Here is a 144,179-nt window from a genome sequence, read left to right as displayed (position 1 = left end):
CGTAAATATGACACATCTCAAACAATCATAACATAACAAAACATTATGATTAATTTTCATACACTGTAAATAATATTACTTACAAATATATGTTGACAAAATATAAAACAACAAGTCCTTTATGGTTTCACATACTATTCCACACGGCCAAATAGTATGCCTCAAATTCTTAGTTTGCTAATTGTTCAATAGTAATCCTGAGCGTTTGCCTCCCAGCCTTCTGATCAAAAACCACTGACACCAGTTGCTCCATCTCCCAGTGTTCATCCCTCAGCCTGATGTTATTCAACATCTACATGGCCACCCTCACACAAGTAACCCGCCATCACAACCTCAAAATCATCTCCTACATCGACGACACCAAGCTCATCCTCTTCCTCACCAAGAATCCACATACCACCAAAAGTAACCTCCATGACTCAATGATGGATATCACCAACTACATAAAGAGTGACTTTCTAAACATGAAAACGCACAAAACGAAAGTACTCATCCTCAAAACCACCCCCTCAGCCTCCGAAGACTCCTGCTATCTCATTACACTGTGGACACTACCAACACCTACCAATCATATCCACAACCTAGGGTTCATCCTAAACTCCTCCATCTCCATGTGTAGGCAAGTCTACACCGTCTCCTCGTACTGCCATAACACCCTCCCACATGCTCCGCAACATTTACAAGTGGATCTTTACCAAAAGACGAAGAACAGTAACACAGTCCCTCATCAGCAGCAGACTACACTGTGGCAAAACACTCTACACATGAATTCAAGCAAACACCTACAACAACTACAATAAATCCAAAAGACCACCACCTGACTGATTATCATTGTTCCCTGCTGCAGCCATATCAGTCACCACCTAATACACGACACTGCCTCAATATCAACAAGAGGGTCACCTTCAACCTCCTCACCCTCACTTACAAAATACTCTACAACACCAGACTAATGGACCTTAACAGCAGTAATCCTAAAAAGGCCAGATTTTGAACTTAAAATGTTAGCTTTAAAAATATTAGGTAAGAATTTGGTAACTCTTTAGGCAAACGTTGCTTAAAAACTAATTGACTATCATTACAATGTATCCAAACTTTCAGACATTTTAAATAAACAGTGTAATGTCTAGATGTTGTAGAAGGTTTCAAGCCAGTGGGCTGGAGGTCGACACACGGGAAGCTGATATTGTAAATAATCTGGTGGTATCCGAGGTACATGAATTACGGAACCATCGTGGCTTAGCAGCAGATCCTTGTCGTTTTCTAAGCTTTTTTACGTCTACCGTGTGCATTTTGAAGATTTCCTAACATTATATACATTTTAATCGCATATCTGTTTGGGTGCCGAGCAGCGGTAACGCCGAGACTGATCTGGTTCGCCCCACCGTATGGTGTCATTTAGCATTAAGCAAGATTGCAGGTCCTGAGAAGTTTTTTAACTCGCTGGACGAGAGATGGTTTTTTAACATAGGCGGTACCTACCCCAAGTGGTTATGCTTTGATACAAACTTTTGAGAATTGTTGGGAAGACATTTCATGTAACCCTGATGAAGGTGGTTTGATCATATGATCCACCGAAACGCGTCGCATAAACAAAAAGGAGGATTGTGTTTCAATCAATTAGAAAATAATTCTGACATTTTTGGTGAATTTAATTTTCTGTCTTTACCTCCTTTTTTACTAATAGGAATCAATTGTTTCCTTATTTTTATGTTCTTCCCTCTTTTTAATTATCTTTTTAATTATTGTTGAATTACTGTTTTTAAACATTGCATTGTATAATAAATTGTCCAGGACTTTTCATAATTTCATTTGTGTTTTTGCCTCATAAGTACAGTATGTTTTTTAGTCTATGTGTTTCTGTTTTAATTATCTGTTGAACGTTTGTCACTTTAAAATAGGGTGTCCCAAAGGGAATTTTTGCTTTACTAAACAGTATTCTTGGTACCCCATCCCTTTGGTTGTGGGGTCCCTCTCTCTTTTATTAGAGACCATCATGAAAAATAATTCCAACAGCTACAAAAGTTATTCCTGATATTGAAACTTGCCCAGCTACAACATTTTTAATTCAAGTTTCCAATTTTCTTCCATCAGCTCTACAACGTTGCAGCATTAAAATTACATACTGTCCATATCTTTGTATAAATAATTTTGATGACATTTCTGATATACATTGGCTACACTCCATGTTTTGACTTGCTCCTCTAATTTGATTGTTAAAAGACACTGATTCACAGTCAGGTAAAGTCAAATATGTGAATCTTTCAGTGTCTATATTAATGCTACATGTAAACAAACAATTTTGACAATCATGTTGCCATTTATAAGAAAGTCCAAAAAGGTTTTCAATATCTATGCCTTCATCTTTCAGTACACCAATCATAAACATTAAAAATTCCTGACAATCTTGCTGAATATTCTGCGTAAATTGACTAGAACCAAAACATATGTCCAAAACATTTTGAATATCAGAAACACTTTGTACTTTACTTTTATCACTACTACATTCCTCATAAACAGAATACAACAATGAACAGAATCTTTCGTCCCGATTTTCAACAATTTGCTGTTGCAAACTTTCAAGAACAAAAACAACATTAACAACTACATTTGCATAGCAGTTGACACCACAACTATTTTCAAACCGATAACCAACATTCTCTTCAACACTGTCCTTTTTCTTTTTGTTTGCAGGCCCAACTTCATCTTGTTCTTTTTCTTTCTCTACAGTTTCACTACAGATATTCTCAAATCTCCTTTTTCTACCTACCACACGCTTTTGAAATACTGGATATTGACCTAAATTGGGGACATATTCTCTTTTTAACCTATTATACTCTTTCACACAATTTGCATCTGCACTAACCTTTGTCTCATCAAAATCAATCAAGTACAATCCAGATAAAGTTCTGACTCGAGACAAAGCAACATATGCCATCCCCTCTTTAAACACGGTACTTCCAATATTCACTAAAGCACTATCTACACTTAAACCTTGAGATTTATGAATGGTCACCGCATATGCCAAACAAACAGGAAACTGTTTTCTGCGTACATACAAATCTTTTACAAACAAAAACCGAGATGAACAACGACTAAATTGTTGTTCTTCAGCAATTTCATCAAATTTGATTTTCAAAAATTCAATCCCATCTCTATTTACATAATTAACAAAATCAACAATTTTACCGATTGCTCCATTTACTAAACCTTTTTCCACATTCAAATTACGTCATAAAATGACCCTACAGTTTACACATGCATACAAATTCCTTTCTAAACCTGCAGTTTTACTTATCGATTTCTCTAAAGAATCCAATTTCCTCTTCAACTTTTCATTCAAAATAATAGTGATTCCTTCATGTTCTATTTTATCAATAGCTTCCAATTTTATAATTTCTTAATTTTCCAACTTTAACATTTCTTCATTGAATATAGTACAGTAACAGTAAAGTTTTATTTTTGTTACGGTACTCTTACGAGGACCACAAATAAAATATACATTTATACATTCCGTATTAATACATTTTCAATGAGATTTTCAAAAACTTAAAAATTCTGTAACAAACGAATTCATTAGGGGGGCTTTTACATAGTGATAAAAAGTCTTGTGAGCTAGTGATCCTGCAGGACCGGTAGATGGGCATAAGACATGTTGACCTTGCATTTACAATTTCTGCATTAGGGCATATAAAAAATAAGTGTTACAAATTTTGGTTGCCTCCTTGACAAAGGGTACAAAGGGCAGAGCTGTCAGGCCTCCAAGAGGAAGTGAAGGTTTGTACAGGAAGTGTTCCAAGGCGCAACATCATGATTGCACGCCTTGCGCCATGTTGAAGAGTATACTCTAGGTAAGGCTGACGTTGTTTGTATTCCTGCGAGGCTACATAAAATTTATATGACGATAGACTATTACAATGAAAGTGATCAATCTCGTAGCTCAATTTGGGAGTGAAGTTTTTTAGAAAAAGTTTGAGTTGAGCTGGTGACCACGTAGACAAAATTTCCACATTGACTTTTGCAAGCTGTAGAGCCTCTCGCATATTTTTAATAAAGGTAGTATGAGTAGAGTTACTCTCGAATGTTTCTACTTTTAGCAATCTTCTTAAAGTACCTTCTTTTGAAAGAAGAAGATTATGGGCCCACCTTATGATGCTCGCTATAGCTGTAGCATATGCGCTCGTGATGGTGCATTCCAGTCTCAATGCCTGTACTGGGGTAGATGTTGAAATCTTCAGTAGTTTTTTCAATATTCTTCCTTCTGTTAAATCCATATATGACCATTGATTTAGAGGAATATATTCCGATGCATAGGACAGGACCGGTGTGATTTTAGCTCGATAGACTTGAATCAGTGCAGAGAAATGTCTATGTCCAGTGGCCGAATATAAGCGTGACAAGGCCCCAGCATGCAGATCACTTTTTCTTTTCAGGTGGTTGATTTGATTGATGTTACTCATGTTTTGTGAGAAAATTCTACCCAGATATGTATACTCCTTTACTTGTTCTAGTTTCTCACCTCCCAGCTTCCATTCGTACCGTACCCTTTTCTTCTGCTTTGAAAAGGCAACCACTTTTGTTTTGTTCGTATTTGGAATTAGGTAATTTTTCCTTGAGTACTTATATAAAATATCTAAAAGATTTTGTAATCCGAAAGGTGTTAGGTCAAACATGACTATGTCGTCTGCATACAGCAGGGAATGGATATATTCAGTGGCTATCTTAGGAGGAGTACATATCCCTTGCTGCAGTTGGGAAGGTAGGTCACTTAAATACAGTGAGAATAAAATTGGAGCCAAGAGGCACCCTTGTTTCAGGCCATTTGATGTTCGTATTACCTTCGATAGGCCCTTGTCACTTCCCATTTGGACGCGGCACCAGGTGTCACTGTGTAGATTCACTATCAGGTGTAATAGCTGCTCCGGGATCCCCATTATTCTCAATTTTAACCACAGGGTCGGTCTATCCACTCGATCGAAGGCTGTCGAGTAATCAATGAACGCTGCGTAAATAGTTTGTTTTTTCCCTGTTGCGTACTTATCTAAAATAGTTTGGAAGATTGCTACATTGTCAGTAACAGAATGGTGTGGGCGAAATCCGGACTGAAATTTAGGAATTAGACCTAATGAGAAAGCCCAATTTTTCAGCCTATCCAGGATTTCTGCTGCAAAAATCTTCCCAGCAGCGTCCATGAGGGCAATTTGCCTATAATTTCCCGGTGTGTTTCTTTTTCCTTTTTTGAAGATCGGGATTATGATACTTCCTTTCCAGGAATTTGGCATTTGACCACTGTCAAATACATAGTTAAATAGCGGCGAGAGCACCGTTCCCCACTCTTTATGGTCAATTTGGTAGACCTTGACAGGTATCTGATCGGGGCCAGATGCACCTGTGCTCCTTGCCTTCCTAATATTCATAGAGACTGACACTGCCGACGTTTTATTGATCTTAATATCTTTAGTTTCCACGTTTTCTCCTCCCACTTCTTCATTTTTAATATATTGATTCTGTTTGTATAGCTCGTGTAGGTATATGTCCCAGTTTTCTTCTGATACAGGTGTAGCCTCCAGCTTTTTTTTGGATCCTGTCATTGTTGCGATCAGTGACCAATATTTACGCTGGTTATTATGTTTAACTGCTAGCTGAATTTCAGTCCAATTAAAATCCTGCTTCAGTTTTTTTCCTTTAGTTTTTTCTCGTCGTATTTGATTCTTTAATCTATTGATTTCCTTTTTGTTTACTGACGAGAATTCCAGATACTGGGCACGTATCAGTCTATTGATTTGTTTTACGACTGGTTGATTCCAGTTTTTATTCTTGTTTTTCCATTTTCTTTTTGCTGGTCTGTGGTATTCTAGCTTACTTTGCAGAGCTTGTTTGAGATTATTCGTTAGATGTTCAAAGTTCTTTACAGGGTCATCTGAATATATGTTGGTCAATATATTGGTTTCAGTAATTAGTTGGCGCAGATATTCCAGATTTTCTGTCCCCCAGTAAATGCGACGCCTAGTTGTGTTTACTTCCGTTTTTTCTGTAAGAAATAATGGCAGGTTATAAAAAGAGGACGGTGCAATCCAGTGGGTTGAAAGGTTTAAAAAAGCATGATCACTTTCTGCAGTGAATATTATCGAAAGTTGACTCATTTGTTCTTTTCCTTCTGTTCCGCATATAAAGTAATCAATAGTTGAAGGAGATCCATTTCCTTGCCGTGTGTATGTTGCTGGTATATCACCATTGATGTTACCATTTAATATAATCCCATTAATGCCAGAGAGAAAAGCTAGTAGTGCGCGTCCCCTCTTATCCGATTTAGTTCCTTTTGGGAATTCAGGGAGTGATGGTTCCAGAGATTCCTCTTTGAGGAGACGAGCCCATTTCTTTATCTCGCAGTTAGAAATTTTAGCATTCAAGTCCCCCATTATGAGGTATGGCAAGTGAGATTGATCATCAATTATATGGGTGATAATTTCCATTAGGCGGTCAAACAGCAAATCATTATTATTACTGCTGGGAGGTGCGTAAATATTGAAGAGTAATATTTTTTCTAGTTTGGCTGAAGCATGGGTTCTAAGGGATACTTTTAAACATTGTAGATTGTCTGTGTTTGTGTTAATTATTTCCTGTGACCAAGAGTGATCTTCTTTTAATAATATTGCCAGACCACCCTTGGCGTGTCCCCTTCTTGATCTTTTTGCCAATGTTTCGTATACATAGTATCCTCTTTGAGTAAAGGTATTGATTAACCATGTTTCCTGGAGGGCGATGATATCAGGGGAATTTTTTATTGCATGTTTCATTTTTATATCAGTTTTCCCTGCCAGGTTCCAGGACAATAGCGTCAGACCTTTGCTAAACTTCGCGTTGTTGTGAATTTCCCAATTTTTTTGCTGTTTAAGGTTTCTGATAACCATGCCCATGATTTTATTAAGTTCTCATTGTTACTAAAGGTGGAATTCCGAGACCAGACTGACCTCTCTCCTTGAATTACTTGTATTTTAAGTAGATCTTTCCTCATAGTACTTGATGCTAGGTCTCCCCGATTAGAACTGTTGTTTTCTTTTCTTCTGTGGGTTTGTCCTAATATACCATTATTTGAGTTGTTGGTTTTAAAATCTTCCACCGAGATTACATCATAGCCATTTTTGTGAAGAATTTCCTTCTCTCTGATTATTATTCCAGGCAAAACCGGTGAATAAAAGGATACCTGTACTAGTTTGTTATTTTCTTTTATTGGAAACAGAACTAAGTCAATTTCATTGCTGGTCAGAGATTTCAAGGATGGAATTTCATGTAATAGATTAATGATTTTACCGCGATTAAACGGCTCCTTATCTGAAGGAAATAGCTCTTCAATAGTTATGTGTTTGGATGGATTTATTTCCCATGATTGGAAATTATTGTCATATGATTCTTTTATGACCATGTTATTTTGCGATGTAGGTCTATTTTCTATCGGAGGACAAAATTCATCTGCTTCAGGATTTAAGGGTTTTTCTACTGATGTTTTTTGAATTACTGGAGTGTTCACCAGATTTACAGGATTAAATTTTTGGAATTTGAGCCTATTCCCTTTTTTCCTCTGTATTCTCCTCATAGGTTGTCTCTTCTTCTTCCCCCTTACTTTTTCCCTAGTATTACTTTTTTCAGACTGTTCTCTTTGGTTGAAATCCTGTTCAGCAGTAACTCCTGTTAGCTCAGTTTTATTTTTTCCGATAATCTGATCGCGATTGTTATCGGATACTTTATTCGAAAAAATCGGATAGTGTTTGATATTGTTCTCAGCTTTGATTTCCAGTTCTTCTTTGAACAGTTTTTTAAGTGAATATGTGATAGGTGATTTTTCTTTGTTTTTTGATCCGTTAGTTTTATTGTTGATTATTAGTACGTCGTTCGTTTGTGTGCTTGCTTCCTGTTGTTTTGGGGCGGCACTTCCATTTTTATGAAATTCATCTGTTTGTTGTGATTCGACTTCTCCAGTTTGTTTTGATGAGACTTTAGTTAGATCTTTTTTCTTTTTTTCTTCAACCAGGAATTTAAGTATTCCTATTTGTACGTCTAAAGTATCATCTGAGTTAGCTAAAATGTGTCCAAGATGTGTTAGTACTGAATCCAGAATTTCTTGCAGTGAGAAGAGTGCTTTTGATATGGGAGAGACAGTATTTCCAGAGTTTAGGTTTATAAAATTTGGGTTTATAAAATTTGGGTCTGATAGATTGGTCAGATTAGAAAAAAGGTTAGGTGATTTTTCTGGCGAACTGGTTTGGGGATGTCTTTGACTTAGCAATATTTCTTTATTTTCTTCTTCAGTCTTTGAGTTATGATTTGCGGATACGTCGAAAAATAAGTCATTGTCCTGATTTTTTATAGGTGTTATAGTTGTTATTTGAGACACAACCAGACGAGATTTTTGACATTCTTCCGAAGGAGAGTAATTTGCCAAATTACTCTCTATTGTTATTTGACCTTGTTTGTTGGATTTCTGGTCAGAAAAATGTAACGGATCAGGTTCAACCAACTTATTTTGATCATCATTAGAATTTGGGGAAAAAAACTTTTTCTTGGAGAGGGTAGAGAAGTATTCACTTATAGCAGGAGTGCTTGATATTTGTCCTGGTTTTAGTGACTTGTCTACAGAATTTCTTACAGCTGCGTCCGTCCCCATTCGCCTCATGTAAATTGTCCGTGAGCGTAGTTTTTTTAGCGCCCTCATACTTGGGGACAGAAATCTATTTTATAGATGTAATGTATAGTATTAATTGTATGCTGTGGCTTGTCTTAATCACACTATCTCAGTTGATCAGTTAAGGAATGAGGGTTTTTTACACGTATGAATCAAAAGTTTAGTTGAAGAGTTTCCTCTTATAGTGAGCGTTAGTGGGGTGGCCCGTCCCGTCCTCGGTCGTCCCCGGACGGCCACAGACGGCCCGCCCTTTTGCCCGGGCTTATCCCCGCGCTTAGTCCCGCGCGCGTCCCGCGTCGCGGGATGCGAGATGTTATCTATATACGTTTCGTTGGGGGTGTGTCCGTGGGCGGTTCGCCTGGGGGAAGAGGAACCAGGTGGTCTCCGCTAAGGATTCTGGTCCTCGCAGTCCCCCAGGCTAGGTGCTCTCGCTGTTTGCACCCTGGCCTCAACCCCTCTGACTCCAGCTGGGAGCGACAGGCAGAGCGTGCCGAGTGCAGCTCACGCTCACACCAGCGAGTCAGGGGGAGGCAGCGCCACGACACAGTGAGGAATCAGCGTCAGCTTCAGACAGCCAGCACAGGCTGCAGACGGTAGAACGAGTTCTCTTGCTCAGCTGAAGTAGAAACAGTAGATCAGCAACAGTGTTTAGCTCCTGTGAGTGGCGCCCGCGAAGCGGGTGTCACGAATCTTTAACCAGGTCGTTGGGGGCGCGTCCGTGGGCGGTTCGCCTGGGGGAAGAGGAACCAGGTGGTCTCCGCTAAGGATTCTGGTCCTCGCAGTCCCCCAGGCTAGGTGCTCTCGCTGTTTGCACCCTGGCCTCAACCCCTCTGACTCCAGCTGGGAGCGACAGGCAGAGCGTGCCGAGTGCAGCTCACGCTCACACCAGCGAGTCAGGGGGAGGCAGCGCCACGACACAGTGAGGAATCAGCGTCAGCTTCAGACAGCCAGCACAGGCTGCAGACGGTAGAACGAGTTCTCTTGCTCAGCTGAAGTAGAAACAGTAGATCAGCAACAGTGTTTAGCTCCTGTGAGTGGCGCCCGCGAAGCGGGTGTCACAAATCTTTAACCAGGTCGTTGGGGGCGTGTCCGTGGGCGGTTCGCCTGGGGGAAGAGGAACCAGGTGGTCTCCGCTAAGGATTCTGGTCCTCGCAGTCCCCCAGGCTAGGTGCTCTCGCTGTTTGCACCCTGGCCTCAACCCCTCTGACTCCAGCTGGGAGCGACAGGCAGAGCGTGCCGAGTGCAGCTCACGCTCACACCAGTGAGTCAGGGGGAGGCAGCGCCACGACACAGTGAGGAATCAGCGTCAGCTTCAGACAGCCAGCACAGGCTGCAGACGGTAGAACGAGTTCTCTTGCTCAGCTGAAGTAGAAACAGTAGATCAGCAACAGTGTTTAGCTCCTGTGAGTGGCGCCCGCGAAGCGGGTGTCACGAATCTTTAACCAGGTCGTTGGGGGCGTGTCCGTGGGCGGTTCGCCTGGGGGAAGAGGAACCAGGTGGTCTCCGCTAAGGATTCTGGTCCTCGCAGTCCCCCAGGCTAGGTGCTCTCGCTGTTTGCACCCTGGCCTCAACCCCTCTGACTCCAGCTGGGAGCGACAGGCAGAGCGTGCCGAGTGCAGCTCACGCTCACACCAGCGAGTCAGGGGGAGGCAGCGCCACGACACAGTGAGGAATCAGCGTCAGCTTCAGACAGCCAGCACAGGCTGCAGACGGTAGAACGAGTTCTCTTGCTCAGCTGAAGTAGAAACAGTAGATCAGCAACAGTGTTTAGCTCCCGTGAATATAGAACATTCACGTAGTGTTGGCATTAAGCAGATTACAGATTGCTTTTCTGCAATTCTCATGTATATTTTCTCTGGGACAATATTTTCATTTGGAAACAAATTCGAAAGTAATAGTCTCTGTAAAGCTTGTTTGCCATGTTCAGTTATTTTCTCAATTCTTATATCTTGAAGAATAGTTCCATAATCAGCATCATTTGCCTGTCGCATATTTGTAACACGTTCCTTATACTCAAAATATGACCAAATGTTTACATTTCCAATGCTCCCCAAAGACTTTCTGGTATCTTCATGCGACAGTGTTTTAAACACTGGCTGTCCTTTTACAGGAGCAAGTTGTAGAAGATCTCCAAAAACTATGACGTGTTTTCCTCCGAATAATACGTCATACTCTGTTTTAAGAATTTGCTGCATTAAATGCACAAAAGCAAGCATTAAGTTTGATACCATGCTTACCTCATCAATAATGAGAAGTTTCATTTTCCTCAAAACTCTTGAAACTTCACAAGAAGGTCAATTTCTGCCTCCGGTCGCTCTCTTTTACTGCTTTCTGCTCATATTCGTCTTTTGAAGCGCTTGTGATATTACCCTCCCCGAGGCTACGTTTGTTGTGAGTTTCGCTTTGTTCCAAAATGGCTGCGCTCGTGGGGGGTTTCGGTTTCGCCTGAGCGGATATACTCTTTGTTTGATCAGATGTCTGACACTTGTGCTTAGCGGAGAGCGCGCTCTGACCTTCGGTCGGTTCTGCCTCCGGTCGCTCTCTTTTTGCTGTTTTCTGCTCGTGCTGCCGCGCTTATGATGTTCCCCTCCCAGAGGCTTCGTTTGTTGTGAGTTTCGTTTTGTCCCAAAATGGCCGCGCCCGTGGGGAGTTTCGGTTTCTGCTTACGGCAAAAAGCGCTCGAATTAGCGGTTTTGATGTTTCTTTGTTATGATTTCCCCTTATTCGTGATTTGGCGGGCCGTCTGGCTTTTCTGCCCCGCTTCCAAGCGCACTAACCTTAGGGTGGCTGTGAAGGTTTTTCACTGCGAGCGGCTCTCCTTCATATCCGCGCCATTATGGGTGGTCTCCTACCCGTACTGGTATCAGATGCCTTGAAGTTAAGTACACGCTGTTAGCCTGCGCTCGTTCCTCCTCAGCGCACTGTGACGGGACCTGTATTGTTCCGACCTCTGTTGCTCCGTAAATTAGTACGAAACGGCCTCAATTCTGGCTGTTTATTTGGCTTTTCTGTCCCGGGGTCAGTGGAGCTCCGGACTTAGGCTGCTTCTCCCCTTGCCATCCAACCCACGCTCCCAAAACTAACCGAACTGAGGGGGCGCGTTAAAGTGCGCATAAGCACACCACATCAACAGCCACCAGCAGCCACAGCACCCCAGGGCTGTACAGGCACTCAAGGCGCCCACGGTCAGAGCAATCAGAGCTGATATCCACGCAACAAACAACAAAGTGGAAGTAATAGAGCAAAGAGTCAGCGACATCGAGGATCGCTCACAACTAACGGGCAAAGCCATAGGAAATATCGCCAAAGCAACCACGGACCTCTGCAGACAAGCAGCGGAGTTCGAAGACCGCAGCAGAAAGGGCAACATAAGAATTCTAGGGATACCAGAAGGGGAGGAGGACAAAGCTGGATTGTGCGTTGCACTAATCCAAAACCTCATCCCAAAACTAACAAACTTGAAGTTCGAGGGCCCCTTCGAAGTGGATAAGGCATACAGAGTTCCCGCAAGCAGACAAACGGGGAGATCTAACCCCAGACCGATAATTTGCAAACCGCTACGCTCTCATCAAACCGATGCCATCTTCGGCGTAGCAAGATAGAACCCCAACCTATTATGGAATGGCCACAAAATCATTCTAACGCAGGATTACTCAAAGCCAACAGTAGACATAAGAAATGGGTTCTTAGCCCAAAGAGACACACTAAGGAAACAAAACATCGCCTTCTCATTCACAGGCCCAGCAAAATTCAGGATAAACAACAAAGGTATAGCCATGATCTTCGAGGACCCAGCAGAGCTCGCAAGGTATCTACAACGACTACCGACACAGGAAATGGAAGATTCGACGCCAACGGCAAAAAGGAGCGCCTCACCAAGAACGGCAGCCGACAGAGGCTAAGCTCTGAACATACACAACTTTATCTCGCATGTACCATCGAAACGAACCATACAAACATGGATACCACAACAAAGCTACCTCTCAGAAACCCATCAGAATGAACCAACGGAAAGGACTACAAGGAAAAAGGGACGGCAAAGGCACAACCGGCGACAATAAAGGAACGAAATGAACTATAGGAACTACATGCTAAGAGAATATGCGATCAGCCTCAAGCATTGCATGACAATTTACCACGCACTGTATGACAATCTACCTCAATCTACCTCAGGACCCATCATGAAGGGCCCAGCCATCATGTACATATCCTTTTTAGTAAAAAATAAGTGCTAAAGACATGTTAAGGGTCTCGCCTCACCGGGGTCAAAGCTGGAGCAGAGGGATCTTGCTGTTGCACGCCCACAGCACGAGGACGGACTGTACTAAAGGAGGGAGGGAGGGAGGGGGAAGGGAGGGGTCGCAGCGGGGAGTAAGTTTGTGTGTCGTGTAAGTCATGTTCGGCATGTTCGTCAAGGATGTCAAGTCAGTGGAGTTCCTCTTGTCCAGGTCCGCCAGCAACTCACATAGTTCGGCCTTGGCACAGAGGCAACATATCCCGAAATACAGGGGCAGGGTAAAGAGGGAGGGACCGTCAGAGGCCAAATTACACCTAGCCATAGCAGCGGCCAACAAAGACAATAACAGGTAGTTCCACACTACTAGCGGACCTAAAGATCATCTCACTCAATGTCAAAGGGCTCAACCACCCAGTTAAGAGAAAGAAAACCCTAGACTACCTAGCCAAAACAAAGGGAGACATAATACTACTACAAGAAACAAAACTATCCCTAGAGGAAGCAGACAAAATTAGGTAGCTTGCTCACCAGCGGTGGGGAAAAAGAGAGGGGTAGTAACCCTGATCAGTAGCAGATCTAACATTTCCATAGAAAGGGTGCAGCACGACAAGGAAGGTAGACTACTGCTCACGCAGCTGAAAAGAAGAGAGGAAAAAATACTGGTAGCCAACATCTACGCGCCCAACACAGATGATACTTCATTCTGGGAGGAGGTGACGATAGAGCTAGAATCCAGCCTCCCACATAACATGATGGTAGTGGCGGGTGACTTCAACATGGCACTAGACCAGACGCTGGACAGACAGACCAAGTCTAAGACACGCACCCCAACTTCCCACAAAACGCTAGTGAACCTTTGCAACAAACTGGACCTCGCAGACCCATGGCACTTGCAACACCCTGATACCAGAGACTACACTTTCTACTCGCACCAACACAACTCTTACAGTAGAATAGACTATATCCTCATCTCAGGCACCCACATACATCTAACTGAACACACAGATATAGCAGCCAGAACACTATCAGACCACGCATGCATCAGCCTACACCTAGTGGGGAGACACAATGAACAACTAACTCGCAGATGGCGACTCAATCCCACAACCTTAGCCAAACAAGAAGACAGAGTCAAAATCCAGAAAGCCATCACAGACTACATTACAGACAACGGAACCCAAGACACAAATCCCGGCACGGTGTGGGAGGCACTCAAGGCAACAGTAAGAGGAGTACTAATAGAAATAAAGGCGAGAAGAGATAGAGAGGCGAGAGCCCAACTCGATCAGCTCGAAAAGGACATCAAAAGTCTAGAAGCGCAACACATTAGAAACACCGCAAATCAGAGTACCCTAACGCAACTCACGAAAAAGAAATACGAATTCAATACAATACTTAGCGAGCGAGCAGGTCTCTGGATAAGGGAATACAAAAGAAATCAATCTATGCGAAGCAACAAAGCAGGGAAAGCTCTTGTCTCGTACCTCAAACGCGAACAAAGGCATCATAGCATCACAACAATCACGGACACCTCAAACAAGACACACACCTGACACAGCGAGATAGTACACACATTCAAAGAATTCTATGAGGACCTCTACAACAGAGATGAAGGGCTAGACACTATAGGAACTAAATCCTACCTTGAGAGGCTTAAACTACAGAAAATAACAATGGCAGAAGCGGAAGCACTAGGCCAGGACTTCAAAACCCTAGAGATCAAAACGGCCATTAAGTCTCTAAAAGAAAACAAGGCCCCAGGGCCAGACGGCTACACAGCACATTTCTACAAATCCTTCCAAGATCAAATTGTACCTACACTAGAAAATGCTTTTAACCATTGCAGTGACTGGGGGAGGTAACCGCCACAATATCACAAGCCAAAATCATAGTCATTCCGAAAGAGGGCAAGGATACACAATGGCCAAAAAACTACCGTCCAATATCACTTATCAATATAGACTGCAAAATATATGCCAAAATATTAGACCAGACTAATAGGGAACACACAAGTAGGGTACATGAAAGGTAGGATGTCCAGCGACAACACCAGACTCCTGTGCCAAGTAATAGAACAGTGTTCAAACTCACACTCACCAGCAGTCACAATCACACTGGACACTGAAAAAGCTTTTGACAGGGTGTCCTGGCACTTCTTAGAAGAATGCCTACAGGCAAACAATCTAGGTGAGATATACATCAAGAAAGTTATGGCCCTGTACAAAAACCCAAAAGCGCAGATTGCAATCAATGGCACCATCTCTGCCCCTTTCGACCTTCAGAGAGGAACAAGGCAAGGCTGTCCACTATCCCCACTGCTGTTCCTTCTGGCCCTAGAACCACTGATCCAAGACATCATCACCAATACGAATATTGCAGGCATTTCCATCAACAAAACGACAGCCAAACTAGCGGCCTACGCTGATGACCTCCTGATCATCACAGAAAAACCGACTCAATCAATCCCCTCACTCATGCATTCCATAAACTCATATGCCTCACACTCTGGGTACAAACTAAACAGAGACAAATCAGAGTGCATGCCCTTGAATATACACACAACTAGAGAGGTTCTAGGGGACTCTGGTCTGACTTGGCAAAAGCATTCGATAAAATTCCTGGAAATCACTTTTGATAAGAATCTAAGAAGCACGCTCGAAAAAAATGAGAACACATTCAAGAAAATAAAAGAACTACTTGAAAATTGGTCGCCTAAATTCCTGGTGGGAAGAGTATAAACAGTCAACATGATGGTCACACCCATAGCTAACTACCTGGCCAGTATGCTCCCATTAGCACTAACATATGACTTCCACAAGAAAATGGACAAGGCTCTCAACAAATTCATTTGGAGAGACAAAAAACCAAGACTAGCACTACAAAAATTACGATTGAGGAAAGAACTAGGAGGCCTCAATGTGGCAGACTTAAGGACCTTCCAAATAGCCAGTATTGCCAAGCAGGGCCTACACTGGGTATTACAAAACCAAACATACACACCAACGTGGCTAGCCCTAGAGAAAGCCATCCTCAACAACGTAGAACCTCTAACTCTCCTAACATCCAATAAACACTCCCTAAAAATGAACCCGGTGTTCAAAATAACAAAACATGCACTCCTAAAGGTAGATCAGAAACTAGAAGTAAGCCTCAGGAATTCGAAATGGGTAGCACTATGGGCAAACCCCAGGATCAAAAAACAAAAGCAAAGCCCTAGACATAGGTACTTGGAAAGAATTAGGCCTCTCACACCCGGCACACCTAGAGGAGAAAGGCACACCGCTCACATTCAACACCATAAAGAGCAGGTTCAACCTCCCAGAAATGGAGCTTTACAACTTCCTAGCCATCAAAACCTCAATCACTAAAGCCAACCTCAGCAGCCAAACGCCCTCAATTTTCCAACTTATGGAAAATCTGAACAAAACCGGTCACCATATATCACACCTGTACAAACTTCCACGGCCCACCTCCTCGAAACTGAACGAAAAGAACAAACGGCACTGGGAAGCTCAGATAGGCAGGATCCTAACAGAGCAGGAAGAAGCAAACATGTGGTCTTCCCCCTCGAAAAACATCATATCCCCAGCACTAGCACAAACAAAATTCTGGTTACTGCACCAGGTTCACTGGACCCCTTCTAAACTAGCGAAACTAGGCTTAAGAAAAAACGACCTGTGCTGGAACTGCAACACCACAACTGGAGACCTCGAGCACCTAGTCTTCCGGTGCAACAGGGTAAATAAGTTCTGGAACAAAGTGTTCAACTTTACGAACCAGACTCCAAAATGCACCCTAAAGAAAGAGTTCTACACTTTAAAAACAGCACACATTAATATTGACATCACTTCACAACAGGACAGAAGCCTTTTAGACTTCCTTCTAACAAGTGCAGCAAAAATTGTATTAGCCAACTGGAAAAATACCTCCAAAGCCACATTTAAAGGGTGGATAAACTGGATAACTTTCTTGAGAGGAGCAGATAGTACAGTTCGAAAATATACCCCAGGGAGTAAACCAAACAGGGAGATGTGGTCCGCACTAGACACAGCCCTAGATCCTTTCAAACCACCATAGACACCACCCAAAAGCACACCTGCACCCAAACAAACTATGAGGCCAAAATCCGATCACCAACCAGCAACAACAACTATGTGTTATATGTTTTTATGTTATGTTATTTTATGTAAGAACAAGCTCGGAACCAAGACTGTCAAACCCAATGCAAAGTAGACATGGTTAGAACTAGCCAAGAGGGTTATGCAACCAAAAAACGAACAGCCGCTAACAATTGGCTCAAGACTTGTATTTGTATGTGCCAAACAAGTAGGATGACAACAACAGCCAGTCATGTATATACGTCTGTATGTGTATGTTCTTATTTTTAAGTAAATGAAAAAATCTATAAAAATAATTTAAAAAAAAAAGAAACTTCACAAGAAGCTTCTCCAGATAGCCTATTGTACTCTAATTTATTTTCCTGCTCTCTTGGTAGCATTAATAAACGATGTAAAGTAATTCCTTTAATATTGTGGGCTCAATCCAGTTGGAGCAGTGACAACACAAGACAAATTGCGACTCAGTTGTTTTCTGTAGAAAAGTTGTGATTACTTTAATTAAAAAACTGTTGCCTGTTCCAGCTTCTCCACTCACATACATTTGGATAGGTTCAAATGATGAGCAAGAGCACTCTTACTTCTCATAAAGTAATCCATGGTCAATATGTTCTCTCACTTGCTCATATATTTCTTTCTGCTCCAGATTTAGTTGTTCTTCCAAGTTTCCATAGCAGTTGCTGCCTCATTTTGAACAATTGGTTCTCCTAGTGGGTCCTGACTCAATGGAGCAGAACTTTGACTGTCTTGAGAACTGTCTTTAGCAATCTCAGCTGCAATTCTAGCTTCTTGCTCAATTTTGCTATTCGACATTTTCACATAATTAGGACATTCTATAGTATCTTTACTTGCATTGAAGGAATCTTCATAGCTCTCGAAATCTCCAAGTAATTCCAATTCTGAACGCCATGGCTTGAAAAGTTGCAAAAAAGCTAAATAGTGAAATTCCCTTTTGTCAGGTGTTTCGCAACTCAGCTTACGGTGATTAATCAAATGTCCTTTTGTTTGTTTCACCAGACATCCTTCAGAACCAATAACGGCATATATACCATTATTAATGTTTTCGGTAATATTCCGTTTAAAAATATAGTTTTGCAGCACTTCATAGAGACAAATGTTCTCAAGATGATGACTTCTATTTGGATAATATGTATCCAACATATTTGTTTTCACAATATCTGTACTTTCTGGCTCTTTTTCAGCTAAATATTCAATTTATTGTACAGATTTAATAACTCAGTTTCGTGTTGCAGCAAGACCTAGACTGACTCAAATGATTCTTCAATTTGGAATAAAGACTTGCAGATGATAACCGATCCGAACATTCATACGCTCCAATTTCTCAATGAGATAACATCTTCAAACTGTAAGTATATAACTTCTTACTTGGACTCTTCTCGTGGGAAATCTCTACCCACATTTCCTTCAATTCCGTCTTTTCTGATTTTGTTATGTAGGATGTTACATATTGAGCAACAGCAATGGAATTGTCCGGAATATATTGAATATCCATATTAGCATTCCACATGGACAAAATGACTGGGTTATAGTCATTTATATATTTTGATTCTTCAGTTCTTCTTAAGTTGTAGGTTTTTTTTGGAGACTTTCTTGTGATAGTATGTCGCAAAGATGACATAAAACTGTTCACTCTTCCTTTTGATATTACAGGTCGTGGAAATACAAAACAGCATTTGGTTTAGAATTTGTCCATAGATTTGTACTTTCAACGACAGTATTTCCCACAATGATGGCTTTGGAATCGTAAGACTTGTTTTTTTAAGTACTTATCTTGTGTACTTTTGGGTATATCACATGTAGCATATTCTTCAATAAAAGACAACACAGTATCATCTGAGTCTCTTCCAAATTTGGTAGCATCTTTGATCCATATTAGCATGTGTATGTGAGGAGCACCTCTTGCTTGATACTCCTTTCTCCAAAAGAAGTCCAGAACCTCTCCAAGAGGTTTATTGGTGATAAAACACATCATAGCTTCAAATCTATGATTGAAATACCTGCATACATTAACTGGATCCAAAGAGCACAATTCTCCAGGTGTCTTGTATTCAATATTTAGTATATTTCGATTTGCCTCTCAAAGAAATTGAAGTAAATCATCCCAAGCATATTTAGCACAGCTTAGAGTAAGGAACCATGTAGGAGTTCCTATGTTCCTTAGCATACATTTCAGTTCTCCATGACGATGGTACCAGTACTCATTAGTACCACGCTGACACGCCATGAGATTAATTAGCTGAGATTCCATTATCTTTCTGCAGTACTTTATCCATAAATTCCTTTGTAGAAACATTTTGCAGATGTAGACCTGTTTTCAATATATGGTTTACTGCATAAGAAAGTCCAGAAAAATCACTCTCAAACAAAAGATGAAACAACTACGGAATACATTGTTGAAATCTTGGATCTTCTGCATATAATCTTGCTGTCCGGTATTCAGAATCAGGAATCTGCACAGGTCGGTCATCATATTGTCCTTCTTTTCCTGTCGGAAACAATTGATGGAAACAACGAGCTTCCAAGCTTTTTTCCCATACACTAATGGGACTTCCTTTTGCTTCTTTCATTTGGAATAACTCTATAGTATTCCCCATCACTTCTTTAGAATGCAGTGGATGAACACTGTAATGTTCGTAGATTTCTTCAGTTCTGGACACATCCACTTTTTCCAGATGGAAAGCCACTATCTTCTTCTACAGTTATTTCTTCTTCTCTCACATACACATTTCTGTAATATTGATTATTTTTTACCAGATACAACGTTGCCTTTTTCACTTTCCTAACATCCACTAATTCTTGCCAGATTTTCTTACTCTTAGTAGGAATGCCATTAACAAGAATAACTAAAGGTTCATCCTCTAAATTTTCTACACCAATTGTTTCAATATTTTTCTTTAAATCTAGAGGCAAATATACTACTCTTCCCTTTAATCCTCTCTGTAAATCAGAAGGAGGCAATTTTCCTGTCTTAGGCTCCATACGAACAATAGCCTGAAAGGGATGCACACATTGAATAAGAATAGACTCATAGGTATTTAAATCCACCAGCTCAGAAGGAATATTTACCAACTCAAGATTATTATGCACAGCTCTAGCAGGCATTTTGTTCTTGTCTAATTTGTTATAACAATATTTACAAATACGCTGATCAGAACCCAAATTAAAACAATTATCTACCAACAAATAAGTTGCAAAATCCTTCCACTCATTATTATTTTCCTTTTCACTTTTTAAATGCAGATCAACAGTCCTGGTCTGATTTTTATAATGAGTTTGTCGACAACACACACAACAATAATTTGGCCTTTCACCTGAAATCACATTAAACTTTCTAATTTCTTGCCCAAAATGTTCTGTACTACAATGGTGAATATTCTCCTCTGCATTTCCTTCTATTAATATCTCAATTTCTGCACTGTCTTCCTCAGGACCAAAATAACTAACCTCAATTTCATCACAAACCTTCTTTACACTTGATACAGATCCATGCAAAAGAGCACTGTTCAACTTCTTTAACATTAGAGCTGGACTTTTTGCATAATACAATCTTCTGACTAATTTCCTCATTCCAGAATGATGTACTGCTAACATCCTGAAATGGTGAAAAACACTTTGACATACTTTTTTAGAAAGACAAGCCAGAGAATGACATTGCAAACCAGTATTTTCTCTCACTCTACAAGGGTCTAGTCCTTGCAACATCTTAATCTTTTGTTTAACACATTTCTTAGTTTAGTTACGTAAGAAATGACATACAAAATCAATAGATTCTTGCCGTACACTGCAAATACTACTACAATTCCAAGTGTACACTAGTGCTTTAGGACGTCTCCTTAAAACTTCACCAGCTAACACCTCTTCTGCATTTCTAGGAACAATGGGGCATATTATCAAGGGGGTTTATCTCTGCTTTTTTGGCTTTAAAAGCCAAGAAAGCGGAGATAAAATTATCTCCCTATTACCTAGCTGTCGCTAACACCAGTTAGCGACAGCTAGTAGGAGATAGCGACCATCTTGGGCCTCACTTTGCATGTCAGTGATATTTATCACTAATGACATGCAAAGTGGGCGTGCCAAGATGTTAGCGACTGGAAACAGTCGCTAACATCGCTATCTCCTATTACCAACTTTTGGAGATATTCGCGCTAAGCGCGAATATCTCCAAAAGCTAACACCTGCCCTGAGCAGTTCTTAGCCATGTTATCCAATGGGAGGTGGATAACATGGCTAAGAGCATTAGCTCGGTAATGCATGAATATCGCTGACTTTTCAGCGATATTCATCATTGCGGCCGTTTTTTATCGCATTTGCGATAAACCTTGGTAATACCAAGGTTTATCTGCTATAAAAATCGCCGCAGCGCAGTGGTAAATTTTTGTCTCTAACCAAACAATAGCGATAATTATCGCTATTGCTTGGTAATATGCCCCAATGTTCTCTTTCTCAATAGGACAACCATGTCTAACCTCATAAGCACGACCACTAGTGTCAACTGCATGCAACAAATCATTACTCTGAAAATAACTTTGTTCATTAAAAAAGGGCTCAGAACTTGAACTATGTTTTCATTCACCCCAAAACAATTCACAAAAATTACTTCTGTTAATTACTCTTCTTCACTTACTTTTGGCCTTCATTAAATGGATTGGCTTATCTAGTGATCGAATTCTATTGATTATTAAAATGAAAAATGTTGTTTTCAATTCCAAAGCTTTCTCAACTACATTTTCTATACCTTTCTTTTTCTTATAAAATGCTCTTTTTTTTACACCCCTTATTTTCTTTAAGTAAATTTGAAACAACTCTATTATAAAACATTTTTTTCCTAATTTCCATAAATTGATTTTTCCTCCTTTTACTATAAACTATTTGTTCTGTAGTTGACTTTCCATGATTCTTCTGTTTATTCTTCTTTTTCTTTTTTGTTGCAGACACACTAATACTATTTTCCCTTTGTCCACACTACTCTTAGGGGTCGATTAGGATCGCGGACGGAAACGTGTACCGTCCGCCGCGGAAGGTGGCAAGATACTCCGGACCTGTCCGCGTAAAATCCGCAACAGCAATTAGGATAAAACATGCAAAAAACGCCGACCGCGGCGTACGGAGTACACCAATCCCCGTCCGCGGCGGTCGGAGTAGACCTGAGTCCGCGGCAGGCGGACGGAACAGAAAGAACACCGACCGCCGCGTACGCACATGACCGCGAATACATCCACTACCCCCGCGATACCTGCGCAATGTCCGTGTCCGCAATTAGGATAACTCCGCAAGTACCCCGGTAGTCACCGCCATCCACGTCCGCAGCGGTACCAATGCACCGAGAATCCGTGCTCCACAGCGGAACGACAACACAAACAACATCCCTACTGTCAAACCAATGCCATACATTGCGACGGAAGTTATCACCACACACACGAAAAAGAACGACCACCCACCGAAAACATCCAAACCAATCACAACACACAATGATCCACCGCCAAGCACCACACAATGCACACCTGGCAACACTCCCACCTAGCACCTGACTGCCAATAACCATTCAGACACGGCCAAGACACACACCATAAAATAACTCCCACCCACTCCACAAATCCTCTGCATCAAAGCATAGCTGCTAGCAGGATACACTACTGAACTGACAGCAAAGACATATATCATTCACACAACCCACACCCAAACACACCCACCACACAAAGACCCACCACACCATTCCTACACACCACACACCTGCACCTCCCCATTCACGCAAACCCACACCCCGAGCACCACACACCATGGCACCAAAAAAAAAACCAAAATTCACTGACACCGAGTTAAAGGTTATGGTAGATGAGATAATCCGTGTCGAACCCCACTTATTCGGGGCCCTAGTGCAGCAGACCAGCATAGCCAGGAGAAACAGCATGTGGGACCGGATAGTCACCAGGGTGAATGCCTCCGGGAGCGTCCCGAGGACGAAGCAGGATATACAGAGGCGGTGGCATGATCTCAAGACCCAAGTGAAATCCATTCGAGCCAAGAACTATCTCCGGGCAAATCACACAGGCGGTGGAACCCCCCGGAGCCCTTACCCTACACCGAGTGGGAGGACAAGGTGATGACCATCATCCACCCTGAGAGCCTTGATGGACTTGCTGAGGGAGAAGAGGCTGGTAAGTACAAACCAAGCACCACGAGCACAACTACATGGTGTGCCTCACACAACTGTGAAGACACATCTCCCAGACCCCAACCCATGCATGCAGTCCACATACTCACCAACGTCGAAATCACTCCAACAGGCCCCCATGTCCATAGGGATGGCGGTGGTGGTGGTGGGTGGTGGTGGGTGTGAGGGGACGGAACTACAACTCCCAACAGGCCCCCATGTCCATAGGGATGGCGGTGGTGGTGGTGGGTGGTGGTGGGTGTGAGGGGACGGAACTACAACTCCCAACAGGCCCCCATGTCCATAGGGATGGCGGTGGTGGTGGTGGGTGGTGGTGGGTGTGAGGGGATGGAACTACAACTCCCAACAGGCCCCCATGTCCATAGGGATGGCGGTGGTGGTGGTGGGTGGTGGTGGGTGTGAGGGGACGGAACTACAACTCCCAACAGGCCCCCATGTCCATAGGGATGGCAGTGGTGGTGGTGGGTGGTGGTGGGTGTGAGGGGACGGAACTACAACTCCCAACAGGCCCCCATGTCCATAGGGATGGCGGTGGTGGTGGTGGGTGGTGGTGGGTGTGAGGGGACGGAACTACAACTCCCAACAGGCCCCCATGTCCATAGGGATGGCGGTGGTGGTGGTGGGTGGTGGTCGGTGTGAGGGGACGAAACTACAACTCCCAACAGGCCCCCATGTCCATAGGGATGGCGGTGGTGGTGGTGGGTGGGGTGAGTACCAGTGCAGACAGAATCGGCAACAAAATGAAAACAACCTGTCAAGTCCACATTACTTATCCTCACATTTCCGTTTTGCAGGTCATCCTAATCTGACAGCTGGAAGCAACACCCGCACTCCAGACTCGCCACTCACAGAAGTCTCAGGGGACGATTGGGCAGCCACCTCCGGGGCAGAGGATGATCCCGGCACAAGCAGGCAGCCAGGGCCATCTGGCTCCCAGGTCACACCTGCACCAACGACTACAGCCTCTGCCATTGTCACAACACCGGCCACTGTGACCTGCACAGCCACCACCAGCACCACCTCCACCACCACCACTACTACCACCACTTCTGCCCCTGCCACCCTGCCCAACCCACCGGCCAACGCCGTGCCAGCTCCATCCCAGCCACGCAGGGAGAGTGTGAGGCAAGGCAGAGATGCAAGGCCAGATCCGGCAGGCAGGAGCATACGCCAAAGACGACATGAGGATACCAACACACACAATCCTGTGCAACAGTCATTGGAAGCACTGGGCAGGGTGGAGGTAAGCTATCAACGTGGTCAGGCACAGGCAGACCGGGCCCACCAGGACTTTGTTGACAACACTGCTATGTTGGGGGCCATTGAGAGGCGGCTTGGCCACCTAGTGGACATTTTTACCATGACAACCAACATGCGGATGCCATGTACATCCGCCAACACCACCCTCCCCACAACCCCACAAACAACGCCACCGCCACCGCCACCTGCGGCGGATGTGGTACCTGATGCCCCAGCGCAACCAGCTGACTCCGTACCGTCACAAAGACGGAGGGGCCGTCCGAGGCTGGAAGTGGGCGAGAGCAGTGTGGAAGCAGCTGGCACACGCTCCAAGAGGAACCGAAAATGACTATAACAGTACCTGAGCATGCCATTCACCCTGCCAACTATCCGGTCCCACCTGCCACAGGCCTGCTGTACTAGGCAGACACCACCCTATGTGGTGTCAGCACGGACATTTCATCTGCCATAACCTTCTACTCTCACTCCCCCACCCCTTCACTCATTTGTAAATATGCACCTACACCCATGCACAATTTGTAAATAAATGCCACTTACTCACTCAATCATGTGTTGCCTCCATGTTTATTCACATGAATGCATCAGAAACAGATGTTACTAGGTACAGGTATCCAACTGGTACAGAATCATGGCGCTGCGGGAGTGACCTAGGGAAAATAGAAACGCAAAGACATGTCAGGAAACATGATCACACTCATCAGAACACACTGCAGTGCAACATTGAACAACCCACACGCATCACAACAGTAATGGATGAGACGACACACATCATGGAGACGTGCATTGGCCAAAAATTAACACACACACACATGCATGCATCACATAGCAGAACACAGAGATGAAGCACACCACAATGCCACAACACCAGCACGCATTCACAGGGCATACCCAAGCAGCACAAGAGGAGCACACTCACAATCAAGGGAAGTAGCGATCAATGATCTGGCGCCTCTGGTCCACACCTTCCTCCTCACTACTATCCTCATCAGTTGACATGGGTGGGTCGGGAGGGCGAGGAACTTGCAGTTCATCAGGGTCCAAGAGCAGTTCAATGTTATAGCGCACAGCCAGGTTGTGGAGCATGCAGCACGCTATCACGATCTTGCATACTTTGCCTGGTGAGTAAGGCAGGGCCCCTCCAGTCTTATCCAGGCACCGAAACCTAGACTTGAGCAGGCCAAATGTTCGTTCTACCACTCGACGTGTCCTACCATGGGCATCATTGTATCTCATTTCTCCAGCTGTAGTGGGATTGTGTATAGGACTGAGCAGCCAAGGCCTGTTTGGGTAAGCCGAGTCGCCTGTGTTGGTGGGAGAGAGAGAAAAACATCACAACCTGCATTGTGGGGCACACCATGCCACACAGATATCACTCCTGTCACCACAGCATACTCACCAACAAGCCACGCTTGTGCCGGACGCAGATTAGCCATCAGTTGGGGGACCATGCTGCTCCGCATGATGTGGGCGTCATGTGCAGAGCCAGGGAATCTTGCACACACATGTGAGATGATTTTGTCGGCCTGGCACACCACCTGCACGTTGAGGGAATGGAAGTGTTTCCGATTCCTATACACCTGCTCACGTGCCCGTGGTGCAATGATAGCGATATGCGTGCCATCAATGGAACCCACAACGTGTGGTATACGACCCAGGGCATAGAAGTCAGCTTTGACCGCTGCCAACTCCGCTGCCTGAGGGAAATGTATATAGTCATGCTTGTACAGCATCATGGCTGTCAGTACATCCCGGAGTACCGTGCTGAACATGGCCTGTGACATTCCCCCGGCATCTCCAACTGTGTACTGGAATGTGCCTGTTGCAAAGAAATGGAGTGCCGCCATCACCTTTTGCGTGGGTGTCATGGAACCTGGATAGGTTCTTCGCGGCTGCAGGTGAGGAGACAATAGGGTCACAAGTTCCAACAATCGACGGCGATCCAGCCTGAATTTCCGGATCACCTCCTCGTCCACCATATCCTCCAGCACAGTGTATGGGCGATGGACATTTGGAGCCCTCCTGTGTGGGAGTAGATGGAATGGAAGTCAATTCACATACAACGCATGTGTGTGCAACTCAATCACATGTCAACGCCCTCTACCAACATGTAGTATCCAGTGTATGAATGTCATATGTGTGACTCCTCTGATTGTCAGGACAACATGGATTGACGTAGCAACAATGTGCATCCACTAGCAACATGATGTTTAGCAACATGTGCAATGCACAGTGTCTCACCTCAACATTACTGCCAACCAGACATGTGACATGACCCACATGTGTAGGCCCAACATCACATGCACACATGCAAGTACATGCACACATACTAAATTAAACACCCACCCACCCCCCCATTTCATGAAGCACCAATGGCAACACCAGTAATGTTGGGCATACGGACATCACATGCATGGGGACACACTAGGCAACACACATGTACAGTACACAACAGAACCCCCACCATAGTCATCATCTGACACATACCACTCACTGACAACTGATTCACAGGTGCCCATACATACGGGATCTACTGTGTACATGTGAGGTACGACAAACTTGTGTAGGGTACTACCCGATGTGGACATGCACACGTGATGGACACTTGTGGCTCACCGATGGACATGGTATGGACACACATGGGATGGAGCATGACATGTGTAGCCACGCAATCATGCACACAACCGTGAGCAGGCAGCTGCAGACAATGGTACAAGGTGCATCATCAGCTAAGATGCAAACATTGACCACGCCATGGCGGTGCACTGCATCCGCTGTTTACGTCTGGGCATACGCGGCCCGCCTTCGACATTCACATTGTCTGCACGTGCACAGACCGTCACGCTCACACACCGGCAAGTGCATGTGCAAGGTTCCGGGACGGATGGTCGATTTGCAACAATGTTGTTTCACTGGCGCCAACATGGCGGGGCACGTGTTCGGCGGGGGACGTGCAGGCCAACACATCCATTAGCTGATGTCAATGCACATGGCAGGTCATGCCCCCCCTTACAGTGCCATTGCATCATCCAGCCTTCACCGGCCGGCCGGCCCTGCCCTGCCCAGGACCGCCCTGCCGGCCATGGCAACCACCGCCATTGCACGGCCCTTCCACTACCGCCGTGCCAGGCCCTGCCCAGGACCGCCCTGCCGGCCATGGCAACCACCGCCATTGCACGGCCCTTCCACTACCGCTGTGCCAGGCCCTGCCCAGGACCGCCGTGCCGGCCATGGCAACCACCGCCATTGCACGGCCCTTCCACTACCGCCGTGCCAGGCCCTGCCCAGGACCGCCGTGCCGGCCATGGCAACCACCGCCATTGCACGGCCCTTCCACTACCGGCGTTCCCTGGCGGTCCGTGCAACGGCGGTGGTTGCCATGGCCGGCAGGGCGGTCCTGGGCAGGGCAGGGACGGCCGGCCGGCCGGCCGGTGAAGGCTGGATGATGCAATGGCACTGTAAGGGGGGGCATGACCTGCCATGTGCATTGACATCAGCTAATGGATGTGTTGGCCTGCACGTCCCCCGCCGAACACGTGCCCCGCCATGTTGGCGCCTGTGATACAACATTGTTGCAAATCGACCATCCGTCCCGGAACCTTGCACATGCACTTGCCGGTGTGTGAGCGTGACGGTCTGTGCACGTGCAGAAATGGGAGGTGCGAACAAGGGCGGCGTGTGCCCAATAGAATGTACCGTATGCTGTGCAGCTCAACACCAGGGCCAGTCATTGGCCCATTTCCATACACGCTTCTAGGGCTGCCCAATGGCTGTCGCCGTATGCCACTGACATGGCCACAGGGCCCTATAAATGTGTCATGTGCAATACCACACATTCCACGATCAACACCGACTGCTGCCTGTGACCATCACCTCCAACTGCTGCTGCGGAGCTGACCACCGACTGCTGCCTGTGACCATCACCTCCAACTGCTGCGGAGCTGACCACCGACTGCTGCCTGTGACCATCACCTCCAACTGCTGCTGCGGAGCTGACCACCGACTGCTGCCTGTGACCATCACCTCCAACTGCTGCTGCGGAGCTGACCACCGACTGCTGCCTGTGACCATCACCTCCAACTGCTGCTGCGGAGCTGACCACCGACTGCTGCCTGTGACCATCACCTCCAACTGCTGCTGCGGAGCTGACCACCGACTGCTGCCTGTGACCATCACCTCCAACTGCTGCTGCGGAGCTGACCACCGACTGCCGCTCTAGTGCCCTACTCCGTGACCTTGCCATGTCGAGAGGCAAAGAGATCCGGTCTCGTCCCTTCACCGCCGCGGAGCTGGATGTCCTCGTGGACGGTGTGCTCCGCAACTACGGACGCCTGTACGGCGCACCCGGACAGGTGGTAAGTGCAGTGGGGGACAAGTTGGTGTGCATGATGTGTACCATCACACCTGGGCTCTGGGATCTTGGCGGTGTGATGTGGGACCAACGCATGAACCGCAATGTGCATGGCTGCTTGAGAGTAACGTGTTGCCCCAATCTGTGTGACTGGCCAACTGTCCACTAACTTGCACCCTTTTGTCTCCCATCATGGTAGGTCAAGCTGCACCTTCGCAAGAACGTGTGGAGGAGCATTGCACGTGATGTACGAGCAGTGGGGGTGTCCAATAGACGACATACACACTGCCACAAACGCTGGGACGACATTTCCAGGCTGAGCAGGAACGTAGCGGAAGTGACACTAGGGATGATTCCAAGAACGGCACGACTGGCCCGACGCTCAATGACCCCTCTCATGCACCGTATCATAGCTGTGACGCATCCTGCCCTGTCAGAACGGTTGCGTGTGGATGACCAGCAACGTGGCGGTAAGCATACTGTCAGTGAATGTTGCTTGTGAGTGCAATGCATGTTATGTTGGCCAGACACATTAGTGACTTCCGTGAATCGTGCGTCTCGTTGCAATGCCATGTTGGTGACATTGGCGCAGTTAAAAGTCACTTTCCGGTGCGGCATATTGAGACGGCACTCGCTAAGCAGTTGAGTGTTGGTGCACATGCTGTAGTGCTCCGTCACCCCATGGCAAGACTGGTGTGCAGATGTAGTTGCTCATGCCCTGTCCGCATGCTGTACATGTCGCACGGACAACGCCACTTATTTCGTGTGAGGATGACTGGTAGGGGTGGCCCGTGTGTAGGTTGGGGGATCGAAGTACATCGTCAGCAATGGCAATAGGGTTTCCGTACCAGTACTGTACGTGAGTGTGGCCGTGACTAACACCTCTTTTCTGTGAATTTGAGCTTTGGCAGTGGACACTCAGCCACAGACCGAGGAGATGTTTGAAGCCAATGCATCCGGATCAGACGTCGGGCACACGCAGACTGACACAGAAGGGGGCAGCGCCGGAGAGGGGGACAGGACCGTCCCGGAGGACTCGCATGTGGAGACAACATCGTCAACATCTTCCGACAGTGTTGGTGAGTCAGCACTGTTGTCACAGACTGGGAGTGGGCAATCAACACCTTTGGTCGGGACACAGCACACAGGGCCCACCCTGCCGCCAACTGCACCATGTACTGTTCGTGCACGCAGGAGTAGGGGGAGCAGAGTAGCGTTCGGTGCCGGAACAGCTGCCCCGGCCTCCGTGAGCCAAAATGCTCTTTGTGCTGAGGCTGTTGATCTGCTGCGACAGCTGTGTGTGGGGCAGACCAATATGATTAATGCTTTCCAAGACCACGATAGGAAGTTGGGGCAGGTGGTAGCTTTCATGGAAGGTATGCATGGCGATCTGGCTGCTCTACACAGGACAGTGCAGTCATTGGGTAACAGTGTGTCGTCTGCCATTGTACAGTCGCAGGGACTGGGAGCAACTTCTGTTCCACCATCTACAACACTGGATGTCTCAGGGGGGAGTCAATTGTCTGACCAGGACTCGAACACAGGTCATTGCACTAGAAGCAGCGTCAGCCAGCACGTCAAGTCTCGGAGGGCTCAGACACCATCCCCTAGGTCAGCTAAATCTGTTCACAGAGACACCGTCAGAGACAGTGGAGTACAGACACGTGATCCAATAGAGGGTTTGGGTTCAATGGCAACACATGCTGCACAGGCATCCCACACACAAGGTACTCCCAAGGCAAACCTTACTCCCAGTTCCATTGACACTACCTTGGACATGGACAGTGAGAAGAGGAAGGCACCTCATGAGAGCAGGGACACTCCCAGGGGCAGGGAGACTAGGAAGGGAGGAGCCACTCCCAAGGGCAGGGAGACTAGGAAGGAAGGAGCCACTCCCAAGGGCAGGGAGACTAGGAAGGAAGGAGCCACTCCCAAGGGCAGGGAGACTAGGAAGGAAGGAGCCACTCCCAAGGGCAGGGAGACTAGGATGGAAGGAGACACTCCCAAGGGCAGGGAGACTAGGAAGGAAGGAGCCACTCCCAAGGGCAGGGAGACTAGGAAGGAAGGAGCCACTCCCAAGGGCAGGGAGACTAGGATGGAAGGAGACACTCCCAAGGGCAGGGAGACTAGGAAGGAAGGAGCCACTCCCAAGGGCAGGGAGACTAGGAAGGAAGGAGCCACTCCCAAGGGCAGGGAGACTAGGATGGAAGGAGACACTCCCAAGGGCAGGGAGACTAGGAAGGAAGGAGCCACTCCCAAGGGCAGGGAGACTATGAAGGAAGGAGACACTCCCAAGGGCATGGACAAGGACAGTCACAAGACATACGCACCTAAGAAGAGCACGGACACTCCCAGGGGCAGGGACACACACAGGGAGAAGGTGTGTCCTAGGGATGTGTACACCAAAGACAAGTCTGCTGCCTGGGACAAGGCACCATCCAGGGAACAGGGAAGATCCACAGACATCATTCCTCCTACGGAAATTGGACATCCAAGGGCAAAGGCATCTCCCATGGACAGTGGTGCTGTCAAGGACAGGCATACATCACCCCTTGATGCACTGCGGTTGCTGTTTTCTGGGAAACGGAATACAGATGTCTCCGCAGTGGAGTCACCCCTTACCTCCACTCCCATCAGGGCCCGTCACGAGCGGATGGAGGTTGACCCTGTAGTAGCATCCCCCATGCCACATGTTGCAGAGGCCAGAAGGCAGCCACACAGCAAACGACAAGCTGGCTCAAGCACGTCCCCAGAGAGCATTCCCCCGCCAGCAGATGCACCTCCCATGGTGGGTGATATTTCTACCCAGTCAGGCCCACTTGCCAGTCCTGTCCTGTCCAGGGTGCAGTCACATGTCACCAAGAAACGGAAACACACACCATTGACACATGCCCAACCCGATGTCGGCCAATTGCAACTATCCCCCGCTCCCAGAGCCACCCTGCCTCCTGGCCCATACAGCCCTGTGGCTCATCATTTCAGTGGTCCCAGTGGCACCGCTGCAGTTGACTCGCATGTGTCAGGTTGTGGCACTGTGTCTGTTGTTTGCTGTCATGCATCATGTAGTGGCACTGTATCAGTTGTGCCTCATCCTGTTTCAGGTGCTGGCAGTCTGTCTGGGTCTTTGGCCCATGTGTCGGTCACTCGGGCTGTGGCTGTGTCTCACACTCCTGTTTCAGGTGCTGGCAGTCTGTCTGGGTCTGTGGCCCATGTGTCGGTCACTCGGGCTGTGGCTGTGTCTCACACTCCTGTTTCAGGTGCTGGCAGTCTGTCTGGGTCTGTGGCCCATGTGTCGGTCACTCGGGCTGTGGCTGTGTCTCACACTCCTGTTTCAGGTGCTGGCAGTCTGTCTGGGTCTGTGGCCCATGTGTCGGTCACTCGGGCTGTGGCTGTGTCTCACACTCCTGTTTCAGGTGCTGGCAGTCTGTCCGATGCGGGAACTTCACGCAATCCACCTGATAGTGTGATGTAAGGTGCTGTTGTCTTCACTCACATGTAATTGGACATGGTGTGTGAATTGTCCATTGTACACAGTCTTCCACTGCTGTGGACCTTGTTACGGGTTGTTGGTGATTCGTACTTGTGGTGCCTCAGATACTGCTGTATGCCCTGTGATGTACCTGCTCTGGTGTCCACACTGCCCTGTTGCTGTTCTCATACTGCTGTATGCCCTGTGATGTACTGCCTCTGATGTACCTGCTCTGGTGTCCACACTGCCCTGTTGCTGTTCTCATACTGCTGTATGCCCTCTGATGTACCTGCTCTGGTGTCCACACTGCCCTGTTGCTGTTCTCATACTGCTGTATGCCCTGTGATGTACCTGCTCTGGTGTCCACACTGCCCTGTTGCTGTTCTCATACTGCTGTATGACCTGTGATGTACTGCCTCTGATGTACCTGCTCTGGTGTCCACACTGCCCTGTTGCTGTTCTCATGCTGCTGTATGCCCTGTGATGTACTGCCTCTGATGTACCTGCTCTGGTGTCCACACTGCCCTGTTGCTGTTCTCATGCTGCTGTATGCCCTGTGATGTACTGCGTCTGATGTACCTGCTCTGGTGTCCACACTGCCCTGTTGCTGTTCACATGCTGCTGTATGCCCTCTCATGTGCTACCTATGATGGACCTGTGCCTTGCCATGGACTGTTGGTGCACTTAGCCCCTCTCACGTGCTGCCTCTGATGGACATGTTCTGTGCAATGGACTGTTGATGCACTTAGCCCCTCTCACGTGCTGCCTCTGATGGACATGTTCTGTGCAATGGACTGTTGATGCACTTTGCCCCTCTCACGTGCTGCCTCTGATGGACATGTTCTGTGCAATGGACTGTTGATGCACTTAGCCCCTCTCACGTGCTGCCTCTGATGGACATGTTCTGTGCAATGGACTGTTGATGCACTTAGCCCCTCTCACGTGCTGCCTCTGATGGACATGTTCTGTGCAATGGACTGTTGATGCACTTTGCCCCTCTCACGTGCTGCCTCTGATGGACATGTTCTGTGCAATGGACTGTTGATGCACTTAGCCCCTCTCACGTGCTGCCTCTGATGGACATGTTCTGTGCAATGGACTGTTGATGCACTTAGCCCCTCTCACGTGCTGCCTCTGATGGACCTGCTCTGTACTCCACAATGCCCTGTTGATGCTCTGATACTGCATTCTACCCTCTCGTTTACTGCCAATGATGTACCTGCTCTGTACTGCACAATGCCCTGTTGATGCTCTGATACTGCATTCTGCCCTCTCGTTAACTGCCAATGATGTACCTGCTCTGTACTCCACAATGCCCTGTTGATGCTCTGATACTGCATTCTGCCCCCTCGTTAACTACCAATGATGTACCTGCTCTGTACTCCACAATGCCCTGTTGATGCTCTGATACTGCATTCTGCCCTCTCGTTTACTGCCAATGATGTACCTGCTCTGTACTGCACAATGCCCTGCTGATGCTCTGATACTGCATTCTGCCCTCTTGTTAACTGCCAATGATGTACCTGCTCTGTACTCCACAATGCCCTGTTGATGCTCTGATACTGCATTCTGCCCTCTCGTTAACTGCCAATGATGTAGCTGCTCTGGTGCCCACTTTGCCCATGCTCACGCATACACTGTGATTATACCCCTATTTTGTACAATAAAGGTAGTCTATCAAGTCTCGTGGTCTGTCGTTGTCATTCCTGCTTGCGTACTACAAATGTGTATTCGTATTTGCTTCTCATCAGTGGTTTCGGTAACATAACACTCCCCCTCCCTACGTCACGTCCCTTGCTGGTATTCCCCTCCAGGCAGCCAATGGTTTGTGCCTTACCTGCGTCGTCGTCCATAGTGGGCCATGACTAGGACGTGGTGGATCGCGAAGAGCATCGGGAAAGCGTGTAGCGCTGGGTCCATGGTGGTGGTCAGCTTGCGGTGGGTATCTCTGCTATGTCACCTATGTTCGCTGTGGGGATTCCGCCGTGTTCAGACAGGTTGTTTTTCCGCTGCGGTTTTATGTGTATTTTCCGCCATCTTGATTTGGGGGACGGTCGTAGACGTCAGTACGTACGGCGGGGCCTCCGGATGTGTTCCGTCCGCCACGTGGTCGTGTGTAGTTCGGCGGCGGTGCGTGCTTTTCCGTCGCGGACGGAAATTTGACACGTTTTCCTATCCTGATATGGCGGACGGAGTATCCGCGGCAGGCGGACACGGAAAAGGCTTTTTCCGCCTACTCCAGGGCCGCGGTGGCTCTTCCGTCCGCCATCCTAATGAGCCCCTTAGTCTTTAATATTTTCCTCAGAAAAGTGTTCCTTCTCTTACCAGGACTTTTTTTCTTTTTCTTAACACACAGTTCTTCATGTAAATCTTGTGGATGACTTCTCTTCAAATAAACACCTTTCTTTCGTTGTTTCCTCTTCTGAGTTCGGGTAGGCATTACACAATTTCTTCAGTATTGACAGAATCTATTAAAAAATATATATATAACATTACAAAAATAAATATATGAAATATTCTATAATATTACTTATAAGATCAGGGGCAGAATTATGATGAGAAACGTGAGACAATAAAAATAAAAGTACTTAAAACAAGAGAGGAAAAAGTATGAAACAAGGACAAATATAACTAAAAAGGGGAGTATAAATAGACACTGTAATATAAACGGATGAAGGAAGTATGAATAAACTGAAAAGTATCAAAAGGTAAAGGAGAGTATAACATGGAAATATGAGGAGAGAAGAAAGACTATAAGAAGAAAAAAGAGAGTAACAGGACAGAGGGGGCACTGTAAAAAGAGAGAGAAAGACTCTAAAGAAAAAAGAAGGAATATGTGAAAAGACACACACCTATAAGAACAAAAAACAAATGCTAGCAAAGGACAGTGTGTATAAGGACACAGAGAACAGTACCAGAAGAGAGCATGAAGAATGTAGGGAAAAGTGGAACATAAAGAAAAAAGGGGTGTACAAGAACCGAAGATACACATTGAGGAGAAAAGAAGGAGTATTAGCAGATGGAGGATTATAAACAGTAAAAATGTATGACAAAACATGCAGAAGTATGACAAGAGAAACAAATATAAAGAGACAGATCACTATGAAAAGACGGAGAATATGAAGAAACTGTTGCAGAGTGTATGCAGGGAGTCAAGGAGGAATTAGAGAATAGAGCAAACAATATGAACAGATTTAAGAAGTATAAACAGAAAAGACAGAAAATGAAAACAGAAAAGAAATATGAAGAAAAAGAGGAAAATATGAACACAGAGAGAAGGAGTATAGGACAAAAGAAAATATAAGAAAAACTCAATAGTATGAGGAGACATGCAGAAGTAAGACAACAGAGAGCAGAATATGAAAACAGGGGGGATTATAAGAACAGGGGGGTAAATAATGAGAGGAATATGACAATAATAAAAGACGGCAATATTAGTAAAGAGTACAAAGGATAAGAAAAGAGAGGAGAAATGTCACTACAGAGAGAAGAGTATAGGAACAAAAACAAAAGTATGCGAAAAAAATAAATACTACCTGCTAAGAACAGCAAGACTAAGAAGAAACACAGAATATAAGAACAGTATATATGAAGAAAGAGGAAAGAATGTAAAAAGACTCAGAGACACAAATGTGGAGTAAACACAATTATAAAGGTAGACTGACCGTATAAGTACAGAGGGAGTACTTATGAGAACACAATAAGAACTATGACAACAGTGGTCAATATAAAGACAAAAGAGAACATAAAGAATAGGACAAATATGCAAAAAGAGGAGCAAGTATGAAAAAAGCAGAGTATAAGAAAAAGAACATGGTATAATCAGAGAGGAAGGAGTAAGACAAGACAGGAGGGAGTATGACAAGAGAAAGTAGAAAATATACAAAAAAGTGTGAATATAGCGGCATATTATCAAGGACCAGTCTTAAAATTATCGCTGTTTTATCGGCAAGAAACTGGTAAAACGGCAATATTGGGCTTGATAATACGCCTTTGTTAATTCCCATAGAAACCCATCTTCTGATGTTAACATGGGCTTCTATAGGAATTAACCAGAGCGTATTATTAAGCCCTTTATCGCCGTTTTATCGGCACTTTCCGGCCGATAAAACAGTGATAATTTTAACACCACTCCTTCATAATATGCCCCCTAATTCCTTAATGTACACACATGCACAGTGTGATATTAGACAAAAAATTATGAGACCATGCATTTTACCATTTACTACTGAAAAACGTTCAAGTGAGTATACATATTCCTTGTATATAACTACTAGATTTCAGTGACCAACACTGACTAATTTTCCAAGTACATAAGCAATTTACTACATTATTTCCTCCACTATTACATCAAACAAAACTAACAGAATAAAACAAAAAAACGCACAAGGGTCTTGTAAATCGACCCAGATTATATATAGAGGGAAACAAACAAAAAAGAGGACATAACAAGGAGTATCAAGAAAAAAATTAAATATGAAGAGAATAGCAACAAAGCGGCATATTATCAACAAAAAGCGATACATTATCGCCGCTTTTATCGGCAGAAAACAGCCGATAAAACGGCGATAATGCGCTTGATAATATGCCCTTGAAAATTCCCATAGAAACCCATGTTCACACCAGAACATGGGCTTCTATGGGAATTCTCAAGGGCATATTATCAAGCCCACTATCGCCGTTTTATCACCAGTTTTCTGCCGATAAAAGCGGCGATAATGGAATAAGAGAAGAAATAGGAAAATATAAAGACAAAAAAGGGCAATATCACCACAGAGGACAATATAAGAAAAAGACAGTAATACCAAGAGAGAGAAAGGAGTAAGAGGAGATAGAGGGAAGTATAAAAAAAGGCTAGAAATTATGGAAAAAGTGACAAATACAGGCCCATATTATGAACAAAGGGCGACGCTTTTATCGACAGGAAACTGTCGGTAAAGCAGCGATAATGGGCTTGATAATATGGCCTTGTGAATTCCCATACAAGCCCAAGTTAACACCATAACGTGGGCTTCTATGGCAATTCACAACAACATATTATCAAGTCCATTATCGCCACTTTACCGGAAATTTCCTGCCAATAAAAACAGCGATAATGTATAGCCCTTTCTTGATAATATGCCACATAATTCCTTGAACTACACAGACGCACAATGTGATATTAAGCAATAAAACATAACAGCATGCATTATAGCAAAACACATTTACTACTATAAAACGTTTAACAAGGCATGGATATCGGGGCATAATATCAAGACAGGCAATACAATTATTGGCGCTTAATCGGCAGAAAACTGCAGATAAATCAGCGATAATGGGCTTGATAATATGCTCTATGCAATTCCAATCGAAACCCATGTTAGATGTCCCTCACATGTCCCTCACATCTAACATAGACTTCGATTGGAATGCCATACAGCATATTATCAAGCCCATTCTCGCTGCTTTATCGGCAGTTTTCTGCCGATTAAGCGGCGATAATTGTATTGTCTGTCTTGATAATATGCCCCATAATTCCTTAATGTACAAACATGCACCGCATACATTCCCATACAATTTATCAACTCACCTTTCAAATTGATTTGTACATTAAGAAGAAAGCCACTCACGCAGTAGAAATTCTTATACAGAATCTCTCCAGTTCACTGTTTGCACCAGAACCACGAAATGGAACATTTTTCCTCTCACTTTACACATACATACATATAAACAACCAATTAAAATCCTTCACACATTAATTCGAAACGAAACACACATTTCCATTGCTTTAACATTTCAAACCTGTCCAACTGACATAACTTTCCACCCTACCCCCAACAGATCATGCAAAAGTCACCTGTCAACAGAGGTCAATAGTTCACCACTGTATAAAACACTGCTCCTCAACAATTTTAGACTATGCATAATCACTTACTTATAAGTACCAATAAAAAGAAAAGGTCTCATTACAAGCAACCAACATATAAACACATAAACTTGATGTAAAATATATATTTTTTATAGATTTTTTCTTGCTTACATACGCTTATGTAGCGACTTTCAAAATTCGCACAGTACGCGTACACTAAATATACCCCAAAAATAAAATAGCATCTACCACTAATTTTATTCAATCCCCGGGGACCCCATCCCCCGGGGATCAAATATAACATTCAGGACCATGGGGGAAGCCCCAAAACCCCCACGGTCCCAGACGGCTCCCGGCATCCTGCGAGAGCCGGCATTGCTTTTTGTCAGAGAGACCAGATTACATGCTGATCTCTCAGACCAAAAGCAATCTGCTTTCCTACTTCATAGAGAACTCTTGCCCTACCATAGCAAACAGCAATGTCCCATGGATAGCCACCCCGTAACACTACAGGAGCCGGCCCTGGGAGGTGGTGGTGCCCAGGGCCATCAAAGGCTCAACAAACGCCATCAAACATTTTGACCTTCGGATCATTGTCAACCCCCCTACGCAGTCCTAGGACAACAGGAAGTCCAATAGCAAATAGCAAACTTTTCATGTCAATTTACACACTCAATCTACACACATATACAAATAAATAAAAAAATTACATTTATTCCCACATTACATCAAAACGAAACAAACTATTATATTGCTTGAACTTTTGCACCCTTTCCAATTGACAAAACTTTCAAAACCTTCCACCATTCCACAGTCTGCCAGTTACCATAGAAACACTTCACGGAACACCTAACTCAGCACACAGGTGAAAAGTTCATCATACATTGTTGCAAATTAAAACAGCAAGTGTGCTTGACTCCAGAATATACCAGCTTATCTTATGTAACGTTCTTTTCTATCACTTTTTCTTAACCAATAAAAATCAGCCTTTTAAAACACAGAAACATTCATCCCAGCTTAGTGCAGAATGTTCTCAAACAACTAATCAATCCTTTTCTTTTTTCAAAACTGCATGTTGTCCACCATTTTAGAAAAAATCTCACTTTTCAAACTGCCACTTCATTTACAGAGACCTTCAGAGTGCATCCAGACCTCTCTATAAGATGCTTACAGTGTGGATTGTGGGACACAGCTATATTTTCTGGAGTCAAAGGTACGCAGAACGGAAAGGAATTCACAAAGACCTACGTTTACCAAATGTAGACATTAACTGGATTGGACAGAGAGGGTTAAAATGGCACCAATTGATGACATTGGTGAAATCCTTTTTGCATCTCCAACACCCTGACCTCATAATTGTGCACTGTGGTGGCAATGACCTAGGCACTTTGACAGGGGTAGGTCTGGAAATGCTTATGAAGGACACCTTTGCACAATTGATGTCACTGTTCCCCAAAATTGCCTCTGTATATTCTAATATATGCCAAAGGCAGAAATGGAAGCGGTGCAACCACTATTGTCCACAGATTGAAAAAGCTAGGAAACATGTGAATAAATCTGTTTCTGCATTTCTCCGAGACTATAGAATGGGGTCCATCTACCACAACAATCTACGTTTCAATATGCATGACATCTATAGGAGAGATGGTGTACATTTTACATATGAGGGAAACAGAGTCTTCCTCTTGAACTTTAGACTCTGCATTGGTACTTACCTATTGGTATTAAAAACTACTAAAAAACACAAGGGCTCTTTTTAGAGCCATCCAACATCTAAACACATACATTTCATAAATATCTTACAAATATTCTTCTCTTTCTTCCTTCAGTACACTTATGAGACGACTTCCAATCTTAGCACACTACGTCGTCCATACGTGCTTGTTACGCGTACGATAAATCTAACATAAAAAAAATAGCCTTCATCACAAATTTTTCATAATCCCCGAAGAACCCCGGGGCATATTATCAAGAACCGGCGGTGTTAAAATTATCGCTGTTTTATCGGCTGGAAACTGCCGATAAAACGGCGATAATGTGCTTGATAATACACCCCTGTTAATTCCCATAGAAGCCCATGTTAACACAATAACATGGGCTTCTATTGGAATTAAGAAGGGCGTATTATCAAGCCATTATCGCCATTTTATCGGCAGTTTCCTGCGGATAAAACGGCGATAATTTTAACACCGGTCCTTGATAATATGCCCCCCATCCCCCGGACCTCAAATCTAACGTTGCGGACCGTGGGAAGAGCCCCAAAGCCTCCACGGTCCCAGCACTTCCTGCAGGAGTCGGCATTGTTTTTCATCACAGAGAGCAGTTTACATGCTTCCATTCTACTTTCAAACATGATTTCAACAATTATACATTTTATAAAATAATATAGTACTGCACGCTAAAAGACAAAAGTCAGCACAATTATAATAGAATAGAAAATAGAAAAAAAAATACTTCTACACTCAACTAACTCATAAGCACACTTCGCAGTTTAATTTAAAACCACCCTACCACAAGTAGTTTTGGAAACGCATTACAAAATAAAATAAGTCACAAAATAGGCCACATACATAGTGACTGTATCATAACGTCACATAGAAAAAAAAAGCCACCCTTACGCTACCAGGAAAACACAACAACACTATGAGGCCCAAATTTCCATTGTAGTGATTTCTTAGTTACAGGTTTAGTTGTCAGATCGACACACACACTCCCTCAAGGCTGGTATACACCCACACCACACCCATTCAGCGTATTCGTCCCTACACACGTGACCCTATGTATAAAAAAGACGAAGCGCACGTGTTGTACGCCATTTTAGAGTTGTTCCCAAAGCACCAAACAAGTGGCCCACTACAACTTGCGGGACCTCTTTGGTCACTGAGTTAGTGGTGCCCGAAGCACTGAGCGGGTGTAGAACCTGCAATGATGATGATGGGAGCACGAGTATGTTGTTACCCATACAGATATCGATATCAAGACTCTGCACCATATATGAGACTTCTTTGTTGGAGATCGGGACTACATCTGGAAGAAGGTCTCTCTTCCACTAAAAGGTGAGCAGTGAGGCTTGAGTACGCATCGCAGGGAGGCAAAGAGTTGTAGCTGACTACATAAAAAAATACGACTTAGTGTTTTAGACGAACGTACTCCTCCATAATCTATTAATTTACATGTTTACATTTTTTTTCCCCAATAGCAGTAATATTTTTATAATCGCTGAAATGTCCGGAATATATTCACAATACAAACAGTTCGTAGAAATGTGACAATCAACCTCTCAGAGCCGGACTGGGTAACGGCCATTTTGACATTCTACAGAGCTGGGAGCTGATGTCACTGCGGTAGGGGCTAATTTTGTAGATGGAGACCTGCGTCTGCTTCGAAAATAAACAATGCAAAACGAATTTCGTTTTGCACATGCAGGTCCCCATCAACGAAATCAGCCCCCAGCTCTGCAGAATGTCAAAATGCCCGGTAGCCAGTCCAGTGTTCTAACTATATGCTCACCCCCATCGTTTTGTACACCATCTACGTCAGAGGGGTACCGATACATGCAGGTTCTCCCTGTCTATTCCTGCTCCCCCGTCTGGCTGTGCACACCCTACGCGTAGACAATCCAAAATGCGGTCCTTCGACGATCTAAATATCCTTAATAATGATGGAATGTTCAGCGTTAAGTCCGTGCCCTAGAGAGACCCGATTAAAATATAGAAAGAAAAAGACTTTTCAATTCAGTTTTATGTACGCCGGGCTACCATTTTGACCTGTAGCATGGATGGTGCCATGGCACAGCCTCGGAACCTACACAAAAAAATATTGTATAATTCTAACCAACATAAAAAGGTTCGAGGGCGAACCAATTTATAATCTGTATTGTGAAATAGCTTTTGGTCCCATCTCCGGCTCTCTATTAATGCAACGTATTCGAACTTAAATCGCAACCGACCACAGTCATAATGAACTCCACTTGTAAACTTTAACTCTGAGTGGTGAGCTTAAAACTACATGCATCTAAGACATGGACCATAGTGCGGCTGCGCAGAATTATCCGCATACGTGGAAATTCGGTCGGGCGGTGTACAGACAGATGGGATGAGGCTATCGATAGAACACCGGCCCTGCAACGTCTATAAAAGCACGATATTATCTAACTCCAAATTAATATTGTAATAATTACCAATCATAACATCTTTCCTTTAATATCTTTTAGATGTCCAGCTTCACGATGGATTATGTAACACTGATGACGACAATAGCACTAGGTGAGCAAAGAAGCTTGTTTCTGAAACAACAACAACTTTTCTGTCAAAACAGAGAATCTGTAGTATACAGCAAGTGCAAAAAAAACATTGGGCTAACGGGGCTTCAGCTACGATGACATAGCTTCCTGGACCCAAACACAGTCGCACCAGAGTAAGTCACAAGTCTTTCAAACACATTTTGCTTGTTAATGACGCTTTGATATCCCCCCGCTTACAGCCCTTGCAGCTCCACTCTTCCTTGAACTTGACCCCCACCCTAAATTTTTTCTAGCCCTCCCACCCCGATATTTTTCACTGTGGTTGCGCCTCTGGCTTCACGTACCCCTCCCCTATCGTGTGTCTCTCCCACGTTTTAATATCCTTTTTTCCCTTTCTCTTTCTTACTCTCCCACATCGTTTCTCTTTTTTCCTAAACTTTTCGACTTTGCTATCTCCACTCTGCTCTATACAACATTATCTAAATTGAAATGATTAACTCTCTTGATTACAGTGAAGGCTTCTTCCACACGTAGAGCACCCTCTTTCAATCACTCTCTGTGACATCATTTCTCTTTCTCTTTTAAACTTCTAGAAAATGCCTCCTTCGACATGTAGAAGAAAATTTAAGTTCAAGGTGTGAATTCCACTAGCCGCAGTTTTTATACAACGGTAAGGACAGAGGCTAAATATACAATGCCTTCATTACAATGCATTAGAAATAACTCAGCCTATTTACAATCTCGTTCCTCCACTTTTGTGTCACTAACGCAATAGGCACTTCCATATAGACACCACTTGAACGCGGCACTATAACGGAACTGTAATGTATTAGGCACACTGCACAAGTTAAACTGTAGTGTTACCTTCATTTGTAAAAGGAGACAGTCGGTAGTGTGCAACAGCTTCACTTTGTAAAATGTTTAATTACCTCTGAGCAGTGACAACAGATAGGTTACAACAGTCTGACAAACAGATCTACAAGATTCTTACAACACTTTTCTATCACTTCTAACATGGGAAAAGTGACACAAGCAGCTTCTAAATCTACGTCTGACTTTTGAAGAAAAAATCTCAACTCCAGACTCTACGAGACAGTTTTAATGTTGTTTTCTCTCACTCGCTGCGACATCATTTCTCTTTCTCTTTTAAACCTATAGACACTGCTATCTGCTTGGACGTGTAGAAGATCAGCCCAACTGAAGTTGTGAATTCAACTGGCTGAAGTATGTCCACAGTGTTTATACAAGGGTAAGCACAGAGGCCTAGATATACAAAGCCTTCATTGCAATGCATTATAAATAAGTCGGCATTTTTACAATCCCATTGTGCCACTTAACCGTCAGTAACACAGTAGGCACTTCCATATAGACACCACTTGAACGTGGCACTATAACAAGTGAAATGTACCAGGCACACTGCACTCGTACAACCGTAGTGTTACCTTTATTTGTCAAAGAAGAGAGTACGTAGTGTACAACAGCTTCTCTGTCTACAATGTATAATTACCTCCAAGCAGTGACAACAGATAGGTTACAACAGTCTGACAAACAGATCTACAAGCTTATTATGTCACTTTTCTGTCACTTTTAACATGGGGAAAGTGACGCAAGGAGCTTGTAAATCTACCTCTGAATTTTCAAGAAAAAATCTCAACTACAGACTATGCGAGACAGTTTTAATGTTGTTTTCTCTCTCTTTCTCTCTCACTCTCTGTGACATCATTTCTCTTTCTATTTTAAACTTATAGACACTGCTGTCTGCTTGGACGTGTAGAAGATCAGCCCAACTGAAATTGTGAATTCCAGTGGCTGAAGTGTTTGTCCACAGTGTTTATACAACGGTAAGCACAGAGGCCTAGATATACAAAGCCTTCATTGCAATGCATTAGAAATAAAACGGCATATTTATAATCCCATTCTACAACTTCTGTGTCGCTAAGTAGGCACTTCCATATAGACACCACTTGAACGCGGCACTATAACGGAACTGAAATATACCAGGCACACTGCACACATAAAATCGTAATGTTACCTAGACTTGTAATGCTTCAGCTCAATTAGTCAAATCTACATAATTCTAAACTCTAATTTTCTTTTTTCTTTTGCAGATTACCAATCATACGTCTTTTGGAGTCAACTTCCCAATTTATTTATGCTATTGTTTTTTTTAGACTTATTTTTCTGGTTGTTTATTATATAGTTATCATTAAGTTTCGTTTACAGTTATTCTTTAATAATACTTAATTTAAAAAAACGACATACTACCTTTTCTTTGTGTGGGGAGTGGCGATCCACAATAAAAATATTTATAATCTGGAAGTACTATAGTAAGATGTTAAAGACTAGCATTGAAAACTACTGAGATATTTTCTCTGGATACACTACAACATAGTAAAGAAATCAAACTAATACCAAACAATGTGTACCACATTTACAAACCTTTTGTGACATTTCCCCATGCAATACCTACCCCCCCTACAAAAATAAGTGTGTGGGCCTCAATGACGCCCCTCAAACCACGGAAACAATAACCCCACAAAGACTTCTATATTCTATGAGAGGTTCTGCGTGGCCCTCCATCTGGTGCCCTGGAGTCCACCACGCCCAGACCAGGTTTCTGCAGCGTCCTGGGGAGAAACAGTCATTACAACGCATGATCGTCACCAAAAAGCCATTACCACACATATAGCTTTACTACACATGCTTTTCCAACTACTATGCATTTACCACGCATGATAAAAGCATAATCTTAATAATCTCTTTGTGTTGACGAACACGCGTTGTAATGGCTGTGGCTTACGTCCTTCAAATTAGTTTCTAGGTATACGTGTGACCAAGTCTGATAAGATCGGAGGCCAAGGACAAACACCGTGGTGTCTGTGTCAGGAAATCTCATTGATCACAGACAACATATGCGAAGGGTACAATGAAAGTCACAGAAATAATAAAAATAACGGAGGAAAACTACTAAAATGGCGATTGGACGGAGTACGTAATCAACGTTTGGCGGCTCGACACTACATTCCAAATAAATACAGATAGAATATGTTTATTAATATATTACAAAAGCATAGCAGCGGATGACACACACAACCCGGGAAAAGGAAGCGGCAAATTTAATACCTGAAATGAGGAGAGGTTTGCTTGCCGAACTTGAAGAAAAAGAAAAAAAAACGTGCGCTTATTTTTTAATGGTTTTATATGAGTGAAATGTCCAGTTTACTATAACGTGTATAAAACCTATAGTTTTTTCAGTGAATTTCAAAGGTTTTTTAAATGCTAATTTTTAACTATAACGTGGGTGAAACCTATGGTGTTTTCAGTGAATTTCAAAGGTTTTTTAAATGCTAATTTTTAACTATAACGTGAGTAAAACTTATGTTTTTTTCAGTGAATTTCAAAGGTTTTGTAAATGATAATTCCTAAATGTATTAATTACAATTTTTTTTTTACTAATTTTACTCATTTTTATAATAAATATTTACATATTATTTTATTTTATTTATATTTCATATTGTACTGTAAATAATAATAAAACTAAATATAAAAATATTTTTTCTATTAATTTATTTTTTTTGACAAACATAAAAATTAAATTTGATATTATTCATTGTTTTTTTTTGGGGGGATAATTGCACCATGCGCTTACGGTGATCGCACAGTCCTTTGTACGGTAAATTGTCCTCTGCGCATACCCGCGCACACGTTACGCATACGTTTTCACGTTACGCGGCGTATTGGCGCTACCGCGTGATGTCATCCACGCTTGTATGACACGCCGTGCGCGTACCCCCCAAATTCTCATAATATTAAAAACGTTATACCTATATATTTATTGTAAATTTTAAAGGTAGACATTATCTGGGATATTCAAGAAAATTTTATTTTTTTAAGTTTTAAGAACCGTATGTTACATTTTAAAGTAATTACGAATATCGCGAGGGTACGTTGTTCGAACTTCGCACCGTAAGAGGAGCGTAAGCGCGCCGTAAGAGCTCCGTAAGCGCCTGTACAGTCATCTGACATGAAAAGAAAAGATTTCATTGGTTCATAATACATCCTACTGCAATTGTTGAAGGACCCCTCCAATTTTGTTCATTCTACTTTGACCTTTGGAGGAGTAGGACCCTTTCTTTCTAGCTGAACTAATTTCAAACTTTATTTGACTATTATGGCTGCTCAGTCTCCAGCATCTTCTGAGCATTCTTCAGATGACAACACCTTTCTAGCAGAACCCCCTCAGAAGAAAAGGAAGGAGGCATTCATTTGGAAATTCTTCACTTTTCCAGAAGACCAAAAAAAAGTGAACGCACCAATAGTGACCTGCCAAATTTGCAGTACAACTCTTTCTCGCGGGGACCCAACCAAAAAATATTCTTTTGGGACTGCAAGTATGGATCGACATGTGAGAAATTTGCATCCTCACAACTATGCAAGGGAGAAGACTCGCAGTCTGCAGGATTTTCCACCACCTGAAGTGCCGAGCACCTCAAGTGCGCCCCCTCCACCATCAGGAAGCACTGCTACTCAAGTTATTGTTCCTCAATTTGCAAACATCAAGTTCCTCTACAAGTTTTGCAATTAACTTTTATGTTATGGGGAGCAGTCAGTGGACCTTATTGTTAGGAGGGAGGAGCAAGACAAATGCCCCAAAAAATGATTTTTTTTTTTATTTTGTGATGCAGGTGCACAGTTTTTTTTGAGAAAAGTTCTATTTCTCTAGTTTTTGTTGCTACATAAAAAATTAAAAAACACAAAATTGTTAAAAAAACTACAAACAAAAGTACAAAAGAAAAAAGAAATAAAACCAGTTCTTTTAAGAACTACCTCTACTGGTCAAAAAAAAGAACTATATTTCTATGTTTGTCTGTAAAGGTTTGTCCGAAAGAATGTGTAGTTCATAACTGAACTTAATGAATATGAAATTGCAAAACTATAAGGATGTGCTACAGCATAAATCTATAGGGTGTTTACCTATAGTATACTGTAGTACCTTTCGAAGCACTTGAATGTAACATATGCATATAAATATGTTGCAAGTCTATGCTTCAATTTGCACTATTGGTGAAACTGCCTGAATGAATTTGTATGTATTAAGGGCGGTTTTACAACCCCCTTATGCCTCTTTTATACAACCGTTGCATCACATTCGTGATGCAGCAGTGGTGCAAAAGATGTACCATGATGTATGCTATTTACAATCTGACGTAATTGGAAGGTGCGTCAAACTGGTGTAAGGATTGATACAGCATTATGAGCATAGGGCCCAAAAATATCTGTACTGTAAATGTAGGACAGCGTCAAAAGGCCATGGTTGTTGCAAGAAACACCCCCACCAACAACCATTGCACACCCCTTTAACACATAACACTATATTAAAGGGTCTGATATTTATCAGGCTACAGTGCACCAAAAAAAGTGCCTTACAGCTATCTTAAAAATCTTACGATGACAGCTGTGCTACAGAACATCACAAAAAGTGACGTTCCAATGCTGCAAGAAGTCTCATAAATGAGGCCGAGAATGATTACAATTCTGTGAGGAGACTGTCTAAAGGGGTTTGAAACAGTGCATGCTCTAAGCTTACTGTTGGGATTTCTCTAGCTTGTCACGGCATTCTTTATAAGAATGTTCCCTGCATTTTAACTAATGAAAAGATGGGAGCTCAGACATGAAGTAAGTAGGAGGCGTTTATTTGCTTCCAGCCACAGCGTCTCCCCGGCAGCAACTGCTGAGAACAGAATCATCACATGTGTTCCACGCAGGGAACATTCTTATAAAGAATGCCGAGACAAGCTAGAGAAATCCCAACACACCTCCCTTTCTTCATAAAGAAAACAAAAGAGAGAAAGATAGAAGAAAAAAAAGAAAGAAACCAAGGAGATAAAAGACAGAAGCAAAAAAAAAAACACATCATCCTCCCTCCATTTAAAACCAGCATTGCATTACCCCATCACATAGTCCTGAAATTTGGCAGGAACAGATCTGGCTCTGGAGGAAGTTTCCCTCTGTGGGTTAGAGACAGAAACAGGAGAACGCTCAACACTCTTACCACCAACACTAGGAGAAGCGGGGAAAGCCCTAACCCCTAACCACTTGCTGACACTCTCAACCATGGAACCATGCACAACAAAAACCTTAATCTCATTCCAAACCCTTCCATCCTCCAACACCACAACACAATCTTTCACTTCAGACACCTTCTTGGGAGAAGAAAACCGCGACTCACCCTTACAGAGAAAACCGGGTTTCTTTATCCTCACCCAGTCACCATCCTTCACCTTGGAAGGAGACAAAACATTCGATTTAGTGTCATGCATTCTCTGAACCGAAGCTCTAACATCAGCTACAGCAGCTAAACATGCGGCATCCACAGCTTTCCTAGACATCCATTCTTTGTTTAACTTGGTACCAGCAACCCTTCCCCGCAACAATGTAAAAAGAGCAACACCAGTCGAAACGTGCGGAGTGGACCTTACAGCCAATCACATATCACTAACCGCTAGGCGCCAATGCAAAACATTCACCAAGTCCAGTTGAAGGTGCTCTTTGACTACACGGTTGAAACGCTCAACCAAACCATTGCTACGAGGATGATAGAGTGACGTGCAAATATGTTTGATACCAACCTCCTTGAAAAATGAAGACATCTCAGCAGAAACCAACTGTGTACCATTATCAGATACTATCTCCTCAGGGAAAGCCTCTCTGGAGAGAATATCACGTAAAAATGTAATCACCACAGATGAACTGATAGAATCCACAAACCTAACCTCAGGCCATTTGGTCATGTAGTCAACCAACACCAACACAAACTTGGGAGTGGAGCCAACGAGACCATAGGGTCCAGCAATGTCCAAAGCCAATTTGGACCAGGGAATATTCCTCACAATAATATGTTCAACAGGCAAGGGATGGGGGACCTGTGACTTATCGCTGACAATACATTCACAACAATCGCGAACAAAATGTTCAACATCCTTGTCCACAGACGGCCACCAAATGTCTTGCCTCACTCTACGTTTCATGGAACGAATACCCGGATGACCTTCATGAGCTAGACATAGAATTTTATCACGGATCGAAAAAGGAACAACCAACAAACTCCCTCTTCTTAATATTCCATCCACAAGGGATAATTCATACTTGACTCTCATGTAAGGAACGATTGCAGAAGGACAATCCTTTTCACACGGCCAAACCTTGCAGAGAAGGTCAATAACCACTTGCATATCTGCATCTGAAGCAATCCCCTCTAACCACTCACACTCAGAAAGAGCACAACCGACAGAGTCACACAAAGAACCTACAGCGCAAACCACCTCCAAGTCATCACACTCAAAACTGTCGTCACTATTGGAAACGGGTAGCCTGGACAAGCAATCGGCAACCAAATTCTTCTCCCCAGCCACATATTTAAGCTGATACTGGAACTCTTGCAACCTGCACTGCCATTTGGAGATTCGTGGGGTTGCCCTGCCACCCCCCTTAGTCGTGAACAAGTCAACTAAAGGCTTGTGGTCAGTTCTCAAGATAAATCTGTTGCCCCAGAGAAAATTCTTGAAATGCAACCTACCCCACCACATTGCCAAAGCCTCCTTCTCTATGGTAGAATACGTCCCTTCAGCACCCCTCAACGTTCTGGAAGCAAAAGATATGGTTTCTTCATGCCCATCACCTCTTCTTTATATGATAACAGCCCCCAAACCCACATTACTGGTGTCAGTGGAGAGAATACATAAATCATTGATGTTAAACAGTTTTAGTGGGCGAGCCCCAACAATTTCTTGCTTAATAACGTTGAAATTTCTACTACAATCATCATCCCAAACAAACTTAACATTCTTTTTAAGTAAGCCACGCATAGCAGCAGTCTTGGAAGAGAAGTTTTTAACAAATTTGGAGTAATACTCCACCAGCCCAAGGTATGAGCGTAGCTGATCCTTGTTCACAGGAATAGGAGCATTTTGAATGGCCTCAATTATCTTGACCTTTGGTTCAACATCATTGTGAGAAATGTGGTGACCAAGATAGTCTACCCCATCCTGAAGAAATTTGCACTTTTCCTCCCGCAAAGTTAGCCCACTGGACCTTAGAATGCTCAGAATTAGTTTAACACCTTCATCATGCTCAAGTTCGGTTTTTCCATGGACCAATATGTCATCCTGGAAAAAGACAACACCAGCAATATATTTACACAGGTTATTCATCAACCTCTGAAAAAAAGCAGAGGCTGAGGCCAAACCAAATGGCATGCGGATGTAACGATAAGCTCCCTCCGGGGTTACAAAAGAAGTAAGGTGCTTAGAATTAGGACACAGCTCAATCTGATGGTATGCAGATGAGATGTCGAGAGAAGTGAAAAATGTAGCACCTTCAAGGGTAGCTAACATCTCGTTGATATTTGGAAGTTGTTGATAGTCGATCCAGATGTTTGCATTGAGATCGCGCAAATCAACACACACCCTCAAACACTTATCCGATTTCCGTGCTAAAACTATGGGGGCGAGCCACTCAGAACCCTCAATTGGCTCGATCACCCCTGCAGCACATAAACGTTCCAACTCTTTCTTTAACTCTGAACGTACACTTAGAGGCACCTTGTGCACCCTGTGGGCAACGGGCTGGGCATTTTCCTTTAGAATTAAACGATGCTGAAAACCCTTGAGTTTCCCCAACTCTCCGCTAAATACTTCAGGAAACATTAGCATCCACTTGGTGTTTGATACTTGTGACACAGTCAGTGCCCTTGGTGTTGCAGAAGAAGAATAAAATTCGCCTAGTGCACTGCGGGATATTACCATGTCAGGGTGGTTGGGATCCAGAATGATGTTCAAATCACCCTGCTCATCCCACCCCAACAAATTGGCACCGTCCTTGACTACGAATACCACAGCAGTGGTATGGTCAACATGAAAACCCAAATTTGCAGAACGCTTTCCCAAAACTTCCACCCTTTTACCACCATAAGCAAAAATCTTAATGTTGGAGAGTTCTGAAGGCACACCAGAAAGTTTACTAAAATCAGCAAAGTTCAACAAGGTGAACGGGGAACCAGAATCTGCTAAAAACTTGCAGACAACCCCACTCACAGTTATCAAACACGAAGGGGATTTCCTTTTCCGGAGACCAGACAAGGAAAACAGTTCAACTACTCCTGCCTCCTGAGAAGAAGACAACATCAATAATTCATAGCACTCCTCATCAGAATCCCCAGAAATATTTTTTACAGAGTGAATGGGCTTTTTTGCAGAAGTAGCTTTGCACATCCGGGAATAATGACCTTTGTTCCCACACTTGTAGCATGTTTGGTTGAGGGCAAAACAAAACTTTGCAGAACCCAGATGCGACTTACTACCACACGAAAACATACCAAATCATTTTGCACATACCTAGTTCTAGGAGAAACATTAGCAGAAGCAGGACGAGTAACAATAGACAAGGGTACACTAGCTTTAGATTTGGGAGGAGGTTTGGAGTTCAAAAGTTTAACCTCCACCGTGGAAGAAGATGTAGAAGAAGAGGATGAACTCATTTCCTTAACACAAAACTGAGAATGCTCTATACTTTTGGCCAGAGTAAGAGCAGTCTCCAAGTCAGGATCACCAGAAGCAAGTAGTTTTTCTTGAATCTTCTTATTAGAAGTTCTCTCGATAAGTTGATCCCGTATGATTTCATCCCTAAATTCCCTATAATTACAGTTGATAGCAAGTATGCGAAGAGCTGCTACAAAATCGTCAATAGATTCACCAGGGATTTGAGCACGTTGAAGAAACTTATGACGTTCAAGCACCACATTCCGCTTAGGAGAAAACCTTTTGTCAAGTGTCTTTATCAACGAGGATTCAAGAAAAACTACTTGCTTCTGGTGATCCTGACTTGGAGACTGCTCTGACTCTGGCCAAAATTATAGAGCATTCTCAGTTTTGTGTTAAGGAAATGAGTTCATCCTCTTCATCTACTTCTTCTTCCACGGTGGAGGTTAAACTTTTGAACTCCAAATCTCCTTCCAAATCTAAAGCTAGTGTACCCTCGCCTATTGTTACTCGTCCTGCTTCTGCTAATGTTTCTCCTAGAACTAGGTCTGTGCAAAATGATGTGGTATGTTTTCGTTGTGGTAGTAAGTCGCATCTGGGTTCTGCAAAGTTTTGTTTTGCTCTCAACCAAACCTGCTGCAAGTGTGGGAACAAAGGTCATTGTTCCCGGATGTGCAAAGCTACTTCTGCAAAAAAGGCCATTCACTCTGTAAAAAATATTTCTGGGGATTCTGATGAGGAGTGCTATGAATTATTGATGTTGTCTTCTTCTCAGGAGGCAGGAGTAGTTGAACTGTTTTCCTTGTCTGGTCTCCGGAAAAGGAAATCCCCTTTGTGTTTGATAACTGTGAATGGGGTTGTCTGCAAGATTTTAGCAGATTCTGGTTCCCCATTCACCTTGTTTAACTTTGCTGATTTTAGTAAACTTTCTGGTGTGCCTTTAGAACTCTCCAACATTAAGATTTTTGCTTATGGTGGTAAAAGGGTGGAGGTTTTGGGAAAGTGTTCTGCAAATCTGGGTTTTCATGTTGACCATACCACTAATGAGGTATTCGTAGTCAAGGACGGTGCCAATTTGTTGCGGTGGGATGAGCAGGGTGATTTGAACATCATTCTGGATCCCAACCACCCTGACATGGTAATATCCCGCAGTGCACTAGGCGAATTTTATTCTTCTTCTGCAACACCAAGGGCACTGACTGTGTCACAAGTAACAAACACCAAGTGGATGCTAATGTTTCCTGAAGTATTTATCGGGGAGTTGGGGAAACTCAAGGGTTTTCAGCATCGTATAATTCAAAGGAAAATGCCCAGCCCGTTTCCACAAGGTGCGCAAGGTGCCTCTAAGTTTACGTTCAGAGTTGAAGATAGAGTTCGGAACGTTTATGTGCTGCAGGAGTGATCGAGCCAATTGAGGGTTCTGAGTGGCTCACCCCCATAGTTTTTTTTTTGTTTTATTAAACAATTTTTATTGTAAATAAAGGTGAACATTGGACATTATCAGGGTATGTATTGTACGCATCAATCGTGCACAGTTAGTATGACGACACATAGTGGACTTCACATTCGACCATGAGGATGCATCTATTTCCCCTTCCAGATATCAGTATATTACCCGCCCATTCCTTCCTGAGTTTCCCTCCCCCCTCCCTTTTATTCTGAGTCTTCATCACTTTCCATATGAGGTGGTTCACAAATATACCCTCTGTATTCATTCCACGCTCCCCAAATGTTCCCCCATTTACGTGGACACTTCCGATTTAGATATACTGCCTTTTCAGCAACCATCGCCGAATCCATATCTGCACTCCAGTCCCTGAGCGCCGGCGACACGGGGGATCCCCAGGCCTTGGCCACATTCCGCTTAGCATACACAATACCCAGCGTTGCCCAGTCCTGCATCGAATTGTTTAAATCAGTGGGCTCCCAAACGTTCAGTAGACACCGACGTGGCTCTGGGAGAAGGGAAACATCAACCACTTGTGATATTGTTCGCATAATTTTGGACCAGTACTCAGCAATGAATGGGCAATCCCAGATAGTGTGGTAGAACGTCCCCGCCTCCCCGCAGCCTCTCAGACAGTATTGGTGTGTGGCTCTTCCTATTTTATGCAGTGTCACCCTTGTGTAATAAACTCGGTGCAAGACTTTTAATTGTATCAGTCTGAGCCTGGATGATATAGCGACTTTCCGGGGTGAGGAGAGCGCGGTCTGCCAGTCCGTTTCGACAAAGTCCCCTAAGTCCCCAGTCCAGGCTCTTTTAAGTTTGTCCGTGGGGTCAGGCATGTTGTTGACCAGCTTACGGTAGACCAGCGAGGGCACTTTGTTAAGCATGTGCTCCGTAAGCAGTCTATCCTCTAAAGGAGTGGACTCTGGTAGTTTTCCTTCAGTCGGCAACACCGACCTAATAGCATGACTGATTTGCAGATAGCGGAAACATTCCGCTTCCGCCAAATTAAATTGTGCCGCTAGTTGGGCAAAAGTGAGGATTTTACCCTGTCTTTATAGGTCTCCAATCGTTGAAATACCAATACGGTCCCAGGCCTCACATCAAATCCCTTACTATTACAGAGACGGCCGAGGTGGCGTGACACCCAAATTGGCGTCATCTGCGTGAGCGTAGTTTGACATTTGAGACGAGCCGACGCCATGTGCCAGAGCTTCACCGTGTGAGCCGTGGGGCCCAGTAGGGCCGCCACACCCCGAGGATCATAAAGCGCAGCCATCACTCCTCCGGTCCCTAGATCATATCTATCTGCCTTGAACGCGGGCTCCGTCTGAGGGGCGTGAAGCCAGTGATTAATGATCTTTAGTTGTGATGCCCAGTAATACAACTGGACATCCGGGAGTGCAATGCCTCCGTCAAACCACCCTCGTACCAACTTTTGTCGGGAAATGCGTGCCAGTTTATCTCCCCATAGTAAGCCAGAGACTAGTGCGTTTATGGACTGAAAATACCTGTTAGGCACGAGAAATGGAGTGTTTTCCAGGATATAGAGCAGTCGCGGTAGTGTCATCATTTTAAATAATGCAGCCTTTCCTAACAGAGTTAGCGGCAGGGTATGCCAATGCCTCACATCCGTGTGAAACCGTTCAAGTGGCGGCTGTAAGTTACGTTTATAAAAACTCTCCCAATTCGGTGTCACCCATACCCCCAGGTACTTAAAGGGTCCGTCAGTGATCGTCACAGGGCAGTCGTTCGGGAGGATTTGCGGGGGGCCATTAAGGACAAATAGTACCGACTTGGACCAATTAATGGTGTAGCCTGAGGCCTGCCCAAAATTTTTACAGATGTCAAGAAGAACCATGAGAGAACGCCTAGGGAGGGTCAAATAGAGGAGAATATCATCAGCATACAGTGATATGCGATCCTCCCAGGATTCAGTCCAATTGAGACCTTTTATCATGGGGTCCCACCGTATCCATGCTGCTAGTGGTTCCAAAACCAGTGCGAAAAGTAGAGGCGACAGGGGGCACCCCTGACGCGTGCCGCGGCTTAACTGGAAATCCCTGGAAATATGGCCGTTGGCCACTACATGAGCTAGCGAATTTGTACACAGGAGTTTGACCCACGCACAAAATTTGGGGCCAAAGCCTAGATGCCTTAACACCGCAAACAAATATGGCCACTCGACCATGTCAAAGGCCATTTGCGCATCCAGGGACAAAATCACAGCCGGTTCTGACAAAACTGGTATCTGCGCCATCACCGCCTGGACTCTTCTTAAATTCAGAGCGGTACTCCTGTTAGGCATAAATCCAGATTGATCCAGATGCACCAGGGTCTTCAAGTGCGGGGTTAGGCGCGTGTCGATCATTTTGGCCAGTATTTTTGCCTCCGCATTCAACAGCGAGATGGGACTGTATGATGTACATACGTCCGGGGGTTTACCAGGTTTCGGTATGGCTATGATCGTCGCCATGCGTTGATCTCGAGGCAACGCCCCTGTGGCCAAGCTGTCTTCAAACATTCGCAATAGATGCGGGGCCACTTGGTCTGAGACGCTCTTGTAAAATTCTATGGGAATCCCATTAGGCCCTACAGCCTTGCCCGACTGTAAGGAGTGAATAGCAGCCACGACCTCATCCGTGGTGAAGTCTGACTCTAAAAGTTCAGCGTCTGTGTCCGCGAGTGAGGGCATTTGGATATCGTTAATGTAGGTTTGCGCCTCTTCAGAGGACATACCCGAGGAGGAGGTATGAACTGTCTCAAAGTGATTAGCTAAAGTGTCTACGATATCTGCGGGGCAAGTGTACATCACGCCTGCAGTGGAACGAAGTTGTGCTACCGTCTTTTGGGCCCTGTCCTTCTTATCTAGCCTCGCCAGAAGTCTTCCTGCCTTATCCCCCACCTCGTATATGATATGTTGAGTGCGCAGAAGCCGTTGTCTGACCTGCACACTCTGATAATCAGCCAACTCCGCCTGTTTAGGTTTAAATCATTTTTATTAAAGCAGCACAAAAATTCAAAACATACATGTTGCAGAAGAAATGGAATCAAAAAAGAACTCCGCCTGTTTAAGACGTAACTGACGCTTGCGCTTCTCAGTGGGATCGTGATCATGCTCAGTCTGTAAAGCTTCCAGGTCAAGTTCTAGCGTTACCAATTCGTCCTGCATAGTCCGCCTGTGACCCATTATGGAGGCTATCGCCTGGCCCCTCAGCACCGTCTTGAACGCTTCCCATAGGACCCCGGGCGAGTCCACTGAGGCAGTATTTTCCTGGAAGTAACACTTTGTAGCTGCGACTAGGTCCCTTCTGACTTTAGGAACCTGTAAGTAGTGGGGCGAGATTGGGAAGATTCGCCTCCGAGCCTGTACATGGGAGGAGTATACCATAGTAATTGGGGAGTAATCCGAGATACCCCTAGGGCCTATTTTTACGTCTAATATGTGGGGCAAACTGTCTGCAATGATGAAAAAATGGTCAATATGTGATAGACTGTTGTGTACCCCAGATTAAAAGGTGTAGCCTCGATACCCGGGGTGTTTGAACCTCCATCCATCCGTAAGACCCAAAGCCTCAACATAGCCTGGCAGCCGCGCCCCGTATGTCCCCGTCAACCTGCTGGGGTGACGATCAAGACCTTCATCAAGAACCGCATTGAAATCTCCGCCCAGTATGAGCTCGCCCTCTGGTAGCGTCAGTAGAAATGCACTGAGGGCGGGCAGAGCGGCCAAATGTAGGGCAGGTGGAATGTATACCGACATCACATTGAATCTCTTACCCTCCCATAAGCAGGAGATGGCAGCAAACCGCCCAAGCGCATCCTTCCACACCTGTTGCACTTTCATGGGGAATCGCTTGCGTAGCAGAATACCCACTCCCCTAGAACCAGAGGAAAACTCAGAGTGCGCCACCATTGTGTATCCCCATCGATCCAGAGCCCTACATGTCGAGCCCACCAGATGGGTTTCCTGAAGCAATACCAGTGCTGGGGCTGCCCTACGTACATATTGTAATACCAGACCCCTCTTTATTTTGTCTCCCAAACCACGAACATTCCAAGAAATCAGGGTCAGGGGGGACACCAGAGCCTGAACCGGGGCAGTGTTGTACGGCATTGCCTCATCCAAAACCTCTTCCTCCATCATAGTAAAACCATTCTCCGAAACTCATTATGGCATCCACCATGTGTTCACCTGTATCCCCGAAATTGAGTCCAAAACTAAGGCACAAAACAAAGGGCAACCGTCCCCTCCTCTCCCCAATCATTGTAATCTGAAGTCATACACATGCATCATAAACATTATCACCAATACCACTTTCCCTCCCAACCCCTAAAACAGCCCTCGCACTCCCTTCCACCCCCCTCCCTGCTCCCCTGCCTGTGGACTTCAAACTGCCCACCCCCAACCCGGCAGAGTGCCTGTGCATTCCCCACCCATATTAAACTGCGCAGAGATGAATCGTTCCCCTCCCAGCGACATATTATCAAGCTAACAATGCGTTACAGCCTGCAATCGAGAATAATTACTTAAAGAAAATCACCATAACATGTCTAAGTGACTGCAATTAACCACTTTACATACCCGGAAACCTCGAAGTGAAATACCTTCACCCATTTGCTCCCGCGCTATCAGCCCACCCCCCCTGATACTTGCAATTGTTCATCTGGGTCAGTCCATTTGAAGGCCCTTGGTGTTTCTCACTCCTGTTCGGACAGTCCACTCGCCCCCGGGTCAGCCCCCATCATTGTGGGCTCCGACCTATCTCCGGTCCCTCTTTCCGGTGCACCGTTGCGCCTTCTAGCCTTGTCGCTGACTTTAGTCCAACCTTCCAGCCAGTCCCAGGTTGTCTCAGGTGAATCAAAAAACCATGATTTGCCGTCCCTTTCAACTCTCAGTTTCACTGGAAAAAGCATCGCATATTTAATGTCTCTGCCACGTAATTCCTGTTTCACCAGCTGAAAGCTGCGCCGTTGCGCCTGGACTCGGGCCGTGAAGTCCGGAAAGAAGGAGACCTCGTAATTATCGATCTGCAATGGGGGGCCCGCCCTGGCAGTCTGTAGAATGTTATCCCGGTCCCAAAATATGAAGACTCTACCTATAATTGGTCTAGGGGACCCCGGACTTTAGGCCTCCCACACGGCACCCTATGGGCTCGCTCTATGGAGAAATAGGCAGACAGTGCCTTAGGTTTCAGGTTATTCGTGATCAACTTCTCCACATAGAGGTCCGCCGCTGGCCCCTCCGTTTTCTCCGGGACCCCAAGGATTCTAATGTTGTTGCGACGGGCCCTCCCTTCGTACTCATCCAGCTGCTGTGCCATACGAGCCTTTTTTTTTCCATGTCGGACATTTGGCGCTGGAGCTCAGAAGTGTCTTCCTGAAGAGCCGCCGTCACAACCTTAAGTTGTCTCACTTTTTCGTTTGTCTGTTTAAAATCGGCGCGGAGCAGGGAAGCTTCTGTTGTTACTGAGTCCATAGACGTACGCATCTCTCCAATGGCCGCCAGGACATCATGAAGCATGGGTTCCTTAGGCTGGGAGGGTGTTCCTTGCACGCCACTCTTATCCGTTTTTGGCGAGTCCGTTTTTTCTCCTCCCTGCTGCCACGCATATTTGGACAAATTCGCCTGGGCGGGGTTCTTGGAGTTTCTGCCCCCCGTCGCCATCTTCACCCCCAAAGCCGAAGGCCAGCCGTTGAAATTCTCCGTAGGGAACGCTTCGGTACTTGTCTCCAAGACCTGAGACCTCGGGGAATGTTCCGTCCCGTGTCCAGCAATTCGTCAAGGGTCTCACCTCTAGCCCCTGATCCCTGTGGAGCCGGGACGCGGCCGCCAGCACCGCCCAATCGGCCAGGGGGGTCAAGTGAGCAGTGTCCAGTTGCCCCAGCCGAGCGAGCCCTCACCGGGGCCCGCCCCGGACGCCAGACGGAGGGGGGAAGGCGGCAGGGAGACTCAAGCCAGCACCCAGCGTGTCCATATATGCCTACTGCCACTGCACCAGATCCCTGCGATGCAGACAGGCCCTGTCCAGGTAAGATGAGGACAATTTCAGTGGCTGTTCAAAGCCCTGATCAGTGGGGGCCTGCACTGTGGGCAGCGCCTGCGACATCGGGCAGTCCGACCCGCCTCGCCCCTCTCCCCCGTCAGCCCCGCTGCCGCTCCTCGCCCTAGACCCCGGGCCGGCTGCCGGTAGGCCGCAAAGCCGGGAGCTACATTTTCGCCCTGCCCCAGGCGATGCGATGGCAGCCCTCCCGGCCTTCCCGCGCCGCTCCGTCCGCCCGCACAGGGGCCAAGCCCCTAGCAATTTGTCACCTGGTGGGAGGGCGGGGGGATCTCCGGAGGCCGAGCGGAGCCGATCAATGCGCCCGGTCCGCCATTTTGTGCCGCTTGGGCATCTTAGCCGGCAATCTGTAAAACCGCCACGTAGCAGGGAGCAAAGTCCCCGATCACTGCACCAGAGCCTGCGCGGGGTCTTCAAGTACTCTGACGGTCACTACGGGAGGATTTCAGCCGGGTCTGCAGGCTGCAGCTCAATCTTTAGCCGCGGGTCGGGAAGAGCCAGCTCAAGCTGCGCCCATTGCTCACGGCCGTGTAGCCACGCCCCCCGCCCCCATAGTTTTAGCACGGAAATCAGATAAGTGTTTGAGGATGTGTGCTGATTTGCGCGATATCAATGCAAACATCTGGATCGACCGTCAACCACTTCCAAATATCAACGAGATGTTAGCTACCCTTGAAGGTGCTAAAGTTTTCACTTCTCTCGACATCTCATCTGCATACCATCAGATTGAGCTGTGTCCTAATTCTAGGCACCTTACTTCTTTTGTAACCCCGGAGGGAGCTTATCGTTACATCCGCATGCCATTTGGTTTGTCCTCTGCCTCGGCTGTTTTTCAGAGGTTGATGAATAACCTGTTTAAGGATATTCCTTGTGTTGTCTTTTTCCAGGATGACATATTGGTCCATGGAAAAACCGAACTTGAGCATGATGAAGGTGTTAAACTAATTCTGAGCATTCTAAGGTCCAGTGGGCTAACTTTGAGGGAGGACAAGTGCAAATTTCTTCAGGATGGGGTAGACTATCTTGGTCACCACATTTCTCACAATGGTGTTGAACCAAAGGTCAAGATCATTGAGGCCATTCAAAATGCTCCTATTCCTGTGAACAAGGATCAGCTACGCTCATACCTTGGGCTGTTGGAGTATTACTCCAAATTTGTTAAAAACTTCTCCTCCAAGACTGCTGCTATGCGTGGCTTACTTAAAAAGAATGTTAAGTTTGTTTGGGATGATGATTGTAGTAGAAATGTCAAGGTTATTAAGCAAGAAATTGTTGGGGCTTGCCCGCTAAAACTGTTTAACATCAATGATTTATGTATTCTCTCCACTGACGCCAGTAATGTGGGTTTGGGGGTTGTTCTCATGCAAAGAAGGAGTGATGGGGGTGAAGAAACCATTGCTTTTGCTTCCAGAACGTTGAGGGGTGCTGAGGGGACATATTCTACCATAGAGAAGGAGGCTTTGGCAATGTGGTGGGGTGTGTTGCATTTCAAGAATTTTCTCTGGGGCAACAGATGTATCTTGAGAACTGACCACGAGCCTTTAGTTGACTTGTTCACGACTAAGGGGGGTGGCAGGGCAACCCCACGAATCTCCAAATGGCAGTTCAGGTTGCAAGAGTTCGAGTATCAGCTTGAATATGTGGCTGGGGCGAAGAATTTGGTTGCTGAATGCTTGTCCAGTTTTTAGTGTGATGACTTGGAGGTAGTTTGCGCTGTAGGTTCTTTGTGTGACTCTGTCGGTTGTGCTCTTTCTGAGTGTAAGTGGTTAGAGGGGATTGCTTCAGATGCAGATATGCAAGTGGTTATTGACCTTTTCAGCAAGGTTTGGCCGTGTGAAAAGTATTGTCCTTCTGCAATCGTTCCTTACATGAGAGTCAAGGATGAATTATCCCTTGTGGATGGAATATTAAGAAGAGGGAGTTTGTTGGTTGTTCCTTTTTCAATCCGTGGTAACATTCTATGTCTATCTCATGAAGGTCATCCGGGTATTCGTTCCATGAAACGTAGAGTGAGGCAAAACTTTTGGTGGCCGTCTGTGGACAAGGATGTTGAACATTTTGTTCGCGATTGTTGTGAATGTATTGTCAGCGATAAGTGACAGGTCACCCATCCCTTGCCTGTTGAACCCATTATTTTGAGGAATATTCCCTGGTCCAAATTGGCTTTGAACATTGCTGGACCCATTGGTCTCGTTGGCTCCACTCCCAAGTATGCGTTGGTGTTGGTTGACTACATGACCAAATGGCCTGAGGTTAGGTTTGTGGATTCTATCAGTACATCTGTGGTGATTACATTTTTACGTGATATTTTCTCCAGAGAGGGTTTCCCTGAGGAGATAGTATCTGAGTTTGGTACGCCGTTGGTTTCTGCTGAGATGTCTTAATTTTTTCAGGGAGGTTGGTATCAAACATATTTGCATGCCACTATCATCCTTGTAGCAATGGTTTGGTTGAACGTTTCAACCGTATAGTCAAAGAGCACCTTCAACTGACCTTGGTGAATGGTTTGCATTGGCGCCTAGCGGTTAGTGATATGTTATGGGCTGTAAGGACCACTCCGCACGTTTCGACTGGTGTTGCTCCTTTTACATTGTTGCGGGGAAAGGTTGCTGGTACCAAGTTAAACAAAGAATGGATGTCTAGGAAAGTTGTGAATGCCGCATGTTTAGCTGCTGTGGCTGATGTTAGAGCTTCGGTTCAGGGAAAGTATGACACTAGATCGAATGTTTTGTCTCCTTCCAAGGTGAAGGATGGTGACTGGGTGAGGATAAAGAAATACGTTTTTCTCCGTAAGGGTGAGTCGCGATTTTCTTCTCCCAAGAAGGTGTCTGAAGTGAAGGATTGTGTTGTGGTGCTGGAGGATGGAAGGGTTTGGAATAAGAGTAAGGTTTCTGTTGTGCCTGGTTCCATGGTTGAGAGTGTCAGCAAGCGGTTAGGGGTTAGTGCTTTCCCCGCTTCTCCTAGTGTTGGTGGTAAGAGTGTTGAGCATTCTCCTGTTTCTGTCTCTAACCCACAGGGGAAACTTCCTCCAGAGTCAGATCTGTTCCTGCGAAATTTCAGGACTATGTGATGGGGTAATGCAATGCTGGTTTTATATGGAGGGAGGATGATGTGTTTTTTTTTTTGCTCCTGTCTTTTATCTCCTTGGTTTCTTTCTTTTTCTTCTTCTATCTTTCTCTCTTTTGTTTTGTTTATGAAGAAAGGGAGGTGTGTTGGGATTTCTCTAGCTTGTCACGGCATTCTTTATAAGAATGTTCCAAGCGTGGAACACATGTGAAGATTCTTTTCTCGGCAGTTGCTGCCAGGGAGACACTGTGGCTGGAAGCAAATAAACGCCTCCTACTTACTTCATGACTGAGCTCCCATCTTTTCACTTACTTTACCTCATAAGTACTTTGGTGCTGCCTGAATGATTAGAAACCTGCAAGGAAACTATCTGGTTGAATGTATAGCAGCATCACTTTTAGAATATAGGCTTATAGCTCGCCATAGAGAACTATACTGGCTATTAAAGACCCTCTCCAACTTTAAAGGTCCAAGTTGAAGGTGAGAGCCTTTAACAAAGTGGAGGGACTTTAATAGCCAGTATAGGCCAGCTACGAAATGCTATAAAGCTATTAGAACTTTCGGACATTGGAAAGCAGAATGTTCTAACACAAAAGAACAAACCCTTCAGGGAGTGTGAGGGGGATTGGAATCCCCTTAGGCTCTCTAAAGCCTTTATTCAGAGCCAGAACAGTGAACAAAGTAACATTGCAATGTTGGAGCTCCAGCGTTATACCATCCATTATAAGCTTGCAGCAGTACATTGTTATCAGTGGAACTCCCAACATTCCAATATTGTAAAATAGCCTTATAGCCTGCTGAGGAGGGGTATACCAGGTATTAAAGGACCTCTCCAGCGTTAAAGGCTTGAGTCAAAGGCAAGGGCCTTTAACATGGGAGAGGGACTTTATTAGCCAGTAAGGCCCAGCTACAAAGGGCTATAAGGCAATTAGAACATTCTACTATTAGAAGTCAGAATGTTGGAACAAAAAAGAACAAAGCCTTCAGGGAGTGCAAGTGGATCGGAATCCCCTCAGGCTCTCTGAAGCCTTTGTTCACAGCCAGAGTTGAGAACAAAGAAAGATTGGAATGTTGGAGGTCTAGGATTATGCCAGTCATTATAAGCCCGGAGCACTCCATTTTTATCAGTGGAGCTCCCAACATTCCAATGTTCTAATAGTTTGTAGATAAGCAGATACTGATTGCTGAAAGTGTAATAATACACACTGTAGAATTCAATATATAAAAGAGTAGTTTGTAGTTACATAGAAGACTGCAAGGATTATCTATGCAGGTTTAAAGCAGTCCACGGCCTAAGACATACTGTCCTCCATGAATATTTGGATACTGACTAGATAATTACAGTTCTGCAAGCAGACTGCCTACTGTATTTTAAGTAGCCTCATTTTTTACCCACTGCATACAGAAGGACATTCTGTTGAATAGCTCCGTTTAATACTGGATCAGCAATCACAGAGACTTTGCTGGAAGTAAAAGGATATACACCTGGAAATAAAAACTATAAAACACAAGTTTGGAAGTGCATAGAACAGTGCATACTTAATCTATAAAGGTTTGAAGTACTCCATGCTCTAAGACTCAGTTTATACAGTAAGAACGTGGCTACTAGCTCAGTGATTACAATTGTAAAAGAAGACTCTCTCAAACCATTTTTAATTATAAATTTATTCTTGTAACATTTCATAATTTAATAGAACATATAGCATGATTTCATCAGAAATTTCATTTGGTTCTTCATCAATTTCAAAACTCATCACATTAAACTCGATGTCATCTAATGCTTCACCAAACTCATTGTCCAAACTTTGATCTAAAAAGTCACAGCTGATATCTGCAGCATTCATTTCTTCCTCTTCATTGTCAATACTTGTAAAAGGTATGTTCAGCTCTTCTATGACACTGTTACTATTTTCGAAACCGTCTTCCAAATTGTTTTGTTGATTTTCCATACTGAATTTCTTATGTTGTAGGTCCTTGCACAAAAACATAAACACTTCATTTTATCATTTTCCTTAATACATAATACAAAACTAGCTTTATCAACTATTTTGTCCTTTAAACAAATATTATGCAAAAACCTTTCTAAAGTACTTTATATGATTGTATCAATTAAATTTGCTTATATGAATTTTTGGTTGTAACATTTCCTTGCATTTTCAAACCAGTCACTGTTTATCATTATAAGAATAAACTAAGGCTATTATAATAAAGTGTACTACTAAAAAAAGTAAAAAATATCTATTCAGCTTACCAGTTCCAAAGCCGTTAATGTGTTGTAGTAGAATACAAAGAACACAGGTACACTCACTATATATTTTTTTTAATTCTTCAAATGTGTTTCAAAGATACAAACCGTCTTTACAAACTTTTGTACACCATAGACGTTGTGTTAGTTCACTTTTGTAGAACTACATCCCATCGATTATTTTTGATACTTAGTTATACTTATCTTCAAAATATTAAATTCAAAACATACGAATTATTGCAAATTTAGCATCTGTAGAAGACAAAAAAAAATACAGTTACAATTTATCTTTTATAACACAAAATCATTTTTAAAGCATTTCATTTTCCTTTTTTTGCTGTTCTCAGAATATATTGAATTTCACTAGAACCAGCGAGTTCAAAAGTACTCATCACATAACAGCGGGCAAAAAGAAGACAATCAAGAAGATTATCTTAAAAACAAACAAACAGCAATCTCATTAACAATCTAAAAAATAGAAATAAAAAATATCTTAAATGTATTTTTTCTAAGACCAATTTCTTATGTAACTATGAGGTATGTCAAACAATCCTGAAATAACAAAACACCATCATTAATTGTATTCCATGACAAAACTTGAAAAAAAGTTATTAAAGGTTTCACAAACTTTTCCCCATGGCCAAATAGTTACTAATAGTTAATATGTTACTTTGAAAGTTGTTCAATAGTAACTCTGAACATTTGCATTCCAGTGTTCTGATCCAAAACCATTGATATCATTTGCACCGTCCCCAGTGCTGATCCGCCAGCCCAACGCTATTCAACATCTTCATAGCCACCCTCACATAAATGGCCCACCATCTCAACTACAACATTATCTCTTACGCCGACGATATCCAGCTCATCCTCTTCCTCACCAAGAAACGACATACCATAAAAAACAACCTCCACAACGTAATTAAAGACGTCACCAAGGGGATAAGGAGTAGCTCTCTAAATCTGAACTTGTACAACATGAACATACTCATCCTCAAACCCACCTACTCAGCTTCAGATGACTTCTGCTGGCCAACTACACAATAAACAATACCAACACCTACTGAGCATGTACACAACCTATGATTCATCCTTAACTCCTCCCTCTGCATGTGTGACCAACTCTACAGCATCTCCTCATATTGCTATAACACCCACCACAAGCTCTGCAACATTTACAAGTGCAGCCTAACTAAAAGAAGAAGAACAGTGACACAGGCTGTCATTAACAACACATTACACAGTGGCAACACACTCTACACAGGAATATCAAGCAAACACCTACAACGATTACAACAAATCCAAAACACCTCTACCTGACTGACCTTCAAAATCCTCTGCTACAGCCACATCACTCATGACCTCATACACCTACACTGCTTCTACATCAACATGAGCATTATCCTTCAAACTCCTCACCCTCCCTTACAAAATAATCTACAACACCAAACTAATCTACCTTAACAGCAGTAATCATGAAAGGATAAATTTTAGCTCTTAAAATTTTGGCATTAAAAATATTAGGTAAGAATTTCGTAACTCTTTAGGCAAACGTTGCTTAAAAACTAATTGAGTACATTACAATGTGTCCAACCTTTCAGACATCTTAAATAAACAGTGTAGTGTCCAGATGTTGTAGAAGGTCCATTATGAAAGATAATTTCAACTGCTACAAAAGTTCTTCCTGATACTGATACTTGAGTAGCTACAACATTTTTAATTAAAGTTTCCAATTTTCTTCCATCAGCTCTACAACGTTGCCGCATTAAAATAACATACTCTCCATAGCTATGTATAAATAATGTTGATGACATTTCTGATTTACATTCCCTACACTCCATGTTATGAGTTGCTCCTCTAACTAGATTATTAAAAGACACTGATTCACACTCTGGTGAAGTCAAATATATAAATCTTTCAGTGTCTATGTTAGTGGTACATGTAAGCAAACAATTTTGACACTCATGTTCCCATTTATAAGAAAGGCCAAAAAGGGTTTCAATATCTATACCTTCTTCTTCCAATACACCAAGCATAAACATTAAAAATTCTTGACAATCTTGCTGTATATTTTGCGTAAATTGAGTAGAACCAGAACATATGTCCAAAAGATTTCGAATATCAGAAAGACTTTGTATTTTAGTTCCATCATTACTACATTTCTCAAAAATAGAAAACAACCATTAAGAGAATCTTTTCTCCCGATTATCAGCAATATGCTGTTGCAAACTTTGAAGAAGAAAAACAACATTAACAAATACATTAGCATAGCAGTTGACACCACAACTATTTTCAAACCGATATCCAACAGTTTCTTCAACACTATCCTTTTTCTTTTTGCATGCAGGCGCAACTTCATCTTGTTTTTTTCCTTTCTCTACAGTTTCACTATAGATATTCTCTAATCTTCTTTTTCTACCTACCACACGCTTTTCAAACACTGGATATTGACCTAAATTGGGTGCATATTCTCTTCTTAATCTATTATACTCTTTCACACAATTTACATCTGCAGTAACCTTTGTCTCATCAAAATCAATCAAATACAATCCAGATAAAGTTCTCACTCGGGACAAAGCAACATATGCGACACCCTCTTTAAACACAGTACTTCCAATATTCACTAAATCACTATGTACACTTAAACCTTGAGATTTATGAATGGTCACCGCATACGCCAAAGAAACAGGAAACTGTTTTCTGCAAACATACAAAGCTTTTACAAGCAAAAATCGAGCTGGACAATGACTAAGTTGTTGTACTTCAGCAATTTCATCAAATTTGATTTTCAAAAATTAAATCCCATCTCTATTTACATAATTAACAAAACCAACAATTTTACCCATTGCTCCATTTACTGAACCTTTTTCCACATTCAAATTACGTCGTAAAATGACTCTACAGTTTACACATGCATACAAATTCTTTTCTAAACCAGCAGTTTTACTAATCGATTTCTCTAAAGAATCCAATCTCCTCTTCAACTTTTCAGTCAAAATAATAGTGATTCCTTCATGTTCTATTTTATCAATAGCTTCCAATTTTATAATTTGTTCATTTTCCAATTTTAACATTTCTTCATTGAATACAGAACATTCACGCAGTGTTGGCATTAAACAGATTACAGAGTTGTTTTCTGTAATTTTCATATATATTTTCTCAGGTACAATATTTTCATTACAGAAACAAATTGGGAAGTAATTGTTTCTGTAATGCTTGTTTGCCATGTTCTGTCAGTTTTCCAATACTTATATCTTGAAGAATTTTTCCATAATCTGCATCATTTGCCTGACACATATTTGTAATAAGTTCCTTATATTGAAAATATGACCAAATGTTAACATTTCCAATACTCCCTAAAGACTTTTTGGTATCTTCATGTGTCAGTGTTTTAAACACAGGTTGTCCTTTTACTGGAGTAAGTTGTAGAAGATCTCCAAAAACTATGACGTGTTTTCCTCCGAATAATACGTCATACTCTGTTTTAAGAACTTGTTGCATTCTTAAATGCACAAAGGCAAGCATTAAGTTTGATACCATGCTTACCTCATCAATAATGAGAAGTTTTATTGTCTTCAAGACTCTTGAAACTTCAAAACAAGCTTCTCCAGATAGCTTGTAGTATTCCAATTTGTTTTCATGCTCTACTGGTAGCATTAATAAACAATGTAAAGTAATTCCTTTAATATTGTGTGCCACCAACCCAGTTGGAGCAGTGACAACACAAGACAAATATGAGTCAGTTCTTTTTTGTAGATAAGTTGAAATTACTTTTATTAAAAAACGTTTTCCTGTTCCAGCTTGTCCACTCACGTACAATCGGATAGGTTCAAATGATGAGCAAGAGCACTCTTTCTTTTCATGAAGTAATCCATGGTTAATCTGTTCTCTCACTTGCTCATATATTTCTTTCTGCTCAACATTTAGTTGTTCTTCCAAGTTTCCTAAGTTTCTTACATCTTCTAGAGCTTGTTACATTGCTGTTTCCACCTCTTCCATAGCATTTGCTGCTTCATTTCGAATATTTGGTTCTCCTAATGGTTCCTGACTTAATGAAGCCGAAGTTTGACTATCCTGAGAACTGTCTCTAGCAATCTCAGCTGCAATTGCAGCTTCTTGCTCAATTTCATCATTCAACATCTTCACATAATTAGCAAAAACAGGAAATCCTATAGTGTCTTTAGTAGCATTGAAGGAATCTTCATAGCTCTCAAAATCTCCAAGTAATTCCAATTCTGAACGCCATGGCTTGAAAAGTTGCAAAAGAGCTAAATAGTAAAATCCCTTTTGTCTGGTGTTTCACAACTCAGTTTACGGTGATTAATCAAATGTCCTTTTCTTTGTTTCACCAGACATCCTTTAGAACCAAACACGGCATATATACCGTTATTGATGTTTTCTGTAATATTCCGTTTAAAAATATAGTTTTGCAACACTTCATACCGACAAATGTTCTCAAGATGATGACTTCTATTTGGATAATATCTATCCAACATATTTGTTTTCACAATATCTGTACTTTCTGGCTCCTTTTCAGCTAAATATTAAATTTCTTGTATAGAAATAAGTACTCGGTTTCGTGTTGTAGCAAGACCAAGACTAACCCAAATGATTCTTCTAGATTTGGAGTGAAGACTTGCAGATGATAAGCGATCCGAACATTCATACGCTCCAATTTCTCGATGAGATCGCATCTTCAATCTGTAAGTATATAATTTCTTACTTAGACTCTTCTCGTGAGAAATCTCTTCCCACATTTCCTTCAATTTTGTCTTTTCTGATTTGGGTATGTAAGATGTTACATATCGAGCAACAGCTATGGAATTGTCCGCTACGTATTAAATATCCATGTTAGCATTCCACATGGACAAAATTACTGGGTTGTAATCATTTATATATTTTGACTCTTCATTTCTTCTTAAGTTGTAGGTATTTTTTGGAGACATTCTTCTGATACTATGTTGCAGAGATGACATAAAATTGTTGACTCTTCCTTTCGATATTACAGGACGTGGGAATCCAAAACGACATTTAGTATAAAATGTATCCTTTGATTTTTACTTTCGTCGAGAGTTTTTGCCACAACGATGGCTTTGAAATCGTAAGACTTTTTCTCTTAAGTCCTTATCTTTTGTACTTTTCGGTATATCACATGTTGCATATTCTTCAAGGAAAGACATTACAGTGTCATCTGAGTCTGTTCCAAATTTGGGAGCATCTTTAATCCATATTAACATATGAATGTGAGGAGCACCTCTTGCTTGATACTCCTTTCTCCAAAAAAAATCCAAAACCTCTACAAGAGGAGGATTTTTTTTATTGGTGATAAAAGACATCATAGCTTCAAATCTATGATTGAAATACCTGCATACAATAACTGGATCCAAAGAACACAATTCTCCAGGTGTCTTGTATTCAATATTTACTATATTTGCATTCGCCTCTCGAAGAAATTGAAGTAAATCATCCCAAGCATATTCAGCACAGCTTAGAGTAAGGAACCATGTAGGAGTTCCTAGGTTCCTTAGCATACATTTAAGTTCTCCATAACGACGGTACCAGTACTCATTAGTACCACGCAGACATGCCATGAGATTAATCAGATGAGATTCCAAAACATTATCTTTCAGGTGTACTTTATCCATGAATTCCTTTGCTGAAACATTTTGCAGATGTACACCTGTTTTCAATATATGATTTACTGCATAAGAAAGTCCAGACAAGTCACTCTCAAATAACAGATGAAAAAAATATGGAATACATTGTCGAAATCTTGGATCTTCAGCATACAATCTTGATGTACGGTATTCAGATGCAGGAATCTGCACAGGTCGGTCATCATATCATCCACATTTTCCTGTTGGAAACAACTGAGGAAAGCAGCGAGCTTCCAAGCTTTTTTCCCATACACTAATGGGATTTCCCTTTGCTTCTTTCATTTGGAACAACTCTATAGTATCCCCCATCACTTCTTTAGAATGAAGTGGATGAACACTATCATGTTCATAGATTTCTTCTGTTCTGGACACATCCACTTTTTCAATTTGTCCAGATGGCAAGTCACTGTCTTCTTCTACAGTTATTTCTTCTTCTCCCAGAAACACATTTTCGTAATATTGATTGTTTCTTATCAGATACAACAATGCCTTTTTCACTTTCCTAACATCCACTAATTCCTGCCAGATGTTCTTACTTTTAGTAGGAACACCATTACCTAAAATAACTAAAGTTTCATCTTCTACATTTTCTACACCAATTGTTTCAACATTTTTCTTTAAATCTAGAAGGCAATTATACAACTCTTCCCTTTAACCCTCTCTGTAAATCTGAAGGAGGCAATTTCCCTGTCTTAGGCTCCATACGAACAATAGCTTGAAATGGATGAACACATTGAATAAGAATAGACTCATACGTATTTAAATCCATCAATTTCGAAGGAATGATCAGAACCCAAATCAAAACAATTCTCTACCAACAAATAAGTTGCAAAATCCTTCCATTCATTATTATTTTCCTTTCCACTTTTTAAATACAGATCAACAGTCCTGGTCTGATTTTTATGATGAGTATGTTGACAACAGATACAAGAATAATTTGGGCTTTCACCAGAAATCACCTCGAACTTAGTTATTTCTTGCTCAAATTTTTCTGTACTACAATGCTGCACATTCTCTTCTACATATCCTTCAATTAACGGATCAATTTCTGCACAGAGGGGCATATTATCAGTTAGCGACAGCTAGTAGGAGATAGCGACCATCTTGGGCCCCGCTTTGCATGTCAGAGAAATTTATCAATAATGACATGCAAAGTGGGCGTGCCAAGATGTCAGCGACTGGAAACAGTCGCTAACATCGCTATCTCCTATTACCAACTTTTGGAGATATTCGCGCTAAGCGCGAATATCTCCAAAAGCTAACACCAGCCCTGAGCAGTTCTTAGCCATGTTATGGGAGGTGGATAACATGGCTAAGAGCATTTGCTCCGTAATGCATGAATATCGCTGACTTTTCAGCGATATTCATGCATTTCGGCCTATTTTATCGCTTAGGAGATAAGCCTTGATAATATCAAGGCTCCTAAGCGATAAAAATCGTCGCTACACGGCGATAAAATTATAGCCGCTAAGCCAACATAGCGATAATTATCGCTAGTTGTTGGTAATATGCCCCAGTGTTCTTGAGGACCAAAATAACTAACCTCAATTTCATCACAAACATTTATTACATCTGATACAGATCCATGCAAAAGAGCACTGTTCAACTTTTTTTACATTAGTGCTGGACTTTTTGCATAATACAGCCTTCTCACTAATTTCCTCATTTGAGTATGATGAACTGTTAACATCCTGAAATGGTGAAAAACACTTCGACACACTTTTTTAAAAAGACAAACTAAAGAACGTCCTTACAATCCAGTAATTTGTCTCACTCTGGCAAGGGTCTAATCCTTGCAACATCTTATTCTTTTGTTTCACACTTTTCTTAGTATAGTGACGTAAGAAATTGCGTCAAAAATCAATAGACTCCTGCCGTACACTACATATACTACTACAATTCCAAGTGTACACTGGAGCTATAGGACGTCTCCCTAAAACTTCATCAGCTAACAACTCTTCCTCATTTCTAGGAACAATTTGCTCTTTCTCAATAGGACAACCATTTTTATCTTCATAAGCACGACCAGTAGTGTCAACTGCATGCAACAAATCATTACTCTGCAAATAACTTTCTTCATTAAAAAAAGGCTCAGAACTTGAACTATGTTTCCATTCGCCCAGAAAAACCTCTGAAAAATTAGTTATGTTAATTAATCTTCTTCACTTACTTTTGCTCTTCATTGAATGCATTGCCTTATCTAGTGATCGAATTCTATTGATTACTAAAACGAAAAGTGTTTTTTTCAATTCATATGCTTTCTCAACTACATTTTTAATACATTTTCTCTTCTTATAAAATGTGGTTTTCTTCTTACAATTCTTTATTAACTGGGTCAAATTGAACAAAATTCTATTATAAAATATCTTTCTTCTCATGTCGATAAATTGATTGATCCTTCTTTTACTATATACATTTTTTCTGGGGTTATTCTATGAGTATTCTTTTTTCTCTTAGTTGCAGAAACACTCACAGTATTGTTTACTCTGCGCACACTACTGTTAGCAAGTAGCAATCTTTGAAGAAAAATCTTAGCTTTCTTACCAGGACTTTTTTTCTTTTTGTTAGTACATTGATCTTCAAGTAAATGTTGTAGATGAGTCCCCTTTAAATAAACTGCTTTCTTTCGTCCTTTTCTCCTCTCTATTTTTGAAGGCATGATGATTTTTCTTCAGTGGTCACCAAAAGAATCTATTGTAAAAAATAGATATCACTTTAGAAAAATAAATTACATCAAACACACTTTTATATTACTTATAAGAAGACAGGAGAGATTGTGACAACAAACATAACAATATAAAAATAGAAGGACTTACAACAAGAGAAAGAGGACAACAAGACAATATAAAATATAAATAAAAAAGAGGAGATAAGCACACAGTTCAGTATAAGGGGATAAATAGAGTATGAAAACACTGGAAAATGTGAAGAGATAATGAGGATTATGAGGATAAAAGTAACAGTATGAGGTGAGAAGGGAGAGTATAAGAAGAAAGATACAGAGTACAAAAAGGCAGGGAAACAGTATAAAAAGAGGTTAGACAAAGGAGTATAAAAACAAGTGTGACTATTAGGAGACAGACGAGATAATAAGGACTGAGAGACATTAACGGGCCCATAACAATGGCAGGCAGATTCCCCCACCAGGCTGCCAATACCCACCGCCAGCCTGGTGAGGGCAATCCACCTGCAATCCCAACCAGAATGACCCCCAACTAGAATGACCTCCCGCCATGACTAACAGCTCCATAGCAGTGGGAAACATCGTCCACCGCTTTTCTGCCCCGGTCACCTTACGACCGGGGCAGAAAGGGTTTAACATGGTAGTGATATCTAATACACACCGCCAGGCATAGCATAATGGGCCTCTGCAGATGCGTTTCCATATCAGCAATACTGTCACAGAAATGCATGCGGTCTTTACTGTGTGGGCCTCTTTTACGCCCCCAGAGTAAAAGTGTAATTGACAGTGCACATGAGAGGAACCTGTGGTATCTCCCAGCATTCACATACACAAAACGAAGATGATGCAGACAGAGGTAGTGATGTTACAGGAGGAGGGGAGATGGTGCAGACAGAGAGGGAGATGATGCAGGCAGAGAGAGAGAGATGATGCAGGCAGAGGGTGAGATAGTGCAGGCACAGAGGGACATGGTACAGGCAGAGGGTGAAATAGTGCAGGTTGAAGGGGAGATGGTACAGGCAGTGGGAGAGATGGTGCAGGCAGAGGGAGAGATAATGCAGACAGAAGGGAGATGGTATGGACAAAGAGAGAGATAGTGCAGACGGAGGAGAGAACAAGCAGGCAGAGAGACGTATAATGAGAGAGAGATGATCAAAAGATCAGACAACGGATTATAAAAATAAGGGGTACTATTAAGAGACAGAGGAGACAATGAGCACAGAAACACACTAAGAGTACAGAACAGACTGTGAGAACAAGAAGCACTATAACGAAAGACAAGTGAAAATAAAGAAAGAGGAAAAATATCACAAGAGAGGAGATAGTATAATCAGAGAGAGGTAGACTGTCATCAGAAACTGTGAAGATTATGGAAAAAGGTGCAACAATAAATACTTAATTTACACAGATGCTCAGTGTGATTCTAGACACATTATTTAAAACCATACATTTTAACAAAACATATTCCCCACACTAAAACGTTTAACTGACTGAAAACATTCTATGTATATGACCACTATATTTCAGTGGACAATCATGACTCATATGTTTATTTGAGATATTTTAAGAAAAGGAGAGAACTGTGAGGGACAAACTATAGGGTAGGAGGGGGGAGAACGTGATGAGAAAACAGTTAAAATAGCAGCAGGTGGAAGAGCGCATGTAGGCGGAGGGGGACGGATGGTGCAGACAGAGAGGGAGATGGTGCATGCAGAGAGCGAGATGGTGCAGGAAGAGGATAGATGGGGAAGGGCTGCAGGCAGAGGAGAGATGAAACAGAGACAGGGTGACATGGTTCAAGCAGAGAGACAGATGGTGCAGGCATAGACAGAAATGATGCACACAGGGGGTGAAAAGGTGCAGCAGAGAAGAAATGCTGCAAACAGAGGGGGAAATGTTAAATGCAGAGGGGAGATGGAGCACACAGAGGGGGAGGTAATACAGATAAAGAGAAAATGGTACAGGCAGAGGGTGAGAGGCCCCAAACTGCCTTTGTCTATTCTAATATATGCCAAAGGCAGAAATGGAACTGGTCCAACCAATATTGTCCACAGATTGAGAAAGCTAGGAAACATGTGAATAAATCGGTTTCTGCCTTTCTCCGAGACTATAGAATGGGTTCCATTTACAATAATAATCTACGCTTCAATATGCATGACATCTATAGGAGAGATGGTGTACATTTTACAGATGAGGGAAACAGCGCCTTCCTTATAAACTTAAGACTCTGCATCAGTACTTACTTGTAGGTACTAAAATCTCCCAATAAACACAAGGGCTCTTTTTAGAGCCACCAAACATCTAAACACATACACTTCATAAATATCTAAAAATATTTAACTTTTCCTAGCTTAGGTATGCTTATGGGACGACTTATGTAATTTGCACCGTCCGCGTACGGTAAATATATCGAAAAAAATAAATAGCCTCTTTTACTAATTTTTAATAATCCCCGGGGACCCCATCCCCCGGGGCTAAAAAAAAACGTTGGGGACAGTGGGGGGAGCTCCAAAGCCCCTACGGTCCCAGCCGGCTCCCCACGTCCTTAGGGAGCCGGCATTGCTTTTCATCAGAGAGAGCAGCTGACAAGATGGGGACTTACTTAAAGTAATGCGATGTCTGTGACAAACATATGCACATGGAATGTGCGTGGTATTCATACCCTCACGCAGATATCAAATTTACTCCTACATTAAACGACATCGCATCCACATCGCCCTACTGCAGGAAACGCATCTCAACAGGGCAGAAGTGCACACGCTACGCCGCAGATGGAGGGGACAGCTTTATGCTACGGAGTTCTCGTCATATGCTCGTGGGGCGCTGCTATGGGTGAGGCCCGGGACCCCTTTCACAATCTTGCACACTCTTATAGATCAGGACGGTAGGTTTGTCTTTTTGCAGGGTACATTGGATGGGCGACCTGTAGTCCTGACATCGATATATGCCCCCAACACCGATCAAGGTGGATTCCTTGCTAACCTATCAGCAGTCTTGGCACCTTGGGACGGGGTCCCCTGAGTTCTAGGAGGCGACTATCATTGTATCCTGGATGCTGGGTTAGACCGCTCCTTTCCGCCCCTACCAGGTACCCCTGCGCACGGTGCAATGAAAGCCCTGGTTGCCTGGGCCTTGCAATGGGACTTGCATGATGCCTGGCGAACCCGCAACCCCCACACGAAAACATACTCCTATTACTCAGGAGCGCATACATTGCTCTCTGGCGAGCTGCTCCCACTCATTACTGACACCTACTACATGGTTCGTACACACTCCGACCATAACCCGCACATGCTAGGTTTGGCCTGGGATTGCCCTCAACCACCCATCCCCACTTGGAGACTGCAACCGTCTCTACTACTATATGCTCCTTTTCGCGTTTCGTTAGGCTCCCAGATTGCACACTATTTTGAGGAGAACACTGGCACAGCATCCACCCCACAAATTGAATGGGACGCGTTCAAGGTAGTCACAAGGGGTCATTGCCTGGGTACACAGGCTAACATGCGGAAGCAACTAGATGGGGAACTGACGCACATAGAAGTCGACTTGCTCCGACTAGAACAGGACGCGGTGGAGGGCAATGGGGAACCACTATCGGATGCGCGAGCTGAACATGGACGCTTGCTAGAACGGCTATGTCATATTAACTACACGGCCCATTCAGCGCGAACACATCACTTGGGGGATAAACCCGGGAAACTATTGGCCTGGCTGATCCGACAGGATGACAGGGTGACACCAGTGGCAGCGCTGCACACTAGACATGGCGACATTGTATACACTCAAAGCGCCATACACAAGACATTTGTGGACTACTACAGACTGCTGTACTGTTCACGGTTGCAAGTCTCCCGCACTGAGATTGCTGCATATCTCTCAGACATACCACTGCCGGTGATTGAGGACGCACAGAGGGACGAATTGGAAGCCCTGCTTACGCCGGATGAGATACGTACGGTTATATTTGCTTTATCTAATGGCAAGTCCCCAGGCCCGGACGGGCTGCCTGCTGAATTTTACAAAGCCTACCCTGATGTTCTCATCCCTGAGCTCCTAAAGGTATACGAGGCAGCTATCTCGGATTCCTACCTTCCCCCCACGCTGAATGAAGCTAACCTTATATCCCTCCCTAAACCTGGCAGAGACGGCATGCTGCTGGGCTCGTACCAACCGCAATCCCTCCTAAACACCAACTATAAGATATTTGCCTCTACAGTAGCTCAGCGTCTGGCCCCCTTGGTTCCCACCCTTGTGCATAGCGACCAGAGCAGCTTTGTGCCCACTCGCAGTACCTCCCACAGCATTCGACGATTGTTCAGAGTGCAATGGTACGCCACGTTGCAATGGCCTTGATCGGGGTGTCTCGTATTGGACCTGGAAAAGGCCTTTGACTCTGTGGAGTGGCCCTATCTCCAGTCGGTTTTGCGGAAATTTGGCCTTGGTGATGAGTATGTTGATATGGTGGGTTTACTGTACCAGACACCTACGGTGCGCGTCCGCACGGGACGCTTGCTATCGGACACCATCGATGTATAGAGAGGCACTAGGCAGGGATGCCCCCTGTCCCTGCTGCTTTTCTCGCTCGCAATTGAGCCACTGGCGGCGCTCCTCGGGACACAGGGTGCGGAGTGGGGGATCCCCCTAGTGGATGGTCTCCACACGGACTCCTTATATGCGGACGACCTCCTTCTGTATGTCAGAGACCTGACCTGTTTGCCGCCGACACTATCTGACGCCTTTCAATCCTTTGAACTTATGTCGGGTCTCAGGGTCAATTGGGCCAAATCTGGAGTATATTCCTTTCACCTAGACACTCAGGAGTGCGAGATCCGCATTAATAACGAGAGACTCGCCTGGTACCCTACTATGTTCCGCTACCTCGGAATACATATCTACAGAACCCTACCAGATGTGCTAGAGGGTAACTTAGTGCGGGCGACCTCCTCCTTGCAGGCGCAAATGGCCTTTTGGAAGACTCTCCACCTCAACGTGCCTAGTCGAGTCACACTGACAAAAATGATAGTTTTGCCCAGAGTATTATTATGCTAACATCCCAGTATATGTCCCGACGCGGATTTTTAAGGAACTGGAAACTTTGGTTAGGAACCTGATATGGAACACAGGGAGACCCCGAGTTGCCTTGACGTAATTATACTCACCGGGGGAAGCGGGAGAACTGGCAGTGCCCAACCGGGAGCTCTACTATCTGGCGGCACAGCTACAGTGGGTGACGGGATGGTTGGGTGGCCGGCATCTAAATGATACGGCCACGGACACTACCGTCTGGACCAGCGCACAGATCCATGCACTGTTCCACCCCCTGGCCAGACCCACACGCCCCACACAGTTACACCTAGCAGTGGCCCACAGATGTTATGTTCGCGGCTTGAAGCTTACCAGGGCGGTGACGCCCTACGCCCCGGCACTCCCGCTGCTGGGAACACCTAGAGACGGCGGCGCGATAACGGAGGCCGCACTGACACCCTGGACTCGGGCTGGGGTAGACACGCTAGGTGACTTGTATGCGGAAGGAACCCTTGTCCCCTTCGCAACATTACCTGCAGACACGGGACTTCCAGCTGGGCAGTTCCTGCTACACGCGGTCATCACGCACACATTCATAAGGGCCTGGAACGATATTTCCGAGGAGCTGCCCACACACCTTTTAATCCAATATTTGTATGTCATGGCGAATTGCTCGCATACGGTCCACTGGCTGGCGCAGGCGATATTGGAACACACGCAGTGTTCCTTGCAGCCACTCAGGGACAAATGGGAGGCGGACAGAGGCAGGACATGGACGGACAAAGAATGGGCGATGGCACTGGCCAGTCCCCGCAATGTACCACGTAATTCCCGTTTTAAGCTTATTCAATTTTTCACTACCACACCGAGCGTACTTGACACCTGACAAAATTAACAAATACTTTGCGCTCACAACCACTGCGTGCCCGAGATGTTCGCTGAATGATGCGGACCTACTCCACATGGTGTGGTCCTGCCCCAACATACAACCATATTGGAGCGCAGTGACTGTTCTGCTGGCGGAAAGCCTCGGTGAGAGCCATCAGAACACATGGGAAGTATGTCTACTGGGTCTTTATAAATGAACAAAACACAACAGGGTTCCTTCTAGATTCTGGGACCTGGGACTCATAACAGCCAAGAGACTGCTCACTAGACGGTGGAAGGGTAGTGAACCCCCGAACGTGCGACACTGGCGTACCTCATTTGACAATTGGGCCAGGGCAGAGAGTATTACTTTACATAGAGAAGAGACAGCAGGGCTGAGAAAATTCCCTATTGCGCAACTCTGGGATGATACTTTGAAGTCTTTCCACTGTAAGTTCCTTGCTCAGGGCGTTACTTAGCCATTTCCCACCCGAAGACATACCTGGAAAGGAGAAGGGACACGGTACTATGCGTCCACGCGGTCGCAGGCTTGCCGTGCGCGCACAGGAGGTGATTGCACCCATTTCGCACAATACTGGCACATACCCGGGCAGTGGTGACATTAACTCCCCAGCGCGGAGGACTTGCTCCACACCAGTCCTGTGAGGTGGGCTGTGCCCCCCCGCTGGGGAGTTCCTCGCTGCGGCGACCTTCGGCCCGCCGCGCCTTTCCCCCCTCCCCTACACTGCAACTTCCCTAACACTGAAGACGCCCACACATGACATTGTATGGTACTATCCTTTCTTTTCAATTTTGTATCCGTTTTCTTTCTTACCCTTTTGAACTTTTCCCTTTTTCCTTTCTTTGCCTAGTTACGCACTTTAGCGTTGGATTAGTTATTAGACATGGATCAACACTTCCTTACGCTGTATTCATCACTGAATTTTGTATGTGTAAATCACCTGCTACCAACTTCACAATGCTTGTACACGTACGCGAGAGGGACATGATATCGCATGCTTATCACAATGTGGGAATCTATGACATCCTCTGCAGATTGTACTTGTACCTTGTAGATTAGATGATATAACACATTTCTCTGTATGTGAAATTTGAAACGTATTGTGTGTATATAAAGAATCCCAATAAAGATATTCAAACAAAAAAATCAATGGCTCAAGGAGGGGGGCATCGTGGCCCCCCTCCCAACATAGAAAAGCCCCGGGGGTGGTGGACCCCGGGGCTAGGGGGTCCATCACGGACCCCCCTTTTTTCAATATTAGAGCCCCAGGGGGTGGCGGTCCCTGGGGCGAGTGGGGGGCAAATAGCCCCCCACAGGATTTTTTTTTTTTTTATGAAGCCCTGGGGTGTGGTGTTCCCCGGGGCAGTGTGGGGGGGGTTGGAACCCCCCACACATTTTTACCACATTTTCTATCACATTTTACCCCCGAGATTTGGTCCCCCCGGGGGCTGATTTTCAAAAAAACAGACCGAGTTTTTTTTTGTTTTTTCACAGGGTACGCCATAGGGGGTCAGGGAGATAAAAAGCTGGGCGCAGTGGGCTCTCAGTCTTCTTCCATGATGTTCATGGTCAGCGAATTTAAAGAAAGGCCCAGGTTGATCAGTAACCTGTGGCTGACGGCTGCTGGCAGGAACAGTGAACACAGCTAACGTAGCTCAACATCATGGAAGAAGTCTGGGAGCCACTGAGCCCAGCATTTTATTTCGCAGCCAGAAGAGATCTCACTGCTTTTACTGGTGCCCAATTCCCTACTTTCACCTCGGTCCAGATGTAGAGCCTGCCCCGAATGCACAAAGTTAGCGGTTCCGTTTAGGGGTCGAAACTTCGACACTCCTTTACTTCGTTGTCAAACATATGTGACAGAGAATGTTTATCTGTAATTATGTAATGATTTGACATTCAATGTATCTGGCAGGAATCTGTCTGGATAGTTTGTTTATTGACTTGTTGATGTATATATGCACCCTACTTTCCTTTCTCACAATCCCCCGTGCACCTATCACTTTACCCTGTGTGCACCTGTATTTAGAAATATTTAAGTCTGAATTGTCTTGTACTTTATACCTTGATTCATTTCAATGAGGTGATGAAGTAAAACCACATATCTTGATTCATTTCAATATAGTGATGAAATAAAATCACATCCATTGGTGGAAAGAAAAGACTTTATGGTGGTGCTTGACTTTGATTAAATATTTTAGATTAATTATTTGCCTTTTTGTACATGTCTTGAATGTGTCCCAGCTTCATTTATAGGTTACATAGTGGCACATAACTACCATAGTACTTCTTTATTTAATTTTGTCCAGGTAATGGATGTAAGTCTTTTACAAAACACATGTGCTCCTAATGCAGCAAAGCTATGTACAGGTATTGAACATGTTAAAAATGTTTGCATTGAAAAGTAACCCTGGGTGCTTCCAACATGCTCCACACAGAAAAGTTTGCACATGGCAAAGTTTCCACATACAACATAATAAGGGCCCTATTTACAAGAAACAAATGCAGCACGGTGCTGCAGGTCATTTTTCTGCACTGGCTGACAAACCGCTGCCATGCACCGGTGCAGGCACCCTTGCACCATGGTGCAAGGTTGGCTGTGTCGTGGGAAGATTGTTTTTGTGCAGGAAGTGGAACTTTTCTGCACAAAAACAATCAATTGAGGTGATTCCCTCTTCAAATGTGTAATGTAGAATGCAGCAAGCATTGAAAGAGGAAAAAAATTAGGAGAACTGAAAACATTTCTCCTCGTTGCACCTCGCTACACCACCCATGGGGTGGCATAGCAGTGTAATGCATTTCCAGGTTGACGATTGTTCATAAATCTTGAAATGCATCAGTGGACATGGGTGTTGCGTGGGAACACCCAGAGCAACACCCATTTCACGCTTCTAACACGCAAAGTGTTGCTTGAAAAGGGGTGATAGTTACAAACACACACAAAGCCACGCAGGATGACTTAAGGTGTGCTTGTAAATATCACACAGCAGGTTGTACCGCCTGTGCGTTACCCAATGTGATGCACCAGTGGCGCTAGGGGCTTATAAATAAGCACCTAAGTATTGTAGTAGCCTTAATTTATTAAACAAAATCCTCTCAGCATGACAGTTTCCATATAAGACTCTGTGCACCAGGTATTAAGCTGTACATGTGCTTGTTTTGCTTCAGAAGATGTAATGATTTCACCACAGTATGAAGGCTTCAGGTAAAATAATCTTCACGATATTGAGACATTGCTTATTTTAAGGGATAGTGTCTTTTTTGCCAAGTTTTGCATAAAGTGTATATTGTTCTAAATAGATCATTTTTAATACTTTGTAGTGTATTTCTCATGACAGTTTCACTGTCTACAAACAGTGTGGTGCAGAGTAGGCTCTTTCCATGGAGTGAATACTGTATACAGTACCCATTTCTCTACCCATATCAACTTAACTTCTCAATGTAGGTTCGGTGACTGTCAGGGAGTGATAAAGATAAAAGCTGTCTATTATAAGGCATTTGTTTTGGAACAGACATTCAATATTTTTAAGAATCTGCCTTTTTCTGAACAGTTGTATACAGATTGAACATCAAATACAAGTAGGGTTTTGCGTATATTTGTGGTTTGAGGCCTCTACTCCCATACAAGTTTATGGAGCAACATGTGGAAAATGAAGCTTAGATGATGTCAGCAGTGATGTCAACATTGATGTCATCAACGATGTCATTTGAGATGTCAGTGATGTCATAACTGATGTCATAGAACATGTCATGAGTGATGTAATATGTGAGGTCATAAGCAGTGCATGGCAGGGTTGCAAGCTATAGTAGGCTATGCTCATCGTAACTGGGAAATGTCTGCATTTTTTTCTTTAGAAAGGTAATGTTTTCACTGACATATTCACCTAACTACTTTGTTTTTTTCAGCGAATTTGTATGTATATTCATATTACCCAGTGGTGGTTGCCACTGGGCAGTTATTCTTAGGATGAGGTTTCCATAGCAAATGGATTTATTGGTTTGCTAATAGAGTTGGCAATGTTTGACAAATCTTCACAAACGTTACCCAAAAAAAGCATTCCTCCACCTCAGCTCCTTCTTAAAATATTTCGGGATAATCCACCAGGCAGGGGCTGATAAAATGGGGGTCCAAAACATGTTTTCTCCATTAAGTTTTCTATAGGAAAATTAGAGGCAGCTACAGCCAAAATGGGGAATGGGATTACAGCAAATTTGCAGAAGCTATATCTTGATCCAGAATGCATGCTTTTTGTAGTGTGGTGGAAATACGTTCAGTAGTTTTTGAGAATTTAAGTCTCAAAATGTTTAGAATTATGACACTGTGGAGGATCCACTACTAACACACCAACAAAGATTCGGTGACAGATATTTTAGGACTCGGGGACTAAGTCCCCTATGCTAGAAAATGTTTTTCAAAAGCATGTAGGGGACAGGATGGGCATACTCTGCCTTCTAGGCCTCATGGGGGGAGAGGGTGTGCTCCCCCTCCCCAAGCCTTCATAAAGCCTCAGGGAACCATCCCCCTAGGGTGGTATTTTAATAATGGGGGTGTGAGCCCCTCCTCCCCGAGCCTCGTTGAGGCCCCGGGGACCCCATCCCCAAAGCGCTATAGATTATTTGTAGGAAAGAGTCTCCGCCAGGGACAGTATTCTTAGAATTGGGAGGAGGGCATGTGCCCTCCCGCTTGAGCATTATAGAGGCCCTCGGTGCCCCATCAACCAGGGAAGATAGAATAATTATGAGAAGGGAGCATGCAGCCCTCCTTCCTGAGCCTTCAAGGGGCACCGAGAACACCATCCCCTGGGTCCCGAAGATCGGCTCCAGTGACCCCATTCCCTGGAGCTCATTTGCAGTGTCCCAGGGATCTCCAGGGACACTGTGGTTCCCTTCCTGTGAGAGTGCGGGCAGGGAAGCCTGGGAGCAAAGTAATGGAGCCGGCTCCAACCTGCACCCGTTTTAGGTGCTGGCTGGGGAGCTAACCAGTGCTGAAGTGCTTGTGCTCTGTCCTTTAAACATGATGAAATTGTCTTACACCCAATTGGCACATTCAATTTTTTTATAGGTTCCTATTAACATGGTACTATAGCCAGGGCCTCTAAATTAAATGCTACTAATTGGCATGCAGCTCTTATTGTGCCACACACTTAAGTACCCTTTTTAAACATATCCCAGGTCTACAACTGCAGCCTTTGTGTGCAGTTTAAACAACCATTTCGACTAAGCAAAATACCCATTTTGCCAAGTCTAAGCCTTCTTTTCTAATATATGTAAGTCACCCCTAGGTTAGGCCCTAAATATCCCATAGGGCAGAGAGCAGTGTATTTAAAAAGTTAGACATGTACTTTTAACTTTTACGTATCCTGGTAGTGAAAAACTCTTAAATTTGTTTTCCACTACTGCAAGGCCTGCCTCTCCCTCAGGATAACATTTAGTTACCTTGTTACATTTAGTAAGTGATAACTTTCATCTAAGAGCAGTGAGGCATGACAAGTTTAGTGTTGCAAGAATACTAATTAAAAACCCTATTTAATGGTAAAGTCGGAGTTTATGTCACAGTTTCGAAAATGCCACTTTTGCAAAGTATTACATTTAAGAAAATGCTTCTAACACCATAAATTCAAAAGAACGTCTTCAAAAAGTAGGGAGAACCTCCTACCTACTTTGTGGTTCAACTAATGAATTAGGTTTCTCATAACCACTCTATTTTGTGGGTAAACAAGCAAATCAAAACATATACAATTCGAAAAATAATCAATATTTAATTCAAACATTTCATTAGAAATTGATTTTTACTTCATTGCTATTTCATTTTCCTTAGTTTTCTTATATATAGATGTATCAGTTGAAGTACATGCATTTATAACTAAACTTTACAAATACATGCATAATAAAGATGCAATAACTATATACAGTGCATAAATCAAAACGCTTGTACATAAACAGTGTTTGATAATCAACAGCTCCTACTACATTGTACTCATATATTGGAATATTGTCTACTTGTCCTCGATACTGAATCAATATGTGGTCCAAAGGAGGGTTAAAGGTCAGAGAACGCCTTTGGATGTCTTATCGATGTTTATACCACTGTTTGTTGGTTAAACTGGTGTGTTCATAAATTCTTTTCAATTTGAGTATGGCGGTACTCTTGGCCTTGTGAGACACGGGAGTGAGTGGAGGGTGTGCCGATGCATTTCGACCTTCGTGTGGGGACCAGGAGGATTCAAGGAAGGTCTTCCTCAGGGCTAGGATTTTTTCTTTTGTAGGAACCTGGGGTGAAATATTGTAAAAAAGAAAATAGACTTGTGTTCTAATATTGAATAGTGCGAGTAACACTGTTTTTTGTGACTGCGAACCGGACTGCTCATGCCAAATTCTTGCTGCCCTCGCTGCCTGCAAATGCGAAGCTCTGGTGAACAAGACTCTGCACGCCACATCTACTAACAGGGACGACTGGCAATGTAGGACATGCATTTTGCGCCAGAACTTTGACATCCAACAATGACTGCCAACATGAACCTCCAGCAATTACCGTCCACAACACCCGGCAGGATCTTTGCACTATACTGACCACCATCAATGACACCCAGCCTGCTCTTCATGCTACAATGACGACCATTCGCAACTCTCTCCTGGCTTCTTGGGACCCCCTCCACCGTGAATGGAACTCTTTGCGATGGACCTTAGAGGGAAACTCTTTCAGATGAACTAACGTGGTCCTTGTATCCTGCCAGCACTACATTGCAATCCGCCTAAATGTCTTACTTTCACACCATCTCACACAACCAGAAATACACAAATGGGGAGGTTTAAAATTGCATGTCTCCGGTGCAACTGATTGGATTTTTGTCATTTTGGCCACAAATAATTTATTACATTTTACTCTATTTTTATAACTTGACATGGGATTTTTCTTGTGTTTTGCTTTCACTTTCATACTGTTTGAAGTGCTGCATAAATACTTTACTCATTGCGTCTAAGTTAAGCCTGACTGCTTTTGTGTCAAACTACCAGAGTGTTGAGCCCAAGTTAATTTGGGATATAGTTGTGTTTCACCCTGTCAGGAATTGTGGTTGCTACGCAAGTAGGGTTTCACCCCCTAAACCAGCAACCCAATTTCCTCCACCCACCCTCACGACTTATACAGCTCATCCATCCAGCAAACCCAAAACTGTTGTAATACAGTTGCTCACACTGCATCATGGCATGTTAGATTTATACATTTTCATTACTTACTTAGTTACTTACTTTCTTACTTGTAAAGTGTTGGTAGGCGGCTTTCAATTGCATATGTTGAGTCACAGTAATATTCTAATACATATTACAAAAACACACGTAAGTGAATAAATAAACAGCTAGCCTCTTCTTGGACTATAGTGAGACCTTTTTCTATTTTTATTACTCGGGCTAGCATTGTTTCATTGAATATTTTTGTGATCCCATTTCTGGGAAATTTCAATCACTTTGTATGACAATAATTGCATATAATGTGTAAAGCACAGTATTGGCCACGGTTATAAGCTTTTCTTTTTAGTTATGCTTTAATATACTTTTATTGCTGATGAAATAGTGTGGACATTCTACCTGCCACCAGATGCCGCTGATCCATTGTAGTAATAGATCTGATACTAACCCACGTTTCCAAACACGTGAACCTGCTGAGTGGACCCAGTTGAAGGTGAATGAAGCTATTAAGGATTATCCAAGGTAATAGTAAACCCACAAAACTGTTCATTCGCTTAGGATGCCTAAGTCATTAACATGACAAGGCCATTCTGAAGGACGTTAAGCCCGTATCAGTTTCCTTTGATCTTGACGTGTAGCCCATGGACAAATGTTTCTCGGGAGGGCGGGGCAGTACCTATTAGTAGAACTCTTTCATTAACCTCTGACCTCTAAGAAGCCCTGCACTGTCTTCTCTACGGCTGTGTATTTGCAGCTCTTATTAAACGAACCACATTTGAAATGGGAAGGGAGCCCAGTTCGGAATATTTCAACAAACAGCCCCAGTTCAAAGCAGAGCTATTTTCAGTGTTTACTTAACATGCCTTTTTCTTTATGGTTTACATAGAGATGGGTCTGCTACAGTCCGTGGGTGTGATGGGGCGATATGCACTTCTTGGTGGCATCAATCTTGCATTAAAATATACAAGGGGTTGTTTATATATGCATGATATGTCACTATGAGTCGTACTCTGTTAAAAGGAGCGTTCTCGTTGTCACAGCAACCCCTCTTTCAAAGTATATTATTACTGGTGATGACATTGCAGATTAACCCAATCTGATACTATCAGTCTGATGTTTAAGACTGTGAAAGCTTGAGTGTATCGGAGAGAGAAGTTGCATACTGTCCCACACGCAGTCAACAATGTTCCAATGTTTTAATTAGACGGATGACGTTCTTACACCCACCTTTTTATATATTTTTACATGGTTAAGTAAGCAGATACCTTAAATTCGGTTTGTTCCGTCCATGAATATATATAATTGTTTGGAGTTAGATAATTGAGTCATATATCAGATAATATTTAAGACCACTGTACATTGCTACATGCTTTTACATTTTCCCATTGTTTCGAAGTAACAATAGAAAATTTAGAAACTGGTGAGTTCCTCCTTACAACTCAAGAAAACAATGTGCTGTTCTTAAATAAAAAGACTAGGCTAACACCATTTTTGTACCCTAGCGGTTGTCAGGTTAGAAAGGGTATTTTAATTGTCAGAGCAAGAGCCCTCACCCACCAGCAGTGGCGGCTGTCAAAGGTAAGAACAGTGGGGCAGGGAGTAGGGAGGCGGGGTGCGTGGGGGAAAGTTGACTGGTAAGTTAAAATGAAATTAAAAAATAATTAAAACCACTTACCTTGCGCAAAAGTCATTTTTTTTAAATTTAATTTCAACTAACCCGCCATCTGTCAACTTTCCCACTACCCTGTCCTACCCCCACCCCACCACTCTTACATGTTCACGCCGCCACTGCCCACCAGAGGGATGGCATGCGTATTCATCATTGCTAGCTCCTCGTTGGGCTGGCGCTGAAATGTCCAATGGGCCCCTATGGAGGATCTTTTTTTATCTGTATTTGCCTTGCAGTGTTTAAAATGGACTTGAAATCCTTGTAAGGAAATCAACTCCATTTAAAACTTTTCAGGGAACTCGGAGATAAAAAAAGATCTCAGGCAAAGAGACCTTGCAAAGCTGCTCACTGAGCATTCCAGCATGAGGAGCTAGCCCAACAAAAAAGCATGTCACCTCTCTGGGTGTGTGAGGGCTCTTGCTCCAACAATTGAAATACTACCCTGACAACAACTAGGGTACACAAATGGTGTTAGCTTAGGGCCTCATTATGAGTCTGGTGGTCCATGGACAGCTAGATTCATGAGGGCGAGGTGGGGCAGCCTTCCGACTGTCCAATTACGAACAGGGAGGATGGGCCGCCCTGGGACCTCAGCAACACCCAGGGAACAAATATCCCTGGTTGTGGCGCAGTGGTTTTGAGGTTGCAATATGCATGGTGGGATCACCATAGTCCACCAAGCATATTACAAGTTTCCTCTCCACCACGGTTTCCACGGCAGTTAGCCTGCCATGAAAACCGTGGTGGAGAAGAAACAAAGGGGGCCCTGTGCCTCACTCCCAGTCCCTCTATTTTGTTTATGTCCTTATTACGACTACAGGGATGAGATGTAGACTAAGAGCCAGAGACGTGCACCGGAGAACCAGGGGGCATATTATCAAGGACGGGCAATACATTATCGCCGCTTTTATCGGCAGGAAACTGCCGATAAAACGGCGATAATGGGCTTGATAATATGCTCTATAGAATTCCTATCGAAGACCATGTTAGATGTGAAAACGGCGATAATGGGCTTGATAATATGCACTATAGAATTCCTATCGAAGACCATGTTAGATGTGAAGACATCTAACATGGGCTTCGATAGGAATTCTATAGAGCATATTATCAAGCCCATTATCGCCGTTTTATCGGCAGTTTCCTGCCGATAAAAGCGGCGATAATGTATCGCCCGTCCTTGATAATATGCCCCCAGGTTCGAGTCCCGGCCTTGGCTCAACATTCTTTGATTCTGAGGAAATCACCTATTCTTCCTCTGCCTTAAAAAAAAGTGTAATGTAATCTGGTTCTCGTGTAAAGCGTTCTAATGCCCCTGAACCAAGTTTGCACTTAAAAACTGGAACCCCCCCACCCAGGATTTTCACACCCAAAATGACTCATACCTATAGAAGATCGATATTTCCGGGATGTGAAATTGCCCCGGTACTACAAGTATTGCCTTATGGAATTGTGAATTCCTGGGAATGGGTGTTAGTGCACAGATTACTGTGTGTTATTCTCCAAATGTACACCTTTTACTTGGAAACAATCCACCGAGTTTGACTAGTCAAATGTGTTCCCAAAGACTCCTGTGAAATTTCCACCTGCAGTATGACTGAATCACTCAGAATTCCTGATTTGGTCTCTTACGGGATTCATCGTCCGAATCTTGGACGAGAGAAAGTGAAGTCGTTCTTGTGAAGATGGTTGGCCCCCACATAGTCATGCTTTGATAAGTATTCACAAACATTTTACCGGGCATGACACCTAGGGGCATATTATCAAGACAGGAGATACAATTATCACCGCTTTATCGGCAGAAAAGTGCCGATAAAGCGGCGATAATGGCCTTGATAATATGCTCTATGGAATTCCAATAGAATCCCATGTTAGATGTCTTCACATCTAACATGGGCTTCAATTGGAATTCCATAGAGCATGTTATCAAGCCCATTATCGCCGCTTTATCAGCAGTTTTCTGCCGATAAAGCGGTGATCATTTTATCTCCTGTCTTGATAATATGCCCCCTAATTTGTTCTTTTAACATTAGTGTCAGATAAGTCAAGACTACATTTGCATATTATGTGTGAAATTTCACGCAGAAAAGTTTCGACGAAGGAATTATACAACCTAGAAAAATGTTGCCTAGGTTGAGAAAATACAAGTAACAGTGAATTTTTTACGCATAACCATGTTAGCAGATTTTCCTCCGACACAAAATGGGCTATAGTATGGTTAGACATTCGCTTGGAAATCAAATGTTTTATTTGTAGACTTCGAAACCTATTCTGTGGATGTTTGTGAATTCTTTAAAATTGGAAATTTCCTCAGATGGCAAGAGGTGGTAGGAAGGTTAAATGAGGTTAATGTTTATTACGAAAACATTCAGCAGTTAGCAGGTCAGATGCTCAAAGTGTGTAGTCCCGATTGTCATTTGAGCAGGTTGTCATTCAAATTCAGGTTTGCATTTGCCCAGGTTACAAATTCAGGAGTTCTTGAAAAAAATAACCCAACCAATTGCAGCAACTGTGAGTCACCCAGGTGAAAGTTTATGAACCGCCTTGACATAGTCGCACTGTACGAGGGGCCACGAAGGTTCCCAATATCCTCTAGGTACCCAGAGGGGTGCAGTCAGCATTAACAGAGTGAGTGGCGAGCAAATTGTAGCAAATGTCCTGGTGCTGTTTTGCATGTGGGTGGTATGGCTGCCGGGCGGTATAATTAGAATTATTTGATTAAAATGTAGTGATAACTGGTATGCCTGAAAGCAGTATACATTGGTCTAAACATAGATTTTACTGACTATTTTGCAGAGGGGGCTGTGCTGAGTGTTATTATTTTTAACAAAAGTATGATAATGGAATGGCAATGCCGCTTAGCGTGCAAGGTCGAGTTTTAATAAAGTATTTAATAAGAATATACCAAAGAAAATAATAAAAAAAGGGACATAACTAATTTGTCCTGGATCTTTTGAAAATAATACCTATCTCATAAATGGTTTGTTATTATCAGGTTCCTTTCGGAAATGCATAAATAAATACATAGATAAAGAAATAATTTGTTTGAACAACACAACAATTGCATGGCACAGTCAACAACATCCGAATTCTGTAGTTTATCTATGTGCTTCTAACTCGAGGAATTATCTGATGCATGCTGGAACAGCGTACATCCAATGCTTTTTCTTTTGTCACACTTGGATTGCTGCACGTTTTCAAATTTCCCTCAGTTTCCTCACTTTGAGCAGCATTGATGTGGCCAGTTGTACTACAACTGGCATCTGGTACTTGACTATTCTAATTCATTTTAAAACACATCTTCCTCAATCAAACTGGACTAGTGTTAACATAAAGAAAGAACGTCTATCGCTTCTCTTTAACTTTCTTTTAAGTGCGTTTGGTGTATTTATGTATGAATGTACATATGTATGTATATGGTATTTCTATCGAATAAACCTATCCAAAATGCACTGGAGCACTGTCCAGGGTCAATGACAAACATAAAGTCAACAAGTGATAAAAAAGCTATCTGTGCTGTGGATAGTTAATGCCTTGTGATTTAGTGTTATTCAAAGAGGTGATTTTTCAACTCTTTTCTAAATTGGAGTAGCTTTGGCCAGTCCTGATGGATTCAGTGATGATGTTCCAGAATGTCAGGTGCCTAGATGGGAAATAACCGCTGCCTTGTTTTTGCTTTTCTTCACTTCTTAGTCTGCATTCTGATTGCGCCCTGGCGGTAAGTGTGCTGAGAGACAGCAGAGATGGTGAGGTTGTATGCAAGATAAACAGTGATGCTGGTTGTGATGGCTTTGTAGATGACACAGGTGATTTTGAATATGGGGTGGGCGGCAGGAGCAACTAATGGAGTTCCATCAGAAGAGGTATGATGTGATTATATGTCATCAGATCCTGGATGAGACATGCTGCCACATGTAGGATGCCCTTAATGGGTGCCAGTGGGAAGTGTTGGAGGCCATGCAGCGGGGTGTACCACCATCCAGATGCAAACGTATGAGGGCTTGAGTAGCAATTCTGAAGTTGTTTTCTAGAAGAAACAGTTTCTTTGGAAGAGAGCGCTGTTTTCAGGCCATCTTTGTTTTTGACAATGGGTTTATTGAGAGTTAGGTTAATGTTCAAGGTGAATTCAAGTGTCTTGATATTCAGTTAAATTTGGGGTTAGAAGCAATCAAAGTTCATGCAGTTGAGCCAGGTTTGTCCTGTTTCTTGTTCTTGGCAAATAGTGGAAAGTCTTCTGTGGTTGTTTTAATGCACAGGAAGGCACTGAATCTCTAGGTCTGGATTATTTGCAGGGCATATGTGAGGAATTGAGTGTCTGAAGCAAATGAGACTTTTAAGGAGAATTGAGAAACTTCAACATTGTCATGAATCTTGATGCTGCTATGAATGAGTGGAGCACCAAGCAGCTCCAGGTAAAGGTTGAAGATGAGAGGAGAGACTATGGAACCCTGGTAGATGTCAAAGGTGATAAGGATCTTTTGTGATATATGTAAACAAACTGGTGATGTTTGGAAAGGCAGAAGGAAAACAATTGAAGGATAATGAAAGTGAATATCATTTGAGACTCCAGGATGCATTTAAGGGTGGGATGGTCAAGGGTAGCTTAGAGGTCCAGCAAAATATGGAGGCAGGGGTCATCTTGATCTGTCATCAAGGCTGTATTGTCCAGAATGTATAAGGCAGCAGTCTCCATATTGCAGCATGATCTGAAGCCAGAGTGACAGAGCCATTGTCAAATGGATATTGGAGTAAGAGAGTGTCCCCATCTTCATAGGAAGTGACATTGAGTGACTTGAAACGGTCAGTGAGATCTTCAAGAGATAGGGCTTTGAATGCTGACCATTGCAGGATTCTACGTAAGGGGTGGCTCTGTATTTTTTCACTGAAGATGAGGATGATAACATTTCACTTTTCCAGGGGGTGAGGAATTAGTGAGTCTGAAATAGAATCAATGAAGTGCTTACTTGTACTGAAACGCATTCTGCTTCTCTTTATGATTCATTAATGGTGTAGGTCTAATACTTTGCTTTGGCTGACATGCTGAGCTGTCTGCGTGTTGCACGGGGTGACTTTATGTATCAAGTATCAAGAGGTCATTGGAAGTTTTGTTTTTCTTCCATTTTCTTTCCTGCCTGCAAATGGATCATTTTTTGTGAGCATGGTCTTTGGAGTACTAGAGTGCTGAAGGCTTTGGCTTGCACTTGATTATTGTATTTCGGGTATTATTATTATTATTATTTAACATTTGTACGGCGCAGCGAATCATCCCCTGGGGGATCTCTCGGCGCCCGGCAGAACAGAAAAACAGGCCCATTGGACGGCCTAGGCTCTTACAACATCCAGGTCTTTAGGCTCTTTTTGAAGTGTGCCAGGGATGTACAGCCACGTAGTGATTCCGGTAACCTGTTCCAATGGAAGGGGCTAGATGAGAAAAAGCCTGACTGCCCATTCTTACTTTCTTGATTTTGCAAGGGGCTAAAAGATTTTAGTTGCTGGATCTTAGTTGACACCCGACACATATGCTCTTACCTTCCTTTTAAGGTAAGCCGGTCCCAGGCCTTGCCTAGCCTTAAACACCAAGATCAGGAGCTTAAAGACTGCTCTCTTCTTCACAGGCAGCCAGTGTAGGGACTGCAGCAGAGGGCAGGATGGAGTACGTCTCCGTTTCTGCAAAACCATTCTGGCTGCAGTATTCTGCAGTATCTGGAGCCTGGAGAACAGTTCTTCTCTGGCCCCAACTAGTGGGGAATTTCCATAGTCCAACCAACTCACTATCAATGTCTGAATGAGAGTCTTTCTTGCCTCCACAGGGACCCAAGGAAAAATTTTCCTTAGCATTTTCAAGATGTTAAAACATGAGCTAGACAGTGATTTTACATGCTCTTCAGAAGATAGATTGCTATCCAGAAGGATTCCCAGATGCCTGGCCTGCTTAGTGGGGAAGGGAGCCTTCCCCAGTTCCGCCGGCCACCACTCCCGAGTCCATAGTTCCTCCGCCTTTCCAAAGAGGAGGATCTCTGTCTTATTTGAGTTCAGCTGAAGGAAATTGTCCCTCATCCAGGCCGTGGTGTTCACCATACAGCTCTTAAATTTCGTTCTGGTGACCTCGGGATCCGAATCAAATGGGATAATCACCTGTGTGTTGTCTGCATAAGAGATCGTCTCAAATACAGACGCATTTATAATTGCAGACAACAGAGACACATAAATGTTGAACAACGTTGAGCTTAGGATGGAACCCTGCGGCACCCCCTTGTCCACTAGGTTGGTTGCTGACAGAAATGGCTCCAGTTTGACCTGCTGAGATCTCTTTAGCAGGAAGCTTTCCAACGATGCCAGAACTTGCCCCATGACACCGATCTCCTATAATCTGCAAAGCAGGATTGAATGGGAGATGGTGTCGAAAGCCGCCGATAGATCTAATAGTACCAACATAGTAGGCTTCCCTTTATCCAGGCCCATTCTAATTATGTCGGTCACTTCCAACAGGGCTGCCTCCGTACTATGTCTGGCTTGGAAGCCCGATTGGGCGGGATCTAACAATTGGTTCTGCTCCAGGTAGCTTGTTAATAGTTGGTGATCAACTTTTCCATCACCTTCGCCCCACACAGCAAGAGGGATATTGGCCTGTAGTTATTCATTTCTAGGGGGTTAGCTAATGCTTTTTCTTGGAGCGGTCTCACCAGAGCGTACTTCCACTTGTCTGGAAAGGTGGCTGTGTCTAGGGAGATGTTACAAACGTCCCTCAATGAAGGCGCTAAGGTAGTGGCCAAGGCTGCCATGACAAAAAGAGGGGGACAGTCCGACTCTGCTACTGACTTGGGTATGCATGTTCACATTGCTTTCCCCAAAAATGCTGTAGGTGTTTAGAAGATTGTTGGCTTGAGTCATGGAGTTGTTAGCTTTTTTCTAATTGCAGTCATAGTAATGGCCAGCAGAGCATATACAATGTGCCATTATAACACCAAAGTGCTGCCTAGTTAGTTGAACTGTCCAGTAACAATGTAACTTTTTAAACTCAAAACATAACAGAATTCACCAGTTATAGTTATCTCAAATAACTATAACTCATCCCTTAAGGTAAGTATAACTCATGCCCTTACCATGCACACTTTTCTCATACAAAATGTAATTGCAAATGTTACAGTGATATTATCAATGGTGATATAGATGATATCATCAGTGATGTAATATGTGGGGTAATTGGCAGTGTATGGGAAGGGCATGAGTTATAGTTACCTTAGGGCATGAGTTATGGTTGGATGAGATAATTATAAATATAACTGGTGAATATCTATGTGTTTTTTTTTAAAGTTTAAAGCATTATGTTGTCACTGAACATTTCACCTGACTACAACATTACTCTATACTTATTTTTTTTCAGTGAATGTCTAGGTTTTTATTCAACTTACAATAATATTTTTTTACCGTACGTAAAACAAACCCTCACTGGACACAGCCTTTGGTTGTGTGCGGCGGGCACCTGGCCTGATACAAGGCCCAGCAGTCACCTGCCGCAGACAGCCAACCTTCCTGGAGGCAACCACCCCAGCACTGCACCTGACCTTTGGCTGTGCGCAGAAGGGAGTTTCTCAAATGCTTGTCAGAAAGACACTTCAACTTCACAGCGATTACATGTGTTAAACAAACATTGTGAACTACGTTTATACATAAAAGAAAAAACAAATTTTACAAGTTTTACAAGATGTAATAACTGGCTCAAATCAATATCCATTCATTTGTGTAAAACATGATAAATAGATCCAACCGATTTCATGAACAACAACCATTTTAGTAATAGACTGCAGTTTTTTCATATAACTCAAAGGTTGTTGGCTACTGGGTCTCCACTATTACACTGCAAGGGCAATTATGTTGCGCTTGCTCCCTGTGTTAAGACATTTATCATAGTTGATTTATCACAACATGTCTTTTGCGCAGGGAACAAGCGCAAAAGAATTGCCCTTGCAGTGTAAAAAGCTCCCTGGGACAATCAAAATGCTCTACTTTTTAACTGGCCCTCCCACGAGATTCCTTGGACCCAAATCCAGGTATATAAATATTTTAGTATCTTTATTTATCAAAAACTACTAAACAGATTTAGACCAAATCACAAAAGGCCTCATCTGCAGATCAAGATTCAGATCCCTGCTAAATTTGGTGAAATTCTGTTCGGTAGGTTTGTTGGTAGTGCTGCTTAACCAAGTCTATGAAAAATACATTGGGAAAATTTCCTTTTGGGACCCCTATTTTTTCTCACCCCCGTGACGGATCACTCCAAATCTCTCCAAGAAGGAGCAAAAGGGAATTTGCTTTTTTTTGTAAAGTTATGTGCAGATTTGTTAAACTGCACCAAAAATATCAGCAAACCAATAAATGCCATGTCTATGGAAAAGCAATCCTAGCTATAAAAGATACGGCCCAAGTGAAAAATGTCATTCTGCTCATGGAATTTGGTGACTCTGCCTAACCAGCTTGCAAAAAGCAGTTTTCATCTGTTTCCCTACACTCAAATATGTTTGCAAGGAAAGAGATAAAGAATGTTCTAAAAGACAGGGAACTGCCTTTCATCAGCACAACCACTCACACATCCATACAGGTACTTTCACAGTCACCCAATCACAAACCCACACATGCACTCACACACCCACTCATACACCCACTCACAGACCCACTCACACACTCATAGACCCACTCACAGACCCGCTCAGACACTCACACACCCACTAACGAACCCACACAGACACTCTAACATCCACACAGTCACTCACACACCCAATCTCAAAGGTTACAGGTTACAGTTAGAAAATGCAATTAAAAAACAACTTAGAAATTCAGTAAAACAACAAAGGCTATAGGGATGTTATAGTTAGGCTCAGATTTCTCTTGTACACAACCATTGGCATTCAGTAGTTATAGTTATCTGAGCTAACCATAACTTAACCCCCCATAATGCACTGCTTATGACCTCACATATTACTTCACTCATGACATGGTCAGTGAATTCATTGATGACATCACTAAAAGCATCTAAAATGACATCACTGATGGAATCATCCTCAGAACCACTCACACACACACACTCACACTCCTGTAAAAACTCTCATACACTGACTCACACACCCCTACAACCACTCATATACCCATTCACAGACCCATAGAAGAATTCACACAACAACTCACTCGTCCATAGAGCCACTCACACACCCACTCACTCACTCATACAGGCACTTACAAATCCACTCACTCATCCATAAAGTACTCATACAACTAAAACAACTACTCACACACCCACTTATTCACCTATATATCCACTCACTCACACACCCACTCACTAACCTATACAGCCTCTCAACACAGCCACTCACTCACCCATACAGGCACTCTCACACTCCCTTACACAGTCATAAACTTTCATCAGTGATGTAATTTGAGATGTCATCAGTGATGTCACTGACCATGTCATGAGTGATGTAACATGTGAGGTCATAGGCAGTGCTTTGCGGGGACGTAAGCTATAGTTATAGTTAGCTCAGGCAACTGTAACTGCTGAATTTCATTGGTTTTGTATGAATTACAACTGAGCCTAACTATAACATCCCTGTAACCATTGGTTTTTTCTGTGAATTTCTAAGGTTTTTCAAATTCTTTTTCCTAACTATAATTTCCCTGCAACCTTTGTTGTTTTAAGTGAATTTCTATTTTTTTTAATTAGTAGTCACATTTGAAGAGTGGTGGTGAAAGAGGGCGGGCCTCAGACCAGCTCTCAGGAATCCTGCTCTGTCAGACTTACTGGAGGTAACGGGGGGCTTCCTGGCCCCCAAGAGCCCTCAGCATCCAGAAGGACTTCATCCTCCAACAATCAGTGTGCCCAGAGTTGGCCTGGTTGGTGAACTCCACTCCATTCATGAGTTTGCAGATTTTTCTGCGCTCCGCGGAGCTCACAGAGTGCAAAAACTCTGATTTGGGTTGTGCATCGGAATTTTTTCCCCTCTTGCGCTCGCGAGTAGTAAGTTCATGAGCACAAGCTGCCACTCGGGTCGAATTTTTACCCAAGCTGCAAAATGACCAGCATGAACAGCAGTTTGCACTGCACTCCACACCTTGTGGAACTTTGCAGAGTTGTTTTGTCACTTCACAGAGTTCTGCGTAGCCAAACTCTGCGAACTACACCGAGCGGTTGAGAAAGGGGGCACTGCCTCAGAACACCTCTTAGCAATTTTACTGTGTGGGACTTACTGCAGGTTACAGGAGGGATTGTTGTCCCCCAAGGACCCTCTGCAGCACTCTGCATTTGAAGGTGAAGTGGGCGTGGCCTCTAGAGACTTGCCTGTGTTTTTTCCCTTTTTAAACCTTTTTTTAAGGGGGGGCTGCATGGCCCTCCTTCCATGGGCCCTTTTTCGCCTCGGGGACCCCAACCTCCAGGCCATTCTTTCTTCCATTGGGAGAGGGGGCCCCAGGACCCCCAACCAGGCTGATTTTGTCCCTTCAGACCCCCTACCCCGGACCCACATTTTCCTTTTCCTGTTTTATTAAAAAAAAATAATGGTAAGGGGGCCACGGGTTCCCACTCCTGGGCTAATTTCAGCCCTGAGGACCTCATCCCCGAGGCTCGGCCTCTATTGTGGGTGTCTTAGTCCCACCCAGGGCACCCACTTGGAAATGTTGTGGACCGCGGGGGTGTCTCAAGGCCCCTGCAGTCAATTCTGGCTCTGCGACCACTGCAGGAGCTGGCATTGCTTTGACAGAGAGGGAGCTGCTAGCATGCAGCTCCCTCCCTGAAAGCTGAAAGCGAGCACAGTGTGCTGAGGCTTGGCTGCTGCTGTAAAGCTCCTGCCAACTCATAGCAAACAGCTACTTCTCTAGGGTGGGCACGTCGGGAGGGAGCAGGAGCCAGCCCTGGGAGAGTGGTGGTCCCTGGGGCTGCAAGGGTGGCCGGAGTCCCCTCGCACTAATATTTCATTTAGCCCTAGGGAGGTGGCCATCCCCAGGGCTGCACAGGGGCTGCGGGCTCTCCACATTTCTCATATTCAGCCCGGGGGAGATGGAGGGAGAACGTTGTGTGTGCCCCTGACATTCCATCATTATTTGCCCTGGGGAGGTGGCGGTCCCCAGGGCACTGGGGTTGCAGCAACCCCTGTATAATTGAATAAAAATGACGCAGGGAGGTGGCGGTCCCTGGGGCTTTAAGGCTCCTAGGAGGGGGGCCCAATGCGGCTTACCTATATATTTTACACATGCTGCCAGGACCTGACCCAATCAGGGCCCAATACAAAATGAAGCGCTTTGTTTTTCCAAAACACTTTTGGTGGGAATCGCGGATCCAGCGCAACTCCTGCTGAAAATGTTAAAAAAAAAAAATTGGGCCCTGCCAGATCCCTGTGGGACCCCCCCAAGAGGCCGAGGGGGTCAGTGTGTTATCACCCTGCCCCCTTTTTAAAGAAAATATTTTTTTATGTGACTCAGTTCAACTGAGTCACAGGATGGCTGCCAACACTTCCTGAGCCTTGACATTAATGTACAATCTCCACCTGACAGCAGAACATCTTCAGACTTGATTCTCTGCTACAACCTTGCCCATCTGGCAATACAAGAAAGACGTCAATGTGGAAACTAACTATTTTTGGACCATTAAATGACAAACTGAGATAGAGAGACAGCACATTTTGAGTCCATATTGGTACTAAAGGAGTCAGAATCTTTCAATAAGCTTACAAGTATTGTTAGGAAGAAACCTGATTTGCCACTTGAAATAACTTAGCAAGGTGAATCTAAAGAGCATTCTGTATATCCACAACTACCTGACTCTTCTGTTGATAAAATAGTGATCAAATTATAATATCAGTGCAATTTCTTAGGACCTGTGTTAGGTTGTTCAAGCTCTAGGGAAAGAATGCTTTGCTGTTGGAGCAATCCCCTTCAGTCAAGAAAAAATATGTTTTCAGTTGTTTTATTCTAATCTGATGCCACTTCTTTGGAATCATAAAAATGGCAAGTTCACTAAGACTTGGGTATGTGGCCTCTTATGCCATCAGCATTGCATTGAAAGAGTATTCCCTTACATTACTTAGTTTAGCTGGCATTTATGGAACTAAATTCCACTTTTTTTAACGTGCTGAGTCTCAAGATTACCCACATGCAATTTTAAAGAAGGTAACATCCTCACAGTGTCCATTTACAAGAATTAATAAGAAAACACTGCTTAATCTAACAGCTACTGAAAATATTCACCTTAAATGTATGGCAAATGTAATACTCAAACCTCGATTTTTTTGTTTTACAGTAGGAATAAAGTAATAAACATATAGATCCATAAATACATGGAAGGTATATATGTACAAGGAAGGTAATATATCAAGGTTTAAGTTGTATTTAATAAACTCAGCCTTTCAAGTTTTGCTGTACTTTAAGCTGATTTATTTGTGTTCAGTGTCTCTCTTTTCTTTTTTTCAACTAATTCAATAGTGAAGCAATTGTAGATAGTTATGGTAAAAACATGCATATTGTGATATATAAATAAATGGAAAACCATAAGCACCCAATCAAATAACGTTTAGGAAAACTATGCAGTGGCTTATTTGCTAAGCATAGAATAATATAACCATAAGTAATATGTAAATTTTTTAACCCCTTCTATGGGTGTAATGGTTACGTCCTCGGCTGTGGTGCTGCTGTGCCAAGGACGTACCCATTACGTCCTCGGCACAACAGTAAGAATTCCTGCTGTGAATAGCAGAGGGATTTCTTTTTGTTTCTTTGAGCCTTGGGAGCCGGGGAAGAGATTCCCCAGCTGCCTGACATGTTTTTTTGTTTCAGTGTAGTGATGATCAGCGCGCATAGCGCGCCAACATCATTACACTGAAACAGAAACTGAAATTAGCCAATCGGCTCATTTCCGTTTCATTGCCTACATGCTCAGGGGATATCTCAGCCCCCCGAACACATAGTCAGACTTGAGAGGTATCACTATAAAGGGGAAAATCACCCCTTTCCAGTGGTACCCTTCACTAGTGGATCCTTGCTTGGGGATCACTGCAGGGGGGCGATCCCCAAGCCCATCCACTAGAAGGATGAGCGAGTGTCCCCTTGGGCAAGGGCTTTTGCTCCTCCCATTAAAATTTTGCAAAGATCAGTCTTTCTGCCCCACGGGGGACAGATGGGACTGTAGCCCTAATCTGCCCCTGCCACTATACACTAGGGATTCTATTTGTGTACAAATTTAGGGGTGGGGGCTGGTCTAAATCGCCATTTTAATGCCCCACCCCCCCAAAATATTGATACAGTTGTTATGTCCCCCCAGGTTCAAGATGGGGCAACAGCCCCCAATCTGCACACTAGACACCAGGGATTTTTTTGTGTGCAAACTTAGGGGTGGGGGCTGCCCTAAATGGGCAATATAATGCCCCCACTCCCCCAAAATATTGGCACAGTATTTATGCCCCCCCAGGGCGCAGATGGAGAATAGCCCCAATCTGCCCCCTGGGTGGGGAAGAAGGTCCACTAGGCACCGGGGATTTTTTTCTTGTTTTACTAAAAGAGGGTTGGGGGCAGTTGCACCCAATCTTAACCCCAGGGGCCAGAAAGCACACTAAACACCAGAGATTCATTTTTGTGCGTAAACTTAGGGGTTGGGGTTGCCCTAACTGGGCATTATATTACACATCCCTGGGTTTAGTAGGTTCCCCTGAATGGCCCCCGAGCCCGCGACCAAAAATGCAGGTTCCTCCCATCTATTATAAAACAGCCTCTTTTTTGCAAGGTGGTCAGCTCAGTTTTTTGTACCTGGCTTGAGGGCCATCTAGGAAAGCCTACCGAACCCAGACAGTTCTGAAAACTAGACATCCGGGGATGTTAAGGGAGGTGTGGCTTGTGTGGATCTCCCAACATGTTCCTACCCAGAATCCCCATGTAAACCTCAAAATGTGCTTAATAAAATTACATTTTCCTCACATTTCTGTGTGAGAAAGTTGTGGGATCACTGACCCGACAGAAATTTCCTACCACTCAGTGTTCCTGCACGTCTCCCGATAAAAATTGTACCTCACTTGTATGGGTAGGCCAAGTGCCTTCGACAGGAGGGGCCCAAAACGTATTGTGGAGACATCAAAATTATCTATCACAAAACAACCTGGTTTTGCAAGGGGGGGGCTCCTGTGTTTTTGGTCCCTGGCTTGGTGACCATCTAGGGAAATCTACCAAACCCAGACATTTCTGAAAACTAGACATCCGGGGGAGTCCAAGGATGTGTGGCTTACGTGGGTTCCCTAATGTTTTCCTACCCAGATTCCCCTGCAAACCTCAAATTTAGCCAACAAATCAAATTTGTCTCACATTTCTGTGTGGAATCACCATTCCGGCACAAATTTCCTACCACCCAGTGTTCACCTCAGTCTCCCAAGTAAATTGATACCTCATTTGTGTGGGTGGGACAAGGGCCTAAAACTAGGAAAGGCCAAAAATGTAGAGATTGAGGGGATAGCACAGCGAGCTATAAGCGCTATATTGTTTTTATTAAATGTTCTTAGGCTGACTCTGCATTTGACACTGACACAAGTGAGGTATCATTTTTATCGAGAGACCAAGGGAGATGCTGGGTGGTAGGACATTTGTGACGGCATGGTGATGCCAAACAGAAATGTAAGGAAAATGTGATTTTTTATTTTACATTTTACAAAGTTTGAAGGTTTGCAACGGATTCTGGGTAACAGAACCTGCCATGAGCTACAAAAATCACCCCATCCTGGATTTCCCTGGGTGTCTAGTTTTAAAAAATGGTTTGCTAGGTTTCCCTAGGTGCTGGCTGTGCTAGGGCTCAAAATCCACAGCTAATCATATTGCAAAAAAGGGTAGAATTTCTGTGAAAAAATGTGATGTGTCCATGTTGGGTTTTGGGCTATTTCCTGTTGCGGGCACTAGGCCTACCCACACAAGTGAGGTACCATTTTTATCAGTAGGCATGGAGGAATGCTGGGTTGGTGGTAATTTGTGACTCTCCACAGGTTCCAGAACATTCCATCACCAAAATTTGAGGATTTTTTTGTGACAAAGTATCATGTTTGCAATGGATTCTGGGTAAAAGAACCTGGTGAGAGCCACAAAAGTCACCCCATCCTGAATTCCCCTGGATGTCTAGTTTTCAAAAACATACCGTTTTGCTAGGTTTCCATAGGTACTGGCTGAGCTAGGGTTCAAAATCCACAGTTAGGCACATGACGAAAAAAGAGTCAGTTTTCACTGGAAAAACATGATGTGTCCACGTTGCCTTTTGGGCCATTTCCTGTCACGGGAACTAGGCCTATCCATACATGTGAGGTACCATTTTTATTGCGAGACTTGGTGGACTGCTGGGTGTGTGGAAGTTTGTGGTTCCCTCAGATTCTGGAATTTTACATCACAGATATGTCATGAATATGTGTTTTTTTTTTACAAAGTTTGAGGTTTGCAAGGAATTCTGGGTAACAGAACCGGGTGAGAACAGAACAAATCACCCTATCCTTGATTCCCATGGGTGTCTAGTTTTAAAACATGTACATGTTTTCTTGGTATCTCCAGGTGCTGTCTTAGCTAGGGCTAAAATCCACAGCTAGGCACAAAGAAAAAAAGGGTCCTTTTTCAGTGGAAAAATGTGATGTGTCCATGTTCTGTTTTGACCCATTTCCTGCCACAGGCACTGGGCCTATCAACACAAGTGAGGTACTAGTTTTATCGGGAGACTTGTGAGAACATAGAGTAGTAGAACAAGTGTTATTACCAGTTGTAATTCTATGTATTTCTGCCTTCCAAATGTAAGACAGTGTGCAAAACTTAAGACATTTTGAAAAATGCCCTCTAATTCAGATGTTAGTATGGCTACCCACAAATTCAGAGATGTGCAAATAACCACTGCTTCTAAACTCCATATATTGTTCCTGTTTCGGAAATACATAGGTTTCCTTGATACCTGGTTTTCACACTTTATATTTTACCAAATGAATTACTGTATGCCCAGTACACAATGAAAAACCATTGCAAGGTGCAGCACAGTTACTGGTGCTGGGTACCTCTGGTTCTTCGTGAACCTACAAGCCCAATATATACCCCCAACTAGAAGGCTCCCATGGACGTAATGTTATCTTTTTTTCAAAATTCTAGCTCAGTTGGAAGAAGTTAGAGGTCAAAATGTAGGCACAATTGGCTGTTTTTTTAACTCAATTCCAATATTTATTTTATTTAAACTGTTACTTTTTTTTAAGGAAAACCTTAGAGGATCTACTCAAATAACCCCTTGATAAATTCAGAATTGATAACAGTGTAGAAAATGATGTTTTTTTGATGAAAGTCTGCTTGTTCCTGAAAGTTGGGAATTGTGATTTCAGCATCACAAACCCCTTGTTGATACCATTTGCAGGAAGAGAAAACAGACGCTGTCTTCTGCAGCACTTTTTTCCTATTTTTCCCCACAAACCCCATAATTTACCTGTATTTTGCCTAATTTCACAGTCCCCTCCAGTGCAATTCACCATCCCTGGGTACCTTTAGAATCCTCAGGATGTTGGAAGAAAAGATACAAATTTGGCGTGGATACCTTATGTGGACAAAAATGTATGGTGCCCTAGGCGTGAACGGCCCAAAATAGTCCAAAAAGGGCTTGGCACAGGGGTAGTCCTGGCAGCGAAAGGGTTAAGCAGACCTAAAGAGTTATTAAGAACATTATTCCATTAAATAAAGTTTCATTTAACATAGTCATAATAGATATTATTTTTAATTATACATCTTTGTTTTTTAATTTTGGAAGTTATTCTCAGTATGAAAGTCATATTATTTTAATACATAGTTTGTCACTTTAAATGTTTACTTACTTTTTTTATTTTAATTCTATTTTTTGTATGTATTTTGTTGGGTTTGTAGGTGGATAGAGTGGGCAGTTACATTATAAAGAATTGTTTTTAATGTTAATTAACTTTTAATGTAAATTTAATTTTAAAAATTGTTTAATTGTTATTTATTTAACTTTAATTTGTGATTTTCAATTTCTATGTGCTATTGTTTAATTCATAATTTTGAAGTGGGTTGTTGGGTTTGTGGATGAATACAATAGAAAGATATTTAAATTATAATTGTTTTGTTAAATTATTTTATGGCATTTAAATATTTAATTTATAATTAAGTAACTTTTAATTGTTTATTCATTATGTAACTAAATTTCTTCATACTAATTATTTAGTAATTATTCGATAAGTGTATTTAATGATATCTACAAACTATATTTTATTTTCATCATTGTTTTTAATTTAATTTATTTTATTTTGTTAGTTATATTATTCTAACTATAATATAGTTTTTATGTTGTGTGGTTTATACTTTTTTTGCTTAGTAGGTGAGTGAAGTGACTTATTTATATTTATTTAAATATCTATTTTTTATATTGAAATGCCCTTTCTTCAAATGTACATAGCATATATTTTTTTGTAAAACATGTTTTAATAATGTTATGTGGTAGGTATTTAATGTTTTTTTAAATTAATCTGAGCTTGAATGGTATATGTTACCTTCTGTAGTCCAGCACGTCTCCTACTGTTGCTAACACTGCAGATGGAATAGTAAATCTCACCCCTCCGAAGTCCAACACTTTTCCTACAGTTGCTATAATATGTGTACATGTATTTATGTATATTGCGCTCAGTTTACATCTTGCTTTCCCCTTCACTCACTGCTGGGTGCTTTGTAGGGTGGTGACGGACACCTCGCGGATTCAAAATCCAAGGCTCATGGTACAACAAAATACCAGCACTCACAGGAACCTAGATCTCCCAGATTTTATTGGGCTTCTCTTAACACGCCAATTGTGTATATATATATGTGTATGTATATTACCTACTGGCGGTCGCCAGTAGGTATATATAGTTAGGATTTTTTCTCTATGGGTTTTTTGAAAATTCTATGTCTAATAACTTTGGCGTTTGTGGACGGAATTGGCTGAAATTTTCAGGAAAATGGCACATTTTGTTTCTGAGCAGCCCTTGAAAATTTGGGGGGGGTTCGTCCAGTGGGGGCCGAGAAAAAAGGGGGGTCCCAAAACGTGTTTTTAACATTGAGTTTTCCATAGGGCGGTTGGCCTCACTTTTAGCCCGAACGGCTGAATGGATTTGCACGAAACTTGGCAAAATTGTAGGGACTGGTAGCCCGATGTGCCTTTTGTAGGTCTCAATATATGTGCTCCAGTGGATTTTGAGAAATTAACGTTTAAAAAAAGATATATATCTGTAACAGCGGACCGGTTAGCGCTCTGGTTTTCGCGCAACGGAGCTTTGTGAAGCGAAGCTGATTGGTTCTCCGGCGTCTGTCAACATTCCAAACAGTCCGTAGCGGCCGCCATCTTGTCTCTCGGTAGGATCGAGAGACAAGAGGAGGTCAAAACAAAGGGGGAAATAACTATAAGGGGGCATAGTAGATCCTCGCTGACCCCCTAGGTTTGATGTGGAGGTTTTAAAAGGGCCCCGCGGGGCAAAAAAAAAAAATAAAAATAATAATTGAACGGCTGAATGGATTTGCACGAAACTTGGCAAAATATTAGGGACTGGTAGCCCGATGTGCCTTTGCTAGGTCTCAATATATGTGCTCCAGTGGATTTTGAGAAATTAACGTTCAAAAAAAGATATATATCTGTAACAGCGCTCCGCTTCGCGTAACGGAGGTTTGCGAAGCTGATTGGTCATTCTGTCACTGGGCTATAGTTGGGCTACATCTGGCTGATATTTGGGCTACATTTGTTTTTTTGTGTGTCTGGCGGCCATCTTTGGGCTACATTGGGCTACATTGGGCTTCATTGGGCTACATTCGGCTAATTAGCAAATAGCTCATCGCAAACTAGGAATGGTAAAGAATCGCTATTTATTCCTTAAAGTTCGCTATTTAGGAAATGCAAATAACTTTGATGATACATATGGCGGTTCATCTCTAACAAGATAAGAAGCATAGGGATAGATTTATGATGACTGGCGCATCACCAGGGATGTGTTAGTCATTCTGTGCCGCTGTTCCGTCACCTATGGTGTGCTGCACTTACAATGCGGCGCATCATGGGGCAAAAACAGCACAGATGCGTGATGTATCTGTGCCGTAAAGGTGGCGCATTGCTGGAGTTGTATCGCAAGTGTGATGAAGCTCCAGCAAGGGTCGGGGGTGCCCCTGTCGCAGGGTTTCTGTTCTCACACAGAACTGTGGACAGAGGATTGGAACCTCGGCGAATTAGGGTGTCCCAAAACTCACGTTAGTAATCAAAAACTATTTAGCAAGCTAGGTACAGTGTCACATTGGATATAACAAACTCTCAATGTTTAGACAATCCAGAATATGAACTTATAGTACCTCAGGATACGTGGAACTCATGAACAGTCGGTCGTTATAGATTTCTTAGAAACCAGAACATGGAGTTAAGAAGAACAGATGTGTATTTGAAATGTTTATTTACTAATGCCGTCTTCTCAGGCGTAGTACCTTAGATAATAAAAGTACACATATTATCAGTAGCAAAATTACCAGCATAGTTACTAGTACATAAAAAGTGAATGGTGATAGTATGTTAACATGCTGTAAATGAATAAGAGTTAGCAACACTTATAAGCAGCCGCGGGCCGTGGAGGGAGTTACGGTGGGGCAGGGAGGCGGGGAGGGGGAGGGGCAAGGTAGAGAGGGCTCCACCCTGCTTCTCCCCCTCCCCGCCTCCCTGCCCCATCGTAACTCCCTCCACGGCCCGCGGCTGCTTATATCTCACCCTCCCTAATACACATATTATATTATTTGCTAAGAAGGTCTCTTTGTGTTGGTTTAGGGCGTGTCCATACTTTAGTGTCTTAGATTTGAAGAAATCACATCAGCATACACCAGCTCTCTCTTCATGTGAACCGCATCAACTGTTGTGTATGTGTGTTCGGCAAAGCAATATAAAACCCGCCTCATGCCCAGAATTGGCAGAAGTTGCACTTATGTTATGAGTATGAAGTCGTGGAGATCAGACCTCATAAAAATTCTGTATCGTGTTGTTCTTGAAACTTTAGCACTCGCTGTACAGATATAGTTTAACAAGTAAAGCAGATAGTAGACCAATAACATATTATTCTCATGTAAACCACGATGAACTACTAGGTGGAAAGCTAAAGCAACAACTAAGTGTCGTGTGCAGAAGTTGCAAAAAAGGAAAAATGGCGTTTAAACCGGTAATGAGCCCATGCTAACTTAACACGGTGTAAAGATATCCAGGACCTAGATGACACCTCCTCATGATCCGGAAACGAACTGAATAAGATAATAGAAGTGCCATCTCATGAGAGCAGATTGCAAGTTTATATGTGGACGGTCCGCAAGGTAAAGCATTAAAAACTAGGAAAATTCAATGCTAAAGAAAAATAAAACAGCCAAGTACTTTATCGAGTCTTAAGCCAATAGGCAAGGTAAATAATAAAAACTTGACAAATAAGTCAATGAATTGTCAATGAAATGCTAGTACTCAGCATATCAAACATGAAAAAGGTCTATGACATAACTGTGTATGCAAAATAAGCTGCAACAGCCTCCAATAGGAAGTCACCGTCTTCATCCGAAAACAGTTCAGCCATCCAATTTAAAAGCGGAAAAGAACATACGTGCTCTCCCAGCACCGGATCCTCTATCACCATCAGAGGACAGCTCGGTGGGTTTTCAAGAAAGCTGTGTTCCAAGAAAGACTGTGCTGCCGCCAGTAAATTCCAGGGACCAAGTAGTCCATGCATCAATGCCACAGCCATAATCCTTTCGCCAGGACAAATCAACTCGTGAGTAATGATAGGAGTCATCAGCTGATTAAAGTCGACGTCAGGAGAAACCGGTCCGCAGAGACACAAATCAATGGCCCAATCGAAATCACAGGTCAGGCAGTGAAATACAGGCTGGACACAGGTGAAGTAGGAGAACCGAAAAGATAATCCATATGCCGTGCTTAATATCGCCAACGGCATTGTGCCATAATATTCTAGCATGCGATTGCGGAACAGTGTCAGCAGCTGCAGGGTCGGAGGTTGCATAGGAGGGACATCCATATTTAAAAATGTAAAAAAGCACAAGAGCGTCCGCTGGTAATGCAAGTAAAAATGCCAATCCACGAACCAGAGTGCAGAAAATACAATGAAAGGGAGCAGGGATGACTCCAAAGATTTTCTCAAATGAAGTCACGAGACCACTGGTAACAACTTTAAAAAAGTGTGCCAGGGATTTTGTGGAGGATGCGTTAAAGATAGTCGGAAACATGTTGCTGAAATTGAAAGGCAAACCTGTGTACGGGTGTTCGCTATGTGAAGTACGAAAGTTTCACGGGCCGAACTCAAGGCCACCTCTCTCTGAGACAAAAGAGCTCTTATTCTTGTCATGCCGTTGAAACGTGTCCCAAGGTTGGTATTTGTGGCCAGATTGAAAACTCCCTATGTTCATGTGTGGGAGGAAATAGAACATTTCTGCAGCAAATAACCCGTTCACTTACTGTTACGATAAAAGGAATACTTTTAATTAACTCAGAACAATCTTCATTATTGAGCATCAAATAACTACCATTTTCCAACAACTTGAACGTGGGGATGATAGCAGGAACTGGCGTGCCTTGCAACACGCAAGCCATATTTGGTCGGTGTTTGTTGCATGAATCGTGTAACTGTATGTGCCTACACATTAGTGAATGATCTGGCGTCTCAGTGCATTCCTCTCCATTCAGATAAACTTCTTGATCATCTTTGAAGCATCTGTATGTGTATGGAAGCGACCAGACCTCATGAACAAAAGCACTACCTAAAGGTTCATAAAGACCTATTGGTATATATTTCATACAATTTGAAAACTTATATAAAGCAAAAGGCAGCGTTATTAAACCGTGGATAAGGCATGTTGCCAAAAAACCCGCAATCCTCTGCTGATGATGTCACTGAGCATGTCATGAATGATGTAATATGTGACATCATCAGTAGTGGATTATGGGTAATAGTATCTCTAGTTTACTCCCCTATAGCTGTCTTTCTTTTAACATAAGTGTGTGTTTCCTTCCCTTATACTTACTGTTTTTGGTTCGCTTCCAGTTCGCGTACCAGCGAGCGAACTAGGAAGCGAACTAAGAGAAATAGAGGTTGGCACAGTTCCAAATATTGTACCAATTTTTTAATAACGGGGAGGTAGTTCTGAAAAGAACTTTTTATTTTATTTTTCTGAACATTTTTTTACTGTTTTTGAATTTTTCGGAACAGTTTTATATTTTTTGGGGTTTTTCTTGGAGGGGGCAATGAAAACGATTCATTGTAAAGGGCTCAACAGGAGCAACAAAACAAAAAAAAGAAGTATTTATTATTTTGGGCGTTTCGGACAAACTTGTATATGATAGTCAATAGCTCTGTTGATCAGAGTGATGCTTCTTTCTCCGTAGGAAATGAATCCATCGCAAAATACGCAGGTGTGTTTTACTTCACCAAATCTCATTTGTATATTTGGCACCATCTCCCTGCCCTCTGGTCCCGTTACTTCCGGTACAACAGATCTTCTGGCCATAATAGGGAGATTATCTAGGTCGTTCCGAAACTGTGCAGCACTGTAGTTGTTAGGATGCCACCTAGTCATATGGCGATGCATTGTGTAGTTTCCGAAACTGTATTTTTTGTCGGTCCCTCTGGACAGTCTATCTTGACATATAAGGCAAGTTACGTATCTTGCATTTACTTTTTTCTGACCTTTGGGAATTTTAAAAAATTGCCAAATGAAGTTTTCTTTCCGGTGAGACGTCTTGGGCTGCTCAGGCAAAAACTGCCTCTCTTCGTGCTCGTCCTCCTGTTCCTCTTCTTCTTCTTCTTGTTGAATTACAACTTGAGCAGGTGGTCCACTCTTCCTTGGATGTGGTGGAGGTGGTGGGGAAGCACCAGCTGAAGCTACTAAAGAAGCCATTGCTCAGTGATCACAAAGGGTCTTTCTCTCACAATGATGAAAGTCAGAGTGAGGAAAGAAGGAGGGATTTTCATCATTTGGGAAAAACAAGAGTTCTCAACCAATCAAAAGTGTTCATTTTAGATTATATGACCTAGTCTTACATCATTAGGAAACCAAAAGTGAAATGAACCAATGAAAAGTGTTATTACCAAGTCACATGACTTGCTGTGTTTACGTTAAGCGCTTTGCAGGGCCTCCCGGTTTGCTTCCAGAAACCTGCGCTTTGGCACTCGCTTCGCGTACCAGTTCGCTAACGTAGCACGTCATATGACGTATCACGCGACAACGTGGAACGTCATGCGGACGGGAGGCGTCACGATGTTGTTTTCTAACGCGGCACTTGCGGTAAAGAAACGTTTACCGGCTCGCGGTCTATTTCGCGGCATCAAGGTCAGCTAACGGGAAGCTTCCCGATTCGCGAAGCGGGAACGAAGAAAAAAAAATATTTTAAAAAAAAATTATTCATAAACATATAAAATATATTTTTGGATTTAAAGAAGAATACATTTTACAGCTACAGATATTAGCTGTTAAAAAACCAATGAAATTCACAGAAAAAACCATAGGTTATAGACCATATATAGTTAGGAATTAGCATTTACAAAACCTTGAAAATTCACTGAAAAAACCATAGGTTATAGACCATATATAGTTAGGAATTAGCATTTAGAAAACCTTATTTTACTCACACATAACCATTGAAATTCCATATATAGTTAGTTGCACTAACTATATATCGCGCACCCGCAATCCACTGCTGATGATGTCACATATTACATCATTCATGACATGGTCAGTGACATCACTGATGACATCACTGATGACATCTCAAATGACATCACTGATGACATCACTGATGACAACATCCAGTGACTGTATGCTTCTGTAAAGTTAAAATATGTCTTACATATTGAAGAATGAGTGGATGTATAAGTGTCTGGATGAAGGATTTAGTAGGTGCATGACTGACTGTATAAGTGAGTGATTAAATGTGTCTCACTGAGTGCATGGGTTAGTGACTAAACTGTTTTAAATTGTGCATCATTGTGTCTGTTGTTTTGTAATCTGATGCATGTGTTGATCATTAGCTATATGACTAACTATATGGGTTATTGATTAGTTGCCCAAGTATTTGTATGGGAGACTGAGTGTGTGTGTGGGTGTCTGGGAGGTGTATGACTCTGTGCATAGATGTGTGAGCAGTTGATTCACTAGATGTATGGGTTCAAAAGTGCATGTGGAAACATCTGTATGGGCGGTTGACTGTGTGCATGAGTGTATTGGTGAGTGAATGGATATCTCAGTGCTACATGTCAAAGTAAGTACATATGTAAAACACAGTACATGTGATAGTTGACATATATAAATAACTGTGCATAAGAGCCAGTGAATGTGTGAGTGGCTGTATGGATTATTGTGAACTTGTATCAGGGATTGTATAACAGAGTAAATATGTGTTATTATATGTTCCAATAAGTAAGGTGTGTATAACTATATAGTTGAGGAAATCGAGGTGTGATTGATTCTTTGCAAGACTGACTAGGTGTGTGAGTAACTCCATGGATGAGTGACAGTCTGTGAGTGTCTGTTTACACTGAGTGTATCTAAGGTTATATTAGAGTCTGAAGAGGTTCATTGTATCATCACATGAATGATGTCATCAGTGATGTGATCAGTAATGTCAAATGAGATGTCATCAGTGATGTCATCAGTGATGTCATTTGAGATGTCATCAGTGATGTCATCAGTGATGTCACTGACCATGTCATGAATGATGTAATATGTGACATCATCAGCAGTGGATTGCGGGTGCGCGATATATAGTTAGTGCAACTAACTATATATGGAATTTCAATGGTTATGTGTGAGTAAAATAAGGTTTTCTAAATGCTAATTCCTAACTATATATGGTCTATAACCTATGGTTTTTTCAGTGAATTTTCAAGGTTTTGTAAATGCTAATTCCTAACTATATATGGTCTATAACCTATGGTTTTTTCTGTGAATTATATATATATGTGTATATATATATATATATATAGAGAGAGAGATATCTGTGAACAAGATCGCGGAGGCGATCGAAACGCGTCTGAGGCGGTCACTTGTCTGGACCATTATGGGTGAATAAATAAGGAATATGGAACTTTTGAAACACGTCTTTGCATTCCCTCCTTGGAACAGGAGGGTCAGGATTTTGTTTTCATATATATATATATATAGCATACTGCATGCCAGCAGCAAACATCCCAAACATGTTGTTGAAAATATTCCGTATGGAGAGCTGTTATGCTTAAAAAGAATCAGCAGCACTCCTGAAATATTCGAAGAGGAAGCTAAAGTAATGTTAACTAGACTCAAGGCTAGAGGATATAGCAATGCAACACTGCAAAGGGCTCTGGCTCAGAGCCGGGAAAGATCCAGAGAGTCTCTATTAAAATCGGGGGTTCAAGATACCACAAATGATAATGCTACTCCTCGCCCAATTTTAGCATACAGCAAACAAGAAAGACAAATTAAATCAATTGTCAAGAGACACTGGCCTATTCTTATGACTGATGGGTTTCTGAGTGACATACTTCCAGAAATGCCAATAATAACATACAGAAGAGCAAGAAGCATGCAAAACAGCTTAGTTAAATCAAGTCCAGAGCTAGGTAGTGGCAGTAGCTGGCTCAAACAGAAAGATTTATTTATTTATTTTTTTAGAATTTTGTAGAGCGCACAGCTACCTCCGACGGAGGTGTCCCGGCGCTGAAGACATAATCTCAGGAGGGTCGAGAGGGAGTGAAGTGAGATCATTAGATCTGTGAGAATAACCAGGTCTTTAGTTTTTTTCGGAATTGGGGTTCGAACGTCAGGAATCTTAACTCTGTGGGAAGCTGATTCCACAGTTTGGAAGTGGCTACTGCCAGGGCCCTTCCTCCTGTACGTGAAAGGCGAAAGCGGGGGCAGATCATGAGGCGGAGATGATTGGATCTTAGGTTTCTTGGAGCTTGTGAGAACCTCATTCTGCGACGTAGGTAGGTTGGGCCTCGGTCATTAAGCGCTCTGAAGGCCAGAGTTAAGGCCTTGAATTGAATACGGAGTTTTATTGGGAGCCAGTGTAGTTTGATTAGGTGGGGTGAGATGGAATGACGGTAGGGGATATTGCAAACTAACCTGGCCGCAGCATTCTGGACTTTTTGAAGTTGGTAGATGAGGTAAGTAGGAGCGCCTACGTATAGGCTGTTGGCATAGTCCAAATGAGCAGTGATGAGGGCATGAACTACCGTTTTACGGGACTCAAGTGGTAGGTATGGGATGATTTTTTTTATCATTCGAAGTTTCCCGAAGTAGGCTGAGGTGACTTTATTGATTTGAGTATTGCAGGAGAGGGAGGTATTGAATTGAAAGCCAAGGTTGCGGGCGGTTTGAACTGGTTCTGGGGGGGGTTGAGTTCAGACGGCCACCAGAGATTGGAGGGTATGGGCGATTTATGATTAAAGAACAGGACCTCGGTTTTGTCAGTATTGAGTTTTAGATTGTTAGCAGACATCCAGGTGGCGATGTTGAGCATACAGAGGCGAAAGTTGTTAAAAGATTTTTCAGTGTGTTCTTTGAAGGAGAACACCAGTTGGGTGTCGTCAGCGTAAAAGGTTACTTTGACGCCACAGGATTCAACAACTTTAGCCAGAGGTTTGAGGTACACATTAAATAGGAGTGGGCTGAGGGCAGAACCCTGTGGGACTCCCCAGATCAGCTGTTTTTTGGAGGATAGATAAGGTCCCAGCATCACTTGCTGTATTCTGTTTGTGAGAAAGGATTTTATCCATGCGAGGGGGGGCCCGCCGATACCAACTTCTTGTAGGCGAATCAGAAGTTTGTCGTGCGAGATGGTATCAAACGCAGCGGATAGGTCGAGGAGGACCAGCATGGCCTCCTCTCCCTTGTCCGTGCATTCGCGGATTGATTCGGATACCTCGAGTAGCGCCGACTCAGTGCTATAGTCTGGTCTAAAGCCTGATTGGGTGTCGTGGAATAAGGAGTTGGATTCCAGGTAGTGGGACAGTTGTTTTTGAACGGCTTGTTCCAGAACTTTTGCAGGTTTGGGTAGGAGTGAAATTGGTCGGTAGTTGTTTAGACAGGAGGGATCAAAGCCGGTCTTTTTTTGGAGCGGGATTAGCATGGCGTGTTTCCAGGCAGAGGGAACAACCCCAGTGAGTAATGAGGAGTTCCAGATGTCCAATAGGGGGTTAATGATGATGGGGGCAATTTCGTTCATGATCAGCGCTGGGGCAGGGTCCAGGGGTGAACCAGATTTACAGTCCTGAAATAGCTTAAGAGCAAATTCTTTGCTGAGGGGTTGGAATGCGGTAAATGCATGAGAGCTGTTAAGGGTTGGATCTTTGGTGGTATCGGAATCTTTCTGAAGGATCGCTGCCGCTATGTTGGCAATTTTTTCTTTGAAGAAGTTAGATAGGTTTTCACATAATGTCTGTGACATGGGCACTGGAGTGGAGAGTGCGCTGGGGTGAGTAAATTCTTTCACTATATTAAATAGGGTCCTGGTTGAATTTTTTGCTTTGGCAATTGTTTCGGAAAAGTATGTGCTCATGGATTGGCGTTTGAGTTTGCGAAACTCTTTAAGACTTTGTCGATAGAGGGCCTTAGCTCCTGTATCATAGTTCTGTCTCCATTGACGTTCCAGCTTCTTGTACCAACTTCTGTGTGCTCGTAGTTCTTCCGTGAACCAAGGGGCCGATGGTTGTTGTCTACGGGAGAAGAGGCTTTGAAGAGGTGTGACTTTCTCGATAGCGGACGTAAGGTCGCTATTTAGTGTACGCACTGCTTCGTTGAGGTCGTCAGGGAGAGGGATTAAACTATTATGGTAGTTTGGTTCTATGGCAGTGAGTGTGAGTTTGTGCCATTTTCTGCCCTGAGATCTGATGGTAGATTCCTGTTTTGTAATTAGAGTTAGGGATAGCTCAAAGGGTATCAGAAAATGGTCGGACCAAGGTAGAGGTAGGGAGGGGAGGATTATGAGTTTCTCGCTGTTCGAGAAAATGAGGTCGAGAGTATGACCTGCTTTATGAGTGGGGCCTTTTACTTTTTGCGTAAGATTGATGTTTTGCATAGATTCCAGGAGTTGGGAGGCGCGGTTACAGCTACTTACATCAACGTGGTGGTTGAAGTCTCCCAGTACCATGAAGTGGGGGTGTTTGAGGGAGAGATCTGCTGTGACAGCCATTAGCTCTAGGACAGCAGGTTGTGGGGAGTTCGGGGGGTTATAGACCAGAATCCCTGAGCAAACTGCTGTGGTGGAGTCGGTGATAGAGAAGTACAGAGCTTCAATGGGGTTAATGTTTGAGATTTTTCGTGAGGTGATTTTCAAATGCTTCTTTAGAATCACCGCGATTCCTCCTCCTGTTTTGGAGCCTTCACGGCTGAGTCCTGTGAAACTGTAATCAGTGGGAAGAGCTAGGGCGATATCAGGATTGGAAGAGTCTTTAATCCACGTCTCTGTTAGGAACAGTGCGTCCCAGGATGAGGTGGACAGTAAAAGCCAGATGTCGTTGGCGTGGCTGGGTAGAGAGCGACAATTAACCAAACCCATGGAGTAGGAGTTGGTGGGAGGGGGGTTGCTTAGTTGCTGGTGTGCTGTTTCTGGTACGAGACCAGTCGGGGCAGAGGGAGAAAGGACAATTAGGACATTTGTGCCGGAAGGGGCAAGATAGAGGAAAGCTACAAGTGAGGGGAGACGAGCAGGCTGTCTTACTTAGGTCTAGTAGCTGTGTGCTGGTCCATGTGATTCTCGGGGCTGGTAAGGTACTGCCAGTATGGATGGCCCTAGGCCCGGAGCTGGCGCGGACGGGCGCAGACGGGCTTGCCTTAGGCGCGCCTTCGGCGCGCAAACGTCGCGCCCGCTGCGCTCGCCCGCTGCGCTCGCCCGCTGCGCTCGCCCGCTGCGCGTTCGGTACATGCACATATTTTATAGAGATGTTTTTTTTAAATGCTCAACCTGTCGAGCCTGCAAATTTGGTATAAATACCACGCATTACAACACCCCCTTCAGTCAAGTCAGTAAAGCTATTAGAGGTAATTATAACTGTCACAGCGACTTTGCCATCTATGTTCTGACGTGCACCTGTGGCCTATGATACATAGGCAGCACAAAATTACAGGTGCACGTCAGAATTTTACAACACCTTCGAGCAATAGTCAATAATAACAAGACATACCCAGTAGCTCGCCACTTTAAATCTACTCATAACAATGATCTGAGTAATCTGACCTATTTTGTCATTGATGCAGTGGCTCCCCCCAAACGAGGGGGTGACAGAGAAAAACTTTTACGAAAGAAGGAGACGCAATATATTGTGGAGCTAGACAGTAAATATCCCAATGGGCTCAATACCACAGAGGACTTACATCACTTTCTGTAAAACATCACGCTGTAAAGTTGAATATTTATGTTTAGGGAATTCTTTTCTGAACGAATTATTCAACTTTTGTTTTCAACTACAGGGGTCGAATAATAATAATGTGTATATATGGGAGGATTGTTTGGTGACCCGGCGCATCACTGGTGAACAGGTTGGATTTAACACAACCAGGAAAGAAATATGAGCTCAATCTATTCACCCGTCATTACTACAAACCAAACTGTATTTTGTAAATATTGTTTATATTTGTCCAGTATTTTTTTCTCTTCACTTTTGTATATTGTATCTATACACCTTAATTTTCACGGATATTTATGTTCTTCAATGATCAATCAGTTGGGTCAGTAGTATGGCACAGGGTGTAACTGATCAAATCAATGACATTCGTTGTTTCTTTGACAATAAGCTTTAAGAAGACTGGTGTTTTTTTGAATTATGACAATGTTTTTTTGACAAAAATCACTTATATTTACTTCCCGGCACAGTTCACATTTAACTTCAATTACAACTGTGAAACACATTTTACATCAAAATATGTTTCAGGTACAATAAATGCACAAGGGGCCCATTATAGTTATCCCATTCAATAGGGAATTAATTTTCGAATACAGGATTAAGGACAGCCATATCAAAATCTGACATTATTGAAAAGTATTTGTACAGTAATAGGATTAATTATGGCATAGAAAGTTTATAGGATTATGTATATAAATGAAATGTTTTGTAGATAGTGTAGAAGAATGTATATATATTTATTTGTATATATTACAACAAACTATTCTAAGAAAAATCATTCTATTTTTCCCTGTAACGAAAATTATTTTGGCCCAACTATTCATTCAGTATTATGGTATTGTATAGTTCTTGTGAGATCAGGCATTTATGCTGTTATATCATTGTACCATGTCTTCACAGTGAATGCTTTGTGGTATATCATTAAGTATTTTCTTTATGTTTATTACGTGACCATGTGATTCACTAGTGAGGTGGAGCATCACTTTAAAAAATGAGTATATAATCGGTCAGCTGACCGGGTGTACGGTGTGTGAACAAGAGCACTTGTTGCTCGAAACGCGTCGCCCGTCGAGAGGTCTTCAATAAATCTGCCTTCCCGACAGCCTGGGGTCCGTGTCTTCATTTCGCCGTTTGTTCGGAGGTGGTGAAGACTGCTGGTGTATATATATATATATATATATATATATATATATATTTATATATCTGTGAACAAGATCGCGGAGGCGATCGAAACGCGTCTGAGGCGGTCACTTGTCTGGACCATTATGGGTGAATAAATAAGGAATATGGAACTTTTGAAACCCGTCTTTGCATTCCCTCCTTGGAACAGGAGGGTCAGTATTTTGTTTTTATATATATATATATATTCACTGAAAAAACCATAGGTTATAGACCATATATAGTTAAGAATTAGCATTTACAAAACCTTATTTTACTCACACAAAACCATTGAAATTCCATATATAGTTAGTTGCGCTAACTATATATCGCGCACCCGCAATCCACTGCTGATGATGTCACATATTACATCATTCATGACATGGTCAGTGACATCACTGATGACATCACTGATGACATCTCAAATGACATCACTGATGACATCACTGATGACATCTCAAATGACATCACAGATGACATCACTGATGACAACATCCAATGACTGTATGTTTCTGTAAAGTTAAAATATGTCTTACATATTGAAGAATGAGTGGATTTATAAGTGTCTGGATGAAGGATTTAGTAGGTGCATGACTGACTGTATGAGTGAGTGATTAAATGTGTCTCACTGAGTGCATGGGTTAGTGACTAAACTGTCTTAATTTCTGCATCATTATATCTTTTGTTCTGTAAACTGATGCATGTGTTGATCAGTAGCTATATGAGTAACTATATGGGTTATTGATTGGTTGCCCATGTATTTGTATGGGAGACTGAGTGTGTGTGTGGGTGTCTGGTAGGTGTATGACTCTGTGCATAGATGTGTGAGCAGTTGATTCACTAGATGTATGGGTTCAAAAGTGCATGTGGAAACAGCTGTATGGGGGGTTGACTGTGTGCATGAGTGTATTGGTGAGTGAATGGATATCTCAGTGCTACATGTCAAAGTAAGTACATATGTAAAACACAGTACATGTGAGAGTTGACATATATAAATAAATGTGCCAGTGAATGTGTGAGTGGCTGTATGGATCGTTGTGAACTTGTATCCGGGATTGTATAAGAGAGTAAATATGTGTTAGTATGTGTTTGAATAAGTAAGGTGTGTATAACTGTATAGTTGAGAAAATGGAGGTGTGATTGATTCTTTGCATGACTGACTAGGTGTGTGTGTAACTTCATGGATGAGTGACAGTCTGTGAGTGTCTGTTTACACTGAGTGTATCTAAGGTTATATTAGAGTCTGAAGAAGTTCATCGTATTATCACATGAATGATGTCATCAGTGATGTGATCAGTAATGTCAAACCAGTGATGTCATCAGTGATGTCATTTGAGATGTCATCAGTGATGTCATCAGTGATGTCATTTGAGATGTCATCAGTGATGTCATCAGTGATGTCACTGACCATGTCATGAATGATGTAATATGTGACATCATCAGCAGTGGATTGCGGGTGCGCGATATATAGTTAGTGCAACTAACTATATAGAATTTCAATGGTTTTGTGTGAGTAAAATAAGGTTTTGTAAATGCTAATTCCTAACTACATATGGTCTATAACCTATGGTTTTTTCAGTGAATTTTCAAGGTTTTGTAAATGCTAATTCCTAACTATATATGGTGTATAACCTATGGTTTTTTCAATGAATTTCAATGGTTTTTTAATAGCAAATATCAAAAGCTTTAAAATGTATTCTTCTTTAAATCGAAAAATATATTTTATATGTTTTTAATACAATTTTTTAATGTATTTTTTTTTATATATTTTTTTGTTTCGCTTCCGGTCCGCGAACCGGGTAGCTTCCCGTTAGCTCAATTTCTTGCCGCGACCTGGTCCGCGAACCGGTAAACGTTCCGTTTGCGCAACTGCCACGTTAGAAAACAACATCGTGACGCATCGCGTAATCGCGAAGTATCGCGTTGTCGCGTAATGCGTCATATGACGCGCCGCGTCAGCGCACCCGGAAGCGCTCCGGTCCGCGAAGCGAAGCGCGAAGCGCAGCTTCCCGGAAGCGATCCGGGGCGCGGCACGGAGCGCGTAACGTAAGCATAACAGGTCATGTGATTTGTCATGTGACTTGTTAATAACACTTTTCATTGGTTCATTTCACTTTTGGTTTCCTAATGTTGTTAGGCTAGGTCATGTGACCTAAAAATAACACTTTTCATTGGTTTAGAACTATTTTTTTTTCCCAAATGATGAAAACCCCTCCTTGTTTTTACCTCATTCTTACTTTCTACTTCCAGAGAGCAAGACCTATTTTTCACAATGGCTTCTGTAATAGCTGCAGCTGGTGCTTCTCAGCAACCACCACCACCACCACCACCACCAAAAGGACCACCTCCAACACTGGACTTTGGTAGAGAGGAAGATAATGAGGACGAAGAGGAGGAGGAGGAGGAAGAGCAAGTAAGGCAGTTCCTGCCAGAAACACCAAGGCAGAGCCATATTAAAGAGCACTACATATGGCAATTTTTTTAAATTCCACCTGGACAAAATAAGGTCAATGCACCCCAGGTGTCTTGTTTGATATGTAAAAATATACTTTCTTGTGGCAACCCCAACAAGAAATACAGCTTTGGCAATCATACAATGATTCGCCACATGGAGCGATGGCACCCTAATAATCTTTCCCAAGCACAAGTAAGGGATCTTGCTGCCAATCCCCCAAATGTCATCCCCAGCTCCTCCAGTGGACAAAGCTCATTCGCCGGACCAGACAATATTCAAGCTCCTTTTGAACACTACAAAATAGTTTGTATATATTGTGGAGGAACTATTTGTTATGGAGAGAAGAGTATTACTTTGATTAACCGAGCTGGAGAAAATCATAAATGCAACAAGATGAGAAAACAATGAATCCTTTTTATTTTTTTTTGCTCCTGTTGAGACATGTTCAAACCCTGCTTTTTTGTTATTTCCTCTAAAAAAACACTAAAAAAACACAAAATAGTTTTCAAAAATCAAAAAAAAATCAAAAAATTGTTCAGAAAATTAATACAAAAAATAAAAAAAATAAAAAGAATAAAAAAACAGTTCTTTTCAGAACTACCTTCCATTTATAACAAAATTGCCCAAATTTGTATACCCTGTCTTTCTTTTTTCCTCATAGTACGCTCCTCGGACCGCTTCCCGGTGCGCGTACCGGGCGCTCCCCACGCAAAAACAAAGAAAAAAAATATCTTTTTTTTTGCCCCGTGGGGCCCTTTTAAAGCCTCCACATCAAACCTAGGGGGTCAGGGAGGATCTACTATGCCCCCTTATGGTCATTTCCCCCTTTGTTTTGGCCTCCTCTTGTCTCTCGATCCTACCGAGAGACAAGATGGCGGCCGCTCCGGACTGTTTAGAATGTTGACAGACACCGGAGAGCCAATCAGCTTCGCTTCGCGAAGTTCCGTTACGCGTCAAGTACGCGAACCGGAGCGCTACCCGGAGCGCGCTTACAGATATATATCTTTTTTTGAACGTTAATTTCTCAAAATCCACTGGAGCACATATCTTGAGACCTAGCAAAGGCACATCAGGCTAACAGTCCCTACAATTTTGCCAAGTTTCGTGCAAATCCATTCAGCCGTTCGGGCTAAAAGTGAGGCCAACCGCCCTACGGAAATTAACATGGGAAAAACGCGTTTTGGGACCCCCCTTTTTTCTCGGCCCCCCCTTGACGAAACCCCCCCAAATTTTCAGTGGCTGCTCAGAAACAAAATGTTCCATTTTCCTGAAAATTTCAGCCAATTCCGTCCGCAAACGCCAAAGTTATTAGACATAGAATTTTCAAAAATCCCATAGAGAAAAAATCCTAACTATATATACCTACTGGCGACCGCCAGTAGGTAATATATATATATTTTTATTTTTATTTTCCCTGAAAAAAACATAGGTTTCAGGGACATTAAAGTTAGAAATTAGCATTTAAACAACCTTACAAATTCACTGAAAAAAACAAAGGTTTCAGGGATGTTAGAGTTAGGCTGACATTTCACTTGCATACAACACGAGAAATTTGGCCGTTATAGTTAGTTGAGCTAATGCACTGCTGATGATGTCACATATTACATCACTCATGACATGGTCAGTGACATCACTGATGACATCTCAAATGACATCTCAAATGACGACACTGATGACATCATCCCGTGACTGTATGCTTCTGAAAAGTTTAAATATGTTTTAAATATATATACGTCAAGGTGTATTGAAGAATGAGTGGGTGCGTGTCGGACTGTATAAGTGAGTGATTAAACGTGTCTAAATGAATGCATGGGTTAGTGACTAATCTGGGTGAATGTCTGTATCAGTCTGTCAGTTGATGTGTAAGTGCTGCATAGGTTGGTGAGTAGCTACATGAGTGTCTTTTTGGATTATTGATTGGTTGCCCGAGTACCAGTATGGTTGCCTGAGTGTCTGTGTGGGTGGGTGGGTGGGTGGGTGTGACTCTATGCATGGATGTGTGAGTGGGGGATTCACTGGGTGTATGGGTTAATGTTAATGTTAATGTTAATGTTATGGTGATTTGTATAGCGCGCGGCTGCCCCAGCCAAGGGGCGTCCCAGCGCTGCGAGCAAACAAAATGCAGAGAGTTAGAGGCGCAGAGAAGAGAAAGAATTATTGAAAAAGATGAGTTTTGACGGCCTTTCTGAAGGCTAAAAGGTCCTGTATACCACGGATAGCTTCAGGCAGACTATTCCATAGCTTGGCAGCCAGAAAGCTGAAGGAACGGCCGCCTACTCTGGCTAGTCTGGTGCAGGGTATGATCGCAAGATGTTGTCCCTCTGAGCGGAGCGATCTCCTAGGAATGTACTCTGACAGGAGGGGACGCAGCATTGGGGGAGAAGCGGTTTTAAGGATTTTAAAGGCTAAACACAATGCCTTAAACTGGATCCTCTTGCCCACTGGGAGCCAGTGCAGTTTTTTCAAGGCTCCGGATACCGAGGAATGGCGAGGGAGACCTACCAGAGCCCTGGCTGCCGCATTCTGGACTCTCTGCAGTCTGGTTGTTTCAGCCAGGTTTGCCCCCAGTAAGAGAGAGCTGGCATAGTCCAGTCTAGAAAGGATGGTCGCCTGGACAATTAGCTGGCGAGTGCGGCAGTCAAAGAACTTCAAAATAGGTCTGATGTTACGTAAGATGCCAAAGCACGTGGCAGCCACTTTTTTAGTGTGGTGAGTGAACTTTAAAGCAGAGTCCACCCAGACTCCCAGATTTTTGACACATTCCTTAGGCTCGGGAGGTTGGCCTAAAACATCAGGCCACCAGTTGTCTCCCCAGGACGAGATGTTTTTCCCCAAGAGCAGTATCTCTGTTTTCCCGGCGTTTAGTTGGAGGAAATTCGCCGTCATCCAGTTGGTGATGTCAGTGAGTGTCTGTTTGAAGTGGTGAGCCTCCAGACCACTGTTGTCATTAAGAGCCACCACCAACTGGGTATCATCTGCATAGGATACCAATGCTAGTCCGTTTCTTCTAGCCACCTCCGCCAGAGGGCGGACATAAACATTGAACAGGGTAGGGCTCAGGGAAGAAAGACCTGTTAGAAAGGAAGTCTCTAAACCATCCCAAGGCTGTCCCTGTGACTCCAATTTCCTCCAGTCTCGTCAAGAGGACCTCGTGTGACACCGTATCGAAGGCAGCACTGAGGTCCAACAGGACCAGTGCTGCCGTTCCGCCGGTTAAAGAGTTCATCTGCGAGGTGCTCTATGGGTGAGTGAGTGTGCGTATTGCTGTGTTGGTGTGTGAATGGATGTCTCACTAGTGTATGTGTGAGTAACTACATTTGTGAAAGGCAGTATATGTGAATGTTGCAGTATACAAGTGACTATATGTGAGCGAGTGATTGTGAAAGTGGCTTTATTTAGGAATGTGTGCTTGTGTCAGTAATTGCATAAGAGAGTTAGTATGGGTTAGTATCTGTATGAATAAGTGAGGTGGTGTGTGTCTAACAGTATTGTGAGTAAATGGCAGTGTGATTGAGTCTTTGGGTGACTGACTAGGTATGTGAGTATCTCTGTCAGTATGGGTATATGAGTGCATATATCAGAGGCTGTATTGATGAGTGACTGTGTGTATGAGTGACTGTATCGGGGACTGAGTAGATGTGTATAGACCTATGAATTAGTGAGTTGTTATGTACTAATTGGTATTGGTGTCTCTATTGTTTCGAGAATGTTAGTCTGTATTTTAGAGTGGTGCATGCTAGGTTATATTAGGGTGTGAGGAGGTACTTCAGATATTAAGTGGAAGATGTCATCAGTGATGTCATTCTCGATCACTCTACAGTGTCTGACTTTAAGATGGCGGTGATACAATATCTTATTGATTACACCTGGTTTAGCCGCTCCTGATATGTTGAGAGCGGCATCATAGTATTATTGTTGCTCATTGAAGACCCTCTTGACTTTTAATTGGGCGGTGCTACAAAATCGTAGTGTTTACAACTTGACTATCCTTTTCTGATATGTGGAGAGTGGCATTCCTGACGCATTGTTGCCCACTTTAAGACCTGATCGCTAATAATAGGTTCATTGAAGACATCTACATTACTTGTACAATTGAAACGGTGAAGTGTGCCCGGGATGCCGCCCTGCCTTGGTGATTGATGAGTAATACACCAGAGAAACCTGTTTCAGTCACCATAGTTCCATCATCCATTGGTACCTGGAGACCCATCTCCTCTGCTGCCTATCTGACCTTTTTTTAATCATATAGTGCCCTACCCTAGCCAACATGTGAGGTCCTGGCCTGACCGTGACTGGGGAAACCTCTTATACTCTGGTCTACCCCCAACCCCTCCAAAACCAATGCTAAATCATTCAAGCACTTCACCCTAAAAAGCCACCCTGAGATGTTGATATCTGACCTGTGCTACAGCGTGGACATTGGCATAGTCATCAATGACCTTATTTTCTCCTCCAGAAGGACAGCCTCTTGGCGCAAAACCTTTGTGCACCTTCCTAATGTTCGCTCAACCAGGAACATTCCATACGGCACCAAACTCTCAATAGCACCCTCCTCAACCCCCGAGCTGACCTAACCATCACCCTCTACAAAAACAGCATCATACTGATCCAATCCTCAACCAATAACCTTAATAAATTTGCAGACCTTTTCACCCTCCTCAGAAACCATGTGCATGACACCAACAGGGTAACTAACACCAGCACTAATGACCCGCCGACCAGCCAGCCTAGCGTGCCTAGCCACCCTCAAATCCCCCCTCCTAGGGCTTCCAACACAGTTCATCCTAACCTCCCCAGCATATGTCCTGGCCCTGACTACAGAATCGCCCCTACACCTTTGATCTCTTCCCCCTAACTCCTCCCACTGACCTTGAGACTGGTACATTCCCAAAGACCTCTGATTCAGATCAAGCTAGCCCTCTAATGGTTTACAACACTGATCACACTAACCTTTGCAGCACATCCCCGGCACCTCCAACGGAGACGTCCCTAGACCTCTGACCACCTCCCCACCAGCCATCCACTCGAACCGCGAATCTGGTACGCCTCCAAAGACCTTCGATAACAGCTCGAGCCAAACCTTCTCCACGATCCACCTGTGCATGACGCTTGTATTCCTCCTGAACCACTGGCACCCTGCCCTCTAGCACCTCCCTCTTATATTGATTTCGAAACTCTGCACTCCAGAGCAGCCAAACTAACTCAGAGCATCAATGTCTCCATTCTGGACCTAATGAACCTCCTTCACCTTGCCAAACTCTCCCTTGCTAACCTCAAGCCCCCGCTGATATCCATCCCCCCATGTCACAGAGCTCCGCAAGCACCCATTACCGCTACCCTTGAGACACCTTCGCCCGCGCAGGCAAACATACCACCTTTCAGAGGAGGAAACCCGAGCTTTTGCCCTCTCCTACAACTCTACCACTGCCACCCCAATTCCACTAGACCTCACTGAAAACAAAATCCTGGCCAAACTCCAAGACTACAACTCTGTCCAAGTCATCCCTTGTCCATTAGATGTGGGTTACAAACATGCCATCAACACGGTCACCATCAACCCCAACAGGTCAGCTACCCACCATAACAGAAGTGTGGTTAAAAGCAAACTTGCACCTGTACACCTCTCTGCCCAGACTTCTGACACTCCCCCCGACCCTCCTATCTGGTCTCTTAATCAACTCTTAATCAGGTGGATGCGGTGGGTCTCTGCCTGAGATTGTACCCGATTGCTTGCAATCTGCACTCATTTTAAAAATGATTTGCAATTTTTAAAAATAATTGTTTTCCCTGTTTGCTTTTTTGCACTAGGCATTGCCTCTGCCTTAGACTCTCCCGAGCCCCGTTCCATCGCGGCTTCTGCCGTTTGTTGCGGAGGGCTAGAAGGGAGGAAAGTTCCACTTCCGCCGGCTCCGCCTGTACCACTTCCGGGAGGGTAGCGCTCTAGTCCTGGGCACCCCACCCTACAAAAGCGGCAAGGCGGGAGCACGCGCGGTGGATGCGGTGGGTCTCTGTCTGAGATTCTACCCGATTGCTTGCACTCTGCACTAATTTTAAAAATGATTTGCAATTTTTAAAAATAATTGTTTTAGCTGTTTGCTCTTTTGCACTAGGCATTGCCTCTGCCTTAGACTCTCCCGAGCCCCGTTCCGTCGCGGCTTGTGCCGTTTGTTGCGGAGGGCTAGAAGGGAGGAAAGTTCCACTTCTGCCGGCTCCGCCTGTATCACTTCCGGGAGGGTAGCGCTCTAGTCCTGGAGCATCCCACCCTACAAAAACGTCAATCCAAGCGCACGCGCAGCAGACGCGCGCAACGGGCGCGCCAAAGGAAAGCCCGTCTGCGGCCGTCCGCGCCCAGCCGCGACCACGGACCAGAACCTCTGCCCCGATCCCTGAGTTACAATCTGCCCGTATCACGTATGACTCAAGGTCCCTCCAGAAACTAAAGCCCCTAACTAAGGCCGCTTGCCTTCATTCCATGTGCCCGATTAATGCTAATAGGAAATGCCCCAACTGCCACTTCGATGCTAGTCCTCTGCTACGACCAACGGGAAACTTCCGACCTCCCTTCAAAATGTTCCTCCTAAACTGCCGATCCTTGACTAAGCATGCAGTAGAAATGTCCCTCCTCCTAGATAACCTTTACCCGGATGCTATATTCCTTACGGAAACCTGGCTAAAGGAGGAGGTGGATCTGGACATTAGTTTCATACTGCAGCGTGGTTATGGACTGCAGAGGGTCGATAGGAATGGGGGAAGAGGAGGAGGAATAGGGATCATATTCAGCAACTGCTATCAATGTAGAGCCCGTCCTGCTGAAATTCTGGACTGTGAAAGCATGAGCTTCGACTTAGATTTATCTGCCACCTAGACCTTTTCAGGGCTACTACTCTACCCCGGGCCTAGTAGGAGAATTTATGGAATCCCTGCCCGCCCATGTTGCCGAGCTAGCCATATCATCGTCACATTTTACGGTGTTAGGAGATATAAATATCCATCTGGATAATCCTGCGGACCCCCTGGCAAAGACCTTTTTAAATAATCTAGCCACCCTTCAATTCACCCAGAAGGGCTTTGAACCCACGCACAACAAAGGCCATCTGCTAGACGCGGTGCTAAGCAATGATCATAGGCTTGAGGCTGGCGCCCCAATCCCCCTCCCATGGACGGACCATTTCCTGGTCCCTCTAGTCTGGGAGACTCTAAACCCCCCTACGGTTCCCTCCTGTGTTATCTTAAGAGGGAGGAATTGGGCAAAGGTCTCAGCCGACCAATGGGCTATCTCCCTCTCAGCAACCCCGCCGCCAACAGGAGCCGACCCTGACACTCTCAACAATCACTTCAATGAATGGGTACAGTTTGCATTGGATGCGGTGGCTCCCCTGAAACCTCTTAAGGAAAAATCCAAGTCCAGAGAGGCACCTTGGTACACACCCAAACTGAAAGAGCTAAAGCAAAATTGTAGAAAGCTAGAGAGGTTGTAGAGACGCACACTTAGGATGCAAGACAAGAACCTCCACCGGGAATCCATCAAGAAATATAAGGCCGAAATTGCATTGGCACAATCGGCGTTTTTTGAGGAAAAAATCAGGACTGCAGCTAACGCCCTGAGGGAAATATTCCGGATTGCTAAATCCCTGATTAGTACCCCGTCTATCCTGACCCCGACCCCAGCGAAGCTCAAAGCCACTGTGATAGGCAGGTAGAGTATTTTTTCCAAAAAATTTAGTCTATCTCCCTCTCATTTAATTCCAACGAACAGGACTTTTTGGAGACAGTCAATACCCATGTAGTTTCCTCCTGCCAGCTAGTGGAATTTCCCCTGCTGAATGAAGAATCCCTTAAGGCACTGATGCCGAAAGTATCATCGGGATCCCCTACCGACCCTGCTCCCCCTCGCCATCTGCTGAAAGTGGCAGACTCTATCAGACCAACCATTCTAAATATTATGAACACTTCGATCACCACAGGAAACATCCCGAACGCCTGGAAGTGTGCTCAAGTTAGGGCCCTTCTGAAGAAACCTAACCTTGACCCTGCAAACATGGCCAACTATCGCCCTATCTCCCTCCTCCCCTGGATAAGTAAGCTGCTTGAGAGACACATAAATTCCATCCTGATGCAATACTTGGAGACCAACCATCTACTCCATGACTCTCAAGCAGGTTTCCGCCCAAAACTGGGGACAGAGGCCGCCCTGCTGATAGTAACAGAGCTAGCCCGGAAGCACATGGATCAAGGCGGCACCACAGCAATTATGCTGTTAGACCTGAGTGCCGCCTTTGATACCGTGAACCATAGCATTCTAATCTTCCGCCTAAAACAGCTGGGAGTGGCAGGACAAGCCATTATGTGGCTACGGTCCTTCTTAAAGGATCGGAAGTTTCAGGAGGCGGAGGGAGCCACGCACTCTAAAATCTGGCCCCTCAATCAGGGAGTGCCCCAGGGCCCCACACTTTTTAACGTATATATGGAGCCTCTAGCAAAGATCGTGCATCCTTATGGATTTGGAATCGTAACCTACGCTGATGACACCCAACTAGTGGTGGCCATGAACCAGCCAGGAGATACTCCCCACACCCTGGCCAGATGTCTAGAAGCAGTAACAGCTAAATTTGAACGGTGACAAAATGGAGCTAATATTCCTGGGAAAAACAGCTGTACCAAGACCCAACATTGATTGGCTGATCTGCATGGGCACCACCCCCCCCCCCTGAGCCAAAAGAACAGATTAAAAGATTGGGCGTATGGCTGGATGACACCCTGAGCTTCAATCAGCAAGCCACCAAACTCTCCGCCACTTGCTTCGGGCTAATGATAATGTTGAGGAAAGTTCTCTTATTTAGGTGCACCTGTTAGCACGATAAAAAAACTTCAAGTAACCCAGAATGCGGCAGCACGTCTTCTTCTCGGACTAACCCGAAGACACTCGGGCGCCACCGCCTTGAAGGAATTACACTGGCTGCCTATTCAGGCCAGGATACGATTCAAGGCGATGTGCATAATGCACAAAGCCTTGTGGAAAAAAGCCCCCGCAATGATCAGCTCCCTAGTCACTCCTTACCACCCACGGAGATCACTGCGCTCCAGCACAACCTTTCTGGCCTCAACTAAGAAAATTAAACGTGCTAGGTGGGGTGGCCGTTCCTTTTCATGGAACGCGGCCGCTGCTTGTAATTCCCTGGCGCTCATACTGCGCAGTAAATCCGATCTTCAAAAATTCCGAAAGAGTCTGAAAACTTTCCTCTTTCGCCAATAGCCAGATGGTTTTATCCGGCCCCACCTATCCACAGCGCTACAAGGCCTCCGGGTAGCAACGCCCTTTACAAAACCCAATTTCATTTCATTTCATTTCAACTGCAGATGGGCAGGTAAGCATGCCGCTGATATTGCTGATCTCATCCTGAATTTTTTTTTCGACCTAGCAATACTAACTGAATCATGGCTCAATGAATACTCCTCTCCTTGCCTGGAACTCTTAGTCCCTCCCAACTCCTACATTGCAAGACTGGACAGACAGTCCAGCAGGAAAGGAGGAAGCATCGCCTGCATCTACCGATCTGACCTCCTTGTCACGGAACTCATGGCGGATACCACTGACTCCTGTGAGTACCTCGCCCTCTCCATTTGCAGCAACTCAACACAACTGTGCAACTTGCATATCTTTTACCACACTCCAGGCTTGAATGACTCCTTCACCGATCACCTCTTGCAAATCATCACAACTAATATTTCCTCCAACGCTAAATAGATTTTCCTTGGTGATTTCAATCTGCACTGGAATGATCCCATGGATCCTCATGTCAACGTCATCAAAGACCTCCTAGCTGATCAAGCCCTGATTCAAGCCTGCTCACTACCAACTTACTCAAAAGGGCCCATCCTGGACTGGATCATCTCGAAGCAATCATCAGTCAAGCTTATCTCCATAGACCCATGTGACTGGTCTGACCACCACGCCATTGCCTTCCTTTTACTCGGGACCCACAAGGCAAAAGCACCGGAACCAGTGATTCCCAGCCGCTGGTTCAGAGACACCAAGAACCTTGACCACAGAAAACTGGGGCTCGCTGTAAATCTGACCTCCCCCCTCGCATATAACAACAGTCAGTGATCTCAATGATCACTACTAAGCGACTATATCGAACATTCTGGATGACCTAGCCCCACTAAAATGAAAAAGAACACAAATCAAAGACAGAAATCCCTGGTTCACTGAATCCCTTAACATGGAGAGGAGATACCTCCGGCAATCTGAATGAATATGGAGACAGTACCCCTTTGCCGTGCATCATTCTAAAACTTCTCTGCCAGGCGAGAAACGCCTATAACAAGAACATCCTCAACTCCAGAAAAGAATTCTTCAGATCGGAACTGGGGAATGCCAAGAATAGACTCCACAAGCTCTTTGAACTGGTCAAACACCAATCCAATAAACTGGCTAAAACATCAAAAGAAACTCCCAAGTCTCTGATATCATCTGAGGAATTCTCCTCTTTCTTCGCTGATAAAACTTTATTGACCCGCTCCCATCCAACTGCCTCGCTGCTGCCACCCAATCCATTATTCCCAGCTGGACTGCAATAATCAACGCCTCTCTCTGGCAGGGATCGATTCCTGACTCTCTGAAAGCCGGCCAAGTCCTCCCCATTTAAAAAAAAACATCGCTGGATCCAGCCTCCCCAGACAACTTCGGACCTAACTCCAACATTCCTCTGTTAGCCAAAATGTTAGAGAAGTGTGTACAACAGCAATTAAGTCAACACATCAACAACTTCCTCCTACTCGATGACTTCCAATCTGGATTCAGACCTGGGCACAGCACTGAAACTACCATGCTCTACATTTTTGGACAATGCCCTCCAAGCCCATGACCAAGGCAAAACATGCCTTCTGATCCCCCTAGATCTATCCTAGCCCTTCGACACCATGAAAAACTACTCAAACGCCTCAAACTCAGGATGGGCAACCTTTCTGCTCCCTCCCTATCCTATCTGGTCACGGTTGGAGTCCCTCAAGGATCAACCCTGTCCTCCACCCTCTTCAATCTTTACTTAGAGCAGCTTACTGAAGTACTTTGCACCGCTAACATCTCCTACCATATGTACGCAGACGACACCCAAATATACATCAAAATTTCATCTCTCGAGGAGATTCTCTCCCTGAACGAGGCCTTGAAACTGACAGTCCAATAGCTCGCCTCCAACCAACTCAAACCCAATTCAAAGAAAACCGAATTTCTCCTAAACTCCCCTACAAAAACCAACCAGGAGATTCAGATGTGGATTAAGGCTATCACAGCCTTAAACTGCCCACCGACCATCGTGGACTCGGTCAAATCTCTGGGAATAATCCTCTACTACAACCTGAACAAGCGGGACCACATCAACTCGATGGCTAAATCAGCCAGGTTCCACCTGAGCTACCTCAGGAAGCTGAAACCCTTCATCGATGCTCCCGACCTAAAAATGGCAGTCCAAGCACTAGTCACCTCTAGACTGGAATATAGCTGTTCCACCGTCTTGGGTTTACCCAAGATCTCCCTGGCACCCTTAAAAGCATGCCTCAACGCGGCCGCCAGACTACTTACCGGCACAAGGAAATTCGACCACATCTCTCCACATCTGAAAGCTTTGAACTGGCTTCCCCTCGAGGCCAGAATACAGCTGAAACTGGCATGCATCACACAAAAGGCTCTATAAGCAAACTCCCCTGCTTATCTAGCACAGAAAATAGTGGTATCTGGAGGAAGCAGGAATTCTCGGTCCGCCAGAGGCCTCTTGCTCCAACCTGCCCGTTTTCAGAAAAATAAACCTACAATCGGGCTATCTACAGGGCTGCACCAAGAATTTGGAACTCTCTCCCACCCACCAACTAAAGAATCCCTTCTCTGGCACACTTCAAAAAGGATGCCAAAACTTTCCTCATGGGTAAATTCCTCGCCTAATATCTGCCTTCAACCACCACAGAGAGCCTGATTAATTTACAACTATCGCCTTTCCCTGAGATTACCTACTCACTCCACCAAGAAACGGTGGGGCCTTGTACTGATTAACTGTAATTGTAAGCAGTACATACGTGTCCCTCTATCTCCTATGTACCCAGCACCCCTGCCCCTATCCAATCGTTTGTATACTTCTGTATTTCTAAGCCTTTTTGTTCACTTCTGTAAACCTTGTAAATTGCTCTATTACCCTTACTGGCCAAGTTCGCATTCTATAAAACACTAAAACAAATAAATAAAATATATAAATTTGAGATGTCATGAGTAATGTCACTGACCATATCCTGAGTGATATAATATGTAATGTCATAAGCAGAGCATTGCGGGGGCGCGAGTTATAGTTTGCTTGCTCAGCTAACTATAATGGCCGAATTTCTCTGTTTTTGTACAAGTGAGATGTCAGACTAACTATCAGTGAATTTCTAAGGTTTTTGAAATGCTAATTTCTAATTATAATGTCCCTGAAACCTATGTTTTTTTCAGTGAATTTCAAAGTTTTTTTAAATGCTAATTGCTAACTATAACATCCCTAAAACCTCCGTTTTTTTAAGTGAATTTCTAAGGTTTTTTAAATGCTAATTTCTAAATATGCCTACATCGGTAGGACAGGTGCAGAAAGAGGAAGAAAGGCGCAGAAAGAACCAAGAGAAGTACAGAAAGAGGTACACAGAAATCCAGAAAGAGCAAGAAAAAGGCAGAAAGAAGCAAGAGAAGTGAGGAAAGAACCAACTGAGGGGAGAAAGAGGCCTACTTTGACTGTACCTTACAACAGACTCATACAAAGTAGCCTAATTACTATTCCTTCTCATAAGATGTCTTGAACCTCACTTTACTCTTGAGGTTTCACTGTTAATCGACTGCTCAGAATGTTAGGCCTACCTACCAAATATAAAACAGTAATCCTAAGCATATTATTGATATCATTGTTGTAAGTCTGACCAAGTTTGTGAAGGTATGCATGCATGTCTCTGTTTTTACCAAGTGACATGTTTGCATAAAAATGAACATAGAAATACTTGACTACCTGTGTATAAAACAGCATACCCTGTAAATATGTGTACAAAAAGGTGCATGTATTTCTTTCTGCTCATAATACAGGGCACATGTGCATTCAATTGTATACTTGAGGGGATATATAACACCTATATACATAAGACATGTCTGCCTGTGAAACTGAATGACAGAGCAGAAATGAGAACATTTAATCACCTATAGAAGAAGCTACCCACTTTTTAAGCTACAATCTTCCGATGCATAACACATGTGAGAATACATATACAAGTGGACATATTCCTCAGTCACAAGAGCACGTAGACCTTTAAACTTGACAGCTTGCACTTCCCATTTGTGTACAGAAATATGCGAGAGAAGTATAGAAAGAAGCAAGAGATGTGCAAAAAGAAACAAAAGAAGTATAGAAAGAAGGAACAGAGGTGCAGAAAAAGGCAACAGGGGTGCAGAAAGAGGGAAGACGGGTGGAGGAAGAGGCAAGGGGCTGCAGAAAGAAGGAAGAGAGCTGCAGAAAGAAACAAAGAAGTACAGAAAAAAGTAACAGAGGTGCAGAAAGAGGTAAGAGGGGTGCATAAAGAGGGAATGTAACCCAAAGTTAGGGAACCGGGTTCGACTCTTGGCAACGACGCTCAACATCCTATGATTCTGGGCAAATCACTAAATCTCCCCATGCCTAACAAAAATGAATGTGTCCATTTGTAACAAAACTGGTGCTCATGTAAAGCGCTCTGATACCCGATGTCTCGGGTCTAGTTTGCGCTATATAAAACTCTAAAAAAAGTGGTAAAAGGGGTGCAGAAAGAAGCAAGAGAGGTGCAGAAAGAAACACAAGAAGTACAGACATAAGGAACAGATGTGGTGTAGAAAGAGGCAAAAAGGAGTGCGGAAAGAGGGAAGAGGGATGCAGAAAGATGCACAAGGGGTACAGAAAGAAGCAAGAGAGGTGCACAAATAAGCAATAGCAGTGCAGAAAGAAGAAACAGAGGTTCAGAAATACAAATGAGGGTAGAGAAAGAGGCACGCGAAGTGCAGAATTAAGCATCAGATGGAAAAAGGGGGGAGAGATGCAGAAATAAGCAAGAGGAGTGCAGAAAGAGAGAAGAGGGGTGCAAAAAGAGGCACAAGGGGTGCAGAATGAAGCAAGAGAGGTGCAGAAAGAAGCTAGAGAAGTATAGATAGAAGCAACAGAGAGGGGGAAGTGGGGAGCAGAAAGAGGGAAGAGGGTGCAGAAAGAGGCACAAGGGTTGCAGAAAGAAGGGAGAGAGGTACTGAATGAAGCAAGAGAAGTACAGAAATAAGCAACAGAGGTTCAGAGAGAGGGATGAGGAATGGAGAAAGAGGCAACAGTGATGCAAAAAGGGTGATCAGGGGTGGAGAAAGTGGCAAGAGGGGTACAGAAAGAAACAAAAGAAGAGCAGAAAGAAGGAACAGAGGAGCAGAAAGAGGCAAGATAATGCAGAAAGAGGGAGGGGGTGCAGAAAGAAGCACACGTGGTACAGAAAGAAGCAAAGAGGTGTAGAAAGAAGCTAGAGTAGTACAAAAAGAAGCTAGAGTAGTGCAGAAAGAAGCACCAGAGGTGCAGACAGAGGCAAGAGAAGTGCAAAGAGAGAGAAGTAGGATACAGAAAGAGGCACGAGGGGTGCAGAAAGAAGCAAGAGATGTGCAGAAAGAAACAAAAGAAGTGCTGAAAGAACAAACAGAGGTGTAGAAAGAGGCAATAGGGGTAAAGAAAGAGGGAAGAGCGGTGGAGAAAGAGAGCTGCAGAAAGAAACAAAAGAAGTGCAGAAAGAAGGAACAGATGTGAAGAAAGAGGCAAGAGGGGAGCAGACAGAGGCAAAAGGGGTACAGAAAGAATAGAGAGGTGCAGAAAGAAACAAAAGAACTGCAGAAAGAAGAAACAAAAGTGCAGAAAGAGGCAAGAGGGTTGCAGAAAGATACAAAAAGAAGTACAGAAAGAAACAACAGATGTGCAGAAAGGCAGAAGTGGGGTGCAGAAAGAGGGAAGAGGGATGCAAAAAGAGGCACGAGGGGTGCAGAAAGAAGCAAGAGAAGTGCATAAAGAAGCAACAGAGGTGTAGAAAGGCAGAAGTGGGGTGGTGAAAGAGGCAAGAGGGATATAGAAAGAAACAAGAGAGGTGCAAAAACAAACAAAAGAAGTGCAGAAAGAAGGAACAGAGGTGCAGAAAGAGCTAAAAGAGGTGCAGAAAGTAGAGGAGATGCGCAGAAAAAGGCGAGAGAAGTACAGAAAAAGAAAGAAAGGTGCAGAAAGAAGCAAGAGAAATGCAGAAAGAGGCAAGAGAGGCGCAGAAAGAAGCAAGAGTGACTTGCCCACCATTAGTACCAATTTAACATAAAATGTTAGCAATAAGTAACAGGTGACCACTCTAGGTTTGCAAAGGACCTTCCACCACACTGTAACGCTTGTCATTGCATTTTTGGTAACGCTTGAGCCGTTTGAGATAGAAGCAAGGCTTTTTTTGTTCAAGTCTGCAAATAGGGCAGCAGATGATGGATTGTTGTGGCTAATGCGGCAAGCGTATAATTGTGCGAAAGTCGGTGCAGCAAAACAGTCGCATAATTCCAGTGGCCCTGCTCATACCTCTGACTATGTCCAGGCGTACTCCTCAGTGATTCCTTTCTTTTTTTCTCATTGATTGCATAGTTTCGCTTCTATGGAAACGAGGAAGACTAAACCTGAGGTTACCCCCCCAAAACACAGACTACCATACCACATATTACTCTCCATAACACATATGCCACTCTACATAATTCCTATATATTAAATACCACATACTTTCTATCCACATAATTTCACTCTACAACATACCACCTAATTCTACTACAAACAACGTACATCCACTCCACTCCAAAAAACATGATTAAAAAAATTTTACATTTACAATGCCAATAGCTCTAACTTTTGCAAATGCAAAACCTATTACATTGCAAATGCTTCTATAACTAGTAGTTGCGTTTGCAGAGTGGTGGAGAAAGGGTGCTGGGCCTCCAACCATCACTCAGGAATTCCGCTGCGTAGGACTTACAGGCGGTACCAGGAGGGCTTCTTGGCCCCCGAAGGCCCTCAGGAGTAAAGTGGACATATCTGATTATAGTGTTATTTAAAGTAAGTATATATTATTTTTATTAAACAAATTAGGTTACATAAATGTGTGGAGTAAAGACTATTGTCAAGGTACCTATTTGTGGTTTACTTCTTCCAAATAGGGTATTTCTCATTGAATCAGATGAGACAGCTGTAACTGTGTTAAGAATTGCAATGGTATTAATGGTCATTGGTGAATGAGCTTCACACATATGAGGACTGTGTGGTATATACCTTGCGAGACCAGTACAACAATTACATCATATGGAGCTAAAAGTATATCACCTTTCCAATGATCAAACACATTTTAATGGATTGATTTATGGTTTCAAAGAAATACTATTAGCGATAAGAAGAAAAATCACAATGCAATTTTAAGAGAACTTCCTTTATATGTTTTAGGTTTGATGAGAATGTTACACGTAAATGTAGAAATATATGACAGTTATAGAGCAAACTGATGAGGAGCCATGTTGCATAAGTTGACCATTTTAATATGGCACATATTTTGTGCTTTTTGATTTGTAAATCACAGGGTTCTGTTGGTCACTATCTTTTCATCACTTATATGGTACTTGCAGGTCTCTCTTTGCACTTGCGATCTTCTTCTTTCCTTCTTGCAAGATGTTACAAATATATTTCTTTGGTGTTTTGCACTTCTTTATTCTTAGAGGATAAATACTTAGGAATATGTGGAGGTTCTTTTGTCTACCTTATTATTAAAGTGTACCTGAATTTTAGTATATTTTGTAAAGAAATATTTTTGCCCTGTTTCATTGCTTTAAATTGGTCTAATTGTTGTTCTTTGTTTTTCCTTTTATTTCCTTGATTTGCATTTATATACTGTTTTATGTTTTGCTAAAAATATCTTCATAAACTAAACAATATGATGTCTTTTTCTGTTGCATAATTTGACTGTATACACTTTTAGTTCAAAGCCTATGTTTTACCTGAATCATTTAAGAAATGAACATTTTCGAAAAAGACTCTTCACATAGTGAAAGCCATTTGAGGCAGATCCAGGACAACACAGTCTTGCTATTCGGCATGCTTACATTTTATAGATCTCTGGGCACCGGTAGTCATTGTTAGCAATCAGGTTTCTGGTCGGCAGAGGTGTGAATTCTGTCCAAGCAGGAACCACATTTCTAGTCAGGGTAAGTCAGAATAAATGAATCTGTGCTCATCCTTAGGTAGCCTAGCACAAAGCAGACAGGTTTACCTTTAGAGGCATTGTGTGAAGAATTTGTGCAACAAATCAAACAATAAAATAAGGAAAACACCACAGAAAAGACTCCCTACCAGTATACAAAAATAAAGTATGATTTTATAACTAAAACAAGACCAAAAATAAAAAATCAAAATAGCAGAAGTTGGCATATGAACTTTGGAAGATTAAATGCAAAAACAGCACATAAAAGCAATAGGCACCTATGGAATTATCTGGTCACGCTTGAACGGGATAAAATCAAGAGTCAAGAGTTCATGCCAACCACGATTGAGCAGGGGTCAGATGCAGAGCCCATGCAGGGCCCACTGAGCAAAAGTACCTTAATCCTGGTTGCAAACATGAGATGCATCAATTTTGATTTTCCTCGCACAGTGATGGCGATGTGCTGGTTCTGATATGTGTTTGTACTAAGCATGGGCGTAAAATCCATTCCGCTCGCGGAATTTGCGGATTTTCGGTAAATTCGCGATCCGCGAACTCTCGCGAATTTTGCTGAAAATTCGTAAATTCACACGCAGCGGATTTTTTTTTGCTTGGTCGCGCTTGACAAATACAATATTGCGGCGAGCGGCGTTCACTTACCGTCATTCAGCGTTTGAAAAGTTGTTTTTCTCCATGTTTGCGTGTGCTGTGCCATTTTGGATCTTGCTGCGTGATCCCGCGGGAGTTTGTCGACCGCGACTACGTCATCGCGCCCGCCACCTTGCACAGCGAGATTTTGTCAACGCGAGAACGTCATAAAGGCTCGCGATCACGCATCGCGGGAGTAAACAATTGCGAACACGTAGATGCGGCGCGCAGCAACAATCTCGCACTCGCGAATTGCTAAATTTGCAATTCTGCACAAGAAATCCACCAGCAAGCAGCATAAACCTTCTGAAAATGATGATTTTTATCAGAATAACTCCTAAGGTTGACATTTGCCTGCACTTTTTTTTGCATGGAGTCCATTTTGGGGGTGGGGGTGGGAGGAAGGAAGTGCCCCACAGTCTCCAACTTCCTGTTCCTGTCCAGCAGGCACCTCCCAGTGCTTTCTTCATGTGCTGGTCACTTTTATTTGGATCTTGAACTGGAAGGATTACTTTTTGTGGATGCTGCTGGATATTTGGATTTGAGGCCTTTTTGACTTTCTTTGGATCACTTTTGGATTAGAAATCAACTTTCACAAGTACGTTTGTTTGGGGCATTACAGTTGCTGCAACTACAATTTTGGAACTTTTTCAGAACATTAAATAAAATATATTGTGGGTAGCCACAGTATCCAGTAGGACCAGGGTTAGTTATGGGTGCATGATACAACTGTTTTGTTGAATTTAAACATCATTGAGGGCATGGATGGCCTGGGATTGTGCTGAATTTTGTGGCTTTTTTCGATTTTTTTGGGCTGCTGTTGGGGCCTTTTGCCCAGGGGTAGTGAGTGGTGCATGGACTGAGTCTGTCTGTGGGGTCTCTTTAATGTAAACATCATGGATGGCATTGGATTGTGGTGATTTATGTGTGTTTTTCGTTTTTTTGGGGGTGTACTGTTGATGGGGACTGGCCATGTGGGTGGTAGCCATTTTGAGTGGTGGTACAGGCAGGCACTGGCCATGTGTTTGGGGTGCAAGGGGCCATTTTGAAGACAGGCAGTGTAGTGAGGCCTGCACCCATTTTGCCTAGCTTTCATCCATTATGCCCAGGGGCATAATGGATGAAAGTGAGTGGTGCATGGGCCTAGTCTTTCTGTGGTGTGTCTTCTTGAATTTAAACATCATTGAGGGCATGGATGGCCTGGGATTGTGCTGAATTTTGTGTTTTTTTAAATTTTTTTGGGCTGCTGTTGGGGCCTTTTGCCCAGGGGTAGTGAGTGGTGCATGGACTGAGTCTGTCTGTGGGGTCTCTTTAATGTAAACATCATGGAGGGCATGGATGGCATTGGATTGTGGTGATTTTTGTGTTTTTTTCGTTTTTTTGGGGGTGTACTGTTGATGGGGACTGGCCATGTGGGTGGTGGCCATTTTGAGTGCTGGTACAGGCAGACCCTGGCCATGTGCTTGGGGTGCAAGGGGCCATTTTGAAGACAGGCAGTGTTCTGAGGCCTGCACCCATTTTGCCTAGCTTTCATCCATTATGCCCAGGGGTAGTGAGTGGTGCATGGGCCTAATCTTTCTGTGGGGTGTCTTCTTGAATTTAAACATCATTGAGGGCATGGATGGCCTGGGATTGTGCTGAATTTTGTTGTTTGTTTCGATTTTTTTGGGCTGCTGTTGGGGCCTTTTGCCCAGGGGTAGTGAGTGGTGCATGGACTGAGTCTGTCTGTGGGGTCTCTTTAATGTAAACATCATGGAGGGCATGGATGGCATTGGATTGTGGTGATTTTTGTGTGTTTTTCGTTTTTTTGGGGTGTATACCTGATCTTCCTCTGTCTTCCATTGCTTTTAGGTGCACAAGAGAACCACCAGTGCCAGGAAGAAGTCCTGCAGCGGTGTGTGTGCAGCATAACGTCACGCGACGTCACGTGTGGCCACAGACAAGACAACTCTGCAACTCGTGCAATTGCGGCCTGCTGTTCTGACTTCTCAAGAAGATGGCCCCAAAAAAAGTTCCCCGTAGCTCCTCTAGCAAGAAAGTTGGCAGTAAGGAGCAGAAGAAGCAAGTGGCGCCACATACCAAGGAGACTGGTGTGCCGACCGCCACAATTTTTGGGGAAAAAAAAAGTGCGCCTGCAGCAGCAGCGGGGTCTGCTGGGGACCAAGCTGCCGGGAGCAGCACCCCCGCTCCATTGGGCTCAGTGCCACCACCACCACGCCAACTTAGGTCCAAGCCCTTGAGTGCTTTAGAGGCCGCCAGTATAGTTGTTCAATCACCATCGACCAGTGATGTTGGCTCATCGCAAGAAAGTAGCAGCAATGTTCCTCAATCAACACAGGTTGTTGTAACTGATCTGACGAGTGTTCAAAAAACACAGCCGCAACAACAACCACCTGTGCAAGTAGTACAAGCCCAAGTACATGTGGAAGGAGAGGCAGCGCAAGGAGATGCGCAAGCAGAGGTGCATGGAGCGGCACAAGTGCCCACAATAGTTGATCCTCCCGAAGTAGAGGCACATCAGGAAATCGACATTCAAGCCAAGGTATCACATGAGGAAGCCACTCCTCCTGATGATTCATTGTCTTCCAGGTACCCAACAAGGAAAAGATCAAGGATGGTGTCTACTTCTTCTTCAAGCCCCCTTCTTTCTGATGATATGGATGAAAATTGGGAACCACCAGTGCTGCCTGAGAGTGAGGCACACCATGATCTGACAAAGGTAGCTAAGCATAAAAGGAAGGTCCCCGAAAGTCTCAGAGTTATAGAGTGTGATGCTGACGCTGAAGAAGAAGTGGCGTATACTCCTGCTGATGAAGACTCTCCTGACGACGACGCAGTCATCATAGGCGTCAATCCAGCCTCAGCGGGCATGCAGCAAACAGACATTTTTACCCTATCCCGAAATGCTGCTGAGCGTGATGATGGCGACGTGACAACGGGACCACCACAAATGCAGTTAACTAGTACACCACCACCTACCGCTTCCATATTTTCTCGCCAGAAGGTACCTCCATCCACCTCCACCTGATGCAAGTGCACAACGTAGTAAAGTTCGGCAACACACATCCTCCACTTCATCTGACATTAGCAGCATGACCAGAAGTATCGCCTCCTCCGCCCCCCACAGACATTTGAAGTCCGCAGTTTGGGACTTCTTTAGTGTTTGCCCAAAAAGGGAAAACATAGCCATTTGTAGCATTTGTAAGCTTGCAGTTAGTCGTGGTATGCTTGGTACCAACTATGGTACCGGAGGCCATAGAGGTCATCTTAAGAGACAGCACCTTGTCCAATGGCTTGCGCACTTAAAGGAGATCAAGGAAACCCGAATTGGAAGTCAACAAACTGTATCCGTTGATGTTTCATCTGATGATGACGAGGAGGAAGAAGCGTCAAACATTTCTTCACCTACACCCAGTACCCCTGTCAGCAGCACACCCCCTGTGCGCCACACGAAGAGTGTGGGAGAGAGTGAGACACCAATGCGAAAAACTTCATCACCGAGCGTAACTGGGTCGAAGGCGTCATCATCTGCCCGTAAAAAATGGTCCAGCCCACCATTAGAAGCATGTTGTTTTCAGATGCGCCATTTGAACGCAACCACCCAATGGTGCGTCTGTATAACACTAAGCTGGCTAAAATGCTAGCGCTGGACCTTCTCCCTTTTTCTTTTGTGGAAGGGGTTGGTTTTCTTGAATTAGTGGCAACGCTCTGCCCTAAATGGAAGGTTCCTAGCCGGTACTATTTTGCCAGAGTTGTGGTTCCAGCACTACATGCAGATGTGCTGGAGGCGATTGGGGCAGCTTTGAAGAAGAGTGCTGTTCACACTATACATCTGACAACAGACATGTGGTCCAGTGGCGCAGGCACTGATTACATGTGCATCACTGGACACTGGGTCTCTTTTTCAGGAGTTACAGCAAAGCTAAGGGCAGGTGTTGACACGGACAACGTTTTTAAAGCTGCTCAGAAACATGCAACACTAGCCATGTTTGGCATGGAGACAAGTCATACAGCACAAAACATTTTGCAGGAGTTTAACACAAAGGTCTTGAAATGGCTGTCCCCAAAAAAACGCATGATTGGTTATGTTTCCACGGATAATGGCGCCAATGTAGTTAAGGCCATGGATAAGGGTCACTATTTCAGAGTGCCGTGTTTGGCGCACTGTATAAACCTGGTTGTTAAAAAATTCTTGAGTGAAGAAAGTCCAGTGTGCGGGGTACTGACCACCTGCCGAAGAATGTGCACACATTTCAGCCATTCTTTTAAGGCCCGGAAGCATCTGAGGGGCCTGCTACATGAACGTTGACTGCCAGTGAAAGCACTCATCCAGGAGGTGGCAACACGTTGTAACTCAACCTTCTACATGCTTGAGCGTCTGTCTGAGCAGTTTATGGTACTGGATCAGTATTTCCTTACACTGGGTACAGCTGCGAAGGACCTGAGGTTACATGCGGAGCAATGGGAGCTAGTTAAAAGCCTGACAGACATGCTTCGTCCTTTTGAGGTCTTCACGCGTGCAGTCAGCAGGGAGGACTGTAGTTTGGGAAAAGCTATCCCATTGTTGCGCATGCTAGAGCACGAACTGAAGGAGGTGTCTTCCACGTTTCAAAAAGATGAAGAAAAGCAAGAAGCTTTTGAAATTATTACAGCGCCTACTTTGCGATGAACGTCTTCAAAAGATCAATAGGGGAGGGGAGAGGGGTTGGCCTAACGGCTAAGGCGCTCGACCTCGGACCTGGGGATCTGGGTTCGAGTCTCGGTAACGATGCCAAAAACCCCCTGTGATTCTGGGCAAATCACTTAATCTCCCCGTGCCTAAAATGAAAGTGTTTACTGCAAAAACAACAATGATGGACAGAATGTGGATCAATGTCACACATTCACCCCAGTCAAAAGATCTGGGCCCAAATACATCGTTTTTCCACTCCACACCACCCTGGGTTAGACAATGGCGATATGCAAATCAGCGCTGACCCTGTGCCCCATGGGAACAGTCCAGTCCGAACTACAAAAGCCATGTCCTTCCCAGAACGGAAACAAGCATCCGAGGACCGGCCCGGTTTCGAGGTAACACCTCTCATCAGCCCGGCTAGCTTGCTTCCAGTGGTGTGGAGTGCCTGGGACTCACGTCTGAGCATCCCCAGTACACTTAGAGCGGTTACTGCAAAAACAACAATGATGGACAGAATGTGGATCAATGTCACACATTCACCCCAGTCAAAAGATCTGGGCCCAAATCCATCGTTTTTCCACTCCACACCACCCTGGGTTAGACAATGGCAATATGCAAATCAGCGCTGACCCTGTGCCCCATGGGAACAGTCCAGTCCGAACTACAAAAGCCATGTCCTTCCCAGAACGGAAACAAGCATCCGAGGACCGCCCCGG

This window comes from Lissotriton helveticus, chromosome 1_1, assembly GCF_964261635.1.
Source record: "Lissotriton helveticus chromosome 1_1, aLisHel1.1, whole genome shotgun sequence".
Lineage (NCBI taxonomy): Eukaryota > Metazoa > Chordata > Amphibia > Caudata > Salamandridae > Lissotriton > Lissotriton helveticus.
The sequence above is the reverse complement of the archived record's forward strand: the minus strand, read 5'-3'. Positions refer to the sequence as shown.